The sequence below is a fragment of the Schistocerca serialis genome, chromosome 11 (genome assembly GCF_023864345.2).
Source record: "Schistocerca serialis cubense isolate TAMUIC-IGC-003099 chromosome 11, iqSchSeri2.2, whole genome shotgun sequence".
In the NCBI taxonomy this organism is placed as follows: domain Eukaryota; kingdom Metazoa; phylum Arthropoda; class Insecta; order Orthoptera; family Acrididae; genus Schistocerca; species Schistocerca serialis.
In genome coordinates this window covers 204,533,818-204,677,469 of record NC_064648.1, presented here as the reverse complement: position 1 = coordinate 204,677,469, position 143,652 = coordinate 204,533,818, and the positions used below count along the sequence as shown (strand labels likewise).

At 41.9% G+C, this 143,652-nt stretch overlaps 1 protein-coding gene across 1 annotated transcript; it reads left to right on the top strand.

Moving 5' to 3' along the window:
* Nucleotides 1–82,868: 82,868 nt before the first annotated feature.
* Nucleotides 82,869–140,881, top strand: LOC126426979 (poly [ADP-ribose] polymerase tankyrase-like). Its single transcript, XM_050089137.1, has 3 exons — nt 82,869–83,001; nt 132,315–132,891; nt 140,221–140,881. The coding sequence occupies exons 2-3, from the start codon at nt 132,326–132,328 to the stop codon at nt 140,762–140,764; spliced, it is 1,110 nt and encodes a 369-aa protein (XP_049945094.1). The 5' UTR covers nt 82,869–83,001; nt 132,315–132,325; the 3' UTR covers nt 140,765–140,881.
* Nucleotides 140,882–143,652: the final 2,771 nt, after the last annotated feature.

Genomic DNA, 143,652 nt, shown 5'->3' with positions numbered 1-143,652 from the left:
GGAGCTTCTGTGAGACGTATGGTAGTACTCGAATACACCATGACAACAGCGTACTATGTGAACACAATTCTGGAACCCCTGCGCATACCTTCATGGCTGAAGTCTTCTCTGATAGCAATGATGTCTTCCAGCTGGATAACTCTCCACAACGCGATGCCAAAATTGTCCTGCCATGGTTTGGAGAGGAACACACATCAGGCACCAGCTGCGTGCCCATAAAACACCATCAGATAATTTGCGGGAATTTAGTGGTCTGTGAGCAGACATCTGGTGCGTCATACTTCTGGAAACACATTCAGGACTTGTAGAATCCGTGCCAATCAGAACTGCTGCTGTACTGCATTTGAAAAGTGGATCAACACACTATTAAACAGCTGGTAATAATGTTTTGGCCCATCGGTGTAAGCATGCAGTGTACAGCTTTGCAAATTGCAGATGTTCACGACCAGAGGCAGATACAGAGGATAGTTTGAACACAAAATGAGGTATAAAAGTTTAAATAAAAAACAGTAGCACTTAAATTGCAAGAGTTATGGAAAAGAATTTGATCTTATGGGGCGTTGTTCAATAAATATTTTTGAAATCTAGGAGAAAGATGTGAGACAGTGTAGGTTGATCAGACGTAAAGCGGACAGTGTATATGGAAATTTCTACATGTACCTGCACGAAGCCAGGATAGTTGTGCCCAAGAGGATGAATTATTTCAAACAACACAGACATATCGTATGCAGGCATTCATCACCAGTCCCGAGTACTGTGAATGTCCCCAAGAGAGATATCCCTCGATATTGTAGCTTTAACTGTCAGTTGCAAGTATAGATATTTTTGAAGGGAAGAAAATGTTTAGTTGTGGTACATAGATCTATGGAGGAGGACATGTTATTCAGATTAAATCTCACAACATTGTCAGCTGGCACACATGTTTAGCATTTATTTACAAATGTGGTGCAAAACAGGTTCCTGAGCAAAGTTTCAACTGTCATTTAACCTTCTCCCCTCCCCCCTCCTCCCCCGCCCCCCCCCCCCCCCCCCCCCCTCACTGCCACATGTTGTTCAGTTCTTAGAGAGAGAGAGAGAGAGAGAGAGAGAGAGAGAGAGAGAGAGAGAGAGAGAGAGACGGAGGGAGGGAGGGGGGGAGAGAGAGAGAGAGGAGCGGAATTAGTTGTGGAGCATTCACACTATGGTAGGAAAAACTGTCTGGCTAAAACAGATACCAGTATTTGAGTCGGAATAACTGGTATTTTTCAATGTTTGTTTGGTCTTGGTTATAACAGATTTTACCGACTGAAGAGGCAAAATATTGTGTGCCACAGCAGCACTACCAAAATTTTTGCTTCTGAATAAACCTTTTTACAAAAAGGATAATTTTTGTTCATAAAATTTGCATTGGTGTGAAATATTGCGTTATTATAGTAAATGGAAATAAGCAGTCAGTGCTATTTTTAATAACAGAAATTGACTAACAAACACATGGGATAAGAACTGGTGCATCATTGCTAAGACAGTGATGTTCCTTTGTGTCGTGGCTTAAGGTTACATGTGTACATGCAGGGTGCAGGACTTGGCCCCCCACATGGTCTGTATGGTAGTTCCTTGTTGACATCGCCGAATGTACGCTGTATTGCAGAATGGCACCAATCCTTGCCTGGAACTTTTAACGGAATCGTCAAAATGAATGGAATTGATTTGAAATTTCGTTAAAGAAGAATAATAAATTTTATCTTTTGCTTTTAAGTTAATTTTCTTTCGTGCGAACTTTGTTGTAGAACCACTCTCTTATTTTCGTGTGGTAATAAAAATTTTTACTTTCTTAAGAATTACGTACATTTAAAGAAAAAATTATATTTACGTGAACTCATATGAACTGGTTAAGAATATTAGGTTGAGAATTGAGTCCTTTAAATCTTTCGGCCTTGGCATACACTTTCCAGATGCAGTGGGTTTTTTGTTAAATATTTTTACTGAATTTTATCCCGGCACTAGCCATAGAACACAAGATTACCTCTATTAGCAGAAAATGTTTTAATTATTGCCAAGCCGACATTTATCACTGATCAAACCTACTTCACTATGCACTTGAGTTATTTTAAAGAACCAAACTGTTTAAATTTCAATGTTAACTAACATTAACTATCCGCCTACGAACATTACAACTATCCGCCTACGAATGCACAAACGTATAATTAATTCAAATTTTATCAGCCACAGGATCACTGAAAAAGAAGAACAATTTCTTAATTCACTATTGATTTTTATGCATCTGTTCCCGATTTACGGGTTTGATAATTTTTTAAATGTGCCGCCTCTGCTATTGTTGGTCGCGGCACAGCCCAGCAACACCGCTAAAATGCTGAAAAATTCTTAAAGAAATTTATAGATGACGTGGGCAAGCTAATTTACATAAATAATTCACACTTTTGATAAACTCTAAATATATTAGATCAAACAACAATACAACTCACATTAATTCGTAACGCATCGTCTAATGGCGGCTAAGTCAGACAGAGACAAAAGAAGTCTACACATTCGTAAAAAACTCTTTCACAGTGTCCTACCGCAATGACTTCTGAACAGAGAAGACCAAAGAATACATAATGCATTGTGCTTAAATAGTATTGCTGACTATTAACATTTCTTTGCAAATTGACGATATTATTCTCTTCTGGCAACATTTTATATCTCTGCTATCGCAAATACTGACACATTTTACAATCACATAATAAATACAGAAAATTCCTATCCTAAATACAGAGAAATATTACAACAAAAAATATAAGGAGAATAACAAATGTCTTTTACACCACATTCAGTAATATTTTTGTTCAATAATTACGATATATACAACTTGCCCAGAGCGGCGTATATGGTACAAATAAACTCTTGTTCTTTAATAACGTGAGTTTGCCAGGGAACGTTACAAACTGCTTTTATGAAGTCATGTAGCAATGAAGCTCCATGGCTTTAAAATATTAAAGACTTGCTGCCATTTCTATGGAGCAGGGAAGGAGGAAGGATATTATGGTAACAGTAATAAATTGAAAACTTAACATCAGCATTCATAGTATGCAAAAGAAATAGAAAGTAGCTGTCCTACTGCCTGTGTGTAGATGATTTGCCTTTATCTGCTTGTTGATAAATAATAACATGACAAATAACCTGAAGAACAGAGTTCTTCAACCTCAGTTTTCATCCTTCAGCACTGACTAATCGTAATGCACAAATAATAGTATGATCCCCAGTTACAACGTGATTGTTGAGCAGTTTCAAAAATAGAATGATTAGAAGAATTCTGGTGATTTTTTTTAAATAGTGTTCGAGCACTTACCACTTTTCAAGAAAAGCAACAAATAGTGGACAGACTAAGTTTTCTTTTATTTATTTATTATTTTAATATTTTGATTCTGTGTGTCTTGAAATCGCAACAGACAAAGTTTTTCAATCTTTTTCAGTTTCTGCATTTTTTATGGTAACTAATAGAAATGGAAAATAAAAATGAGTTGTTTCAGAAACCAGTTATTTTCAGCAATTTTAACAGTTAGGTTAAAATGGTGTTAAAAGAAGCAATATAACTAAAACTGGTTGGTTCAGTAATAACTACCATCCCTGGTTAACACCTGTCATTCTGGTTGATATGGGAATGTTGCACCCAGACTGATCAATGATTTCCTGTGCATTGTCTTAAATAATGATGTTTCACTGCAGAAGGGAGTGGGATTTTGAAGTGTGTTTGCATGTATATGCACGTAAAGGCACCGTACATGTGTGAACATGTAGTTATTGTCATTGGCTTTTCCATTTAATTACCCACTTTTCTTCTCTCATTCTTTAGAGAGCAGTGGTTGCTTTGGAACATTGTAGATGGCGTAGAACAGCATGGATCCAGAAGGGGGGGGGGGGGGGGGGGAGGTCTTGTTGATCATGTCCATCCTCTTGCCCTGCCCCCCCCCCCCCCCACACACGTGCGTACGCGTGCGCGCCCGCACTGACACACACACACACACACACACACACACACACACCACACACACACACAGATATACCGCTACTGCCACCCCAACCATTAGCCCCTGGCAGTCATGGTAGCTGCAGCCTACTGCCCTATCTTGTTCACCCTCAATCATTGTATCTATTTGGTTGGTGCACAAGTTTGTAGCATTTTTCCATAAGTTTAAAAAACACAACAGATACATACAACAGTGATTTTAATCATCAATAATAACTCTCCTTCACTATTTACAACAGTCTGCCAATGCCACCGTAACTTTTCGATTCCCCAACTGTAGAAATGAAGTGGTTTTGAGGCGAAGAACTCGTCGAGACACGTTCGGAGTGCATTTTATCCGATGGGAAGTTCCTCGAAAGATGCTCGAGAGAGAGCGGAGAAGCTAACCCAACTCCTGTATATGCCTCTTTTTGTCAGCCGAGCAGAATGTAGGTGGATATTATTGTGGAATAGACTCACTTCCCGTGTTCTTCCCGGTCGCTGTTGTCGGATTGCGTCACCGAGACATCTCAGTTGTTGACAGTAAATGTCAGCAGTGATGGTTACACCTCAGGGAAGCAGTTCGTAGTGCACCACACCGTCGGTGGGACAAATGCGTAACATCATCTTTGTGGATGTGTGCAGGATTTCATACAGGGAGTTGCTGCTTTGTTTGAGTTCAACCATTCTTTTCTTTTCCTTATGTTGCATGCATAAAGACACCATTTCTCATCATCAATAATAATACAGCGTTGAAAGGCAGGGGGGGGGGGGGGGGGGGGGGTAGCACTCCCAGTTTGGCAAACATAGAGGCACACTATCATACTTTGACAGGTTTGCTAACACTCACTCCTCTTAACTGCATAACAAATCTTTGGGACTGGTTGGCACAAAGTGTGAAAAGTAGCAATGAAGACCCTGCAGTTTGGTTACGATTATTGGTGTGTGGCTTCAGCTGTATATGGTGTACTTGTAGAAACCTGTGGATTCATATTGAGTGAATTTTCAGAAGCATTTGTGGGGTGTCTCCTTACGGTGACTATTTTCGTCTAGTTTGCTTCTCGCTGCGCAACATATTCAGTTCAGAGGTTTCGGGAGAAATCAGTTTGGTGGGCCGAGTTTTATTTTTCCATTTGCCGCAGCCCCTGTGACGGGGACGACAGCTTCGAGAGGCACATTGCGGACGAGCTGGAGGCACTGGACGCAATGGAGGAGGAGCCGGGGGTGGGCGCGGGAGCGGGCCCACGGCCGGACGGCCACGCCGTCTCGTGCGAGGACCTGCTGGAGTTCGCGTCGCCACGGACGGCGGGCCCGAGGCGCGGCGCCGACTCCGACGAAGTCCGTATCATGCGGAAAGTCCTTGGCCCCGAGGTGAGTAGTGCGATTTGACTCGAATGCACCGAGTAACTGGAACTGTTACAGCAGTCCACTGGTGTGACGGTGTCTGTTGCAGAATACTGATAGGTGGAATAAATATTTAATGCTTTTTGTGACTCACAGCTGTTACACAGGGTGTCACAGGAGGAGTGATTAATATTGCGAGATATGGCAGGAACAATCATTTGAAGCAGAAATGTCTAGTAAATGTGACCTCTACCACTTATACCTTAAGAGCTAGAAGCACGTCTTCATCTTCGATACTGTGAAACAAATCTCTTCTACTATAAACTCTTTGCTTTCCCTATGTCAAGAGGTGGTAGTGTGGAACAAAACGAGAACAACATTTCCAGCAAACGTGAGATCTAAAGCGTGTACCTTAAGGTCTACAAACACTTATCCATCTTCGCTACTGTGAGGCATGTCTCTTTTACTAAAAAGTGCCAATATTTCTTAAGGTATGCCCATGTTCACTATACAATTTCTTCTTGTTTTGATCGATGCAACCTCCTCCCAAAATATGGAAAACAAAGAGCTTGCAGTAGAAGACTTTCTTTCTTTCTTTCTTTCTTTCTTCTTCTTCTTCTTCTCCCTTTTTTTTTTTTTTTTTTTTTTTTTTACAGAGGTGAAGAAGTGCTCATAGCACTTACGATATGCATTGACAGCTCATCTTTACCAAAGTTTTTTGCTTCGACTGATTGTTGCTGTCATGTCCCTGAATATTAACTGTTCGTCCTGATACAACCTAAATAACATATAAATGGCTATATTACTATCTGCTAGAACTGCTGTTTAATGTTTTTTTACTGCACTATTAGTTAACAATTTGAGACTGTCATTGTGAAGTACAACAACATGACACTTTATTTCATAGCAGTGCTAGAGGTTGAAAATATCACCTCAGTTGTAAATTTCTTTTATTATCACGACGGCCACAGCACAGTTGCGACACCTGGGGATGGGCTCATGAGAGCCCGAAACCAGTCGTGATAGTAAAAGAAATTTACAACTGGAGCAGTATTTTCAACCTCTAATACAATGCTCAGTTGCGGTTGTTCTTCCAACAGGATTGTTTGTTCATAGCAGTAGTTGTGAGGTCAGTAATGTAATGTGATTTTTGTACTCGCATTCTCACGGTGTACTGAGATAAAGTCAGGTCAGGTGATTTTGAGTTTTGTCATTGGGGCAGTAAAATAACTGACATCATCAGAAATAAAACAGTGTATAAAGTATAGACTAGGAATAACAAGAACAGACTTTCTAAAAATAGTTGTATGTGCACATTGAATATAAAGCTATATTTTAGGATATGCCTGATAATACCTGAGGGGGTAAAATTAATTACTTGCCACCACTCACTTATCACTCATATGAGGTGCAATAAAATATAACAGAAATTTTTCTTTTTCGACGTCAACTTTCTCCCCTTCAAAGCAATCCCCCTCAGATACAATACACTATTGTCAGTACTGTTTTGGATATTGGAAGCACTTCTGGAATCCAATTTTTATTAAGGTGTTCAGCTCCTGTTTCTATCTCAGCAGTGGACATCCTTTCATGGTTCTCTTCAGCCTCAAGAACAGAAAGAAGTCTCGGGAGGCAATGTTTGCCGAATATGGTGGCTGAGGCAACACAACGGTTGTGATTCCTTTTTTTTTTTTTTTTTTTTTTTTTTTTTTTTCCAACAAATCATCAATAAGCACTGAGGCATGAGCAGGAGTGTTATCGTGATTCAGTTTCCACGAGTGGTTTTGCCACAATTGTGATCATTTTCTTTAGAACACTTCGTACAAATGGTGCACAACTTGCAGGTAGCATTCTTCATCGACTATTCGACCATAAGCCAGAAACTTATGATGCACTGTCCCACTTTAATCGAAGTAAACAGTGAGAAGAATCTTCACGTGTGATCGAACTTGAATTTCTTTCAGTCTCGGCCCTCCAGGCAGTTTCAATTGGGACAGTTGGGCTTTGGTTTTGTCATCATATCCGTATACCCATGTTTTGTCACTTGTTATAACCTTCTTTAGAAGTTTCATGTCTTTACCGACTTTGTTCAGCTATTCCTGAGTGACGTCTGCAAGACGTCGTTTTTTGTCAAAATTCAACAGTTTCGGAGCAAACTTTGCTGTTACACGTTTGATGCCCAAAATTTTTGAAAAAATTGCGTGCCGTGGTACAAAGGAGTGATTTGCCAGAACTCTTTTCTTTACTTCTTCCAAACTGTCTTCAGTAATTGATGTGCTAGGGCATCCAGGGTGGTCATTGTCTTCAACATCTTCTTGCCCCATTTTGAAATACTTATTCCAGTTGTAAACTGCTCCCTCCCCCGCCCTGTAGTAGTAAGGACTTGTTATACTTCCTTCCTGCCTTCCCAGCACACTTTATCGAGATAATGTCAGATCAGAATTGCTACAGAACTTCTCCAGTATCACAGGAGCAAACCTTACCCATATATAGGGTTTTATTATGATGGAGTTACCACCCCCAACGACCTTTTTAAAGCTACTGTGCTGCCAGCCCACTGTCTCAAGGGAGGACTCTGTGCAGTCCTCCTATTTACATCTTTCAGTCAAATGCGACATCGTTGTGTAACTGAGGTGGGACGTGGCAACTAGCCTGGTATTTGCCTAATTGTATGCAGAAAAATGCCTAAAAACGACGCCCAGGCTGGCGGGCATTAATTCTCGAAGTGGATTCATTGGGGAAGTGGGCACTCGTACTACACTTAGCCATCAGAATGAGTTAAGGACTCATTTTAATACTTTAATGAGAAGAGGTTGGTCAGGTACGAGTGGGACTCTCACACTGAGGGTTCCGTCCAGACTTAATTATGTATGTAGACAGTTCATCCATCCTGTGAATCGATAATCTCAATAATTTTTGCTTATTATTGACATTGATACCGTCAAGATATCGGTGCCAGGGGTTCCGAGACTTTCGAAAAATTTTTAATTTCAAGTTTGAAGTTGGATAACAAATGAGAAAAGAATGTTTTTCCATATGATATAGTTACAGAATAATAGTTTTCAGATTTTTTTCCCCTTTATTTGTGCTGTGAAACCTTTTGTCTTGCCAAATTTCATGATTCTACATTAAGGAAAGGAGTCATATAGGTTTTAGGAGTTTGCGAGTATCGACATTTGTGACATAAATGGCTGTATCGTTTGATTACATTGACTTTAGAAGCTTCACTTTCTTGCTTTGTCAAGGGGTCATAGGCCTTAATATGTGACATAAATTTTAACTTGATACATCGATCTGTTCCTGGGAAAAAGAGGACTTAACAGACAATCGGACAGACACAGTCAGTAAGTCAGTCAGTCAGATAACAAATGATCTTCTTTATGTAATATTATTACTTATTGACAGTTTCAGGATTTTGTTCCTTTACTTGTACAGTGAAATCTTGCTTTTTGGCAAATTTCATAATTTTAGGCTAACAGAACTACCTTACAGGTTTTGATGCGCGAGTTTGTGAGCATCAAAATATGTGACTTAAATGGCTGTATCTCTTGTTTGTGTGGTGTCACCGCCAGACACCACACTTGCTAGGTGGTAGCCTTTAAATCGGCCGCAGTCCGTTAGTATACGTCGGACCCGCGTGTCACCACTATCAGTGATTGCAGATCGAGTGCTGCCACACGGCAGGTCTAGTCTAGAGAGACTCCCTAGCACTCGCCCCAGTTGTACAGCCGACTTTGCTAGTGATGGTTCACTGCCTACATACGCTCTCATTTGCAGAGACGATAGTTTAGCATAGCCTTCAACTACGTCATTTGCTACGACCAAGCAAGACGCCATATTCAGTAATTAGAATGAATTCTGAACAGACAATATTGTGAATCATGTACCGTCAAGAGCAATGTTCATCATTAATGGATTAAAGTTAAGTATCAAACTAATTATGTCTGCTTTCTGAATTCGAATTCCTTGTCATGTTCCAGACCTCACGTCAGTATAGTTCTTCCCTCCTCACGCCAGCCTGCGTGAACTAAAACGTGTGCATTTCGGCCTCCACTAGTAACACGGTGTTGGCTCTTCTGCCAACACAACAGTTTGCATTGCCTTAAAAGCTTTAGTTTTTTACATACCTAAGTGACCATAGATTTTAATATGAACACAATACATACACCCATTCCTGAGAAAAAGGGTTTTGAAAAGACAGACAAACAGACAACAAAGTGGTCCTGTGAGGGTTCCGTTTCATCAATTGAGGTACGGAACCCAAAGGAGGAGGAAATATGGAACAGGTAATGTTGAGTAAAGACACACAATTACCCCAAATTACACCTCTTACACATTTGTGTTCTGTACATCTCATATGTACCAGTTGTAAACATTTTGCAGTAATCCTGTCTCATAGGTATACGGTTCTCTTACATACGGTGAGTGTCATTGCTGTATACTTTGCTGCTTTTCAGAACAACCGTATCCCATAGTTTGGTAGTATTCACGCTTTTGACGTAGTGGGTACCCATGTAAACGATGATGATGTGGGCATCCACAACTTCCCGAGAAACAAACAGCACTACTGGCCATTAAAATTGCTACACCAAGAAGAAATGCAGATGATAAACGGGTATTAACTGGACAAATATATTATACTAGAACTGACATGTGATTACGTTTTCATGCAATTTGGGTGCATAGATCCCAAGAAATCAGTACCCAGAACAACCACCTCTGGCCGTAATAACAGCCTTGATACGCCTGAGCATTGAGTCAAACAGAGCTCGGATGGTCGGATGGCGTGTACAGGTACAGCTGCCCATGCAGTTTCAACACAATACCACAGTTAATTGAGAGTAGTGACTGGGGTATTGTGACGAGCCAGTTGCTCAGCCACCATCGACCAGATGTTTTCAGTTGGTGAGAGATCTGAAGAATGTGCTGGCCAGGGCAGCAGTCGAACATTTTCTGTATCCAGAAAGGCCCGTACGGGACCTGCAACATGCGGTCGTGCATTATCCTGCCGAAATGTAGGGTTTTGCAGGGATCGAATGAAGGGTGGAGCCATGGGTCGTAACACATCTGAAATGTAACGTCCACTGTTCAAAGTGCCGTCAATGCGAACAAGAGGTGACCGAGACGTGTAACCAATGGCACCCCATACCATCACACCGGGTGATACGCCAGTATGGCAATGACGAATACACGCTTCCAATGTGCATTCACAGTGTTGTCGCAAAACACGGATGCGACCATCGTGATGCTGTAAACAGAACCTGGATTAATCCGAAAAAATGATGTTTTGCCATTCGTGCACCCAGGTTCGTCGTTCAGTACACCATCGCAGGTGCTCCTGTCTGTGATGCAGCGTCGAGGGTAACCGCAGCCGGGGTCTCTGAGCTGATAGTCCGTGCTGCTGCAAACGTCATCGAACTGTTCGTGCAAATGGTTGTTGTCTTGCAACTGTCCCCATCTGTTGACTCAGGGATCGAGACGTGGCTGCACGATCTGTTACAGGCATGCGGATAAGATACCTGTCATGTCGACCGCTAGTGATATGAGGCCGTTGGGATCCAGCACGGCGTTCCATATTACCCTCCTGAACCCACCGATTCCATATTCTGCTAACCATCATTGGATATCGACCAACACAAGCAGCAATGTCGCGATACGTTAAACTGCAATCACGATAGGCTACAATCTGATCTTTATCAAAGTCAGAAACGTGATGGTACGCATTTCTCCTCCTTACACGAGGCATGACAACTACATTTCATCGGGCAACGCTGGTCAACTGCTGTTTGTGTATGACAAATTGGTTGGAAACTTTCCTCATATCAGCACGTTGTAGGTGTCACCACCGGCGCCAGCCTTGTGTGAATGCTCTGAAAAGCTAGTCATTTGCATATCACAGAATCTTCTTCCTGTCGGTTAAATTTTGCGTCTGTAGCACATCATCTTCGTGGTGCAGCAATTTTAATGGCCAGTAGTGCAGGTTGTGGAAATTTAGGATATGTTCTGTTTCAGTTCATCACACAGCTTAATATAGCCATGAGATTTCAGTTTTCAGTTCACCAACTCCAGAGTTCAATGTAGGTGTTGACAAAGATAGTGTCTTGAGGGGCCCAGTAAACGGAAGTGGATGGAATTGTCTGTGGCAATGCAGATGAACTTTTCACATGCTCGATTAAACACAAGTTACACACATTGCAGTAGACCTGTGAGATGCAACCAGTGGTGCACACCTGGGCAATCGAATTGAGATGTTAGGATGACGTGACTCGCTCAGCTCAACAGAACTGCTGTGTGAGGTCATCCAGTATACTGTAGTGGCGGAGGTCACTAATGTACGGCCGAACTTGGTTGTGCGTTCGTTCAGTGTCGACTGTTAAGGTAAATGGATGTGTTTAGGTTACAATCGACAGTCTATATTCCAATAATATTTATTTACCAGTTTCTGCTTATGTTAAAGCCATCTTCAGAATTTTTGCACCCCTATGGTTGGTGCTGTCAGCTCTTTGGTTTTTTCGTGGTACCACAATCGTACACCGACAATATACGATCGTGGTATCACGAGGAAACCGACGAGCTGCCAGCACCAGCCATACGGGGCCAAAAATTCGAAAGATAGCTTTAGCATAAGCCGAAACCATCAAATAAATAAATATTATTGCGATCTCGACTGTTTATTGTAACCTAAATATTCAACCAGATCGCTGCACTCCGTAGACAATGTTTCTAAATTTATAAATGGATATTCATGTACATAAATAATGAGATGCCACTGCAAAGTCAGTTTGTAGAGGAGTTAATTGCAATCTGCCACTGTGAATTTCATTTGTGGCAGCCTAATCGTAAAGATTATTCTGATAATGAAAAGAAGTGAAACGGCCTTATACAAAATTAATAGATAACTGAGAAAGAGAGAACGTGCTGCCACCGAATTCACTGTAGATCCAACATTAAGAAGCAATTAACAGTAACAGGGGCAAACGTGTAACTCTTTTATATTGGTTGTGAATAAATAGTTGCCACTATTTAAGTTCCAACCCTCATATAATCTATTCAGCCCACAGGATGTAAGTTGGTGAAATCTTCGAGGAACAGTTGTTCTGTTTGGCGCCACTGAGGGTAATCCTTTATAACAAAATCTCTTAATAATTTTGCAAAAGTTTTCCAGGGGGCGCCGAGAGCGGAGGTCACAGGTGTGCGGCTGGCGAAATGTGCTCCAGGTGTTCGTGTTTGTACGCGTGTGTGAACGGCTGTGTTCAGGGTAAGAGTGAGAGCGGCAGCAACAGTGACAGCCGGAGCAGCAGCATCAGCATCACCTTCAGCACCGGCAGCTCGGACGAGGACGACGCGCGAGGCGGCGTCCGCGGGGGGGAGGGCCGCAGCCGCAGCAGCTACGCCGCGGGCGCGGGCGCGGGCACTGCCGCGAGCTCCGACCCTCTGCCTCCCTGCGTCCAGCCCTGGGAGGTGGAGGAGGACGGCATCTGGGTTTAGCAAAGGTTTGCACCCTTCTGGGACTCTCCGATCCTATCCCTCCTCACTGTCTCGCACAAAGTTCTCGAACCTCACGTACGTACGTCGAGTGTCTGTCAAGATACTGCAGTTCTGTAAAGTGTCTGGATTTAAAATTGAGGGGAGTGTAGCGGGACTTTGAATTTCGCCGTGCTACACGCTTTCCCTCAGATATCAATTATACCGCCACAGCGGTATGAGCGCTCGACGGCAGAGAAAATATATAAGAAAATGGAGGTACTAAAATTGTAACTCTTTTTGTTCTCTATCCGTTTTTTGTCTTTTGAGAGTGGAAGCTTAACTTACTTATTAGCTAGTCTCTGTCAGATTAAGACGAAAAAACTTATTGATGTGCCGACGTATTGTGGAAGTTTATATGAAATTTGGATGGAAGCAGCAATGTAAAATACATTGCATTTAATATTGAGACGGTTTTGTATACATCAGTAATTCCTGGACAATGAAATTTATTGCAAAATTACGGAGCAGCTACTACTTTTCACGCAGAAATGAAGTAGGAGATTTTTGAAGACCTGGACGGCGCACGAAGCAAGACGTGTTAACGTGGTAAAGGATGAACTCTTATCTACGCCATTTCCCCCTGTTAATCACATTTTGTTATTCTCTGTTCTCTTTCAAATAATTTTTGTAGTGGAATTTGGTTTGACTTTTGCTCAGAAGCGCCACAAGGATCACGAAGTCCGATAACTTTTCTGTAATACGAAGTCCAATTTGCATTTCATTCTTTCCCATTTTCACGGTCATTAACGATTTTAAAAGCCCCTTTTTATCCACCATTTCTTCCCACATTTTCAACCTTTTCTTTTCTTCTCTTTTTCTTTTTTATTAACCACTACAGGAGGTTTACTATCTTTGGCCCGAAAAAAGCATGTTGTGTGAGAATTTTTTTCTCGTCATGTGTTGCAGATATCAATGTCAAATTTGGTCAAAATGTTTATTGATATTTCCTCTACAAACTGGAATTTTTTCGACCGGAAATGTTGAAGAACAGAGGCGGAAATGCCATCGGAACAATACAAAATTTCGATGTAGACCTCCACGCGCTGTATGTCACAGTTCAGCCGGCTCGTCTGAAATTAAAATTTAATTGATGTTAGCAAAGTAGATAAAATTCTTTAGGAGTTGTACCTCACTTAAGGGCGGTAGGACGACAAACGGGCCGACTTCGAGAAGGAGAGGCACCACAGGACATTTTAATTTGCACTGTCTACACTTTTACAAATAAATTCACAAAACTTTGTCAGCATGACCAGGAAGCAGTGGAAGTTCAAAAACACGAAAAAGTAATATTTTTTAACTGTGAAATTTCATGATGTTTTTCACTAACTGTTGGCTGCATTTGCTGCTATAGGTACACTTTTCTTCATAAGTAAGAGAGATTCTTCGATGGATTTTGCACAGCTTACAAACTGTACTTACAGGTGCAAGAAACTATAGAATTTATTTAATCTATGGAAAAATGAATGGGCTGTTACATTTTAAACTTTGTGTTTAGACAAAACTCGAATTTTATAGTTAATTACCTCAATTTTTACCACAGTTTTTAACAGAATTGGGAAATTCTAGAGTTTCATACACCTAAGTATGGTTTGTATGCTGTGCAAAATTCATCGAAGAATCTCTCTTACTTATGAAGAAGAGTGTACCTACAGCAACAAATGCAGCTAATACCAAGTGAAAAAATGATGAAATTCTACATGTAAAAAAAATTGTTTTATTATATTTTTGAACTTCCTCTGCTATGAGTGTGAATCCTGAATCCTTCCTGGTCATGCTAACAAAGTTTTATGAATTTATTTGTAAAAGTAGAGACAGTAGAAATTAAAATGTCCTGTGGCGCCTCTCCTGCTCCAAGTTATCCCGTTTCATGTCCTATCCATAAACAAGTCCTTCCTCTTCCTCATAGAGGGCATTCTGCTAGATCTGGGCCATCCTATGCTGCTCCAGAGCCGCTCGTACGGCTGGTGACAAGCGGATTTAGGCTGCTCAAATCTGGTGGTCATCTTAATGCTTGGCGAACTGCATCGAATACAGTCCCAGGGTGACGTCCGGCGTCGTCGTGGTCATCAGAATTTCTGAATACCCTTCGTTGAAGCTGGTCACTGCCAGGAAAGTCGCAATCTCCACAGTCTTCGCAACAGAATGCAAATGCGTGGGGGCTAACTTCCAAACACGCGCGTTCAAACTTTCATTTGAATTTTGTGTGTTTGCTCCCAAGCACCGGTACAATAACTCATCTTCCAAAAGAAAAATACTGGTGTGTGAAAAAGGCCGATTTCAGGCAGGTGCATTTTTACGTTCAACCGCAAATAACAAACCTTTCTGTTCTGTATTCAGAAGAACCGTTTCAGGGGTGGATTCTAAACACTTTTATGGATCCAAAAATGCAATTTAAAAAAAATCAATTGTGAACCAAAATATATTAAACCTCCCCTTAACTACAGTGTGGATGGGCTAAACTATTAATTGCAAGTAATAGCTTAGAATGTTCGAGCTTAACCAGATGAAAGATTCCAGAAATGTAGTAATTAAATAATTAATTAATAACGGAGAATATGTACAAAAGCTACGGAAACCTGGAATTGAGGACATTGCCTCCTTATTTTTGCAGAAGGGTTGAAGGGGATGGAAGAGGGATGAAGAAAAGGACTGGCGAGGTTTAGGAAATGGGGAGAGCAACAGAAAAATTGCCCAGAACCTGGATCTGGGGAGACTTGGTGAACAGAACGGGAAAGACTGAGTGTTGGGGACTGCTTTAGATGAGATTTGGAACCCTGAGAGCTTAAAGTGGAAGATAGGGTAATAAGCAAGACAGACATTACAGCCAAAACATCGTGTTAGAGTTCATAAGAGTGGAAAGCTAATTGCATTGTTCATGGTAGACAGGTGGAGTGAGGGGAAAACAGACAGGTCAGAAAATAAAAGATGAAGAAAAGTACAAGGGAGTGAAGAAAAGGAATAGTTACTGAGAAGAGATGCTGAGACCAAAGTAATTAACACAAATTTAGGGCAGGTAAATTTAGGCTAGTTGTATATTGTCTCGGGGGTGCCATCGAAGAGTCACAGTTGCAGCACAGAACATCTGCATTGGAGCATTACAAAGAAATGAACATGTTGCCAACGGGAGCTTTTTTCAGACAGTTGTTCATTACAGATAGATAACTGCATCATCTGCAAATAGTTGAAGGTTACTATTAACATTGTCCACAAAATCATTAATATACAGCAGTGTTCCCAACACACTTCCCTGGGGCACACCTGAAGTTATTTCTACATCTGACAATGACCTCCACTGAAGATAACATGCTGCATCCTCTCTACCAAAAAGTCCTCAATCCAATACAAGTTTCACTCAATATCCCGTACAGTTGGACTTTGTCAATAAGCTTAGGTGTGGTACAGAGGCAACTGCTATTCAGAAATCGAGAAATGCTACATCTACCTGACTACCTCGATCCAAAGTCTTCAGTGTGTCACGCTGGAAAAATGCAAGTGGTTTATTTATTTACACGATAAGTTCTGTAGGACCAAATTGAGGAGGTCATAGAACGTGTCAGTACATGAAATTACAACATAAAAGTAATAACAGATAAAAATAAATTTTATTAACTCGAAAAAAGTTAGTCCATAAGTTTAATTAAACGCAATAAACAATACAACAAGAATAGGCTTAATTTTTCCAGGAATTGCCTAACAGAATAGGAGGAGTGACCCATGAGAAAACTCTTCAGTTTCGATTTGAAAGTGTGTGGATTACTGCTAAGATTTTTTAATTCAAGTGGTAGCTTATTGAAAATGGATGCAACAGAATACTTTTTGCACGAGAGTTAGGAAGTCCAATCCAAAAGCAGGTTTGATTTCTGCCAAGTATTAACTGAGTGAAAGCTGCTTATTCTTGGGAATAAGCTGATATTGTTAACAAGAAACGACAGTAAGAAATATATACGTATTGACAGGCCAATGTCAAAATATCCAGACTCATGAACAGGGGTCAACAAGAGGTTCATGAACTTACACCACTTGTTGCCCGAACCATCAGTTTATGAGCCAAAAATATCCTTTTAGAATGGGAAGAGTTACCCCAAAATTGATGTTTTCAGAATCTGTGGCAGTTGAGTTGGAGGACTTCATTCTGCTTGAGATACCTCATTATGTTTGAGCTCAGGATATATTCTAAGATTCTACAACAAATCGATGTCAAAGATATTGGATGGTAGTTATGTTGAATATCACCCACCTGGTAGAGTACAACAATGAAAAGGGGAAAATGGCAAGCACTAAAATATTTTCTTATCTCAAATGAATTTTGTGTCAAATGATGCTTGCGAGAAAAAAATAATTGTATATTTGATCTTGCCAAATTTTATTACAGTATGGCAGTTCAATTTCCTGCTACTATTTGCTCCTGTTGGTACATGTTGTACATTGGAAGTCTGTACTGAGTTTTCTGAAGAAGATCTATTATTGTTTAGCCATACTGGGAATATAAATCAGACACTACAAGAACTTTGTGTAACATTTATTCGAATAAATATAGTTGTCTTTTACTCATTGTCGACAACTACAAACAAAATTGCAATATTGCTGATTGCTCCCTCCTACACATGACTCGCAGAAAGACCATGAGAATATAGTTGGAGAGATTCGAGCCAACACAAAGCCTCCAGGCAGGCATTCTTCCCACGAACCACTTGCAACTGGAAAAGCAAAAGGGGAAATGACAAGAGTATCCTCCACTACACACCTTGAAGTGACTTGCTGAGTATACATGTAGATGTAGAATACTGATATTGAGAATCCATTCAGTGAACATAGGGCCGTCAACTACACTTATTTGTTCACTGTATATTTGACAGGTAGAGATGACAAGCTTGTAAACACTCTGTTAAATTAGTCATATTCTGTAGTTTGCACAAAGAGGAGTCTCTGGGAAGTGGCAAGGAGTCAAAGATATACATTTAATTTAATTTAAATGCAATTTAATGAAATGACTTACCATTACAAAAGACTTGTATTACAGTGGTGATGGTCATTATAAAATAACCCAGAATATTAAATGCAAGAGTTTCTTAAAGATGCATTTCATTGAAGTAGGAGTTGCCAAACATAGAATTCTTTAATTCAGTCTTAAACTTCACCACATCACGCAGGAGACATTCAGTGTATCCTGGCATATTACTAAATACATGTGTGCATATGTAGCTGACTCTTTCCTGTACTAATCTCAAGAACGTAAAGTCTTTGTGGGTGGTGTCTTCTCAGTCGTAGTGTTACTGTCATGCTTTTTGCTATATTTTGGGAAAAGAGAAATGTTGACAATAGCATATGACATCAACATTGATGAATATGTATTAAAAATCTCTTGTGAAACTACCAAGTTTTTCAAAGAGGTTTCTGCAAAGGTTCATGAAAACACCAAATATAATTCTTATAATACATTTTTGTATCGGAAAATACCATCCCTGTAAGTTGACTTCCCCCAAATTATTCTGTAACTTATTATTCAATGGAAGTTCATTTATAAATTGCCAGTATCTGTGACCAAGCATATTGCACACACAGCTGAACTATGGTGCTTAATTAATACGAAGATGTGCATCTTCAAATATTAATATTGCAACTTATCAGTAGGTCTAAAAACTTAACACTTTCTACTTACTGTATTTCATTGTTCACAAAGATGTTTTTATGTTTTGTGGAGTTCTACAAAAAGATCTGTCAAAATTCAGTGCATTGAACAGTCTGTTGATGTTTTCAATTATGCTCTAAGACAAGAGAGTAAACAAGCATCCCGAAGGAACTACCCAAATGCGACAGAAAATGGTAGACCTGATGTGCATGTACAGACAAGTAAATGATTACAGTTTCAGAAAAATTGAATGATTTATTGAAGAGAAAGAGCTTCACGAATTGAGGTAATCAGTAATGTGTTGGTCCACTCATGGCCCTTATGGAAGTAGTCATTCAGCCTGGCATTGATTACAGGGTTGTTGTTTGTCCTCCTGAAGGATATCGTGCCCAGTTCTGTCCAATTGGTGTGTTAGATTGTCAAAATCCTGATCTGGTTGGAGCGCCAGCCCGTAACGTTCCAAATGTTCTCAAATGGGGACAGATCCATTGACCTTGCTGGCCGAAGTATCTACACCTACATCTACATGGATACTCTACAAATCACATTTAAGTGCCTGGCAGAGGGTTCATCGAACCACCTTCACAATTCTCTATTATTCCAATCTCATATAGCGCATGGAAAGAATGAGCACCTATATCTTTCCGTACGAGCTCTGATTTCCCTTATTTTGTCTTTGTGATCGTTCCTCCCTATGTAAGTCGGTTCAACAAAATATTTTCGCATTCGGAGGATAAAGTTGGTGATTGGAATTTCGTGAAGATTCCATCGCAACGAAAAACGCCTTTCTTTTAATGATGTCCATCCCAAATCCTGTATCATTTCTGTGAAACACTCTCCCATATTTCTTGATAATACAAAATGTGCTGCCTTTCTGTGAACTTTTTCGATGTACGCAGTCAGTCCTATCTGGTAAGGATCCCACACCGTGCAGCAGTATTCTAAAAGAGGACGGACAAGTGTAGTGTAGGCAGTCTCCTTAGTAGGTCTGTTACATTTTCTAAGTATCCTGCCAATAAAACGTTGTCCTTAGTTAGCCTTCCCAACAGCATTTTCTATGTGTTCCTTCCAATTTAAATTGTTCGTAATTGTAATACCTAGGTATTTAGTTGAATTTATGGCTTTTAAATTAGACTGATTTATCGTGTAACCGAAGTTTAACGCATTCCTTTTAGCACTCATGTGGATGACCTCACACTTTTCGTTATTCAATGTCAGCTGCCACTTTTTGCACCATTCCGATATTTCTAAATCATTCTGCAGTTTGTTTTGATCTTCTGATGACTTCATTAGTCTATAAACGACAGCATCATCTGCAAACAACCAAAGACGGCTGCTCAAATTGTCTCCCAAATCCTTTATGTAGATAAGGAACCACAAAGGGCCTATAACACTACCTTGGGGTACGCCAGAAAACACTTCTGTTTTACTCGATGACTTTCCATCAATTACTCTGAACTGTGACCTCTCTGACAGGAAATCACAGATTCAGTCACATAACTGAGATGATATTCCATAAGCACACAGTTTCACTACGAGCTGCTTGTGTGGTACAGTGTAAAAAGCCTTCTGGCAATCCAGAAATACGGAATCGATCTGAAATCCTTTGTCAACAGCACTCAGCACTTAATGTGAATAAACAGCTAGTTGTGTTTCACAGGAATGATGTTTTCTAAACCCATGTTGACTGTGTGTCAATAGACCGTTTTCTTCGAGGTAATTCATTACGTTAGAACACAATGTATGTTCTAAAATCCTGCTGCATATCGATGTCAACAATATGAGCCTGTAATTTAGTGGATAACTCCTACTACCTTTCTAGAATATTGGTGTGACCTGTGCAACTTTCCAGTATTTGGGTACAGATCTTTCGTCGAGTGATAGGTTGTATATGATTGTTAAGTATGGAGCTAATGCATCAGCGTACTCCGAAAGTAACCTAATTGGTATACAGTCTGGACCGGAAGAATTGCTTTTATTAAATGATTTAAGTTGCTTCACTACTCCAAGGATATTTACTTCTACGTTACTCATGTTGGCAGTTGTTCTCGATTCGAATTCTGGAATATTTGCTTAAGGAATTTCAGAAGGCTGTGTTTAGTAACTCTGCTTTGGCAGCACTGTCTTCGATAGTATCACCATTGCTATCACGTAGAGAAGGCACTGATTGTTTCTTGCCACTAACATACTTCACATACGGCCAGAATCGCTTTGGATTTTCTGCCAGGTTTTGAGACAAAGTTTCGTTGTGGAAACTGTTATAAGCATCTCACATTGAAGTCCACGCTAAATTTCGAGCTTCTGTAAATATCGCCAATCTTGGGGATTTTGCATCTGTTTAAATTTGTTTAGTTGTTTCTGCAACAATGGTATGACCAGTCATGTGTACCGAGGAGGATCAGCTACGTCGTTTGTTAATTTGTTTGGTATAAATCTCTCAATTGCTGCCGATACTATTTCTTTTAATTTAAGCCACATCTGGTCTACACTTGTATTATTAATTTGGAATGAGTGCAGATTGTCTCTCAGGAAGGCGTCAAGTGAATTTTTATCTGCTTTTTTGAATAGGTATATTTTTCACTTATTTTTCAAGGATTTGGGGATTACAATATTCAATCTTCCTACGACAGCCCTGTGTTCACTAATCCCTGAAGCGGTTTTGATGCTCATTATTAACTCGGGATTATTTTTTGCTAAGAGGTCAAGTTTGTTTTTACAACTGTTTACTATTCGCGTGGGCTCGTGAACTAATTGCTCGAGATAATTTTCAGAGAATGCGTTTAGCACAATTTCGGATGATATTTTATGCGTACCTCCGGAATTAAACATGTATTTTCACCAACATATCGAGGGAAAATTCAAGTCACCACCAACTATTATCGTATGATTCGGGTACGTGTTTGAAATCAAACTCGAGTTTTCTTTGAACCTTTCAGCAACTGTATCATCTGAATTGGGAGGTTGGTAAAAGGATCCAATTATTATTTTATTACAGTTGCCAACAATGACATCTGCCCATACTGGTTTGTTAAGCAAGAAAACAAGCAGTAGAAACTGTAACCGTATGCAGGCAGGCATTATCTTGCTGAATCAGAGGAACAGAACAGGGTATCGAATGTCATTGGTGTACCGCCGTGGTGTAAGGGTGCTGCGGGTGATAACCGAAGGGGTCCTGCTGGGAAAGAAGTAGCAGCCCAGGTAGCCCACCACTGTCTGAGGCGTCTCCAGACACGTCTTCGCCGGTCATAGAGGCCGAGTTCAAAGCGGAACTCGTCACTGATGGCAATTCTATCCACGGTCAATGAGATTCTAGCCCAAAGATGTGTCTGGAGACGCCCTGGACAGGCGTGGGGTACCGACCTGACTGTCACCTACCGTACGGCACGACAGCAAGGCGTGACGGTCTCGGATGCGATTTCTTCTCGTAGCAGGGCCCGTTCGGTTGTCATCCACGATAACCGTATATCACTGCAGGGTACGTCAACTGCATTCTACACCTTGTTTTGTTTCGTTTCGTGGCAAGCCATCCTGGGCTTACATTTCAGCACAATAATGCCCACCCGTGGACGATAAGAGTTTTTACTGCTTGTCTTCGTGTTCGTCAAACCGTACTTTGGCCGGCAATGTTGCTGGATCTCTCTACAGTTCAGAATAGTTGCAGTGTTAGGGGCAGGACCCTCCAACCGGCATGGGATTCTGACTATCTGCCTCGCCAATTGGACAGAGCTTGGTGCAGTGTCCCTCAGGAGGATATCCGACAGCTCTATCAAGGAGTGCCACGCCAAATATCTACATCTACATCCGTAATCTACAAGCCACCTGACGGTGTGTGGCGGAGGGTACTTTGAGTACCTCTATCGATTCTCCCTTCTATTCCAGTCTCGTATTGTTCGTGGAAAGAAAGATTGTCGGTATGCCCCAGTGTGGGCTCTAATCTCTCTGATTTTATCCTCACGGTCTCCTCGCAAGATATACGTAGGAGGGAGCAATATACTGCTTGACTCCTCGGTGAAGGTACGTTCTCGAAACTTCGACAAAAGCCCGTACCGAGCTACTGAGCGTCTCTGTTGCAGAGTCTTCCACTGGAGTTTATGTATCATCTCCGTAACGCTAATATCTGCTTGCGTAAGGGCCGGCCCAAATCCACTATTGATTTCCTCAGTTTGTGAAGCCCTTTCTCTTCAATAAATTGTCCAGATTTTCTGAAACTGTAATCATGTGTTTGTATATGTATATCACATCTATCAATTTCCATCTGATTCCAATAATTTTTGTCATGGTGTGTAATAATTATTATTATTACTATTAATTTTTCCCATTGGAGTGTATTTAGTTACCTGCCTCTCCAGTAAGGCAGCTGGCACTACTTTTTATTCCTGTGCTTACATGACCTGGAAGGAAGACAACTTTCGCATCTTCTGAAACTGCGAGTGAAAGTGACACCACTGTCTTTAACTTTTCCCAAGGACAAGTAAGATCAGTTTTTCAGATCCATGTGAATTGTGTCCTGTCATTATCATAATCTTCTCTCAGACATATTCCCCCAAAAACATGGTAGTCAGTGAAACAGTAATGTTTTATTGGATAAGCAGCAGTAAAACAAGCCAGTCTTGTCACCGTGAAAATAAATGATCTGATCTAAAATATACGGGACCCATTAGTGGAAATAAGTGTGATGTGCAGCCGTGCTCAAACTCTGCTGGGGACACATTCATTGAGGTGTCTGAATGTATGTGGGGGAAAGGCAGCCCATTGTTCCTGAGAAGCCGAAAGCAGGGAAGGTACTGATGTCAGACGATGAGGTCTGGAGTGAAGTGAAGTGGACTTTCTAACTCATTCGGAATGTATTCCATTGAGTTCTGGTCAGGACTCAGGGAAGGTCAGTGCATTTCAGGAAACAATTGCTTCACAGATGCTGCTTTATGACAGGATGAGGTCTGTTAAAAAAATTCAGGACATGCATAATTTTGTGCCAGTGGTGTGTTGGAGCGGAATGTGGTTGACATCCCTGCACACGCCTGTATTTAAATTTGTAACTGCCGAAAGTTAGTTTGTTGTATGTCCATTAATTTTTGTTCAGTGCTGTATTGAGTAGAATATTGTGTTGCACAATTTGTGAATTTCAAGATGGGAGACTGAGAGGAGCAATTAAATTTTGTGTGAAACTCAAGAAAATCTTTACAGGGCAATACCAAATGATGCAGGAAGCCTAGAGTGACGAGTGCTTAAGTCGTACTTGATGTTAGGAACGGTTCACACGGTTTAAAAATGACCGGACGGAAAATGACCCTCGTTCAGTACGCCATTCGACGTCTACCGCATATTGAACGTTGACAAAATTGTACGTGCCATTTTAAGACTGATTGTCTGAGAGATTGCAGAAGAATGTGACATTTCAGTTGGATCGTGTCACAAAATCCTGACACCGCATCTTGGAATGCATTGTGTTGCCACCAAGTTGGTGCCACAGCTCGTGAATCGAGACTATAAAGACCTCCACCTCGCAATCTGTGAAGAGCCTCTGGATCGTACAAATCAGAAAGAGAATCATAATGGGTGGTGGGACGTGGGTGTACAGTTACGAAGTTGACACCGAGGTTCAATCTCCACAATGGGTCGGGAAAGGTTCTAAGAGACCAAAAAACAGGTCATCAGGTCAAGTGAAATGTCAAACCCGTATGATAGCTGATACCGATTAGTTCATTGTGAATTAGTGCCACAGGGATAAACTGTTAATCGATGGTACTATCGGCACTGTTGCGATGCCTGTGAGAAAATGTGAGGAGGGAACGGCACAAAATGTGGAAAGACAATTCGTGGTTCTCGCATCACGATAATGCACCTGCACATTCATCGCTGTTGGTGTGTGACTATTGCACAAAAAACGAAATCACTGTGCTGCTGCACCCTCCGTACTCTCCACACTTGGCCCCCGCGGACCCTTTTTTTTTTTTTTTTTTTTGCAACAATAGATGCTTCACGCTATCCAGCAAGAGGCGTACCTAGGCTGCATCCACGGTGTACCAATTGTGAAATAGTGTAACAATATTACGAAAAAGATAGTTGCTACTCACCATATAGCGGAGATGCTCGGTCACAGATAAGCACAACAAAAAGACTGTCAGAAAGTGAGATTTTGACCATGAGCCTTTGTCAGAAACGGACAACACATGCACATGCACATGCACATGACTGCAGTATGTGACAGCTGAGGCTGTACTATGCAAGCAGCAACTTGTGCCTATCTGTGATCCAGCATCTCCGCTATATGGTAAGTAGCAACTCTTTCCATAATATTGTTGCATTCCATCCTATTTTTTCCACTGTTTGATTGTGTAGGAGAGTATTTCGAAGGAGACAGTGCACAAAAAGTAAAAGGTAAGTGTAGTAAGATTTTGTGGGTACAGTTCTGGAATTTTTTTAACAGACCTCGCACTTTTTTGAAAGGCAACAACTGCTCGAAAGTAACGTGCTCCTAAAATAGCGCGAGCATCTCGCGTTTATTTTATGAGCATAACACGATGTCATAGGAGCAACGATGTATATGACATAAGCTACTACTAAAAAATCATCCATAAAATACTTGAAAATGGCCTAAGGCTGAAATTGTACAATCGTACAGGAAATAAAGAGAACGGCAGGTGAAGGCTTCGAGAAATCTTTCAAAAAATTCGTCGCAACTGCGGATCATATCGCGTTGAAAATTATAGACCACGTACTTGCCGGTACAATCGCTCACGATCTCCAAACTGTTCCTCTACTGTGTGCCATATAGAATGCTGTAAAGTGTGTTCATATCTATCTGCACCGAGTGTTTTCTTAAGCACAATATAGCGACGACACCTTAATCCTGAAAAAAGAAACGTCTACTATAACATCTGAACCTCACTGTAGGCACTAGATATGAGGCCAGGTAAAGTTCCCCAGGCATTCGCCACACCCGAACCCATCCGTGATTCTGCACACTGACTCACTCGTTTCCAGTCATCCACCACACATTGGCATCACTCTGCACTCCATCTCGAGTGCCACTTAGCACCGACTGGAGAAACGTGTGCCTTACGAGGAGCTGATCGATTGTCGCTCCTCCTTCCGTTTAAATCCCTGTGCACACCCATTGTGCTAACTGTAATGCTGGTATCAGTTTCAAACTAATGAGTGATTCCTTCCTCTGACGATATCCCATTTTCTACAACCACCTTGTGCAGTGCTTGACACCTCCTGTTCGTCAGTACACGAGGTTTGGCCCATCTCGGTGTAGCCGATGTTGTTCCTTCAAGTTTGCACTTCACAATCGCATTACCGACAGTCAGTGTGGGCAGCTTTAGAAGGTGTTGTAATGTCCCTGTTGGACTTGTTACTCAGTTGACACCCCACGAGTAGTCCACGTGCAAAGCCACTGAGCTCTCGTGGTATAGTGGCTAGCGTTGTTGCCTCTCGATCACGGGGTCCTGGGTTCGATTCCCAGACGAGTTAGGGATTTTCTTTGCCTGAGGACTAGGTGTTTGTATTTGTCATCATCAGTTTATCATCATCATTCGCAACAGTTGCTAGATAGGATTGAGTTAAAAATTGGACTGTGTAAAAATTGGAACTTTGTACAGCTGCTGATGAGCGTGCAACTGACTGCCCCACAAAACAACAACAATAATCATCATCATCATCATCATCATCATCATCATCTCCTCCTAACTGACCGATTCTGCTGTTGCTGCTTCTCTGTTGACCACACAACATCTTCTTTAAATTCTTGCAATACCAACTCTCAAGATATCTAGTTGTCAGTTCTACCAGGTGTACCGGTGTGAAGTGAGCATTAAGATACAAATGTGTCGATGGGGAACATTTGTTGTGAATGAACCTTTTTTTGTTGGTATGACATCTGTCAAAGATATTTAGTATACATCAAGTCATGGAACAAACATCATCATATGTTTTCATCGTGTTAACAATGTCGAATTTTGTACCAGAAAGTGATGATTTGCGGAAAGCATTAATTTTTTGTTTTCATTTGAAAAAAAGTGCTGCAGAGTTGCATCGAATGCTTGTCGAGGCATATGGTGATCGTGCTCTATCAGAAGCAATGTGAAAAAGCTGATTTCAGCAGTTCAGAAATAATGATTTTGATGTAAGAAATGAAGAACGTGGAAGACCACCAAAAAAGTTCGAAGACGCCGAATTGCAAGCAATATTGATTGCAGATGATACTTTGAGTCAGAAGCAAATGTCAGCAATGCTAAATAATGTTGCACAGCAAACAATTTCTGACCGTTGGAAAGCTATGGGAAAGATCCAGAAGTGTGGAAAATGGGTGCCACATGAATTGAATGAAAGACAGATGGAAAACTGAAAAACCATTTGTCAAATTTTGCTTCAAAGACATGAAAGAAAATCAGTTTTGCATCAAATTGTTACTGGCGATGAAAAATGGATTTATTTTAAGAATCCTAAATGGGAAAAATCATGGGTTAATCCGGGACAACCATCAACATCGACTGCAAAACCAGATCGATTCGGCAAGAAGACAGTGCTCTGTGTTTGGTGGGATCAGAAAGGTGTGGTGTATCATGAGCTTCTAAAACCCGGTGAAACTGTGAATACTAATCGCTACAGACAACAAATGATCAATTTGAACTATGCATTGATCGAAAAAAGACCAGAACGGGCCAGAAGACATGGCAAAGTAATTTTTTTACACGACAATACACCTGCACACAAAGCAAAACTGTTTCGGGAGACAATCAAAGCACTCTGTTGGGAGCTGCTACCCCACTCACCGTATTCACCAGACTTGGCCTCTTCCGACTACCATTTGTTTTCATCAATGGGACACGCATTGGCTGAAGAACTATTCGATTCCTACGAAGAAGTCAAAAATTGGGTGTCTGATTGGTTTGCTTCTAAAGACGAACATTGCTATTGGCATGGTGTCCACAAATTGCCAGAAAGGTGGTCAAAATGTATAGAAAGTAATGGTCAGTACTTTGAATAAAATGTTTTTACTTTTCAATTCAAAATTAGTGTTTCATTTTCACAAAAAAACGCTCATTTCACCTGGTATATTAGAGAGGGGTGTCTGAATACTTTTGATCAAATAGCATAGTTTTCACGCAGTATTGTTACAATGTTGACAGCTGTATAGATCGCAATGAGTCTGTGGTCGTACCCAATAAAACTTGTCAAACTTCACTGTAAACATTTTTCCGCACGACACTGTCTCTCTTCTTGAAACATTACAATCAGCCTGAATATCATTTTTAGAAACTACTCAGTTTTCCACAATAAAGTTTCTGATATCAGAACATTCCAAGACCTAGCTTCTTTGAACTGCACCAGCAATGCAGTCTCTGTACCTTCATGTTTAACTGTTCTAGTACAATTTCTCTCTGGCTGCGGCATTCAGCTTCAAACGTTGCTGTAATGTGATGTACACACATCAGAAAAAATTTTGCATCGCCCTGGTTCCCAGAACTCCTGAAGATAGACTTTGACTGTGGATGTTTTATCACAGACACAGTCCCTTTGACTATTCAGAGATGTCACTAAACCCGCCCATAGATGTAAACAATTATGTATGAGCAGTGCCTATTAGACAGAGAGGGTCTGACAGCCGATCAGTTCTAGTCATTTCACTAGGAAGGAGATACACGGCTCGTGTTGTCTGTAGTTCAACCGTGCCTAGACAGTCAATACCGCGGTTCAATCGTGTCCACATTGTTACTTTGTGCCAGGAAGGGTTCTCAATGGAAGTGCCTAGGTGTCTCAGAATTAACTGAATCAATGTTGTTCAGACGTGGAGGAGATACAGAGAGACAGGAACTGTCGATGACATGGCTTGCACAGGCTGCCCGAGGGCTACTACTGGGGTGGACGACTGCTATCTACGGATTATGGCTTGGAGGAACCCTGACAGCAATGCCACCGTGTCAAATAATGCTTTTCGTGCAGCCACAGGACGTCGTGTTACGGCTCGAACTGTACGCAATAGGCTGCATGATGTGCAACTTCAGTCCCGATGTCCGTGGCGAGGTCCATCTTTGCAACCACGACACCGTGCAACGTGGTACAGATGGGACCAACAACATGCCAAATGGACCGCTCAGGACTTGCATCATGTTCTCTTCACCGATGAGTGTCGCATATGCCTTCAACCAGACAATCGTCGGAGACGTGTTTGGAGGCAACCCGGTCAGGCTGAACGCCTTAGACACACTGTCCTACGAGTGCAGCAATGAGGAAGTTCCCTGCTGTTTTGGGGTGGCATTATGTGGGGCCGACGTACACCGCTGGTGGTCATGGAAGGCGTCGTAATGGCTATATCATACATGAATGCCATCCTCCTACTGATAGTGCAACCATATTGGCAGCATATTGGCTAGGCATTAGTCTTCATGGACGACACTTCGCGTCCCCCATCGTGCATATCTTGTGATCGACTTCCTTCAGGATAACGGCATCACTCAACTAGAGTGTCCAGCATGTTCTCCAGACATGAACCCTATCGAACATGCCTTGGATAGATTGAAAAGGGCTCTTTATGGATGAAAAGGGCTGTTTATGGATGACGTGTCCCATCAACCACTCTCAGGGATCTACGCTGTTGAGGAGTGGGACAATCTGGACCAACAGTGCCTCGATGAACTTGTGGATAGTATGCCACAACGAATGCAGGCATGCATCAATGCCAGAGAACATTATACTGAGCATTAGAGGTACCAGGGTGTACAGCAATCTGGACCACCACCTCTGAAGGTCTCGCTGTATGGTGGTACAACATGCAATGTGTGGTTTTCATGAGCAATAGAAAGGGCGGAAATGATGTTTATGTTGATCTCTATTCGAAATTTTTGTACAGGTTCTGGAACTCTCGGAGCCGAGGTGATGCAAAACTTTTTTTTTATGTGTGTATATTTCTAATCATTGTGTAAACTGTGGAGTTAGCAATGCTGAACTTATCAGTGATATCTGTTTTCCATAAACTGCTACAAGCAGCAGTATCTCAATTTTAACTGAATTTTTTCCGGATTCTGCATACCAGAGAGTGGAAGATTGAGGAAAAGCGCAGCAGGTATCAAACAGGTTTTCACAGTCTTCAGGGGTGATAATGGTGTCGACAATTATGACGATTAGCCAATACCTGTCGATAGTGTGACAGTGTCCTCAGGATAAGATCTCGTGAACGTGATTTCAAAAGTGCTGAGTAATTTAAGTTTGTGTTTGGTACACAGTGGCAGCTTACTCAGACTTGCAGTGGTGTAACAGTTGTTTTAGTACACTTTGTCTCTTTCTGAGATGAGGTTCTATTCATACTCGGTCTGTTAAGTGGTCATAAAAGAATGGTTACATTGCGACTCATTTTGTGTGTTGGTGTTCTTGTTATTTAATCACTGTTTGTGTATATTCTTGTCTAGTATTTGTAACTGTAGTTTGTTCTGTCCGCTATATACGTGAAGGTCCTGTGAGTATACTGATACTTTTGAATCACTGTAATTGTTTTACTCAAACGGTGTTGTGTTATTTTTTTGGTATTTTGCTCCTCAGAAGTTTTAACAATAATGTTTTTGAAGGTGAGGCGTTGATACTTCAACCTTGGGGGTATTTTATAAAATTAAAATTTGTGTTGTTTTGCAAAATTTCTTGTCCACGTGTCGTGGGACATTGTTTTCTTCTGCATATCATAGGTGAAAACTGGTTAAAGCCACTGTTTTCATGCGGTATCTTTCTTTTTAACACAGTAACTGCCTAAACACCGAAGTTTATCTTTTAACATTCACAGGGTCTTGCTGTTTTGTGTGTGTGTTAACTCAAGCATTTTGCTGGCGCTGCAAGGTGAAATAATTTTTGTAGTGGACTGAAAAATTAAAATCCCAGATGCGAGAAAATGATAGATGGCAGTTCCTATGAAAACTGTTTCTTTTTCCATTCATTTGACAGAGTATTGTGTATCAAAATAAGTGTATACTTTTTCCTCCACATTTTTTTTTACAATGTGATTTTTTGAAAGTTATTTTATGTAAGCTGGAAGTGCAGGATCTTTTTTACAGATAGCATATAATGCTTTTGGCTTTCTGCTTTTTTTATAAAATAAAGTGTAACAGCAGTTTTCCTTTTCCCTGTAGCACAAACTTACCCAAATGGTCCTTAACAATCCGCCTCTCACTGTTTTCTTCATGGGGTGCCAGCCTTTGCTAAACCATCACTTGTTGTCTGTTCTACACTAATTTATGTTCCGTGTTTGGGATAACTGTGTATGTGTGTGTTTGTGTCTTTACTTTTTTTCTTCCTGCAACAGTGTAATTCAGAATGTCTGACTAACTATGACACTTCTCTCCTCTTGTGTTTGTTTTGTTTTGTGATGCTTCAGGTCCAACATCTGCAGCTGTGACAGCAGTGGGGGACTCATTTGCCCGAGTTCTGCTGGCGGGTGTCTGTAAATTGTACTGTAATAATGAGAAAAGTTTGGAGTGACGGTGATGTTGTGACACTGTGCATGTTTGTTTGTGATACGTGTGATGTGCAGTTAATGAAATGGAAGTGAATTGTAACGCACATCTCTCGAGGGAGAGTAGAAGGGAGTGTAGGCTGTGCATTGTCAAGTATGACATGTGTAAATAGTTCCACTCCAACCCAGTAACTATAGGTAGCTAAAACTTATGTGAGTAAGACAGTATTGGATGGCTTAATACTTAATATTAGTGTTATTACATTGACATGTTACAGGTTTAAGTTTTCTTTCATTGTCATAAAATTAGTTTTGCATATTTACTAGTATTATGTAAACACACAGGGTGAGTCATGTAAGATGTAACACCCCCTTTATTCTGGGGCCAATTGCACGTATTGGCATGCGGTTTTCGGCGAATAATAGTGGACTATTGGGCACATACGTTGGTACATGCATAATAATCACAATGTTTATATTGACCGAGATAATGAGGCAAGTACATGTTTTTTAAATGGGACGGTATAATTCTTTTACCATCATTCGAACGCTCTGGAAAAGACGCGTATAGTGATATGACGCATGTTGCTATTGTGATTCAAACTTTGCTTAAAAGAGGGCAGAAGAGGATTTACCTACGCAGCATAGGCCATGCATGCTGCATAAAGCACGGCAACTCGGCCTGTGGGTCGCGCGAGGCGTGTTTACAGTCTGCAGCCGCTTCCAAGCGCCTCGACCTTCAATCGTACCATATTTCCCAGCGTCTTTTAAGCGAATATATATGTAAGTGTCACATTTCCTACAGTGGGTAGTGTTGGTCAAAACTAGAAGAAAAGGTCCCATAATTATATGTCTGGAAACCAGTACCTGTTGAGATACGGGCAATCAAGCATCTACTGTACATGTCCATCTACATTTATGTACATACTCCGCAAGCTACCGTACGTTGTGTGGCAGAAGTTGCCAGTGTTACTGCCTCTGGATCACGGGGTCCTGGGTTCGATTCCCGGCGGGGTAAGGGATTGTCTCCGCTTGGGGATTGGGTGTTTGTGTCGACTGCATCATTTCATCATCGTTCGTGAAAGTGGCGAGCCTAGACTGTGTAAAGATTGGGAATTTGTATAGGCGCTGATAACCGCGCAGTTGAGCGACCCACATACCAAATATCATCTGCATCATCATCATCTGCTCACAGATAGAACGAGGGCAAATCAACTGTCTATATACCTCCATATGAGCCCTTATTTCTCCTATTTTATTACTGTGGTCCTTAAGCAAAATGTATATTCGCGGCAGTAGGATCGTTCTGCAGTCAGCTTGAAACGCTGGTTCTTTAAATTTGCTCAGTAGTAGTTCACGATAAGAACGTCGCCTTCCCTCCAGGGATTCCCATTTGAGTTCCTGAAGCATCTCCGTAATATTTGAATGTTGTTTAGATCTACTAGTAACAAATCTAGCATTGCTGCAATGTCTTCCTTTAACCCGACATTTTCTGGATCCCAAACGCTCGAGCAGTACTTAAGAATAGGTTGCATTAGTGGTCTATATGCAGTCTCCCGTACATGTCAACCACATTTCAATAAACTGAAGTTGACCATTCAGCTCACCTACCACAATCCTCACGTGCTCGTTTCATCGTGTATCATTTTTGTAACGTTACACCCAGATATTTAACCAATAAGACTGTGTTGGGCAGGACAATAGTAATGCTGTAATCAAACATTATGGGCTTAATTTTTCTATCTTTTGTATTAACTTCCATTTTTCTACATTCAGAGTTAGCTGTCATTCATCACAGCAACTAGAAATTTTGTGTGAGTCATCTTGTATCATTCTTCAGCCACTCAATGATGAAACTGTACCACACATCACAGCATCGTCAGGAAACAACCACAGATTGCTGCCCACTCTGTCCACCAGATTATTTAGGCACATAGAAAATAATAACGGTCCTATCTGACTTTCCTAGGGCACTTCTGATGAGACCTTCTCTGACGAACACTCGCTGTCGAGGGCAACATACTGGGTTCCATTACTTTAGAATTCTTCGAGCAACTCACATATCTGGGAACCTATTCCACATGCTTACACCCTCATTAACAGTCTGCAGTGGGGTACACATCAAACGCTTTTTGCAAATCTAGAAATATTGAATCGGCCTGCTGCCCTCCATTCGTAGTTCACTGTATATCGTGTGAGAAAATGGCAAGCTGAGTTTCAAAGTAGCAATGCTTTCTAAAACTCTGCTAATTCATGTATATAAGCCTCTAGGTCTCTAGGAAATGTATTGTATTCGAACTAAGAATATGTTCTAGAATTCTGTAGTAAACCGATGTTAAGGATATTGGTCTGTAACTTTGCGGATCCGTTCTTTTACCCTTCTTATGTAAAGGAGTTACCTGTGCTTTTTTCACTCTCACGTGACTTTGTACTGGCTGAGAGATTTGCTGTAAATACAAGGTATTAAGTGGCCAGTGCTGTAGAGCACTCTCTGCAAAATAGAATTAGGATTCCATCTGGGTCTGACAAATTGTTTGGTTTCAACTCACGCAGTTGTTTCTCTGTTGTTACTTATTACTACTTCGTCTATACGGGACTCTGTACTACGACTCAGCCGGCCGAAGTGGCCGTGCAGTTAAAGGCGCTGCAGTCTGGAACCGCAAGACCACTACGGTCGCAGGTTCGAATCCTGCCTCGGGCACGGATGTTTGTGATGTCCTTAGGTTAGTTAGGTTTAACTAGTTCTAGGGGACTAATGACCTCAGCAGTTGAGTCCCATAGTGCTCAGAGCCATTTTTACTATGACTCAAACGATGGCATGTTCGTAAGATTCTCCTGCGTGAATGTTTTCTTCTGCAACACAGAATTTCTGACTGCCTGTTACATAGAAGAAGAGACTGTAGGCATTGATGCATGCGGTTATCACACATCCTGACTCATTCTTCAACCTCCATTGTAGTGAATTGCTTTCACATAAAGCCAGCTCCATTCAGGTTGAGTGACATGCAGTGGTCACACCCTCCTGTAACCTCCACACATTGCTGATGGGTTGTGCATACACTGACGCCTTTAAATGTCCCCATAACCAGAAATCCAATGGATTCAGGTTGCTACCGGACCACCTCAGCCAATCCATCAGCCTTGAAACATTGTGGTGAGGCACTGTCGCACAATCCGTAGAAAATGGGGTGGTGCCATGTTGTGCCTAAACCACAGCTCTTGTGTTTCTTCAAGCGTAACGTTCTCCGGTAGCCTCAGCAATTCATCAGTGATACACAGAATCTGTTAAACTGTTTGATAAACTGTGTTCACTATGACTGGGTCTCTGACAATTCGATACTGAAGCAATCCTGACACCTCACTTCCACGATCGAGGATTTGCATCTCCACGCACGTGCCAATTGCAGTAATTTACTTTGCAATCCCTTGCGAGTGCTGCCTAATTTGTAAATACTGCACATTACTTATCACAAGTAAAATGGCCCATTCTGAGTGTCTTATTCTGAAAATGGCCCATATCTCAACAGGCATCAGTTTCTGGACATATATTAGGTTGGTGCAAAAGTTCATAGCATTTTTGTTGTGTCTGTTGGTATTCTGGTTGCTATGGGTTTGTTTGTTGAGTGTCTTTTTTATTTGTATTTCATCATTGTTATTCAGATTTACAAATTGTCATTTGGAGATGATGAGTGGAGCTGTGGATGCTAGAAAGTGGGAGTGCCATGTGGAGTAATCGGAAGATTTCTGACATTCTCTTCTGTGTGAGTTCAGTACAAGGGTGGCAGCCAGAAACATTTGCACAGTGTCTACGGATAATGCCACTGGAGAGAGCATGCCAAGAGAATGATTTTCTCATTTTAAAGAGGATCATTTTGACACTAAAGTGCACGTCATTTATGACGGTGGCCGAGTTTAGGTTCGTTCTGCACATCTGATGTCACAAAACACAGTCAGCCAATGAACAGAGAACGGCGTTGCCAGAGCTCGACTGCAGTGCAGAGCATGGACGAGTGTCTTCAGTTTTAGAAATGTTCAGTCATAAATAAAGTAATTGAACAAAAGGAATGTCTTGATAGCAGACTTTCTTTTGTAGAAAGTTTGGAAAAAGCATTCTTCATATTCTATTAATTAATTAAACCAAAAAAGCAATAAGCCTCCTAATTCAGGCGATAGCAATGAAAGGTTTTTGTATCATTCTCACTAACCGCTTTTTCGCAATAAAGAACAGCAGAAATTGTTTATTTCCTATTGTACTTCAACAAAATATGAGTAATTCATAATCATACCAACAGTGTTTGTCGGTATTTTGCGTGATATTTTAAAGTCCTCTGCGTTAGCGTAATGGTTAAAGTGTTTGGCTGCTAAGCGAAGGGTTCTGAGTTCTAACCTTGATCGGTGCTTAATATTTTCTTTATTTAAAAACAATATCGAAGTGTGTTACATCATGAATTTTATTCGTTTGAATGTAATTTTTTGCAATTTCTAGTGGCAACTAAAATCGACCATACGGAAAGTATACTTTTACCTCTGCAAGCTCTTCAAAATTTCGTGCAATGGTTTACTACATTTAATGTTGCACAATAACTGCATTGAACATCGAAACAAAATTAAGTCATTTATGGGGGGAAGGTATCAGTCAAGAAGATGTGTAAAAATCAAATTTTTGGGCCAAATAGTTTTTGTGAAACCGAATGATAAGTGTGTCAAAGCAGTCGGAACACCGTGTGTCTGCACAGGCGAGCAGTGCAGTGATGACAAAATCGCGCACAGCGCGGAATGCGGGGAGCACGTCTGTGTAGCAGTGAGAGGGGTTAATGCGGCCGTGGTGGCTTTATTTCATAAACTGCGCGCTCCCCCCTAAACGTAAGTTTGCGAACTATACTATACTATGGCGCTGCTTCTCTTGGCGCGTACAACTGGCAACGCAGCAATCTTCCGCGTCTGGGCGGGCATGCGCGAACCGCCAAGATAAAAGAATTGAACTATGGTGACTCTCCACATTCAGGAAGACCTTTAGGGTTTGATGAAGATCATTTAAATCCACAATAATCCGCACCAGTGTACTCGAGAACTGGCAGATGCGATGAACTGTGATCGTTCCACCATTGTGTGACATTTGCGAGCAGTGGGGAAGGTTTTTAAAATCCGGTATATAGGTACAGTGTGACCTAAGCTGGAATCACAAAAATCAGCAGGTGGCCCTGTGAGCATCTCTGCTTACTCATCATCATCTGGCATGTGGTCCTGTGCCAATACTGGTGACGAAAAGTGGTGTCTATGCTAACATAAGAAAAACAAATGAATGGTTGAGCCCAAACAAAGCAGCAACTCCCTGTACAAAGAGCTGCGCACTTCCACAAAGGACGATGTAAAGCGTCTGTTGGAACAGCGACATTGTGCTGTACTCTGAATTGCTTCCTGTAGGTGTAACCGCCACAGCCGACACTTATTGTCACAACTGACACGTCTTGCAGATGCAATCCGAGAACAATGAGCAGGAAAACTGTGTGTAGAGATGCTATTCCACGATGATGCCCATCCACATTCTGCTAGACTGACCAAAAACGTCATAGAGGAGTTGGGTTGGGAAGTCATTTCACACCCACCTTATTCACGTGATCTTGGTCCCTAGATTTTGCCACTTTCCATTGAACAACCTTCGATGGACTCCCTTTCAGGGTGAAAATGTGCTGCATACGTGGCTTGGCAAGTTCTTTTCCTCAAAATGTCAAGATTTCTGCAGTCACAGAATCAAAAAGTTAGCCCAGCATTGGCACAATGTTGTAAATAGTGAAGGAGGCTATATTATTGATAAACAAAGCCTCTATTGAGTTTATTAAACTTATGGAAAAATGCTACAAACTTATGCACCATTCTAATAATTATAAGAACTTTACTTCTGGATCTGACCAGTACCCCACTTCCTGCAGATATATGTGACACATTTTCAACAAAAAAAAAAAAAAACTGTATATATTTATAGTCACCATCTCTTATTGAATTTGAGTGCTGGATGGGAAAAAGTGACAAGTCAGTAAGTCCTTGTATGGGCCCTAATTTATTTGATTCTCTTGTCACGTTGATTTCATGGAACATATGTTGGACAAAATACTAACACGAATTGTTTACAGACAAATGAAAAAACTGGTAGAAGCCAACCTCGGGGAAGATCAGTTTGGATTCCGCAGAAATATTGGAATGCGTGATGCAATACTGACCCTCCGACTTATCTTAGAAGATAGATTAATGAAAGGCAAACCTACGTTTCTAGCATTTCTAGACTTAGAGAAAGCTTTTCACAATGTTGACTGGAATACTCTCTTTCAAATTCTGAAGGTGGCAGCAGTAAAATACAGGGAGCGAAAGGCTATTTACAATTTGTACAGAAACCAGATGGCAGTAATAAGAGTTGAGGGACGTGCAAGGGAAGCAGTGGTTGGGAAGGGAGTGAGACAGGGTTGTAGCCTCTCCTCGATGTTATTCAATCTGTATATTGAGCAAGCAGTAAAGGAAACAAAAGAAAAATTCGGAGTATCTATTAAAATCCAAGGAGAAGAAATAAAAACTTTGAGGTTCGCTGATGACATTGTAATGCTGTCAGAGACAGCAAAGGACTTGGAAGAACAGTTGAACGGAATGGACAGTGTCTTGAAAGGAGGATATAAGATGAACATCAACAAAAGCAAAACGAGGATAATGGAATGTAGTCGAATTAAGTCGGGTGATGCTGAGGGAATTAGATTAGGAAATGAGACACTTAAAGTAGTAAAGGAGTTTTGCTATTTGGGGAGCAATATAACTGATGATGGTCGAAGTAGAGAGGATATAAAATGTAGACTGGCAATGGCAAGGAAAGCATTTCTGAAAGTATTTGTATGGAGTGCAGCCATGTATGGAAGTGAAACATGGACGATAAGTAGTTTGGACAAGAAGAGAATAGAAGCTTTCGAAATGTGGTCCCACAGAAGAATGCTGAAGATAAGATGGGTAGATCACATAACTAATGAGGAGGTATTGAATAGAATTGGGGAGAAGAGGAGTTTGTGGCAGAACTTGACAAGAAGATGGGACCGGTTGGTAGGACATGTTCTGAGACATCAAGGGATCACCAATTTAGTATTGGAGGGCTGCGTGGAGGGTAAAAATCGTAGAGGGAGACCAAGAGATGAGTATAGTAAGCAGATTCAGAAGGATGTAGGTTGCAGTAGGTACTGGGAGATGAAGAAGCTTGCACAGGATAGAGTAGCATAGAGAGCTGCATCAAACCAGTCTCAGGACTGAAGACAACAACAACAACAACAACATGTTGGACAAAGTAGTATGATGGTTGACTGTTCTGGGAATGTACGCTCTCAGAATTTGGGTGAAGTAACAGTTTTTGTATTGTCAGTTTATTATACAAATGGTCTCTGGAAATCAGATATTCCATTTTCCGGTGTAGTCAACAAGTTGCTATTCATTTAAATATTGGGGGCAGAGAGCGTCATGTTCAGTCTAATATTTCTACTTCTCCTTCAGTGAACAAAAAGCCACTGCATCCAGATTATCCAAAAAATTAAAAAACAGTTGTGTTTTTACATGGGAGTGAAAATCGATTCTGGAAGTAGAAATCCAATACCCAAAACTGCATTGCCAGAATTGATACTAGAGTGTTTACATGAGCAACCAGAAGTCGTATTGGAAAACTGATGTATGAAATCAAGTTTTGGGATCCTCTTGTAAGCATAGTGTGTGAAGCTCAGTGTCTGTCTCGTAATGTCTGCCACTGTTGTTGGCTGAACATTTCTGTCACAGTTTCATGCTTACTAAATGAACTTATGATGAAATGCATTAATTTTTTGCTTCACCTCTATTTTCTCTATCAATCATTTCTGATATGGGTCGCAGACCGGAGCAATATTGAATTATTGGGCAGATAAGGAGTTTGTTAGCTACCTTCTTCATGGGTGAATTAGATTTTCTGTCCATTCTTCTAAGTTATTCTGTCTGAGATCTACCTTTCTTTCAATTGGATTTATGGCACCATTCAACTTAAAATCGCTCTGTATGCGTATTCCAAGATAAACAGATTGCTACCGAGTGAGGTGGCGCAGTGGTTAGACACTGGACTCGCATTCGGGAGGACGACGGTTCAATCCCGCGTCCGGCCGTCCTGATTTAGGTTTTCCGTGATTTCCCTAAATCGCTCCAGGCAAATGCCGGGATGGTTCCCTTGAAAGGGCATGGCCGACTTCCTTCCCCGTCCTTCGCTAATCCGATGAGACCGAAGACCTCGCTGTCTGGTCTCCTTCCCCAAAACCCAACCCAATAGATTGATTCCAGTAATTGTCATTGCAGAATTATGTGTAGCACACAATTTTTGTATGACAAGATGAGAGTGATGTACCCACATCCGTTATAGATGCAGTTGAAAATAGGCCATGTTCTGAAACTAGTAGCTAACTCTGCCCGAACAGGCTATGAAGGTATAACGGTACTGACTGGCCGCCGTGTCATCCTCAGCCTACAGATGTCACTGGATGCGGATACGGAGGGGCACGTGGTCAGCACACCATTCTCCCGTCTGTTGTCAGTTTTCATCATTGGACCTGCTACTTCTCAGTTCTCTGAATGCCCTGTGGTACCATGTGACTGCCATGTCATGCTCAGCCAATGGGTGTCACTGGATGAGGATATGGAAGGGCATGTGGTCAGCACACCATTCTCCTGGCCGTCTGTCAGTTTACGAGACCGGAGCCGCTGCTTCTCAGTCGAGTAGCTCCTGAGTTTGCCTCACAAGGGCTGAGTGCACCCCACTTGCCAACAGCGCGCTCGACAGACCGTATGGTCACCCATCCAAGTGCTAGCCCAGCCTGACAGCACTTAACTTCGGTGATCAGTCTGCGGCCAATACCAGAAATGATTGATAGAGAAAATGCAGATGATGAAAAAATTAATGCATGTCATCATGTGTCCATTTAGTAAGCATGAAACTGTGACAGAAATGTTCAGCCAACTCCAGTGGCAGACATTACAAGACAGACATCGAGCTTCACACACTATGCTTACCACTGCAGCAAGGCCGTTGGCACTGAAACTAGTACTACTGAATAAATTACATTTTTAAAATACAGTCCAGTGGAATGATGTCATTCTCAAATATATCGAGGCAGACTTCAAGAAGAATATAATAATTCCAATCCCAAAGAAAGCAGGTGTTGACAGATGTGAAAATTACCGAACTATCAGTTTAATAAGTCATAGCAGCAAAACACTAACGCAAATTCTTTACAGACGAATGGAAAAACTGGGAGAAGCCGACCTCGGGAAAGATCAGTTTGGATTCAGTAGAAATGTTGGAACACGTGAGGCAATACTGACCCTACGACTTATCTTAGAAGAAAGATTAAGGAAAGGCAAACCCACATTTGTAGCATTTGTAGACTTAGAGAAAGCTTTTGACAATGTGGACTGGAATACTCTCTTTCAAATTCTGCAGGTGCAGGGTTAAAATACAGGGAGTGAAAGGTTATTTACAATTTGTACAGAAACCAGATGGCCGTTAAGAGTCGAGGGGCATGAAAGGGAAGCAGTGGTTGGGAAGGGAGTGAGACAGGGTTGTAGCGTATCCCCAATGTTATTCAATCTGTATATTGAGCATGCAGTAAAGGAAACAAAAGAAAAATTTGGAGTAGGTATTAAAATCCACGGAGTAGAAATAAAAACTTTGAGGTTCGCCGACGACATTGTAATTCTGTCAGAGACAGCAAAGGACTTGGAAGAGCAGTTGAATGGAATGGACAGTGTCTTGAAAGGAGGATATAAGATGAACATCAACAAAAGCCAAATGAGGATAATGGAATGTAGTTGAATTAAGTCTGGTGATGCTGAGGGAATTAGATTAGGAAATGAGACACTTAAAGTAGTAAAGGAGTTTTGCTATTTGGGGAGCAAAATAACTGATGATGGTTGATGTAGAGAGGATATAAAATGTAGACTGGCAATGGCAAAGAAAGCGTTTCTGAAGAAGAGAAATTTGTTAACATCGAGTATAGATTTAAGTGTCAGGAAGTCGTTTCTGAAAGTATTTGTATGGAGTGTAGCCAGAGTGTAGCCATGTATGGAAGTGAAATGTAGACGATAAATAGTTTGGACAAGAAGAGAATAGAAGCTTTCGAAATGTGGTGCTACAGAAGAATGCTGAAGATTAGATGGGTAGATGACATAACTAATGGGGAGGTATTGAATAGAATTGGGGAGAAGAGGAGTTTGTGGCACAACTTGACTAGAAGAAGGGATCGGTTGGTAGGGCATGTTCTGAGGTGTCAAAGGATCACCAATTTAGTACTGGAGGGCAGCGTGGAGGTTAAAAATCGTAGAGGGAGAGACCAAGAAATGAATACACTAAGCAGATTCAGAAGAATGTAGGTTGCAGTAGGTACTTGGAGATGAAGAAGCTTGCACAGGATAGAGTAGCATGGAGAGCTGCATGAAACCAGTCTCAGGACTGAAGACCACAACAAAAAGAACATCGAGGCTGTGGTGCCCATCGAGAAAAAAAGGAAAATGATTGTTCAGTAGTTGCATATTATACAATAATGGATATTTCCACCTATTTATGTGCAGTACATTAAAATCGTTTATGTTGAGCATCAACTGCTAGTCCTTGCACTAAGTGTTGATCATATACAGGTCTTCCGGTACTTCTCTGACACTGTGACTACTGCGTGTATGACAGCTCGTATGCAGACAGCCTTGTGAAACTCGTGACAATATCCACTTGGTAATTTATGTACGGGCTGAACCCAAACTCGGAAGTGTTACAGAATGCACCATAAGAAACAAACTGGAGATGGGAACTGATGTTTGTAAAAGTCATTGAATGATGCTATTGAGGTCAGAGTTACAGGGATCGACACTAATAGCTAGGTCACTCCTCGAACTCTGATGCCTCTGCTGTCAGCGTACTTGGCCGTCCCTACAGTCTCGCTTTGAGCAGCACATCACCTGACGTCCTGAATGCGGTCAGCATTATTGCGAGGAATTCAGCTTGTGATCCGTCAGAGTATAAACTCAGGTTTGCTGACGTTTGGGTGGCCTAGTAGCTGCTAATGCCTGTAACTCTGATGCTGTGCAGTGTTGTAGGATGACGTTTTTGGATGTGAGTTCTTATCATCAATTTGTTCCTTAAGATACCCTCCATTAGAGTTAGGGCCTACCTTGTATAGTGTTCTAGAGGAAGTGCTATATTGGCTAGATGCTGATTTTTATTTTGTCGAAACATCTAAACACATATGGCTGCTAATAATCAGACCCCAAAACATAGATGAACTTATACAATGGCGTAAAAAGCAGCATAGAGATATATCCAACATCATGTTTATTAACCAATAAGTTCAGCAATAATTAACATTACATAATTGACACCTTTTTCTCTGCAGACTGTAAAAATAGCATTTTTAAGAGAAGTTTTCTCTTCATCAGCAACATTGTTTAGAGAGACCATATCCCGATCTTGAGAAGCTATTTCAGAAGCTGATGATGTGGCTACACAACTTCAGTAATTTAACAGGTTGTTTCTGTGTTGTTGGATGGGTAGTATGTTTGATAGTTTTCCATACCTCTAATGGATCTTGTTTAAGGTGGTGGGCCCATTTCATTTCTACTGTGCAAATTGTCCTTTTTTGTTCAAACGTGGAAAATCCAGGATGGAATGTAACAATATTATGTGAAGTAAAGCTGCTGCTCACCATATAGTGGAGATGCTGAGTCGCAGGTAAGCACAACAAAAAGATTTTCACACTTATAGCTTTCGGCCAATGGCCTTTGTCAGTAGACGCACATACACGAACGCACACTCACGCAAACGCAACTCACATACACAACTGCAGTCTCGGGCAACTGAAACCACATTTGTGAGTGTTTGTGTGTGCGTATGTGTGTGTATTGTTGACAAAGGCCAATGGCCGAAAGCTACTAGTGTGAAAATCTTTTTGGTGCGCCTACCTGCGACTCGGCATCTCCACAATATGGTGAGTAGCAACTTTCCTTCTCATAATATTCTTCTTTTTTGTTGTTTTGTAATATTCACTTCATAAATCAAATTTGGTTTCTCTGTTTTCTTCTACTCATCACTGTGTTGCTTGTCATTGGCAGTCATTTCAACCACACGAACAAATCTGTAATGGTTTTAACTGCCTTTGAATGTACTACAGTATTGAAAGTGTTCATCCTTGTATTGGAAATGAGCTATGTTCATGTGGTGTATGGAGCTATGTTAATATGGCTAATGTCCATTTGGCAGTATGTGCATTTTGAATTCCTTTATTGTGCTGCTGTATAGACTCTCCCCAACAGTCTGTATTGGCTGCATAACAGATATTTTCGTATTCAACATACTGCTTATTGGGTTTGTTTTACTGCTTGCAATATACTTTTCCATGCAGATTTGGCAAGCCACAAATGTGTTGCACTGGTGTCAATATGAAACATGTTCAGAAAAAGATTTGTTTAATTGACGAAAGAAAAACTTGCCGACAGTGTTACTGATTAGATAATTTCTAGCCCTTGTAACGTGTCGGGCTGTTTCCTCACCCAGTGCGCCACACGTGACGTGCTGGGACACGTCCTTATTTATTAGTGCCATTTAAAGTTCACGTCACAACCGGATGTACCGGTATTGAAACACTTCCTCAGCCATAGATAGTGCGCAGTGTTCTCGACGTACCTCACTTGGTTTATTCAATATTGTCTTTCCGGTAGCTGCGTCCGTCTCACCTAAATCACACTGAAATTAAGAAGCCAGGTCCTAGGTTAAGTTTTCCAAAATCAGAAGTCAAGATCGTATTCATTGTTGAACATTTATGTCAACCACAGTATGATTTATTTTTATCACTCGCACACACAATATTCACGTGACCAGGCTTCTTACACTTAATTGTCACATTAGGTAGGTCAAAAACTTCCAATCTTTAACAAAGTTCACAATTACAATTACTGAAAAATTAACCGACTTGCCGCACTTTTGCTCCAAGAGAATCTGACCGAGAACCTACTGGTAACTTGAGAACTATACCAGCTCTGGCCTTATATAGACGAGTGCTTGAATATTTGACTATTTCTGTTAATATATTATAGTTTATATTTTCCCAGGGTTAAAATGATCCTTTCTAACTGGTTCTGAAGTTAACTATTGGGTTTTATTATTTAAATAACACGAGTGAGCTGTACCAATTTAAATACGTGGAACTAACTTGTGCATCCGCCGTGGGAATTCCCGACTTATAACCACGGCAGCCCTTTCGAACAATAATTTTTACATATTCAGATTTACTTAATTCTTAATTAATGCACTTACAAAGTTGAGACTTGAGTTATTTTATGTAGAAAAATAAAGGTAGCAAAAGTATCGAAACAGATCTCAGAATTATTTGGTAGTTTGGTCACAATTGGCACTGAAAGTCATACAGGCTTCAGATTTCGAGTCTTGATATCTATTTAACTAATAGACTTTAGGTTAATTTAAACACTTTGCTGGAATCAGTAAAATTTAGGCTTTCTTTTGGATGCAGTCTTACAGCTGAATTCGATCTATTAGCTCACTCGAATTTTACTTATTACGTATTGCACAATATACGTCATTGTCCATAACTGTTAATAGTATGCATTTCCAATAAAACTGATTAGCTCATTACTTTCAGAATAGATATTAGAATGTACTGAAATAATAGATTTTACTAGGGGAATTTTATTTAAACTATTTCTGAATTCTGTAGTATGAAGCTGAAGGCCACAGAATCTGTAGTCTGAATCTGAGTAGTGAAAAAGAAAAAAAAGAAAAGTTCATTGCTTAACTAAGTTACTGAAAGAGTGTAAAACCAAAACAGGATAGCAGTGGGCAACCCTGCTTTGTTACACCCTCCCGCCCCCCTTTTTCGAAGATCAGTATTCTGTCCTGAACGTCTATCTTATGATACTTGAAAGAACTCAGTATCAATATTGAAACGTCAGTGTGTAAGCTCTCTGCATTCCTAGTTGTGAACAGTTACAGTCCTATAAGATTCCTACCGGTGTCACAACCGTAGTCGCTCCAGTAGTACGATACCGTCTGTTACGCAGGCGGCGGGCCCGGCGGAGCTGTGCGTGTCGGCGCTGGAAGCGGCGGGCTGGGACGTGCACCGCGCCATCAAGCTGCGCCGGCTGCACGCACTGCTCCTGCACCACCGCGGGGGCGGCGGCGAGGGGGAGGGGACGTGCGACGAGGCGGCGCTGCGGGCGGCGCTCGAGGGCGCGGGCTGGGACGTGGCGCGCGCCCTGCTGGCCCTGCAGGCGCAGGGGACGCTCCTGCCGCCTGCGATACAGGTCTCTGTCTCTTCTGTATCTGCATCTACATTCCAAATGAGACTGTAAAGTGTGTGACAGACAGTGATTCCCACTGTATGATATGTTACGGTGTCTCCCTGTTACATTTGCATATGGAGTGCAGAAAGACAACAGATGTCTCTTGTCTTTGTGCCGCTGTGTGGTTATATGTGGGGACTGAAGTCTGGGTGTTCGTATGAAACCTCTCTTCAGACATGCCAACTCTCCCGATTTAAGCAGGAGACTCCCGAGTTTTCCTTCTTCCTCCCTGTTGTGTACATAGTTCCGCGTAGTCAGCGCGTACACAACTTTCCCACTAGAGCGCACCCCGCCAAGCACAACAGCACAGGCGCAGCACTCGTCCGTCACCGCTCTACGAGATGGCGCTGCCATAAAGACGGACCAAATTCTGCTTCCGCCAATCCGCGTATTAATATGTCACACAGCCAATGAGATTTCTGCTAACGTAGGACCTTTTCTTCTCGCGGATCACACTTGCGCAGTGATACCTGAACGCTCGAGGTATTATAAAAGTGTACAGACCTCCGATTAGTCAGTCTGCATTAGTCTGTAGTCAAGATTCAGTCTGCGCCTAATAAGATTACCGTATTCCTGTACATAGCCATGAAGATAAATGAATAGACACTTTGTCAAGTATCAGAGGGATGTGAGAATAAGATTAACGTACCAAGACCAAAGGAACTTCAGATTGTCAATTGTAAATAGCATCCCGAACCAAGTTAAGTTATTTCTATGCTTTTTATTATTTTAATAAATGTGTGTGAAAATTAATCAAGTTCTGTTTAAAGTTGGTCACCGTTAATCTGCTACTCTAAGCGTGCAATTGGCATTTCTATCGTCTGACCTAATGGCAGAAGATAAACGCGCCACGATAGGACCACGAGACATATTGCTGACGCTCGCCTACTTCACTAGAGCGACAAGTCAAATAATCTGATGGTGTGTGTACCGAAGGTCTTACAGTACGCACACCAGATTCCCGATCTCCCGACCGTGAGGACCGATCTCCCGATTTTCAGAGCAGTTTCAATACTTTCCTTACTATTTGAAAATCCTGCCCCTTCGATATATAGGTGGATGACAATGCACGGCTGCTACTTGTTCTCTGTTAACTGGGAAGATTTGTGCGGTGGCTATCGGGAGCGGCAGTAGGCGTAGCTCGCACTTCGTATCTACGAGGAAGTAAGGAACTTATCGTTGGCAGCGTTCGGAGACAAATGAATATCTTTCGACCGGTGCCAATTTCCTCCACTTCTGGTTGCATCGGTGCAGTCGTAAAGTTATTGTGCACGAGGAGTAGTCGACAGTTGTTTCGAGCGAAGTGATTAGCGTTGTTCTTTCTACAAGGAATTGTTGCCGAGTTGGGGGATTTCCTCCTAAATTTAGGGGGAATTAAGCTGCCTGGGGGAAATTAGAGGGATAAATGTTTCAGGGGGTAAAGTATTTTGGGTTACTGCCCCCCCTCCCTGCCCCTCGACTCGACAATTTCATTTTTGACTCCCTTCTACCCCCCCCCCCCTCCCCCCTCACTTACCCGACAGTGTGACAAATTATTTGAGGGAATTTGAAGCGCAATATAGGGGGAAACGGTGCACCAGGGTTGGCATCATTGCTACATGCGCATTGTCTAGAACGTAGGACCATTGTGTTCTCAGTTCTGCTGCTTGATTTGTGTACTCTGTAGTAGTTGTTGGCTGCGTATCATGGAGGTGTTGATTATTTTTTGTGCAGGATGGCGAAGAAATATGATGCAGTGTTCAGGAACGTAAATAAGAAAGAGTTTCCATGTTTAAGTGAATCGAGGAAGGGACAAACTTACGCATTTTGTAGTGTATGTAGATGTGACTTTTCAGTGGCTCGTGGCGGGAAATGCGGCATTCTTAAACATGTGCAAACTAAAGAACACAAGGAGAGTGTCCATTGTGTAGAACGGAACCAGAAACTTAACTTCTCGTGTAAACCCCAAAATGTAGATTGTGTGACGAATGCCGAGGCTTTATTTACCTCATTTTTTGTAGAGTATAATATGACTATAAACTGTGCTGACCACACTGGGCCTTTGCTTTGCAAAATGTTTCCCAATTCTGAAATTGCGAAACGATATGGGTGTGCCAGGTACAGGTACTGAATTATTGCAACTTTGTCAGGGATGTGTTGTAATTCAAAATAGTACAGCACTAAAATACTCCTGATTTTTCAGTTTTGAAAGTTGGCATGACTGTCTCTTGATTTCAAAAGCAATTTAAGAAAAACTGAGAGACATACACTGAACAGCTAGAACAGCAATGCATCTTGGCACGGAAGCCACGAGGCCTCGGTATTTCGCTGGAGGGGTCTGGAAGCACATCTGCACACACAAGACACCTGATTTCTGTAAAATCCAGGGAGGAGGACAATGAGCTCTGATGTCTTGTTCAATCACATCTCAGATGTGTTTTATCAGGTTCAGATCTGGCGACTTGGGGGGTCAGCACACCAGTTACGACTCGCCACTGTGTTCCTCAAACCACTCCATCACTCACCTGGCTTTGTGACACGGTGCATTATCTGGTTGAAAAATGCCACTGCATTCGAGAAACACGTTCGCCATTAAGGGCTGTACGTAGTCTGCAACCAATGTACGATACTCATTGGCCACATCACTGTGCTGTGTACGAGCTCCACTGCACCCGCAGACGCCCGTACGAATGTTCTCCAGAGTCTATTGGAGCCACTGTTAGCTTCTCTCTGTCCCACAGTACAGGCGTCGAGGAGCTGTTCCTCTGGAAGACGACGGATTCGTGCCCTCCCGTCGACACGATGAAGAAGGTATCAGGGTTCCTCAGACCGTGCCGTGCTCTGCCACTGTGCCGACATCCAGTGGCGACGGTCACGTGTCCATTTCAGTCGTCCTGCCGATGTCGCCGTGTTAACACTGGCACGTACAACAGGTCGTCGGTTGCGGGGGCCCATTGTTAGGAGTGTTTGGTGCACTGTGTGTTCAGACACACTTGTACTCTGCCCAGCATTAAAGTCCTCAGTTTTGCCATGTTATGAAGATACTCACTCCTCAAACATCCGTCAACTTGTGCAGTTTCCGAAATGCTCACGATGAGCCTCTTGGCCATCACAATCTGCCTTCAGTCAAACTCAGATGAATCCCGCACCTTCCCCATTGTACACACGTACGGCACGCGTAGATGTGTTTATATCGATAGTAGTGGTGGTTGTAATGTTTTGGGTGATCAGTGCACATACTTGCAATTTGTGGCATCGTGTAGAGCAACTGAAATACTTTTGTACAAAAAAATTATTCACTTCCACACAGGCTCTTTTCATAACCCATAAAATATCTAGACAATCCTTTATCTCGACCCACGAGTGCACAACATCTGAGTGATGGATTCTATTGCATCCACAGCTCTTCTGTTCAAATGTTCAGTCCAGAAAGTCACAAACATTTAAACTCCAGTGCAGCGGTGCATTGTCCTGCTGGAGGATCACATTTAGTTGAAGGAGAAGAAGCTGACATGCGACAAATTGCTTGAGTGTGTCCAGATAAATGTATCCCGTTAATTTTAGCTCGACAAAGAAAACTGGTCAGACTACTCCGTCTTTTTGTCAGCACACACCACACTTCCACCATCCCCCCCAGGGGGTGCACAACTCTTTTGTGGATACGTGTGTAGCGAGCACGGGACCCCGAGCTAATGTGGCCTTCCTTCCTTTCCGGGCTGCATACCCTCCCTTTCCGCATCCTTCCCTGTCCCCCATTTTCGCCCCCCCCCCCCCCCTCGTCCACCTCTGGCTCTTTCCTTCCCTTTCTGCCCCTCTGGGAGTATGGTTTGTGCCTACGTCCGGAGACGGACTCTCGTAAATGTACCGCATTCTTCGCCTTCCTTGCTTGTATGTCTTCATCCTTCCTTTGTCCTTCTCTTTTCCTTACCTCTTCTCTTTACCCTTTTCTCCGCTGCGGCGTTTGAGACCTCTCTTCTTTCCTTTCCCTTTCTCCTTCTTCCTCCCTGTGCGTGTCTGAAGGCCGACCCACGCACATTTGTGCGTAGCCGGTGACGGGGTAACGCGTAATTCCCCGCCCCGGGTAGACAGGTAGGACACGTACGTACCCCCTGGTAATGGCCAGGCCCAGGGAGGGGTGATTACCCGAGCTGTTACCTTCCGAAAGTGACGATTGGTCCCTCCGTCCGTCCGTCCGTTTGTCGGGAGGTGTGACCTGAGGTGTGAACAATCACCTAAGGCGGGAGTGCCCTCAGAGAGGGCCCCACAAGGGAGGAGCGCGCCATCGGAGACGCCGGTAATCGTGGGGGATTCTTCCGCAATGGTTTCCTCACCTTCCACTATGTCTGCTCACAAACGTAAGTTCACTGAGTCTCAGCCACAGACAGTCCTTCCATCGTTGCCACAGTTCCTTGTTGTTTCTCGGTCTGACGAAGGTCACGACTTCTCCACGGTCAACCCTTTCATTATTCAGAAAGGTGTCGACGCAATTGCAGGTCCTGTAAAGTCTTGTTCCAGATTATGAAATGGCACCTTGTTGTTAGAAACAGTCAGTGCCCTCCAGCCACAAAAATTGTTGCGTGCTTCACTGCTTCCTTCCCTGTCCGGGTGGAAGCACGCCACACATTAAATTCCTCACGTGGGGTCGTTTATACACGCTCCCTCGATGGATTGTCTGACGAGGAAATTCAACACTGCCTATCAGACCAGGGCGTAACGGCTGTTCATAGTCATGAAAAGGGTTGACATAAAAATCATTCCAACCCGTACCGTCTTCATGACATTTTACAGAGTTCAACTCCCATTGTAAATCAAAGTGGGCTATGAGATAATTTCCATTCGCCCTTACATCCCAAACCCTACGTGTTGCTATCGGAGTCAGCGGTTCAATCACACCAGCCAGTCCTGTTCCAATCCGGCCAAATGTGTTACGTGTGGCAAGGATACCCATGAGGGTGCTTGTCCACCTCCATCCCCTCGCTGCATCAACTGTATGGGTGACCACGCTGCTTCCTCTCGTGATTGCCCCGTTTTTAAGGATGAAAAGCTCATCCAGGAAATCAGAGTGAAGGAAAAGGTGTCGACCTTTGCTGCTCGAAAATTATTCGCCAGTCGACAGCCCACCGTGCCTCAGACAGGAAAATACAGCACTGTCCTTGCTTCTCCTCGGCCAACAAAGGAGTCGGCCACGCAGACTTGCGACCTCACCTTTAGTGACACGGTAGTCAGATCGGCCAGCGCAAAGATCGCCCGTTCAACCTCCCCACTTTCGCCTGCTCACTCTATGGCTCACCCTTCATCGGGTTCTGCTACATCTCGAGCCCAAAAGTCAGACACCAAGCCTTTGAAAAAAGAGCATACTCGTGAAGATTTTTTACGTACCCCAACTTCACAACCATCGCTTCCTTCTTCTTCTAAACATCATAATTCCAAGAAGGCTACAAAGAAACCCAGTTCCTCTCCTTCTCCGCCAAGGCGTGTCCCATCTACAGCACCACCTGGCGGAAATCGCCATCGGCCGTCTTCTGTGTCGCCGAGGCGCACTGCTGGCGGCCGATCGACCGGCCAATCGCTGGTGGCAGGAGCTGCTCCTGAACAACCTATGGATCAGGATCTTCTGCCTTCGGCTGAATGCCATTCCTTGCTGTCGGTCGCAAGCTCTGAGCAGTCGTTGAGTTGACAGCAACTTTGGTCACATTCCTCCATTTTCTGTTCACCCTATGTCCATTATCCACTGGAATAACCGCGGCATTCGCGCCAATCGGGATGAATTGTCGATCCTCTTACGATCCTACTCGCCGGTCATCTTCTGTCTTCAGGAAACAAAGCTGCGTCCCCATGACCGCTTTGTTCTTCCTCATTTTCAGTCCGTCCGATATGATCTCCCCTCTGTAGAAGGCACTCCTGCCCATGGAGGACTCATGATTCTTCTCAATGATACTCTCCATTATCGCCCTATCCACTTAAACACTTCCTCCCAAGCTGTCGCCGTCCGTCTTTCCCTTTCTGGATACACGTTCTCTCTTTGTGCTGTATACATTCCATCGTCCACACCAATGGCACGAGCTGATCTCCTTCATCTTCTTGGTCAGCTTCCACCCCCCCTATTTACTGGTTGGGGACTTCAATGCCCACCACCCGCTTTGGGGATCTCCACATCCTTGTCCACGTGGCTCACTATTGCTAGACGTCTTCCACCAAGCGGATCTAGTTTGCCTCAACACTGGGGTCCCCACATTTTTGTCTGCCTCCACGACAAATTTATCTCATTTGGACCTTGCGGTCGGTACTGTTCCGCTAGCTCGGCGCTTCGAATGGTTCGCCCTTGATGATACACACTCGAGTGACCACTTTCCATGTGTCCTTAGACTGCGGCCTCAACTGCCATATATGCGGCCGCGACACTGGAAGTTTGCCCAAGCCAATTGGACACTTTTTTCGTCTCTAGTGACATTCGATGACCGTCGCTTTCCCAGCGTCGACGATGAGGTCACACATATTACCGACGTCATTCTTACAGCTGCGGAACGTTCCATACCACGCACCTCCGAATTGCCCCGGTGCCCCCCAGTTCCTTGGTGGAACGAGGCATGCCGTGACGCAATACGTGAGCGGCGACGTGCTCTTCGCATTTTCCGCCACCATCCTACTTTGGCCAACTGTATCCGCTATAAGCAGTTCCGTGCTCGATGCCATCGCGTCATCCGCGATAGCAAGAAGGCAAGCTGGAAATTCTTTATTAGCTCATTTAACACCTTCACTCCCTCCTCGGAAGTTTGGAGTCGGCTTAGACGGTTCTCAGGCGCGCCTAGTTTCTCCCCGGTCTCTGGGCTCACTGTCGCGCATGATACCTTAGTGGACCCCGTCGCAATTTCTAACTCATTGGGTCAGCACTTTGCTGAGATTTCGAGCTCTTCCAATTACCCGCCAGCGTTTCTCCGGAAGAAACGTGCAGCGGAAGTGCGACATCTTGCTTTCTCCTCTCAAAATCGCGAAAGCTACAATACCGTTTTCTCCATGTGGGAACTCCAACATGCACTCTCTTCTCCTCGCTCCTCCGCCCCAGGACCGGATGGTATCCACGTCCAAATGTTGCTGCATTTATCAACCCCTAGTCTGCATTACCTCCTTCGCCTATATAATCGAATTTGGACCGACAGTACTTTTACCAGACGATGGCGGGAAGCTATCGTCGTTCCCGTTCCGAAACCTGGAAAGGACAAACATCTCCCCTCTAGCTATCGCCCCATTTCTCTCACGAGTAGTGTCTGTAAGGTCTTGGAGCGTATGGTGAATTACCGTTTAGCTTGGTGGCTGGAGTCCCGCAGTCTTTTAACACCTCCCCAATGCGGATTCCGAAAGCATCGTTCTGCAGTTGACCATCTTGTTGCTCTCTCCACTTATATCATGAACAATTTTCTCCGGAAACGCCAAACGGTAGCAATATTTTTTGATCTGGAGAGAGCATACGATACCTGTTGGAGGACAGGCATCCTCCGCACACTGTTCTCTTGGGGCTTTCGAGGCCGGCTGCCCCTTTTTCTTCACGAATTTATGGCAGAGCGCACATTTAGGGTGCGGGTGAACACTACTCTCTCCCGTACTTTCTCCCAAGAAAACGGGGTACCCCAGGGCTCCGTGCTGAGTGTCATACTGTTTGCCATTGCCGTAAATCCAATTATGGATTGTCTCCTTCCTGATGTCTCGGGCTCCCTCTTTGTGGACGATTTTGCGATCTACTACAGCTCTCAATGGACCAGCCTTCTTGAACGACGTCTTCAAGGATGTCTCGATCGCCTCCACTCATGGAGCATCGAAACCGGCTTCCGTTTTTCTCCCAGTAAGACCGTTTGTGTTAATTTTTGGCAACGTAAGGAGTTTCTTCCACCCTCCTTACATCTAGGACTTGTCAACCTTTCGTTTTCAGACATCGTAAAATTCTTGGGTCTTATGTTTGACAGAAAACTCTGTTGGTCCTCCCACGTTTCCTATGTTTCGGCTCGCTGTCTGCGATCCCTCAACACCCTCCGTGTCCTGAATGGTACCTCCTGGGGAGCGGACCGAGTGGTCCTTCTCCGCCTCTATCGCGCTTTAGTGCGCTCGAAATTGGACTATGGAAGCATAGTCTACTCCTCTGCTCGGCCGTCTATTCTTCGGCGTTTCGACTCTATCCACCACCGTGGATTACGTTTAGTGTCTGGAGCTTTTTACACCAGCCCTGTGGAAAGCCTTTATGCTGAGACTGCTGAACCTCCGCTGTCCAATCGGTGAGCAGTCCTTCTGAGTCATTATGCTAGCCATCTGTCTTCCATGCCTGCTAATCCAGCCCATGACCTTTTTTTCGACACCTCCATTGATGTAGGGTATGCAGGCCACCCCTCCTCCCTACTACCACCGGGAGTCCGCTTCCGTCAACTGCTCCATTCTCTTTCCTTCCGCTTTCCTAAAACCTTCTTGACAACTTGGGGTACAGCACCGCCTTGGCTCCGTCCCCGGATCTGCCTGCTCCGTGACCTTTGTCGATTTCCCAAGGATGGTACCCCTTCACTTGTTTATCGCCGGGCATTTGCTGCTCTATGTGCACAAATGACGGAAGCCACATTTATTTACACCGACGGCTCGAAAACATCGTTAGGTGTAGGGAGTCCCTATATTGTTGGCAACACCCCAAATCACTTTCGGCTTCCCGACCAGTGTTCGGTTTATACTGCGGAGCTTTACGCTGTTCTCCAGGCTGTCCACTACATCCGCCGCCATCAGCGGATACAGTACGTTATCTGCTCAGATTCTCTCAGCTCTCTCCTCAGTCTCCAAGCTCTTTACCCTGTCCACCCTCTGGTCCACCGGATTCAGGACTGTCTGCGCTGGCTCCACCTGGGGGGCGTCTCGGTGGCGTTCCTCTGGCTCCCGGGACACGCTGGTATCTGTGGAAATGAGGCGGCCGATATTGCAGCTATCTTCGGCCAGCTATCCAATCGATTCCCTTCGCTGATCTACGGAGCGTTTTATGTCGTCATGTTGTTCATTTATGGCACGCACATTGGTCGACGCTTCCCCGTAATAAATTGCGGGACATGAAAGCTCTTCCTTGTGCTTGGACCTCTTCCTCCCGAACGCATCGTCGGGAGGAGGTAATTTTAACTCGACTCCGGATAGGACACTGTCTTTTTAGCGATCGACATCTTTTAAGCGGCGATCCTCCCCCACTCTGTCCCCACTGCTCTCAGCTGTGGACGGTAAGACACCTTTTAATTGAGTGCCCCTATTTTAATCCATTACGCTCCCGTCTACAGCTACTGCCTGATATATCGTCGATTTTAGCAGATGACACGCGCTCAGCCGATCGCGTTCTCGAGTTTATTAGTGCCAGTGAAATGACGTCAGTCATTTGAAGCTTTTTTTGGGGACAACCAACCCCTTTCTGTAGTGGATTTTTAAGCCTTCCTTCTGCTTTTAGTTTCTCCAATTTTGTGACTTTCGTTCCCATTGCTGCTGGTTTCCATTTTCGGTTTTTTACTGTTTCCTAAGTCACGGACCGGGCACTAATGACCATAGCAGTTTTGCACCCTAAAACCAAAACAAAAAAAAAAAAAAAAAAACTTCCACCATCTCAGATGTGATCCTGAAAACTGTGGGGGTTCTCCAAACCCTAGATACAAATGTTATGCTTATTAACCTCCCCCCATACATGGAAGGCTGCTTTGTCAGAGAAAACATCATATGCTATATAGTTGGGGTTTTGCCTGATCCAGGGCAACATCTCAATAGTAAATTTGTGAAAAGCTGTAAGTCATTTTGCTTCAACACTTGCAAAATATGAACTTCATAAGTGCACAAGCAGAGCTGCTTGTGCTGTTTAACTCTCATGATGCTAAGTGAACTGATTTTCATAGGCTTCTTTGGCAGGTCTCTCACCACCTCTACTATTTCACCAGATGTGTGTTTTCTGTTAGGGCCAGACAGTCAGTTTACACTTCCAGTGGCTAGGAACTTCTTTTACCAATCCTTAATCAGCTTAATGCCTGGTGGCTCCATTTGACAGTCAAATCAGAATTTTCTTTGGGCAGTAATGGGTGATTTTGTTTTCACATACCGTGCTGCGCATTGGACTCTCTCTCTCTTCAGGTGTACTCATTCGTGGTCATTACTTAACATCAGAAATTAAACAAAAGAAGTTGTTTAGGGAAAAAAATCTACACAAAACTTTTTGAGTTGTTTTACATGCTGCAAACCACAAGTACATGTGTATCATAGTTTTTCTTAATTGTGTATGGAAACCGTGGAGAGCTCAAGCAGGCATCAGTACTGTCTGCATGCTGCCAAAACTGCGTTCTGTTCCCTGCGGTAGTAGGTAATCACTTTGCAGTCTCAGTCTCTATCCAAAATCACATAACAATTCTGAAATTGATGTACATGATACACCTGCATAGCATCATAAACCTTATGAAAAATACGTTCTTAGGGTTTATTGGGCCAGCGTTACCCATTTGCTGAAATAGATGAAATCTTCATGTCTTGAAAGTTTCCGTTATTACTTAATTTCTTGAAGACTACTAAATCATGGAAGTAATTCAGACTTTGTGAACAGTGAGTGTCACACCCTACACTGGATGCTTTCACTACATCTCTGGAGACATAGGTCAGCACGGTGCCTGCCGTGACGTTTGCTTTAATACGCACCAACTACTCTTTGGGTTATTTCTTTTCAGTTATTTTATTGTTTCTGTGGTGCAAGCTTCTATTGATATTGTCTCCAAGAATGTTTTATTAACTTCTCCTATTTCATTCAGTAGTGATAAAAAAATGGCATTCTTGCTTTTCCATTACGCAGGATTTTTTATGTATGTTTTTGTAGACATCTTCATCAGTTGTAATTTTCCAGCCCTCTTTTTCTTTCCACACCCGCCAGTATTTTTTTAATGTTCTTTCTTTGACATACCAGTCATCTACTTTGCTTTGAGTTCAGTGTGAATCTCTTACATCAGTAAAAACTATCAGCCTTACCACTGAAATATAGTATTTTAGGGTGGTACCAGTAAGCCCAGCAGAATTGAATTCCCTCGTATAAAATGTTATATCTGCCGAACTGTGTTGTACATCGAAATGATTTTTGCAGACGCATAGAGTCTGCAAAATTTGCTGTGCATAGAGTTAGTGGTAAAGAAGTAAGAAATTAAAATGTGTTGATCGATGCTGAAGTTTCAGTGCATGAACAGTGAAACTGTATGATGGACAGAAAGCAAAAAGAAAGAAAGAAAAGGAGAAAGATGCGAGACGAGATACTGAGCAATTTCTCCCTGTTGAGCTTCCAAAATTTCTTGCTCACTGAACAAACACGAAGTATTTGTAGCAGAATCACAGAAAACTGTGAAACTTGATGAGTACACTCATGAAATTAGATAAATGTGAACATATTGGATCAGCTCTTTGTGACAGCTCCTGTTATGTTGGCTAATGTTTTTTCAAAATAATTCTAGAAACTAACAGCAGAAGGCAGCAGCAGTCAGGGGTCAGGTAATGAGACATCCACATATTGTTCTCATTCGCAGTGAGTTCAGTTCTCGAGCGACAGATAGCTAGTGTCGATAAAATTGTGGCCTGACCCATCGCAGGCACGGTCTTTATAACACAAATTGTAGCTAGAGTTGGAAGTTGCTAAGTGTTGTCATTATGAAGCACTGGATGAAAATAATTTGGGCAATTTTTGCTCCATTTTAACTAAAAGTAAGTTTTTCACACATCTCAATGTTTATCATGTCGTATCTCCTGAACTATCTATCATACAAAGATCTAACGTTTCAGTTGAATTAGGTGGCATATGTGGATACTGTCTAGAAAATGTGTTCCAAATAAATTTAGTGGTAAAGTAGTAGCAAATCAAAATATCATGTCTGATGCCGAAATTTTACTGTGTGAACAGCAAAACTGCAGTAAACGTGAACTTTTACCCTTTCATCTTTTTGTGTGAAGTGCCAATGAGAAGTTTCATCAAGGTTTGAAATTGTGTGTTAAGTTTGTTTGAAGTCGCTAAGCAGTCTCATTCTCAAATACTAGACAAATAAAATCAGAGTATTAGTTCACTGTGCACACTGTCTCAAGGCAAACGCAGAGTTTCTAACAATGAGGGTTAGTCAATTATTATCCGCAAAGTAGTTATAAAATGTTATCGTAATCAAATAGGAAACTTAAAAGAACATCATTTTTCAACATAGCCTCCTTGGGTTTCAATGCACTTGGTCCATCGTTGTACAAACCTCCTGATGCCCTCAGAAAAGAAGGTTCTCGGTTGAGTTGTGAGCCAGGAATGCACCGCTTCTTTCACTGCTTCGTCAGAGGCAAATCGATGACACCTTATTGCCTGAGTGGACCAAACAAGTGATACTCAGAAGAGGCAAGATCGGGACTATACGGAGGACGATCCAGTAATTCAAATGTGAGTTTCTGGAGCGTTTCAGCAGTGTGGGCTGCAGTATGCTGACGGGTATTGCCGTGTAACAACACAAAACCTTTCGACAGTAATCCTTCAGCGTTTGCTTCCAACTGCAGGCTTTAGCCTGGCAGTAAGCATCTCACTGTAACGTACACTGTTTATTGTTGTGCGCCTTTCCCTATAATGTTCCAGTACTGGACCTTGTGCATTCCAAAAAACCATAAGCATCAGTTTTCCAGCGGACGGTTGAGTCTTGAACTTTTTCTTGCACGGCGAATTTGGACGTTTCCATTCCGTACCCTGCCATTTACTCTCTGGCTCTTAATGATGGATCCATGTTTCATCAACAGTAATGATCCTGTCTAAGGAGTTGTCCCCTTCGTTACCATGGTGATCCAAATGTTTCTTGCAGATGTCCAAGTGCATTTGTTTATGCAACTGTGTGAGTTGTTTTGGAACCCATCTTGCACAAACTTTACGAAACCCAAGTCTGTTGTGGATGATTTCATAGGCAGAACTGTGGCTAATTTGCAGACGACGTACCACTTCGTCAATAGTTAATGTCTGTCTAAGAGAATCATTTCATGTGAACATTCAATGGTTTCTTCATTTGTGGTGGAAAACGGTCGTCCGGCTCCTCCATCGTGCGTTACACTTGTGCGACCATTTCGGAATTTTTCAATCCATTCGCAGACACTCCGTTGAGGCAAAACACAGTTCCCGTACTGTACCGAAAGTGTTCGATGAATTTCGGCCCCTGATATGCCTTCCGAGCACAAAAAAACAGATCACTGAACGTTGCTCTTCTTTGGTGCAAATAGACAGCAGAGCAGCCAAGAGTAACAGCACGGTGGTGATAACAAAACTAACCTAGCAGCTTGAAAATTGCAAAGATATAACAACAAATAAACAAAGCAAGCATCATCAACAGAAAACGACTGTGCTACCAAAATAAACAAAAATATAACTAAACTGCGGATAATAATTGAGTTACCCTCGTATAACACTTGTCTTATTGTGTTTCTACGTAAGATTATACCCTTTAATGAGTAGATGATTCTAAATTTTTAAATTCAGTCTATAATTATACAAAATATTGAAAGTTCAGTCCGTTATATAGGCAATGTGCAGCAGGATGATGGATTGTGCACCATTTTAGCTGCACTCTAATACAGATAGATTAGCAGTCCTAGAAGAAATGGGTTTGGATAAGAACAATACTAATATCACAAAAGTGACCTTTACAATTACATTTTCGAAAGTTAAATTCGTGGGTGAACTATCGGAAACCTACGAAACAAAAACGGAGGTTTGACAGGGGGTGGGCTCTCACCATTGTTGATCAATTGTGCGCTTGAGAAAAAAGTAGTAAGTGGAACACAAATGTAAAGAGTGGTATAAGACTGGATTGTAAAAACAAGAACCTTAAAGTAAATTGATGGAAGAAGCAAAGGGGCAAGTAATTGAAGTAAAGAAACAAGCAGCTAAAACAGGTCACACCTTAAAGAAAAAGAAATAAGATCATGACAAACATCAAGAACCCACTAAAACACCTCAACAGTCGAGAACAAACGATTGAAATAGTAAAAGAATTTAAATATCTCAGAGAATGGGTTAGTTGGAATGATAGGAAAGCAAAGCAATGGAATACAGAAAAAATAAACTTGAACTGGCCGTCCAACCAACAAAAGATACGTACAGCAAAAAATCCCTTTCATGGAGGCCCAGAGTTACACATTACAAGACGGCGATTAAACCAGAAGGAGCGTATGCACAGGAACACTAAAGAACAACTTCAAATGCCAAATGGAGAAACTTGATATAAAGGAAATAAAAATTTTAAGGAAAATTATAGTACCAAAATTCCAAGATAGTATAAATCAAGATCGTATAAATCAAAAATGAAACACACTACAAGAAAATTGAAAAAAATTCAGATATGGTGCAGAAAAAGGAGGATAAATTTTTATGCGCATCTTCTCAGAATGGACTCTTAACAGATTAATCAAACAAATCATTGACTTTTTCTGTAACAGCAAAACAAAACCAATTTGGTTCAAAGAAACTGAGAAATATGTAGTAGAACTAAAGATTTCAGAAAAATCACTTATCAATTGAATGGCTAAATTAATTACTGAAGATGAAAATATAAGGTTCTGAGACAAATCTACATAAAAACCCAAGCACATGATCTCAGGAGAGAGGAAAAGATGATCGGCAGAAAATGATTGATCCAACATACTCCAAAGATTGTGAAACAGATGAAGAAAAGATAGTGTTTTGTTATAGAGGATCACCTCTTGTCTTTAGTTAAACTGTATGCTCTTTCCATATTAGAAATTCTTACATACACTGCACTTATTTCTAATCCATTCTGCAGTATGTTTTCTCAACCATTTTTATTTTATCTGTTGGTATTGCTATTTATTTTAGTGCATTTAGTTTATTTCAGCTGAAGTTCCAAGACCTGTTCCATTTCTTATTTTACATAAAGAACTGATTTGAGCAATCAATGACCTCTCGGATTGGTGGAAAGAATTTAAAGTTATATTTATGTAAATGGCTTTTAACTGCTTTTAGGAATTTTTGAAATTGTGTTTCATAATACGCAGCTGTCTTCTTTCTTCATTGTAACAATTAATTTTTGATTTTAAAAGCAACAATCAACAATGCATGTTATAAATCCAACCCTTTGTCATAAATTGGAAATATTCCGTCACAGCAAGATGTGTACATAACCTAATCATTCAATCCAGTCTTCAGTATTCAGTCTGAAATATGAGTGAAACAAATCGTATTGACTGTCTACTGCTAAAAACAGTCCCTAAACAGGATTTACATAATGATTATTCCTTTTAGAGCTCAAAGATGATGAGAGTATAAAGTGTAATTGATTGTTACAATAGAGAAACATTACAGTTGTTTATTGTAGAGTGTTAGTACAGTCTCTCCCTGCCTATAAAATGTTCTTTCTAAGGAACTATTCAGTTTCTTGCAAATGTTAGCTTAACTTGTAATTTTTTTTATTTTTTTTTATTTTACCACTGTACTTCCAGAATGGCTCCATTTTTTTCCCCACATGAACCTCTACAGAGTACTCTATTTCCCGCCATGTCTTTGACAACTTCTCTTCTGTCACCATCTGTACAGTATCTCATACCCCAGATAGCACAGTAAGCCAGTTTCAAACTTGTTTCCGGATGTAAAGTTCAAGTATATAAGCTTGATCAAAGCTGGAATATTCAGGCCTGTTAGTTGGATTCAAGCTTGAAACAAACATCAAAGTTGGCAGAGTTCAAGCTATATTTCAAGCTTGACTTATCAAGTTTGGCTCCAGCTGTATCTACACACGTGGAATACAGCCTGGTATTTACAGCTTGTTTTGAGCTACATAATTATTAATCTGAATTTATTGAACCTAATTAATTAAATAAATATCAGAATGCAAAAGGTGTGAGAAAAAAATTATCAAGACATGTATGTTTAAATTTTTCTATTGTCAAAGTGTTTAAAATTGTTTTATTTTAAAATTTAATTATTCTGAAGCCCCTCCGGCCCCAGCACACAGACCAGAGCAGGATCAAATATCGCTGACTTCTGCCGGTATAATGATCCTGTAACAGGTAAAAGAAAATGTTAGCCATACCTAAACATAAAAAATGTAAAAAGTTGAAACTGATCAACCTAAATATAATTTATGCCCCAGATTAGGAAAATAACTTCAAACTCACCGATGTAGTAAGAATCATTAACTAGCATAAATGTCACTGAGTAAGCAGCTGCTTCTGGTGACTTCATTCCAAAGAGTTTAAAAGTAATTTGAAATAAATATTTGCTTGAAATTTTTGAAGTAAAGATGACATTTGGGTAATTTTGCGATGACTTCATGAAGAAGCCACCTATCACTATTTCTAACAGTTTCAGGGCCATTTAATCTGAATTATAAAGAAACTACTGTTTAGAAAAATGTAGACGTTTTATTCTATGCACAATTATTTTTTGGTGAGTAAACCTGAATCAAAATGAAATAAAAGATGAAATCGAAATGAATTTAAGAAATTATCAGTTCAGTGGAACTGAAATGTAAAAGAACAAAAAAAGGCGAGATTTTAAAAAGGTAAAATAACATTAAGTTTTAATTTATTGGTGCCACGTAGTAGAGAGCTAGTTTAAAATGACCTCTTTTTGCTGAACAACTTATAATATGTATTCTTAGCTGGTAATCCATTTCACTTTCATCCAGGCTCAATTTTTCTATGTAAAAGAATATGATATTTCTTTACGTTACGTAATAATATTTAACATTCGTAATATTAGCGTACCACTAGAGAAAAATGCACCAACGTACCTGTAATATATTACATATCCTCTTCAGACCCGGTGTAGCAGCAAGGCAGGAGACGCCACACACTTACCGAACTATTTTCCAGTATAAAACAAACTCCACAACAGTCAACAATCATTAACGCGCGTCACAAAGGTAAAATGGCCGTAAACCTAGCAAAGTCAGTGCAAGGCTTATAAACCCTTGTGGCGCTTCCTGTGGACGTCTATGGAAGCTATGCTGCGCGCGCATCTGCTGTACAGCCTTCCAGGGAAATTACAGGTTATTTCAAGCTTGGGAAAATTATTTTAATTCAAGATAAACTTTTACAGCTTGATGTAAACTGTGTAACAGGTTGATTTTTCAATCTTGAATTTTCAACTGAACCTAAACTCAATATCCACCTTGAAATAAGGTTGAGTGCTAGCTGGGACAGATGGTGTAACAGTTTGCACATCAGAAACTTGTGAACTGAAAGCTTTACCCTTACCTTAACTCATTAAAAACAGTCAAAATGGGTTGTGTGTGATGACTGTGTCGGCCAAGGTGTTGGACCGTCTGTGCTAAACTGTCTGTGTGGAAAGGTTTCACCCGACCAAAACTGGCAAACTAATAGCCCCCAGTGTGGTGGAGCACCATTGCGTTGAAACACTACCCGTTGTTCAAATCACTGCCACTGATGTGCTGTGTGAAGAGTAGAAGAGTGCTCGTAAGAACTTCATGAGTTAAGTTACCATTTGCAACAAACTGCATAGCTCCTAAGAAATATTTTTTTGTTAGCAGGCAAAGACTTAATACTCACCCTGTATTATGCTGTTCTAAAAATGCTAGGCAAGTGACCTTAATTCCATTCAAGTTCCTGCATAGAATAGATGGAAAGTCATCGAGTAAAATAGAAGTAATATCCGGCATTCCCCAACGAACTGTTATAGGCCCTCTGTTGTTCCTGAACTATATTAATGACATAGGAGACAATCTGAGTAGCTGTCTTAAATTGTTTGCAGATGATGCTGTCATTTACCGTCTTCTAAAGTCATCAGATGATCAAAACGACTTGCAAAATGATTTAGATAAGATATCTGTATGGTGTGAAAAGTGGCAGTTGACTCTGAATAAGGAAAAGTTTGAAGTTATTCACATGAGTACTAAAAGAAATCGGCTAAATTTCGATTACACGATAAGTCACACAAATCTGAGGGCTGTAAATTCAACTAAATACTTAGGGACTACAATTACAAATAACCTAAATTGGAACGATCACATAGATAATATTGTGGGTAGAGCAATCCAAAGACTGCGATTCTTTGGGAGAACACTTAGAAGGTGCAACAGGTCTACTAAAGAGACTGCTTACACCACGCTTGCCCGCCCTATTCTGGAGTACTGCTGTGCAGTGTGGGATCCATATCAGGTGAGAGTGACGGATGACATTGAAAAAGTACAAAGAAGGGCAGCTCGTTTTGTACTATTGCGAAGTAGGGGAGATAGTGTCACAGGCACGATACGTGAATTGGAGTGGCAATCATTGAAAGCAAAGGCGATTTTCGTTGCGACAGGATCTTCTCACGGAATTTCAATGAGCAGTTTTCTCCTCCGATTGCGAAAACATTCTGTTGGCACCCACCTACACAGGGAGAAATGATCATCACGATAAAATCGGAGAAATCAGGGCTCGCACAGAAAAATTTAAGTGCTCGTTTTTCCAGCGTGCCGTTTGAGAATGGAACTGTAGAGAGAGCATGAAGGTGATTCATTGAACCCTCTGCCAGGCACTTTATTGTGAATAGCAGAGTAATCATGTAGATGTCGATGTATGTGATGTTTGAACTCCAAATTTTAAGATCTGTGTAATTTTTTCCTAAAATTCAGTTAAACTGTAAATGTGATAACCCATCCACCTGTCTTAGACCTGCTTTTAATTCCAGTGGCTGAGGCTTTCATCCATAAATCTGCCTTCGGAGATTATTAATAATTTTTAATTGGTCAACAAATATCACACTTCATTTATTTCCCTGTGTTTTGGCCATTTACGTATATTAAAGTTACTGCCTTGTCGAGTGTCTGTCACACTGCGGACTCGTCAACTCCAGACGTAGCTGATGTGCCCCGTGGGTCGGTTGCAGGTTTGAGCGGGCTCCCTCGCCCCACCCGCTCCTCCCCCGCCCCCGCGCCTGCGGCGGCCTCGGGCAGAGCGGAGCCTCCGCAGCAGCTCCGGCGCGCCTCGGGCACACTGCACACCTCTTCGAATTGGTCTTCCAGGGTCTCCTTCTTTTCTACACATTTTGTATATAATTGCATTTTTGTTACTCTGTACATTGGGTTTGTTACTGCAGCCCCATTGCAAATCAAAACGAGCACAGATGCTCGAGATTTTTTTAGACAGTGTATTACAGTATTTAAGCTTTTTACAGCGTATTTTAGTGAGCAGATGTGAATGAGCCTTTTTGCTACTTCATGTGGTAGTACTGTGTGTGTGTGTGTGTGTGTGTGTGTGCGTGTGTGTGTGTGTGTGTGTGTGTGTGATGCTTCCGTACTGTAAAAGAGCCCAAAGTGTTTTGTTTTTAATAGTTTATATAAGTTACATAGTGTACAAAGATTGCTGTACTGATACCCTGCAAAAGCAGCATACAGCCATATGAAGTCTTCACAGCTTTGAAAACTTCATCTGGCAACATGGATCGATCTCTCTCTCTCTCTCCCCCCCCCTCTCTCTCTCCCCCCCCTCTCCCTCCCTCTTCCCCCCCTCTCTCTCTCCTCCCCCTCTCTCCCCCCCTCTTCCCCCCCCCTCTCTCTCCTCCCCCTCTCTCCCCCCTCCCCCCTCTCTCTCTCCTCCCCCTCTCTCCCCCCTCCCCCCCCTCTCTCTCCTCCCTCTCTCTCCTCCCCCTCTCCCCCCCTCTCTCTCCCCCTCTCCCCCTCTCTCTCCCCCCTCTCCCTCTCTCTCCCCCCTCTCCCTTTCCCTCTTCCCCCCCTCTCTCTCTCCCCCCCTCTCTTCCTCCCTCTCTCTCCCTCCCTCCCTCCCTCCCTCCCTCCCTCCCCACCCCACCTCAAGAATAAACTACCTATAGAAATACCTCTTTATGAAAAGGAAAATTCACTTCAAAAAAAGTGTAACATTACAGTCTGGCTGAATGGCTGACCAGTACTTAACATTCAGGAGACAACATTTCAAGTACGGCCTATAGACACTTGTCAGGCCTGGTGGTGTAGTGGTAAACAGAGAGGTTGTGGGATTGAAGCCTGACTGAGCCGTGAAAATTTGCAGTCTGCATTTAATCTGGTCTTCACCTGTCAGTGATGTGGACAGTGGCTAAGAGTGATGTGAGGTTCATATTCTCCATTACACTGCAGGTTACCTCTCTTGCGGTTGGGTAACTGGGGTATGTTGTAGACATACAAGTTGCCGGAGTGGTGTCCAACAAGTATTATAAACACTTTTACCAGTACGGAAAAAACTTTACTTCACTTTCAGAACTGTTGGTTCCTCTCTCTCAGGAAGAAGATAGGACAGGCTATGAAAGATTGCAAAGGAGCAGGAGCTCATTCACCACTCAGACCCACTTTTCTGTGTGTACATTGGCAGTACTTGAAATTGCCTCTCCTTGAGGTCAATTCTAGAAGTATCTCTGTTAGTAGCATCACTGAGAATTAGGAGTGTCACCTTTTGTTTCTGGAAACAAATATATCCCACTTAATACTCGTCACTTGTCCAAGTTGAGTTAGCTTGGGGGAGCAGTATTTCATTCTCAATAACAGTTCTCCAGAGAAATTAGCAACCTATAAGTATTACTCAAACATGTATTGAATGTGGTCCTAATAGTATAATCTCTCTCACTATTTTTAATGGTTTGTTCGAATCAGAAACATCAGACTACAAATAAAGAGCAAAAAGAAGCAAGTCAAAGTTATGGGTGTTGAACAGACAAGTAAACTTTCGGCATTTGTATCAGATGCACACAATACAGACAGGTAAATATGTGCAGAGCACTAGTTTAGCCTAGAAGCGAGTGATATCAATTTAAGACTTGAAATGAAAAAGGCTCTAAGTGCCAAAATCGTGAATTTGAGGAAAATGAGTTTTAAGTGTACTGGATAATTAATGTCTATAATTGCACTATTAATATGTTTCATTTGAAAGTTAAAGTAGTATGGATCTAGTTTCCAAAGGAAATTACGAACATTCTATTTTAATAGTATGAAAAACTTACTGAAAATGGAAATTCAATGAAAAACTCTAAGTGGCGTAGCTCAGTACTCGGCAAAAAGGTTGCATTTTCGTGATGCCCCTTACTCATACACCTTTTCTGAAAATAGGGACACCTTCCCAAGCCTCCTGGTCTTAACTACATGAGGCTTAAGTTTATCCAACCAGAGCCACTGTACTTTTGATATGTTTAGATTTGCTGTGTTTGTATTACAATCTGCTGCTTTCTTGAAATCCAACAAGGTAGATGCATTCATGTTACTGATTATAAATGGCTGTATCATGTCTTTTACATCTTCTGGAACAATACATATGGTAATTCAAGAATAAACATTATGTACAGTTATGTGCAGATTAACGATCAGTAATGAGACTTATTTCTTGTGCTAGATGAGATTTTACAGAATGGATTTATTGCTTGAATAATGTATTCATCCCCTCCATTTTTCAGCTTTTCCCTTATTGCAGCCACAGTACCTTCTCCTTTAATTTATCACTTCTTTCCATTCAAACTGTTACAAACACCTGCTGCCTCCACCATTTTATCTAACACTGAGGAGTAAGCGTGTGGAACATAGAGCCTTAAATGTCTTAACAGCAGTGGCTGTTAAACTGCATCCCATCTATTGGTTGCATTTGTTATTACATTTTGTTTGTGGCAGTTTGAGCCTTTTACACATTATTGGGCTTCACATGTCGATCACATTTAACACAAAACTTCAAAATTCCCTGTTATACCACTTAGAGCCTTGTTTATTTCAAGTCTTCAATTGTGTTAGCATCCCAACATTCTGACTAGTGCTACTATACAGACCCTGTGAATACAACGATAGTCCGCAGCTCGTGGTCGTGCGGTAGCGTTCTCGCTTCCCACGCCCGGGTTCCCGGGTTCGATTCCCGGTGGGGTCAGGTATTTTCTCTGCCTCGTGATGACTGGGTGTTGTGTGCTGTCCTTAGGTTAGTTAGGTTTAAGTAGTTCTAAGTTCTAGGGGACTTATGACCATAGATGTTAAGTCCCATAGTGCTCAGAGCCATTTGAACCAATACAACGATAGTTAAAATACCATCAAATGGGGTGATTTCGGTCGGTTTTGTTGTTATTTTGATTGTAACTTTCATATATATATCGTTAAATTAAATTGATTGTAATGGAAGTGGTAGGGTATATGTGTAACAAATAAAATATCACAGAACCAGAAAGTGTATGTGTAGGTATATTTGAGGCAGTTAAATAAAGTGTCCGATGTCACCCCCATGAATTGGGGTGATTTCGGACATGTGTGTTTTTTAAATCTCTGTCCGAAGTTACAGTTATAGAGGGCAAATTTGGACAGTTACTGCCTTTTTTTTGAAATTCTACATTCTTTTTATTTGATTTTGGTGACATTTTACACATTTTAAGGCAGCCCTTTGTTACGAATAAGTGATATGGAATGATATAATGGATTTTATATGTTACACATAAGTTTTTATTTTGCAAGAATTTAAATAAACAGTCTCTTTGTTCACTTCTGCACAAGCTCATTTAATATTTTCGCTTAAGCGAATGGGAAGATCTTCTGACTGTTGTTTGAGGAATAAATGCACCCATTCTTCTCCTGGCAAATTATTATGAAATTTCTTCTCTTTTCGGCTAGATTTATTAAGGTAACCCTTAACTAAATATCTAATATCCAATTTAGTGAAGGGAAATCCCCAATATGCAGCCCTCAAGATACCTTCTTCTTTATTTAGCACTGGCTGTCCTCCCATTTTTTCGGATGTGCTTCCTGCACTTTATTTTGTAGGGTTGATTTAGGTATACCATACAAATCGCATGCTTTTCTGTACGATTATTTACCACCCTGAATATCACGAACAGCTTTATCTAAAAATTCCAGGTCATAATTACACCATACTGTAGCATCTCTCCTGCTCTTATACGTTCTTGGCATAGTCCGAAATCAACCAACACAGTACACAGTTTTACAAAAACCGTCATTATTTTATAACCTTGCACGAGAAACCTTGCTGTTAGCTATTGAGCACGTTGACAATTACGGTTACAATAACTTCCCGCTCGGCCCAACAATAGAAAGTTTCCGCTTTGCGAGAATGCACGGATTTTTAACACTGAGACTGTTCGTCAATTATTCACCTAGTGAAACAATTGACGCAAAATAAAAGTTGTGGAAAGTGATAAATGCAATCTTGTGTTTAAAATAACTGGCACACAGACGTTAAAATAAGTAGCTCTTTGTTTCTATGCAGTAACAAAGAGCAAATAAGCCATACTGTCCGAATTCGCCCCGGTGTCCAAAATCACCCCGTTTGACGGTACCGTTCAGAAGCCAAAACCGTGCACTTTTGGACATGTGCTTTACAGTAATATTCATAAGTTACTGCTATCACAAATTCGTTGAGATTTTGTCATGCAATAGTCAATTGTTCATCAGTAGTCGTGTATTAAGCTTTAGTTGTCACAGTTCAGTAAATTACGCATTTGTTCATTGAAAGCGTTATACTGTATAACACTTCATCGAATAACATCAGATAAAATAGCAAATGCGCTTCTGCATACTTACAAAGCATTGAGTAATAAAGCTGCGACCTATAGGGTCTCAAACTTTGCTCCAATGAGCCAGAGAAGGGCAACACAGAAACTACTGCCAGAAACTGGTTAAAGGCTTTTGTGCTGGATGCATTGTGTTCCAGGAGGCTCTTTTAAATCTTCTGATTAAAACTTGTTAAGCTCACACAGAATTTTGAAGGTTTTATGTGGTTTTGCTTGTAGTTAAAGGAAAAGAGAGAAAGAAACTGGTCACGAAATAATAAAAAAAGACGAAGTGCTACCTAAGCCCACTGCATGACCTGACCAACAGTACTAGAAAGCTGCTTTTCTTAACATCACAAACCACAATTTTGCCAACTTTGCAAGCATATTTTTGGCACTCCCATCACAAGGTATCTGTTCCTGAGACGCTTTGAGATGCATTTCCTTTGCTGTACTTTTACAAAAATTTGCACCCCTGAGCACACTACTCTTTGCTCTGATTTCCCTGAGCTCTGGTAGAGTGTGGCATGGAACCAGAGAGAGTATTGCCCACCTCCTGCCTCTTGTGATTTGTATAGTGTGTCTGCCAGAGTAGAAATGACATACGGAAATAAGAATTGCTCCATTAGGACCCAATGCCACGCTTTTTGTTCCTGTTTTACAACTTTTGCAGATTACCATCCAGTTTTCTAGTACTGGTATATTATTTGTGGCTCTTTTTTGCAACCCACCACGATTGCCTCTCCTGTACCACCCTCTCAGAATAGCACTCGCACTCAGCTTTGTCAGTTATTTGATGTATACAGGGTGTTTCACAGTTCGTATTACAGGTTTCTGCGAGTTGCAGAAGAGACTTAGCAGGTAATGCCTGTACATATCCAGCGATCACAGGCCCTGCAGACCTTGACCTGCTTCCACAAGCTGCCTCCATTCCTTTCTGTCTTCTGATCAGTCTCCAATACCCAGCGCCAGCACGTCCTCCTCCAAGTCACCCGTCCCTCGCCGCCTCGGTCATCCTGTGGGGCGTCTGGTGTTCGGTTTCCACTCGAGTGCTTTCTTTGCCTGTCTTTCTTCTGGCATACGGGCTATATGGTCTGTCTACTGGAGTCTTTTGCTCTTCAGCTTCTGTAGGATTGCTGTTTCTTCTATCAAGAGGTAGAATTGCTCATTCTTCTTCCTCCTCCTCCTCCTCCTCCTCCTCCTCCTCCATTATTCTTTATCTAAGTTGGGTCCCCGTGTCTTCCTCATTGCTCTTCTTTCAAGTATTAATAATTTTTCCATCTCTCATTTAGTCATGCTCCAGATTCCTGAGCACTAAAAGATTGCCGGGCCTATCCATGCATTGTAGATTCTTACCTCAGTGTTTGTTGATCTCTATTTTGAACTCGGCGTTTACCCAAGGGAATACTTGCATTCCATTCCCACTGCTATTCCTTACATAATATCAATTCCTATGCAGTTTTCACTGGTTATCCAATATCCATGTATCTGGACTGCTGAACTCACGTGAATTTCTTCCTGCTCTCGTCTTCTTCCTAATTGCATAAACTCCGTTTTGTGTCTCTGTTCACTTTTAGCCAAACCTTCTGTGTGTAGTTGTCCATTTTCTGGTAAATTTATTTCAACTCGCGGTGTGATTCGCTCAACCTACTACTACGTCATCTCAATATGTGAGACAATCGAAGTTACAATCTGTTTGTACTCCAGTCCACTCCTATTGCCTACATTCCCTTATTACGTTTTCATAATTAGCCCATTTCTGGAATGTACTGTTTGGATGTAAAATAAGTTTGAAGGTCAGATGACTCATATTTCCTGCTTTGCGGTTCACAGAGACCAGAGATGACAATCTCTGACCTGTGCGCTCGACAGTAGCTGCTCCGTGTGGCGAGTTCAGAGCTCGTGATCTTGTGGCTAGTGTTGCTCCCTCTGCATCACGGGGTCCTGGGTTCGATTTCTGGCCGGATTGAGATTTTCTTTGCCAGGGACTGGGTGTTTGTGTTGTCATCGTCATTTCATCATCATCATCATCATCATATGTGACAGTGGCTAGATTGGACTGTGTAAAAATCGGTACTTTCTACGAGCACTGATGACCACGCAGTTGAGTGCCCCATAAATCAAACATAATCATTGTCATCCACATGGCAATGAGGTGTATTTGCTGTGTGTGCTTTGAGACACACAGTCCACAAACCCACCTACCAGTCTCTTGCAGCTGTTGTTACAGTCAGATAAAGATAGTATGTTACGGACTGAGGTGATCCAGAAAATGTTCTCAATGCGGGCATTTTGTGGCTTTTCCTTACATACCAGACTGTGTAGCAGGGGATTTGAAAGTTATCTGAAGGCCACACTTATTTTACATCCAAATGGTATGTTTATGTAGGTAGGTTCATTGTCAAAACTTTATCTGCTAAATTCCCTCTACAGTCCCTAAAATCCTGAAACAGTAAATTTGAAACATACTGTATTTTCTGATCTCTGTGTTCCTGTATAGTTTCTACTCTCCATCACTCCCTCTAGTAGTAAGGAAGTTATTCCTTGCTGTCTTAATGCATGTCCTGCCATCTTGTCCCTTCTCCTTGTCACTGGTTTCCACAAATTCCTTTCCTCAACAGTTCTGTGGAGATCTTCGTCATTTCTTATCATTCCACTTAATTCTCCACATCTTCCACAGTGCCACATCACACTTGATTCAATTTTCTTTTTTTGTGGTTTTCCCACAGTGCGGGATTCGCTTCCATACAATGCTGTGCACCAAATGTACATTCTCAGACATTTATTTCTCTAACTAAGAAGTTTGATGATAGCGATGTCTTTTTGTGAAGATGCTCCATTTGTCTGTATTAATCTGCTTCTTTTGTCCTCACTATTACCTTCATCGTCCATTATTTTGCTTCCGAGCTAGCAGAAATGTTTCACTTCATCTTCTGTTGTCCCAGATTTCCATGTGTAAGCTTATCGGTAATCTCAAGTCCGCCGCTTCTCATTACTTTTGTGTCCCTTTGGTTCTCTCTCTCTGTCTCTCTCTCTCTCTCTCTCTCTCTCTCTCTCTCTCTCTCTCTCTCTCTGTTTCTCCATATTCTGTAATTGGCAAGGTGTCCATTCCATTGGACTGGTACTGCAATTTTTCCACAGATGGCAGCAATGCAATTAGCTGAATCATATTGATATTTTTTCGCCCTGAATTTTAGTCCCACTTCTGGATGTTTGTTTTTTCTTCCCCTTCATTGCATCTTAAATATCTAGTTGAACAGTAGAGGGGAATACAGCATCCGTACCTTACACCCTCATTAATCTGATTACTTCTCTTTTGGTCTTCCATTCTTATCGTTTTCTCCTGATTCTTTCACATTCTGTGTGTGGTAGCTAGAGTTAACACTGCTGTTTGCATTGAATTGCCTTGCACACTTTTCTTGCAGAAAATTGTGTGCCAAGTTACAGAACAAAGCAGTGCTCGAGCGTATGCATTTCGACTACCGGGTAATGGGAATGACCGAGCTATTAGAGCCACAAGAGGGTCAGCCGTGTTCTTCGTTGTAGAACAGGTGGTCTCAGACACGATTGTGGAGCACAAGTGGCTAAAAAAAGTTGGTGGACTCGTACTTGGAAGAGGCGAGGTGCGGGTCCCAGTCTGATTTCCCACATTAAAGTTTTCTTTGCTTTCCCTAAATAAATTGGGGAAAATGGTGACACTGTTCCTTCCACAAGGCTCTTGTGTCTGATCTTTGCAAGTTTTCGACCTCCTTTGACATTTTTAAAGAACACAAAATTCAGAAACTAGTTGCTTTACTATAAACTTTTATAAACAACACATTTCAGAACAGTGCTTTTAAGGTGCAAATAATTCATTATTCGACCAATCTTTGGGGCTACGCAATTGTCGGGAATCTTACTGTGGCACATATGGTGGCTAGCTGCTTTCTGTTGGCATCACTTCACTTAGGTACACCTCCCGCTCCCAGGAGCAACTGGTAAGTTTGTACCTCAGCCGTACTGCTCACATAAGACAGAAATACTGAGAGCTTCCAGAAACTGGTGAACTCCTATTTCACACACTGAGTATATTTTCAATCGCATCAGATTTTTGGCAGTCGTCCTGACACAATAAAAGTACAAACACCCATATTAGCTCAGTGACCTTGTATCACAAGTACACACATTTGCCAGTCTTGTAGCAAGGAGAGCTCCATATATGTCAAACTGATGAATGTTTTGAAAAGGGGGCAGCATTCAACATAGTATTGAGTGAAAGCAGGAGCAAAAACAAAAACGTACATCAAGTTGTCTGATTGTCTCTCAGCTTCAAGTGCAATGAATCACAGTTACCATAACTTTCCCTTCCCATCTAATTTATCCAAAAATGGTCATTTTGATGTTATCACAATGAGATGGTGCGTTTTTATGGTTTGTGACTTATAACACAGCATCTCATTGCAGCAATGGTGACAGCAATATTAAATTCAAGTTTCAAATCCCTTTTGATATGTTGATGAAAGGGTGGTTTGGTCTACGTTTTTTGTAATAAACTTGACACTAACATGTAACTTTGATCTACATTATAATTTTGCAATATGAAAATGCAGTCTGTTCGTCAATTGCACTACATAACAAGTCCCCCGTGACCTCAGACAGATATACATCTACATGTTTGTAACAGTTAGATCGGAACTTTACGTTATAACAGAGTTCATCAAAATCACTTTTATATTAATTTTAAGACATTTATTGCTTTATGAGTTGTTTACTTTTTTCTTTCACCTAGAGAACAATATTTTCTGTTACAAAATGGTATCAGAAGAGGTTGTTAATTGAATGATTTCTTTTGGCTGCAAGGCACAGATCTTACGAGAGTTCGGATGTGTCGACCTTGTGCCAACAGGGCATCAAACACCAATCTTCTACCCCTTGTTGCAATTCGTATCAATCTTCGTCACTCAGTAAATGACACTGTTGAACTGTGGAGTCTCCGCCTTTTCAGCATCCATTTTAACTAGAACAATTTTTGTGATACTATTCCTTTCTTACATTGTTATTGGTAAACAACCAATCTTGAACTGAAATTCCCATCTTTTATTAAGGAACACAAGTACCCTTGAATCTCTAGTATTTTATTTAACTGCACACTGCTTCAGTATTACTTCTGTGTAAGCTACTTTATGGTTAAAGTAGAGATCATGTTTCTGGCACTGTTGTGGAACCTGTCCAGTTTAAGATATTTTCTTAACCTCCCCAACTCGCTCTTGTTGTTAGATTATCCGGTACAATGTAGGAACTCCTAATATTTTGTACACGGTTTAAAACATCAAAGTGAAATTTGGAACAAGTGTTGTGCTGAATCATTAGTTCTCATAAGTTTTTGTTTGTATCAGAACATTTAAGCAACTGTTATTTCTGTTACTGTACAGCTTACATTGTTCTTAAAGATGTTAAAGACGTGTTGAACAGTATCGTGTGTGCACGAGAGAGAGAGAGAGAGAGAGTGAGAGATTGATTTTACATTAGAGTCAGACTTTCAGTCGTTCTAGTGTTGAGGTGTCTTTGAGTCATTTTTGTGTTCAGAATCTTTTGGGCTCAAACAAATGTGTGTATGTGAATGGCCTTGATTGCTCTGAGTGATTAATAAAAGCAATCTACATAGCGTTTTGTGTATACAGTGACTGTCCTCTGTGATTCTTGGTCAACAGTGCCTAACAGGAATAAATTTTGCATCATTCTCCCTCTGGTGTCCAAGACAATGGTCTTATGTAAAAAGTAGAGGAGAAGAAACTGAAAATTACAGTCGGAAGCCTTTTGTTTTGCAATTTTAGCCTCTTCAGACAAAGTATGTCTTTGTTCTCTAATGTTATGTGTATATATTTATATATTTTTTTCTGCATATATTCTAGCAGTACATGTAATACGGACAGTCGAGTGTTACTGTGTGTGTAATGGGTAATGTGCAGTCAGTGGTATCATTCACTCCAGAAGAGCCGAAGAAAAAGGAGATAAAATATATATTAGTGGCAGTGGAAAGTGTGGAATTGAATAAAAACAACCACTGCTTAGTTATAGATATAATAGGCAATAACAGGACTTGCAACAGTCATCCGTGAAAAGTTAAAACTGGACATACGACCTGTGTATGTGCCTAGCATGGACTGTGCAATAGCAGTCACGCCATCTGAGCACACTGGGAATCTGTATTCAGGTCACAGCCCAGCTCATATTTTTAACTTTTCACTGTAGCAAGTACTCTGTAGGCAGTAAGATAATTCATTTTCAGAATTTGTGATTGCTCAACCTTTTAATATTCAGGATTCTTGAAAAATATTGTATATTGCAACTAAGTGGTTGTGTGGGTACCTTTTCAGTTGCTGTCTGCACTTCTGTTGGTGTAATCAGTAGGTAAATGTATCGTGCCCTCCACTGAATGTATTGTATTTCTTACTTAAAAGTTTCTTAAAAATGCAAAAATGGTTGTGTACTTAATGGTATATGCATAGTGAATATTGGCAAGTCTTTTGTACAGTTTGAAATTCAAAAATTGGTGAATGAAGATATCAAGCTCTAACTTGGCACCTCCATTTTCTTTACTTCCCTGTCTGTTGGTTGATACAGAAATGCAAGGGTTGATATTCAACATTGAACATAGATTGCACATGTCAACATCCTATATCATTTTTAGACAGAAGTGTTTGTGTTTCAGCTGTTTCTTTTTTTTTTTTTTTTAAATCATCCTCCTTTGTACACCTAGTTTTAGTTTAATTTTTTGTGGAAAGGAATTCTGCAATGTATGTACTTATTGTTCACTAGATATGTGAAGGATGTGTATTTCACAGTTTTATGTTACTTTAAACTGCACATTGTACTTAAAGATTTCAGTTCGAGATAATAGGCTCAGTGAACATTGGCGACCATTTGGGTACATAAATAAAATGTAACATTAAGCATTGGTAATGTCAGTTCAGTTGTACGTGCAAATACGAACTGTAAGGTCTTGTTCGCTATATGTAAAAAAAAATCATGAAAAATAGCCTCTCGAGAGAGATTGATGAATTAGAGAGAGAGAGAGAGAGAGAGAGAGAGAGAGAGAGAGAAAAGCACGATACCTCTAAAGTGTGCATTTATCCTCTCTGGTACAAGAAATGAAACAAGGGAGAAGGAAACACATTTCCCTCTATATAAGTTATAATTTCTTACCAGCAAAAATGCAAAGAAAACAGCTTGATATTAGGGTCCCCTAGTTTGAACGAGAAAAATATTTTATGAATTTTGTTCAGGGGTTCTGTGCAGCAGCAAGAACAACATTTGTCAACACAGCCCCCGTGTGACACATGGTGTTCTTCTGCATTTTTTCGAATGTCTCCCATCTGTTTCTAATGTTCACCCATTCGGCCTGCGGCTACAATTACTGCTGCCATTTGCAACAGGAGCTGTTTGCTTCATAAAATGCTAAGACACTCCCAGCTCACAGGCCTTGTGTATGTGACAAAATTCTGCTCTACGAAGATAGGTCTCCAACAGCTGCATAGAACCAGTGGAAGAGTGCAAGAAACGCTGCTAGTTAAAGGCATTAGCACTCTCAGTTCTAGTACAGTGACTGCTGGAAATCACTGTCTCTTGAGATCCATATTGTGAGTTAAGGTGTTAAACTATTGCAGCAAGAGAATTATACATAAAAAAGTGGGGACGTTCTCAGTAGAGATGCTGCTGTATCTCTTTGCTGCCTATCTTGTAGTTGGTAGGGCATTTGTGTTTGGAGAGCACAGAGGAACCTACAAACATGCCTGTAGATTTCTCATTACTCACACACGTTTAGCACCTGTGACTTTAGGACTACAGAAGATGTGTACTTAATGGCATATTTATTATGCTGCATATGTTTCTGAGAACCAAAGTCTGATGTAAAGTTTCAGCAGCAGCAAAAGAAGAATAAGTGTTGCCTGCTTATTTTACAAGTGATGTCATTTTCAAACTGTGCAATGTAAGCAAGTCTACTTTCCCCGTGGGGAGACTGATACCACTGCCTGCGTTCTTACCCAGGTGTGAATTATTGGTAGCAAATTCCTGCATATTGTACCCCACATGTATTCATTAATAGCTTTGTTGCAGTCTGTGTTTTTATGCAGATTAGTACTAAGCAGTGGTTTTTTTGCATAATTCTGAACTTAAGAGTATGTGTCACTTTTTACGTTTTCTGTTCACTTAGTTTGCAGTTTTCATGTGTGTGCCTTACAGGAAATGTGATTCCTTATATGCATTTATATAATATATATTGCTACATTATTTGAAATGTAAATTCTTTATATTGCATTGTGCACTTATACTGTGAGCATTTATTACTAAAGATATACAAATATTTATATGAAGCTGCAAATGGGAAGTAAAATATAGTGTTTGATTTTTCGATCCTTCCCTTATTTCCCTCAGTGTTAAAATCATCGTCAGTCACGAATAGCTTATAACTGACAGCTTGATGGTATTGCAGTGCTGTCATCAAATAAGTGGAAAATTTTGAGGCATTGCATTCCATTTCCACGTATGAAGTAAGGATTGAATTATTGAGATTGAATACTTTCATTCATTACGGTATATTTGCCATTGAATTGCTAGAGGTACAAAGAAAATATAGCCTCTTAGGTTTTCAAATCTCATCCAATGCAGTCCCCAACTATCAGCCTTTCTTTCTCATCCTGTACCGTATGTCTCCTCTGACACGCAGTTCTGGGTGACTTTCCCAAAATCTTCCCCTTTTCCTAGACCTCTCCAGTCCTTTTCCATCACCCTTCTTCCTTCCCCTTCAACCTATCTGCCTGAAGAAGGAGCCACTGGCTCCAAAAGCTTGCCAGTCACAAAAGTCTTTTATGTGTGTGTTGTGCCATTACTAGGTGAGTAGATTTTTTATCTATCCAATTAAATAATTAGAGATATAAAGATATATCTAAAAACAAAGATGATGTGACTTACCGAACGAAAGCGCTGGCAGTTTGATACACACACAAACACACACACAAAATTCAAGCTTTCAAAACAAACTGTTGCCTCATCAGGAAAGAGGGAAGGAGATGGAAAGACGAAAGGATGTGGGTTTTAAGGGAGAGGGTAAGGAGTCATTCCAATCCCGGGAGCGGAAAGACTTACCTTAGGGGGAAAAAAGGACGGATATACACTCGCGCGCACACACACACACACATACACACACACACATATATCCATCCACACATATACAGACACAAGCAGTATCTTTGTCTTTAAATATGAAAAGCATTTGATCCAGTACCACACCTATACTTACTGTCAAAAGTTCTATCATATGGGGTATCAAATCAAATTTGTGACTGGACGGAGGACTTTTTGGTAGGAAGGACACAACATGGTATCTTGAATGGAGAGCCATCATCAGATGTAGAAGTAACTTCGGGTGTGCCCCAGGGAAGTGTGTTAGCACCCTGGCTGTCCATGTTCAATATTAATCACCTAGCAGACAACGTGAACAGAAAAAAAACAAGCTTTCTGCAGAGGATGCAATTACTGGTAATGAAGTGCTATCTGATAAAAGCTGCACAAATATTCAGTCGGATATTGATAAGATTTCAAACTTGTGTAGAGATTGGCAACTTGCTGTAAATGTTCAGAAATGGAAAATTTTGCACTTCACAACACAAAAAAACATAGGATCCTATGACCGTAATATCAATGAGTCACTGTTGAAATTGGCCAACTCATCTAAATACTTGGGAGTAACACTTAGTAGGGATATGAAATGGAATGATCTCATAAGTTCGGTCGTGGGTAAAGCAGCTGGTAAACTTCGGTTTACTGGTAGAATATGGGGAACTCCAATCAGTCTACAAAGGATATTGCTTGCAAATCACTTGTGGAACCAGTCGTAGAATATCACTAAAGTGTGTGTGACCCATATCACATAGGACTAACAGGGAATATTGAACGTATATATAGAATGGCAGCATGAATGGTCACAGATTTGTTTCACCTGTGGAAGAGTTGCAGAAATACTAAAGGAACTGAACTGGAATACTCCTCAAGATACACACAAACTAACCATAGAAAGTCTGTTAACAAAGTTTCAAGAACAGGCTTTAAATGATTACTCTAGGGATATACGAGGGTGAGTCAGATGAAAACTTTAAATATTTTTTTAAATATTATTTATTGTGCAGAAGTGGTACAAAGCTGTATCACTTTTCAACATAATCTCCCCCCTGCTCAATGCAAGTCCTCTAGCACTTACAAAGTGCATAAATTCCTTTAGAAAAAAATTCTTTTGGTAGTCCACGCAAACCACTCGTGCACCGCGTGGCGTACCTCTTCATCAGAACGGAACTTCTTTCCTCCCATTGAGTCTTTGAGTGTTCCAAACATATGGAAATCACTTGGGGCAAGGTCTGGTGAGTATGGTGGATGAGGAAGACACTCAAAATGCAGGTCTGTCATTGTTGCTACTGTTGTACGGGTAGTGTGGGGCGTCGCATTGTCATATTGCAAAAGGACACCTGCTGACAGCAATCCACGTCGCTTTGATTTGATTGCAGGCAGCAGATGATTTTTTAGGAGATCTGTGTATGATGCACTGGTGACAGTGGTCCCTCAAGGCACGTAATGCTCCAAAATGACACCTTTTTCGTCCCAAAAGAGAGTCAGCGTGACCTTCCCTGCTGATGGTTCTGTTCGAAACTTCTTTGATTTTGGTGATGAGGAATGGCACCATTCTTTGCTCGCTCTCTTCTTTTCCAGTTGGTGGAAGTGTACCCAAGCTTTGTCCCCAGTAACGATTCTTGCAAGGAAGCCATCACCTTCTCGTTCAAAGCGCCAAAGAAGTTCTTCACGAGCATCGACATGTCGTTCTCTCATTTCAGGAGGCAGCTGCCGTGGCACCCATCTTGCAGACACGTTGTGAAACTGGAGCACATCGTGCACAATGTGGTGTGCTGACCCGTGACTAATCTGTAAACATGCTGCAGTGTCATTCAGTGTCACTCGGGGTTTTCCTTCACTATTGCTTCAACTGCTGCAATGTTCTGTGGAGTCACAACTCGTTGTGCCTGACCTGGATGAGGAGCATCTTACACTGAAGTCACACCATTTGTGAACTTCCTACTCCATTCATAGACTTGCTGCTGTGACAAACATGCATCACTGTACTGAACCTTCATTTGTCGATGAATTTCAATAGGTTTCACACCTTCACCAGGCAAAAACCAAATAACAGAACGCTATTCTACCAAGGTTTTCATTTCACTCACCGTCATATGAAATGGAATGATCACACAGGCTCAGTCATGGGTAAAGCAAGCAATACTGCTTGTACATCAGAGCCATTATCCAGGTGACTCCTAGATATTTTGGATTAGTCGTTTTTACTAATTGTATCCCCTGACGTGTGATATTGAGTTTGTGAGGTGTCTGATTAGGTTTAACACGAAATGGACAAAGTTGTGTTTTAGCAGGATTTGGACGAATTTTATTATTAGAATAGTAGATACTCAGCTCTCTCAATGAATCTGCCAGGTGGGCATCAATGGCTCCTCATCGATGTTAGAAGGAGGCTAGTTTTTGATTACGCAAAGGTTTCTGTTATCTTTACGTAATCAGTATGAATTTGATTATTACCTAAGGAACCTTTAACAATGAACAATAAAAAAAATTGCATTTGCAAATGAAATCATTAATAAATGGGGCAGCTATGAGTTGTATAGAAGATAAGGAGTGGCCTTCTGTCTACAACAAGGATGCCGCAGTATTTTCTACTGTAGTAAAGGCTGTTTGACAATTATAAAAATAATATGACATGGAGGTAAAAAAAATAAAGGAAAAGAATAGAATAAGAAATCTGGTAAACAGTAAATATATTCAAATAATTCTCACAAGCAATTGGGCTTATTATAAACAGTATGACTTACATATGTAATTTTCTAACTGTATGGTGTGATCAGATTTCAGCCTGTCCTGTACTAGCTTCTTGGTTAACGTTTTTTTTGTCACAAATTACAGTCCTTACTTTTCTCCCTCCTTTGAGACAATTCTTGCACCATTCAACACCTTCATAACAATAACTTGCCGGTTTACAGTATAGAACATAAATTACTTGAATGTTATTAATTAATTACTGTTGTCTGCACGCTGGCAAGACCGCTCACTTTTATGGCTTAAAGACGACCTCCTTTACGTTTTCACATTACAAGCAGAAGTACGATAAAATCTGAATATCTACAAAGGTTTTTACTGTCATCTTTTACTTAGATCGAAGTGGAAAGTTCAGTTCAGCTTCTGTTAAAATATTTCTCTGACTGCGCAATCGATGTATTAGCGTCCGCGGTAGATGCGCATCTTTACAGTTACGTATATTGTATAAAACAAATGTCTCTCGAAGAATAGGTCTCATCTCATAAGTTGATCAATTAATATACAGCTAGGTGAATCCCTTTCCAAGTGTACTCACAGCTTTCATACGACAGAAAGCCCAATAATATTACAAGTGCCAAGTGGAGAAATCGGAACATTTCTGACATATTCTTCCGACTGACTTCAGTCGAGGGGTGACAACAGGGGAGACAGAAATATTTGCACGTGTTTGTGGATAATGCCATTGGGCAGAGAATGCCAAGAAAACGGTTTTCTCGTTTTAACGAGGATCATTGCGACATCAGTGACTCTCCATATTCAAATGGTTCAAATTGCTCTGGGCACTATGGGACTTAACGTCTGAAGTCAACAGTCTCCTAGACTTAGAACTACTTAAACCTAACAGACCTAAGGACATCACACACATCCATGCCCGAAGCAGGACTGAAGCGCCTAGAACCGCTCGACCACAACGGCTGGCTCTCTCCACATTCAGGAAGACCTTCAGAGTCTGATGAAAATCGTTTAAATGCATTAATACACAGTGATTCAGATGGCTATATTTGAGAACTGGCAAATGTGATGAATTGTGATCATTCCACCATTGCACGACATTTGCATGCAATAGTAAAGGTTCAAAAATTGAGTGTGCGGATGCCGCATGCCATAAGCCAAAATCACAAAAATCTGCAGGTGGGCCATACGTGTGTGTCTGCTTGCTCCTCACCAATTGTCTTGTGAACAACACTGACCATTCCTATCCTGTACCGTTACTATTGATGAGAAATGTGTGGAGTCTTTAAGCTAACATAAGGAGTAAAAAGGTATGGTTCAGTTCAAACAAAGCAGCAGGTCCTCACAGGAAGATCTGCACCTACCCATAAGAGATAATGTTCTGCATGTGATAGAACAGCAGTGTGGTGTACAACAAATTGATTCCCCAAGGTGTAACCATCATTGCTGACATTGATTGTCAGCAACTGAGATGTCTTGCAGACGTAGTCCAAGAACGACGACAGGAAGGCTGCGTGAAGTGATGCTACTCCACGAAATGCCCACCCACTGTTTGCTAGACCGAGAAAGAACTTTCCACAAGAGCTGAGTTGGGAAGTCACATCGCACTCACCTTATCACTTTAAGTTGTGCCATCAGATTTGCACCCTTTCTCCACTCTATCGAACAGCCTTCAAAGAAGTTCCTTGCCATATGAAAACGCACTCTGAACATGGCTCGACGAGTTCTTCACCTCAAAATCACTTGATTTCTACAGTCATGGAATCGAGAAGTTATCCCAGCTTGGCAGACTGTTGTAAATAGTCAATGAGAATATATTATTGATGGCTAAAGTTTCTGTTATGTGTATCTGTTGTGTTTATTGAGGTTGTGGAAAAACCCAACAAACTTATGCACCAACCCAATAGGCTTTTTTTTTCCAGCCAGCAAGGTCCGTTCGGCAAAACATCGTTATTGAAGGAATCGAGAAAGTTTCCCAATGGTTGTTGAGTGTAAACACTTAATAATTCCCACTCCACTGCGTAGATTACGCGATCGATCTTTGCCACTCCAGTCTCATTAAGAACAACACTACTCAAGTCTTACCTCCATCGTTACTGGACGTATCCCGTTACAGATAATTTTCCTAAGCGGATCACACAGCAGATCCGTGATTAAGGATCTTCTTCACATCACTTGTTCTCTCGAACACTTGGCATGTACAGTTGGTATCGCCAACCATGCAGCTACTGGCAGCACTGGCAGGGTGATAACATGCAGTAACTTTCATTCTGCGTCGTGGTTGCGAATTGTGACTCGAGTTGGAGATTGTAGGCAGTGCATCCTGCCGTTATACGGACACATTTTTCAGCAACATTCATCGCTATAGAAAGGTAAACACTTATTCATTAGTGTCCTTGTTTTTAATACACTTCAGACGTGGCGATGGTACATTTACGTTGTCAAATTTTCGGCATCGATGCCAGTGTGATAAAAAATAGTCTGGTCTCGGTTATTACGCTCTAAAACTATTCCCGAAAATTTTATTTAAATGTTTTGCCTGTCGTAGAAGCCATTTTATTTGTTTATTCGTGTTACGTTGCTCCAGTATACAAGAGAATTGCATGGAAATGGAACGAGTTGTATATGAGAACAGTACTTATACATTGTAATAGACGCAAATTGTAGTATGCTAATAATTTTAAGCTAAGGCGTTCTGTACAGTGAACAGAGGTATAAAACAGTCAAATAATAAACCATAATTATTCCACATTACAAGTTAATGATTTGCTGTAACAAATTTCCGTGATGACGCAGGTTATCGTGTTGCATTACAACGTGGTAATAGTAAATATTTCAAGTACAATGCGTCATATTTAAATTAGAAATGTTTACATTGTAGAATCCATTAAGAGAGTAAAAAGAGTTTCCCAGAAGATAACCTTCAATTTACTTTTAAATTGTGGCATTACGCTGGTAAGATTTTTATGTCCGATGAGAGTGCCTTAAAACACCTTTAGGCTTAAGTAGTGTACCCACATTTGTACTAGGCTCAAGTTTTTCTATCAACATGCAAGCCTTTGCCTTTATTGCGATAATATCTGCTGCTTCCTGTAACTTAAGGCGTGTCCACCAGGAAGTGATTTCCACCGGAAGTCGACTTCGCGTCCGTGACAGCTAACAGCGCTGCTGCCAGCTTTCCGCCGCTACCGGCGAAGACAAATGCCTGTCGGTTGCGACAAGGTCGTTGCCATAGAGACGCAGTCGCGTCAAGTTTCGGAAGTTAACGCCCGCTAGTCGCAACGCCAAGTTAATTTTACGAACTTTCTGCAAGTCTTTCAGTATTGTTTTCAGCTTTCTAAGAGAGTCGCTTCATGAGATAGGCAAATGGAAGTTTGCAATATCACGCAAAAAATTAAGAGCAACTGCTATCGCTGTAGCGTTGTTCTTATTAAATTAAAATCGAGACAAAAAAAACAGTGAAAAAGAAGTTTTTGAGCCAAGAAATGCATACAAATCCAAGTTTTCAAGAAACAGTGTAATAATTGCTTGCCCATATGGAGTTAGCAATTTGTGATTTTTTTTTCTTTTTTTTCCCCCCTCTCCATTCTTCGACCTCAGTAGGCTCAAAATCTGCCACTATGTTTTCTAAGTGCGCCCTGCTATGTAACCGTATTTTTCAAATCTACGTGTTTCGTGTCCCATCAGTACAGGAAAGTTATCCACTTTCTAAATTAGCAGTTGCTTTGTTTTATTGGCCCACATGTACCGGATTTGCTAAATTTTTGTTAGACGTTTTCGTAGCAGTACTGAGCACACAATATTTACACAAGTGTGGGAAACATGTATTGTAACTGAAAAATAAATAATGCAAGAAAATTGGGAATAAATATATTAAAGTTCGACCATTCACGATATGTACAAACATTTTGTGACGTTTATTAATGAGTAACGCCTCGGGATAGTTAAGAGAGAACTTTTGGGACTAAAGATTTTTCTTCTGTGCAGATGTCAAGTTAAGACAAACTCCAGTAATTAATTGCCAAATGAAACAGATGGTCAAGTCTACTTAGATGTTACAAACCCCCTCTTGGCTTTAGCAATAGAGATCACACTGAGAGTGACCTGTTTTTTTGGTAAAATACCATAAGCCACTTTTAAAATGAAACATTTATTTTAAACCTCAAAAGTTATAAAGTATTGAAAAGCCAATAAAAGTACACGTTCAGTGTACAGGGTTATTTCCATTGCATGCTGCTGTTGGTAATGGTTGACAGGATGAATGATGGGAAGTGAAAGACGAAGCACAAGTCGTCTGTTGGTACAGTCAATTGGAATAATTTTGTATCACTGTTCTCCGTATTTTGAAAATACTAGACAAAAGATGAGTTGCACATCACAATAGATGTTGTAACATTGCGTATCTGTATCAATTGAGTGCTTAGGAAACTGAAAATGCACACTGTCACCTATTAGAGTGAAATTTCTGTTTTAATACTGGTACAAAGTTACACTGTTATTTGGGGTAACTTTAGACTAGTCTTAAAAAAACATAGTATTTTTCCTGTATCTAACGCTCTGGGTCAATTTAGATAATGCCAGAAGTAAATCAAGTGCTAATAAGAAGTAAAAACAAATTATGTTATTCAGTATTACAGGTTTACTTTGAAATATCAATATATTTGTATGTACCTGGCATTGTTCAACTTAAATCACTGTTTCCAGAAGCTCTCTTCACAGCCGGTGCAATTCAAGCATATCACAAGCTTGAGCGATTGTAAACAGGAGGAATAGAACTGAAATACTAACAATAAAACACAGAGGTAATAAAGCTGTTTCTTTTGGTACAAAATAATGCAGGTAGATGGAGCGTCCAGGTCTTCAAAAATCTCCTACTTCATTTCTGCGTGAAAAGTCTGCTCCGAAATCTTGCAGCCGTCTAGGAGTCACTAATTTATAAAAATCAGAATCATCTTGATACTGAATGCAATTTATTTTACGTTACTACTTCCATCCTACGAATTTCATAACAACATCCACAATATGTCTACACATTAATAAGTTTTTTCGTCTTAATCATATCAAGACTAGCTAATAAGTTTTTTACGTCTGCATTAAGCTTCCGCTCTCGAGAGACAATAGACGGATAGGAAAAAAAAAGAGTTACAATTTTAGTATTTTCTCTGCCGTCGAGCGCTCATACCACTGCGACGGTATAATTTATATCTGAGGGAACGAGTGTAGCGCGGCGAAATTCAAAGTCCCGCTACACTCGCCACCATCTTAATTCTCTGACAGTGACTTCAGCTTGAATCTGTCATTTTAATAAACATTGGTAACTTTTAATTTGATCTTTGTGTTGCAAAAGCTACTTTACCTTGAAACTGGAAAAATTGTCTCTAAGAACATCAAAGTATCAGTAAGCCTGCAAATAAATTTCTTTATTGGTCAGCAAACATCTGCATAAACTAATTCACCTGGTACAGTGGTTTTGTGCACTCTTTCATCAAATGCCAGCCGATTGCACCCCTTACAGAAGCTGCTGTCAATTGTCTCTACTTACCAGTTTTTTATCCTGTCTCTGTAAGGTATCATCTGTTTCAGTGACTACCCGAGTCTTTTTTATTATTATATGAACAATCCTCACAGCCAAATGGTAAAACTCATTTTCACTGCTGAATGCAACAACAGAAACTAAAATATAATTTATGAAAGATGCCCATGATTTACCATATTTTTTAAATGTTCAGTCTACATCCTACCACAAGAACTCCTTACCAACATTGAGACCTCTACGCAGCATATTGCAAAGCACACATTGCTGTCTGTGGTGGTCAAAGACCGTATTAAGAACCATGTTCTGTCTTTTGTAATGTCCAGGGGACCATCATAAATCACAGTAACTTCAGTGTAATTATTATTTTTGAATAAAATGGTTATTTCTATTTGTCTCATTGCATATTTCTGTCAGTTGTCTTCTATATATGGTCCAAGTTTCATTGAGCTATTCTACCGTATCTTCCTTCGCCGTCGGCGTTGTCGTGGTTACCGTGAGACACCGTTATACCAAGAGAAAAGGCGCGTCGATCTTAGAGCATGAGATATGATGACCTTAAGCCATAGACAACACACAACGGTCACGGTAGCACCTGATCCCAGAACAGCTGCAGTAGTTAAGATCTACGAATTATCCCCTCTTGACCAGGTCCCCAAAACTTAACTCGTAACGAGATCCCTTCAAAGCAAATTGTCATAACGATCATCTATAAAGGCTTCGTACAACGAGAAGAAGTGTTACAATTTATGGAATAATAACAGATACGACCAAACTGTCTTGTCTCTTCTGCTAAAGCAGAACATAACTTCGTTCACAGTTTCATTTCGCATTCACCACTCATTCACCGAAACCCTTTGATGAACAGTTTTGGTTGCATAACACCAACAGTCAATGATAATGATACAGCTTTTCCCCTTTTTATAAATTGAAGCCCGCTATCCGTGATATAATAAAAAAAAAAACCGGTCTCAATACCGCGTGCCTCGTGAGACGCGAATAGACTTATCCTGGAATTGACTGCACTGTAGGTGTACTCAATTTAATGACCACACTTCACTGTCCGCTATTTCGCGTAACTGAATGTCCATTTGTTAGTCTGATTATACACTGTAGCTATTTAAAATTCGCCCCTATATTTTTCATAACGCACAATTAGCACTTCGTTACTTATTTTCTTTTTTTTTTCTTCTAAGAGTAAACGAAAAAAAAAAGACGCCGTATCATCAGCTTAGTCGATATAAAGCAAAACACCTTAATATGCTCAATTTTACCTCTTCTTATAGGATCGGCTACCTTACTCATTAATTTATTACATATTATTTCCAATAATGCTAAACAGGTATCGCCGTTATATTTTAATTGTATTCAAAAGCATGTTACTACTATTATGACCGACCAAATCATAACAAATCACGCGGCGTGCGTTTTTAACGATAACTTTACGCTATTCAAGTTCCGTTACAGCTGTCTTGACTCGTAATGTTACACGGCCCCCCAGACTGTGATGTCTTGAAGAGGGTTCCAGACAGAACAGGCTTATTTTTTTTGTGTACTGTGACAGGAGAGGGTATTTGTTTCGGCGAATACACTCACTCTCAGATTCACTCAACAAGTCAGTACATACATTCTACAATATTTAAGTTGAGTTAATGGGCCTAGACAAAATGCCCTTAACTAAATTCCACATTTGTTTATAGGTTGTCTTAGAAACACTTCGCTCTAATCACTTCATATTCACACCACATTTTTTTTTTCTTGGATGTAGCCCTCAGTTCTTCAACCGACTGTGCAAGGCAGGGATCACAGCCGGGTTCGACGATTGGCATCCTAGGCCAAAACCCTTATCAGGCCACTTGTTTAACCAGAGAGGATTTGGTCCTTTTCTTTTCCTCTTAATTCCACTTTTAAATCATCCATCCTCGCTGTTCGGTGAGAGGATAAATCGTATTTCAGCGTCATCATTGTTGCTGATACCAAGAAGGTATCTCATGGAAATCGTCGGTATATTCTTTAATTTTCTTTGTAAGTTAGTATAAGTACGTATTTATCCATTGGTGCTTTTATTTAGTCCACTGAGTGTAATCTTGGTATCATTCAGTGTTTCTTGAATCTATATTTTGCTCATTATTGATAATACTTCTTCAGGTCTATGTGAGGGAACAAGCCTTTAATTACATCAGTATCACAATCTGCCAGGAGGTAGCTCCCTTCATGAGGTATTTTCATTATTTTATATGGACCTGTATATAAATATTGCCATTTCTTATTCAGTCATTTCCTGGTTGATGCTTTTGGGTGATTTCTCAATAAAATTTCTTCCCCTACATCATATGTGACTACTTTCTTCACATTTTTCTCAATTGTGCTTGATGCTTCAGGTTTTCATAGACCTTCTTCACCATATCTTCTTTCTTGGTAATCTTTTGTTCTACCGCAGGTAATTTCTTCATCCATTCTGGCACAATACTTTCACCAAATACTATTTGGTTAGGTGAATAACCTGTTGATAAGTGTGGTAAGTCATTATACACTTTCTCAAATTCATAAATCCAAATCGATCCATTTATAATGTTGTTTGGGTATGTACGTCCGTAAAAATCGGTTCAACTCTCGGAAGATTCTTTCAACCGGATTTCCACAAGGGTAAAATCTTGAGATGTAAATGTGCTGGATTCCTTGTTCTTTCATAGTGTCTCTCCATACTTTGCTTGTATAATAAGCAGCGTTGTCTGTCAAGATCATTATAGGTTTGCCAAGCTCAGTTATATAGTTGTTGATAAATTTGCATAACATGGGTCGAACGTGGAGATTTTTCAAAGGATATAATTTCACATATTTTGAAAAGAGATCATAGAAAGCCAATACATATTTGAACCGTCCACGTGTCATGGGACATGGCCCACAGACGTCACATGACACCAACATTAAAAGTTGTTGTGGGATGATAGGATGTAATTCTATCTTCCGACAATAGTTTATGGGTTTCGCCTTCTGACATATTTTGCACTTCTTAATAATATTTGTAGCTATACGTCCCAAATTTGGATGATAGCAGTATTGTGCTATTTTGGCTGTACATTTAGCGGCACCAAAATGACCCCACTTCAAGTGAGTGTACCATACTAGTGATTCTAAATATTTATTTGGAACACAAACTTTCCAAACATCTTCTTCATCCTTCCTCCGATACAATATTCCGGATTTTAATTGATACTGTTCTTGAGAGTGACTTAGCGTTTTGCTTTCAACAGCATGCCTAATGGCTTTCCACAACTTATCATCTTCTTGCAGTTGTGGAAGACTTCGAGATAGCTGTGAAATCTGCCTCTCACAATATTGCCGTGATAAATTCATGATTTTAAAGTCAATAGTCCGTTCTTCACACTCGTCAGCATTCTTTCTTTTCGGTAATCTTGAAAGAGCATCGGCTGTGATGTTGTCTTTCCCTCTGATGTATTTGAGCGTAATATCATATTCTTGCAGTAGCAAGGCCCACCGGGTTAAACGTGAATGGAACATCCTTCCTGTTAAAATAAAAGATAAAGCTTTGTGGTCGCAGAATACAATGATCTTCTTTCCATATACAAAATAGCGAAACTTTCAAAGTGACCAGGCCACGGCCAGTACTTCCAATTCAGTAGTACAATATGCACGTTCACAGCTAGAGAGTGTTCTGCTGGCAAACCCAATTATCTTGATGGTACTGATATCTTCTGGATTGTCCATCTGGAAAAGAGTGGCACCCAATTCTGTTTCAGAAGCATCAGCAGCAATATAAAAATCTTGATCAAGTCTCGGATGATGTAACAGTGGAGCATTAGTCAAAGCATTGCGGATGTTATCAAAAGCTTGCGTGCATTCGGAATTCCACTCCCACATGACATTTTTTCTTAACAGCCGTAACAAACAGTCTTGGCTTCCTAACTGATTGGGTAAAAATCGTCGAAAAAATGAAACTAAGCCGATAAATGACTTTAATTCCTTTCTATTCTTTGGATAAGCACATCTGTTAATCGCATCCATCTTTTTAGGATTTGGTTTTATCCCTTCAGGAGTGATTATATGTCCAAGAAATTTCAATTGGTTATGAGCAAACTTGGATTTGCTCAAATTTACAGTAACTCCGTATTCCAAAAATTTCGCAAAAACTCTTCTTAATAAGTCCAAATGTTCCTCCCAAGTTTCAGAAGCAATTAGCAAATCATCCACATATAAAGTAACTTCATTCAAAAGGTCTCTGCCCAGTACGGTATCTAATGCCGATATGAAAACACCACCACTTATTTTCAGCCCAAATGGCATGACAGTAAACTGGTAACTTCGGCCCAGAAAGACGAATGCAGTATATTTTCTAGATTCTTTCGATATTCTAGTTTGCCAATATGAACTACGCATATCCAAAGAAGTTAAGAAGCGGGCACCATAAAACTTTTGTACTAACTCTTCTAGGTTCTCCGGTCGCGTTTGTACAGGTATAATGATCTTATTGATCTCTCTGGCATCCAACACCAATCTGATGTCACCATTGGGTGTAATTACCGCCACAAGAGGATTACAATATTCAGAATCTGAGGGCTCAATAATACCCCATTCTAACATTTTATTGATTTCATTTCTGACTACTTCTTTCTTTGTCCATGGGATAGAATAGGAAGTACGACAAAAGGGTTTATGTGCGTACGTCTTTATATGGTATTCAAAGTCTTTTATTATACCCGGACGTTTACTAAAAATTGACTTATATGCTTCCAACAAGTAGTACAGTTCATCCCTTTGGATAACAGATAAATATTCTGATTCTAACACCTTTTTCTGCAATGACATTTTATCCATCATTTCTTCAGAACATTCAATAAGGCATATATCATACACATTTTCATCATCAATACTGACATATTTTACCATTAGATTCATACACAATTGATTTGGAATTACTCGGCCCTTTCTCAGGGTGGCTGTCAAAACATTACCATTGGAATTAAATATACATTCACCTTTCTCTAAATTAATGATTGCACCGGTCTCACATAAAAAATCCAAACCCCAGATACATGGTACTGTCATTTTAGGAACAACCAGGAATGTACTTTCTATTTGAGCCCCCTGTATTGTAACGTCAACACGTACCTGTTTCACAACTTTTTGCATTTTTGCGCTGAACGCGCCAGACACGGTACATCCTGTGATAGGAAAAGTGGGCATTTTTACCCCTCGGCTTATCTGTTTTAAACAGTCCAACGTCATGACACTAATAGTTGCTCCAGTATCAATTAATATTTCAACATCAACATTATTTATACTTGTTGGAATTATTGCCTGTAAAATTTGTCCACATTTATTAGAAACTTCAGGTTTTTCTTCAATTAATTCATTCCTTATATCCTGATCATTATTGTACCTTAATACTCTCAGTTCAAATTGATGCCTGCCTTCCTTCTCCTTTCCAGTCATCCTAGGAAGGCATTTGGTGACTGGTATTAGTTTAATCTATCTCGTTGAGTCATCGGTGTGGGTTCATGAACTTCCACAATCCGTACAGTATGATCCGAGTTATGGTATTCACCCCGTTGCACATTGGAGGCTCCTTCGCCCATTGGTATAACTCCTTGTGCTGGATGAGGACTCGAGGCATTTGTTTCATCCTGTCGATGAACATTTTGCTTCGAATTATCTTCCCAAGGTCGAATGCAATTAGGTTCATCACTTGGGTACCTGTTACTCTTATTACTATCACTACTATGCACATTCGCGTCACCACATCGAGGTTTACCTCTAGTACAGTAAGTATCTCTTCTATATTTATTATAATCATTGTTTTTATTGCAACCATAGGATGAAGATTGTCCACGCTCCTGTGATGCGGGTTTGACCTGGTTTTCGGTATTATTGTTATCATACGTTAAATTATTATTGTAATTATTCGTATTACTATGAGTGTGAGTCTACATTTGATTACTACTCATTTGTCTTGCGTCTTCCATAATCATATCTATAGAGTCAATCACTGACAAGAATTGTTCTACGTCGTGGTCAGGAACATTTATTAACTTTTCACGTATATTTATGGGCAACCTTCCCTTCAAAATTCTGATCACTTCCTTGTGAGAGATTGGATCACTCCAATAACGTGTCTTATTTATGTACTTTTCAAAATATTGCCTTAAAGTACTCCTTTTACTGTTAAAATACTCAGGTTGGTAAACCTCTTTTCTTAATTTCTCTTGTTTACTCGACGACCAGTATTTAGTCAAAAAAAGTTGTTCAAACTCAGCGCAAGTATGGCAACTTTCACTTACTTCAGCGGCCCATAATGCGGCTTCTCCGGTAATTTTGGATACTATAAATTGAAGTCGGTCGTGTTCTGACCAGCTACGCGGAAATATTCTTTTGAAGTTATTGATAAAGATTTTCGGATGCAGGTTGTTCTTTTCAGTGGAGAATGTTGGGAATTGTCTACTTTTAAAAATGCTGTTCTCCACCTTTAAAGAAGAGAAATATCCTCGCTGACCAAAAGAATCATCATCTTTACCAACCGAATCATCAACTTCCCAATGCAATTTTTCACCACAATTGTACTTCGTATTATCACATGTTCGGTAGTTTTTCGACCTATTCTCCGATTGTTCGTCCTCTGTCAACAAATTTTGTGATGACTTTCGTTCTAACTCCGCCAATTTATGATTGGTTTCCTTTTGCCATTTAGGTAACTCATCAACTATTTTCTCTTTTATTTTCTGAATTTCGCTAGTGAAGAGCTTAATTAATTCATCATTTCTACTTAGGTGCTCATTGATATTTTCATATGGCTGGGATCCAATAGTAGTCTTAACCTTGTCTACAATTTCATTTCTTTTTATTTCTATCCATTCAGATAGATCTTCGTCAAGTCTTTTAGTTTGGTCTACTAAATACTTGTCAATCCCCTTACGAGCATCAGACTCAAACTCGACTATTTGTTTCGAAAGCTCTTCTATCTGTGCGCTAGCATTGAAACAGCTGCTTTCACACTTAACCATCCTATTGGACATGCCATCATAACTCTTCGAAACTACCTCATATTTCTTTTCTACGTCATGAAGTTTTCCCATTAAATTATTATATTGCCTTTCTAAGGTGTTAGAAAACTCTACATCTAGTTCTCCAAATTTCGCATTTAATTGAGTCTCCCAGTCCGCCTTTAATTCTTTCTTAGTATTTTCCAGTTTATAATCAAAGATGTTCAGTTTGCTTTCCAAAGAATCCATTTTAACTTCTAATGAACCAAATTTGGCCTCAAATTTTTCATTTAACTTTTGATTGTCCTCTTTTAATTGCTTATTATCTTTTTCTAGTGAACCAAGTCTTCCATTCATTACACCCATTTGAGTATTTATTGATACCAGCATATCAAACATTTTTTGATTAATATTTCCATTTTGAGGATAAACTTGCTGATCTACTTCCGAAACCTCAAGATCTTTATGTTCTCCCACGCTGCTTACCTTACTTATCATTGTATTTGAATCTCCTAACGGCTCTAAATCAATAACTGTATTATTATCTGTACATGTCTCCTGTCCCGCATTGAGCTCGTGGGATACATCATCCCTTTCCTCTTCACTTTCCTCTCTCTCTCTACTCATTACTCTGCTCAACTGCACATTATCATGTATTCTTTTCGTTCGTTTTGACATGATTATTCACTACCAAGACATACACTTATTTTCACTATGTATTTATATATATATTTATCTACCGAAATCACAAGTCTCAACTTCCCTTTTTTTTATAATTATACAGTTATTTTAATCATACCTGGTAGTATCGCTCACTTTTAGCGATTATTGAAGAACACCTCTTTCATTGGACAGACTCACTGGCTGCTACAATATTTTCCTACTCTAGGGTTCGTGAATCCGGATGACACTCGACTCGATGCAGCAATCCTCTTCGATTGAGCCGCACGTTGGGCGCCACTTCTACCGTATCTTCCTTCGCCGTCGGCGTTGTCGTGGTTACCGTGAGACACCGTTATACCAAGAGGAAAGGCGCGTCGATCTTAGAGCATGAGATATGATGACCTTAAGCCATAGGCAACACACAACGGTCACGGTAGCACCTGATCCCAGAACAGCTGCAGTAGTTGAGATCTACGAATTATCCCCTCTTGACCAGGTCCCCAAAACTTAACTCGTAACGAGATCCCTTCAAAGCAAATTGTCATAACGATCGTCTATAAAGGCTTCGTACAACGAGAAGAAGTGTTACAATTTATGGAATAATAACAGATACGACCAAACTGTCTTGTCTCTTCTGCTAAAGCAGAACATAACTTCGTTCACAGTTTCATTTCGCATTCACCACTCATTCACCGAAACCCTTTGATGAACAGTTTTGGTTGCATAACACCAACAGTCAATGATAATGATACAGCTTTTCCCCTTTTTATAAATTGAAGCCCGCTATCCGTGATATAATTAAAAAAAAAAACCAGTCTCAATACCGCGTGCCTCGTGAGACGCGAATAGACTTATCCTGGAATTGACTGCCCTGTAGGTGTACTCAATTTAATGACCACACTTCACTGTCCGCTATTTCGCGTAACTGAATGTCCATTTGTTAGTCTGATTATACACTGTAGCTATTTAAAATTCGCCCCTATATTTTTCATAACGCACAATTAGCACTTCGTTACTTATTTTCTTTTTTTTTTTTCTTCTAAGAGTAAACGAAAAAAAAAGACGCCGTATCATCAGCTTAGTCGATATAAAGCAAAACACCTTAATATGCTCAATTTTACCTCTTCTTATAGGATCGGCTACCTTACTCATTAATTTATTACATATTATTTCCAATAATGCTAAACAGGTATCGCCGTTATATTTTAATTGTATTCAAAAGCATGTTACTACTATTATGACCGACCAAATCATAACAAATCGCGCGGCGTGCGTTTTTAATGATAACTTTACGCTATTCAAGTTCCGTTAGAGCTGTCTTGACTCGTAATGTTACACTATGTTACATGGCAATGACACATTGAGCAAAAGTCATTCCTGTGTGTAATTTTGCACGGGAGTGTCTTTGTTGTATTTATTTAAACTAGTGTACTTACATTTTTGAATCAGTTAACTGATGTTATCAAGTGCAGTGAAGTATATGGTCACAATACCAGGACAAAATGTAACTACTTCCAGCACAGAACAAAATTAAAAACGACAGATCATAGCATGTACATCAGTGGTTTGATTTGGTTCATCAAATTCTTGAAGGACATGCAAGAGGGTTGGTTTTATACAAAATTAAAATCTTGTGTGATAGAAAAAAAATTTATATTCATTCAGTGAATTTTATGACACTGCTTGTGATATGATGCAATAGTGTAACAGCTGTAAAGTAATAAATTATAAAGGGGATACAAGATGCAACAGTTTTAGTGAGTAACGTATTTTGCAAGTGTAATTTTTGTAGCACTGTTGTTTCTGGTGTTTGAAAAAGCCATAATTTTGATAGCTCTGTACAAAGAAAATATCAATAAATTTAGTGTGTATTGGTCAGATTTCTTGGCAGTGGCACTTGTTTCTTTTCACAGATATCAGGTGATGTGAGCTTTGTCCTTTCAGAGATTTGTCATATTTTTTATTAATTGTGGAAAACTCAGAGGAACCTTTTCATCACCTAGCCCATTCATATGCAGCCCATACAGACTGAAATGGGACTTATTTAATGTCTCAGCTGCAGTATTAAAAGCTGTCATGCATTTGTTCCTATTGAAGTTCACAGAGACAAGTATACTATTAAATAAAGTAATACTAGGATTTAGCTCTCGTTTGTCATGCCTGTTGAGTTGGGTACTAAGTATTACACTTGTCATACATTTGATTGAGGAAAGTATTGCAGTTTCTCTGTTTGTAAGACTAATATAGTATAACTTCCAGAATGAGATTTTCACTCTGCAGCGGAGTGTGCGCTGATACGAAACTTCATGGCAGATTAAAACTGTATGCCAGACAAAGACGCGAACTCGGGACCTTTGCTTTTCACGGGCAAGTGCTCCACTAACTAAGCTACCCAAGCACGACTCATGCCCCGTCCTTACAGCTTTACTTCTGCCAGTACCTCGTCTCCTACTTTCCAAACTTTACAGAAGCTCTCCTGCGAACTTTGCAGAAGAGCTTCTGTAAAGTTTGGAAAGTAGGAGACGAGGTACTGGCAGAAGTAAAGCTGTAAGGACGGGGACTGGCTGAAGTGGCCGAGCGGTTCTAGACGCTACAGTCTGGAACCGCGCGACCGCTACGGTCGTAGGTTCGAATCCTACCTCGGGCATGGATGTGTGTGATGTACTTAGGTTAGTTAGGTTTAAGTCGTTCTGAATTCTAGGGGACTGATGACCTCAAAAGTTAAGACCCATAGTGCTCAGAGCCATTTTTGAGGACGGGGCGTGAGTCGTGCTTGGGTAGCTCAGTTGGTAGAGCACCTGCCCGCGAAAGGCAAAGGTCTGCAGTTCAAGTCTCGGTATGGCGCACAGTTTTAATCTGTTCATAGTGTAACTTGTTTCAGTCACAGGTGTATAATTTAGTAGAAATCTTTAGCAGACTTGTTTATGTCTGCAGCTGTATCTCTATTAAAAGTGTCATTCTGTGCTGTATTGGTTAGGAACTGGCTTGCAACAAACTTTTTTTTGAAGCGATGAACCTGTTGAGCCGTGTTCAGAGCGCATTTTCATGTGGAAAGGAAGTTCCTTGAAGGTTTTTGATGTGTTGTTGTTGTGGTCTTCAGTCCTGAGACTGGTTTGATACAGCTCTCCATGCTACTCTATCCTGTGCAAGCTTCTTCATCTTCCAGTACTTACTGCATCCAATGTCCTTCTTAATCTGCTTAGTGTATTCATCTCTTGGTCTCCCTCTACGATTTTTACCCTCCACGCTGCCCTCCAATACTAAATTGGTGATCCCTTGATGCCTCAGAACATGTCCTACCAACCGATCCCTTCTTCTAGTCAAGTTGTGCCACAATGTTCTCTTCTCCCCAATCCTATTCAATACCTCCTCATTAGTTACGTGATCTACCCACCTTATCTTCAGCATTCACCACATTTCAGCTTCTATTCTCTTCTCTTCTTGTCCACACTAGTTATCGTCCATGTTTCACTTCCATACATGGCTACACTCCATACAAATACTTTCAGAAACGACTTCCTGACACTTAAATCTATACTCGATGTTAACGAATTTCTCTTCTTCAGAAACGATTTCCTTGCCATTGCCAGTCTACATTTTATATCCTCTCTACTTCGACCATCATCAGTTATTTTACTCCCTAAATAGCAAAACTCCTTTACTACTTTAAGTGTCTCATTTCCTAATCTAATTCCCTCAGCATCACCCGATTTAATTTGACTACATTCCATTATCCTGGTTTTGCTTTTGTTGATGTTCATCTTATATCCTCCTTTCAAGACACTGTCCATTCCGTTCAACTGCTCTTCCAAGTCCTTTGCTGTCTCTGACAGAATTACAATGTCATCGGCGAACCTCAAAGTTTTTATTTCTTCTCCTTGGATTTTAATACCAACTCTGAATTTTTCTTTTGTTTCCTTCACTGCTTGCTCAATATACAGATTGATTAGCATCAGGGAGAGGCTACAACCCTGCCTCACTCCCTTCCCAACCACTGCTTCCCTTTCATGTCCTCGACTCTTATAACTGCCATCTGCTTTCTGAACAAATTGTAAATAGCCTTTCGCTCCCTGTGTTTTACCCCTGCCACCTTCAGAATTTGAAAGAGAGTATTCCAGTCAGCATTGTCAAAAGCTTTCTCTAAGTCTAGAAATGCTAGAAACGTAGGTTTGCCTTTCCTTAATCTTTCTTGTAAGATAAGTTGTAGGGTCAGTATTGCCTCATGTGTTCCAACATTTCTATGGAAGCCAAACTGATCTTCCCCGAGGTCGGCTTCTACCAGTTTTTCCATTCGTCTGTTAAGAATCCGCGTTAGTATTTTGCTGCTGTGGCATATTAAACTGATAGTTCAGTAATTTTCACATCTGTCAACACCTGCTTTCTGTGGGATTGGAATTATTATATTCTTCTTGAAGTCTGAGGGTATTTTGCCTGTGTCATACATCTTGCTCACCAGATGGCAGAGTTTTGTCAGGACTGGCTCTCCCAAGGCTGTCAGTAGTTCTAATGGAATGTTGTCTACTCCCGGGGCCTTGTTTCGACTCAGGTCTTTCAGTGCTCTGTCAAACTCTTCACGCAGTATCATATCTCCCATTTCATCTTCATTGTCATCTACTTCCTCTTCCATTTCCATAATATTGTCGTCAAGAACATTGCCTTGTATAGACCCTCTATATACTCCTTCCACCTTTCTGCTTTCCCTTCTTTGCTTAGAACTGGGTTTCCATCTGAGCTGTTGATATTCACACAAGTGGTTCTCTTTCCTCCAAAGGTCTCTTTAATTTTCCTGTAGGCAGTATCTATCTTACCCCTAGTGAGATAAGCCTCTACATCCTTACATCTGTTCTCTAGCCATCCCTGCTTAGCCATTTTGCACATCTTGTCGATCTCATTTTTGAGACGTTTGTATTCCTTTTTGCCTGCTTCATTTACTGCATTTTTGTATTTTCTCCTTTCATCAATTAAATTCAGTATCTCTTCTGTTACCCAAGGAGTTCTACTAGCCCTTGTCTTTTTACCTACTTGATCCTCTGCTGCCTTCATTATTTCATCCCTCAAAGCTACCCATTCTTCTTCTACTGTACTTCTTTCCCCCATTCCTGTCAATTGTTCCCTTATGCTCTCCCTGAAACTCTGTACAACCTCTGGTTCTTTCAGTTTATGCAGGTCCCATCTCCTTAAATTTCCACCTTTTTGCAGTTTCTTCAGTTTTAATCTACAGTCTGCAGCTGTATCGTGAATGAGGCACATGGTAAATGTCTTCCCAATCCAAATGCTGTTTAATGTTTTTTATCAGTCTAGTAGAATGCAGGTGGGTGTTACGATGGAGTAGTATCAGTTCATGGGGCCGTCCCAATCACTGTTCTTGGATTGCATCTTTAAGATATATCAGTTGTTGACAGTAAATGTCAACCTCGGGGAAGCAATCCGTAGTACACTACACTGTTGCTGTTTCATCAGATGCACATCATTATCTTTTGTGGGTGTGTGCGGGTCTTTGCAAGGGGAGCCGCTGCATTGTTTGACCTCAAACATTCCTTTCTGTTCCTTATGTTAGCATAACAACACTGTTTCAGTTCACCAGTAATGGTACAGAATATGAACGGTCAGTGCTGTTCACGAGCCAGTTGATGACGAGTCAGCAGAGATGCACATATGGGCACCTGCTGATTTTTGTGATTTTGGCTGAGAACGTGCTGTACCTGTGCACCTAGTTTTTTAACCTTTCCCATTGCATGCAAATGTTGTACAATGGTGGAATGATCACAGATCATCATGTTTGCCAGTTCTTGAATACGCTCATGTGGATGATAGTGGAATTGACGTGTATAAAAAATCTTCCTGAATGTGATGAGTCACTAATGTCAAAACAATCCTCCTTGAAATGAGAAAACCATTTTCTTGCCATGCTGTGTCCAGTGTTCTTTCTGGATGCCTCTGCTGCTGTCATCCCTCTATTGAACTCGAACAGAATAATATGTCGAAAATGTTTCAATTTCACCACGTGGCACTCCATTTTCTAGCATTCACAGCCTCTCTTACTATCTCCAAATGACGGAATGACCATATGTAAATTGAAATAGCAACAGTGAACTACAGATAAAAACTGGCAATTGATAAATAAGCCCATAGCAACTGAAGTACCAAATGTAAAAGAAAGATGCTACAAACATATGCACAATGCAACATTTTAAATTACATACTTGTATATAAGTAGGCTCCCTCTTTGTGTGCAGATTCTTGCTGGGAATATTTATTGGTAGCATCCAGATATCTTTTGCAGTTTGGCCTACAGTTTAAAATTGCTGCATCAGACAGTTTATATTTCGCTATGATAGCAGCTGACTGTGTTTAACTTTTATTCACTCATAACCAGGCGGCATTTCTAGAGCAAATAGCAAGACTTGAATTTTTTTTCACTAGACCAGAGGTTCCCAAGCTTTCTGAGACTGTTACTTGTGAGTGCAGGCAGGCAAGCAGGTGATAGGTAGAATCCCCTCCCCCCTTTTCACAGGGTTGTAAACATTAGTGCCTAACTGAACTTTAGAACGAAACAGTATTTGTTTGAACACTTTCATTTTTAAAGTGTTGAAAGATAATTAATCGATATGTCAATGACACTGCTTCTTTCCAACATATTTTTTTTATTTTTTCTTATTTATTTATTTTTATATAGAATGATGAAGCAATTCTCAGAGCATTGCAAATGTTCATGCAGCGGTACATGTTATTATTTGATACAGCAACACGTCTCACTCCTTTCTACTGTACCAATGAAAAATGTTCTTGAGAAACATTATTTTAATTAGTAGTGTAAAAGGGATTGCCAATTGTCCACACATTTTTTAGATTTAAACTGACAGAAAAAAAAATTGCAAAACCAAGAAATAGTTAATGTAGAGTAATGAAATTTTTTCAATACATTTGTCTAGGTATCATATTTAAGTGATTGTAAGATCACAGGTTAATGTAAGCGCAAGATAAGCCATTGCAATATGAAATGCTGTTACATTAGTAAGTGATGTAACTGCCAGAATGTTGAATGCAAGCATGCAAACAAGCATACATTGTGTTGTACAGGTGCCAGATGTCAGTTTGTGGGATGTAGTTCTACGCCTGTAGTGTTTGGTCGGTCAATATAGGAATGGTTAATGCTGTTTGTGAATGACGCCGGAGTTGTCGGAACAGTGATGTCGCGTATGTGCTCAGTTGGACACAGATACGGTGATTGAGCAGAAAAGGGCAACATGTCGACACACTGTAGAGCATGTAGAGTTACAACAATAGTATGTGGGCAAACGCTATCCTGTTGCAAAACATCCCTTGGAATGCTCTTGGTGAATGGGAGGACAACAGGCCAAATCACCAGATTGATGTACAAATTTGCAGTCAGTGTGTGTGTGTGTGTGTGTGTGTGTGTGTGTGTGTGTGTGTTTCATGTGAGCGTTGTTTACTGATTTCATATTGATTCCTACAGAGGATATTTTTGGTCTGCAGAAAAGTCATAAAACCAGAGCAACAGCAATTGTTACTAATTTCTATAACAGAATGATGTCAGTGATACAGCTGTATGATGTATTCGACCATTTGTTAAATGACCCTTCTTGGAAGTGGCTATGATTTGCATCTATTTCCAATCAATCAGATTGCTTTATTGCTCCAGTGATCTTAGTTGCTAGAAAAAGAGGAAGCTCCTCAAGCACTCTTTGTGGTTGCTCCACTCACTTTTGACAAGACTGTTGGCAAATTGATGATTCACACTTCACTCTTTTACAAAGAGTACTGTACAGCATTGACCCCTTACCTAACTTGCATTTATCATGAATCTCTTGCCCAGCACAAAGTCCCAAGTGACTGGAAAAAAAGAACAGGTGACTCCAGTATACAGGGTGTTACAAAAAGGTACGGCCAAACTTTCAGGAAACATTCCTCACACACAAAGAAAGAAAATATGTTATGTGGACATGTGTCCGGAAATGCTTACTTTCCATGTTAGATCTCATTTTATTACTTCTCTTCAAATCACATTAATCATGGAATGGAAACACACAGAAACAGAACGTACCAGCGTGACTTCAAACACTTTGTTACAGGAAATGTTCAAAATGTCCTCCATTAGCGAGGATACGTGCATCCACCCTCCGTTGCACGGAATCCCTGATGTGCTGATGCAGCCCTGGAGAATGGCGTATTGTATCACAGCCGTTCACAATACGAGCACGTAGAGTCTCTACATTTGGTACTGGGGTTGCGTAGACAAGAGCTTTTAATTGCCCCCACAAATGAAAGTCAAGAGGGTTGAGGTCAGGAGAGCGTGGAGGCCACAGAATTGGTCCGCCTGTACCAATCCATCGGTCACCGAATCTGCTGTCGAGAAGCGTACGAACACTTCGACTGAAATGTGGACGAGCTCCATCGTGCACGAACCACACGTTGCTTCGTACTTGTCAAGGCACATGTTCTAGCAGCACAGGTAGAGTATCCCGTATGAAATCATGATAACGTGCTCCACTGAGCGTAGGTGGAAGAACATGGGGCCCAATCGAGACATCACCTACAATGCCTGCCCAAACGTTCACAGAAAATCTGTGTCGATGACGTGATTGCACAATTGCGTGTGGATTCTCGTCAGCCCACACATGTAGATTGTGAAAATTTACAATTTGATCACGTCGGAATGAAGCCTCATCTGTAAAGAGAACATTTGCACTGAAATGAGGATTGTCACATTGTCAGATGAACCATTCGCAGAAGTGTACCCGTGGAGGCCAATCAGTTGCTGATAGTGCCTGCACATGCTGTACACGGTACGGAAACAACTGGTTCTCCCGTAGCACACTCCGTACAGTGACGTGGTCGACGTTACCTTGTACAGCAGCAACTTCTCTGACGCTGACATTAGGGTTATCGTCAACTGCACGAAGAATTGCCTCATCCATTGCAGGTGTCCTCGTCGTTCTAGGTCTTCCCCAGTCGCGAGTCATAGGCTGGAATGTTCCGTGCTCCCTAAGACGCCGATCAATTGCTTCGAACGTCTTCCTGTCGGGACACATCCGTTCTGGAAATCTGTCTCGATACAAATGTACCGCGTCACGGCTGTTGCCCCGTGCTAATCCGTACATCAAATGGGCATCTGCCAACTCCGCATTTGTAAACATTGCACTGACTGCAAAACCATGTTCGTGACAAACACTAACCTGTCGATGCTACGTACTGATGCGCTCGATGCTAGTACTGTAGAGCAATGAGTCGCACGTCAACACGAGCACCGAAGTCAACATTACCTTCCTTCAATTGGGCCAACTGGCAGTGAATCGAGGAAGTACAGTACATACTGACGAAACTAAAATGAGCTCTTAACATGGAAATTAAGCGTTTGCGGACACATGTCCACATAACATCTTTTCTTTATTTGTGTGTGAGGAACGTTCCGTAAAAGTTTAACCGTACCTTTTTGTAACACCCTGTATAAGATGGGTAAAAGAACAGACCAACATCCCTAACTTCTGTTTGCTGCAGAATCCTTGAACATATTCTCAGTTCAAATATAATAACTTTATTGAGACTGAGAAGGTTATGTCCTCAAATGAGCACGGTTTTAGAAAGCATTGCTCGTGTGGAACTCACCTTGCCCTTTTCTCACATGATATACTGAGAACTGTGGATGAAAGGCAACAGGCAGATTCCATATTTCTAGATTTCTCGAAAGCATTTGATGTGGTTCCCAACTGCAGGCTGTTAACGAAGGTACGAGCACACGGAATAAGTTGACAGATACGTGAGTGGCTTGAAGACTTCTTAAATAATAGAATCAATATGTTGTCCTCGACGGCGAGTGGTCCTCAGAGACGAGGGTATCGTCAGGAGTGCCCCAGGGAAGTGTGATAGGACTGCTGTTGTTCTCTGTATACACTAGTGATTTGGCAGACAGGGTGAGCAGCAATCTGCAGTTGTTTGCTGATGATGCTGTGGTGTACAGCAAGGTGTCGAACTTGAGCGACTGTAGGAAGATACGAGATGACTTAGGTAAAATTCCAGTTGGTGTGACGAATGGCAGCTAGCCCCAAATGTGGATAAATTTAAGTTAATGTGGATGAATAGGAAGATCAAATCTGTCATGTTCAGATACCGTATTAGTAGTTTCCTGCCTGACACAGTCGAGTCATTTAAATATCTGGGCATAATGTTGCAAAGTGAAACGACGTGGAACAAGCGTGTGAGAATTGTGGTAGGGAAGGTGAATGGTAGAGTTCAGTTTACTGGGAGAATTTTAGGAAAGAGTGGTTCACCTCTAAAGGAGACGGCATATGGGATGCTTGTGCGACCTATTCTCGAATAGTGCTCTAGTGTTACTTATTTGACAGTCTTTTTGTTGTGCCTATGTGTGACTCGGCACCTCCGTTATATGGTGAGTAACGTCGTATGCTTTTCATAATACTGTCAATATTGCGTACTGGATTTTCCATTGTTTTACCTTATTAATCATTTTTGACATGTATGTTTTGCAAATTATTGGATCAAAGCATATTAAGTCCAACACATTTTCCTTAAAATTGCAGATTGATTGATCTTTTTCATGTTTCTAGAAGTAAGTCTCAAACACAATAACTTCATATTTTACAATATGCGAAAAATTTCCCAAGTTAAGATTATCAGTTTTTTGCTTCCTCAGTAAAATTTTGTTTTTGGACATGATACTGTTTGAAATGATACTTTGCATGCAGTCTACATTTTTATAATTTCTTTGTAACTGAGAAAACATGCAACAGGAAATGAACATAATGAAGCAGATTGCAGCTGACAGTGATTATGCAGCTTCTATGGCTGGTTCAGTACTAGAAAAAGTAAGGAGACAACCAAACACAAACCACACCACAGAAAATTGGCAATATATCACAAAAGATTGCAAATATCTTCAAAATCCATAGAGTAAAAACTGGGTTCTCTACACCTAATAAACTATCATGACCCTACATTCAGACTCTGGAATATACAAAATAACATGCCAGGAATGCTCCATACTAAGGCCAAGATTTCCAGACCAGATATACGTAGCACATTAAAGCTTCAGGAGGAAGTTCGGGTCGGTTTCACCAAACAACACTCCCATTTTACAGTAGTTCATTTATTCACCTCTTTACACAAACAAGGCTTACACAGAACTGAATGGTGGAACTGCACAAAGATAATGTTTAGCTTAGTTCAAAGGCGATACTTAGATCGATACTGGTGTCGACCTCATTGGCGCCACTTGGCCCCCCCCCCCCCCTCCCCGCAGTGAGTACTCTTTAGAGGCCGGGGGGGGGGGGGGTGAGGTGACTATGGCGTCGGCAGGGGTGGTCCGCGGGAGCCAGACCACGGTCAGCTCGGCAGCGTCGTCGGGGAGCTGGGTGGGTGGGTGTTGTCACGGAAGATTTGGCCACCGAACCTGGAAGTTAAAACTTTCTGGCAGATTAAAACTGTGTGCCCGACCGAGCAGTTTTAATCTGCCAGGAAGTTTCATGTCAGCGCACACTCCGCTGCAGAGTGAAAATCTCATTCTGGAAACATCCCCCAGGCTGTGGCTAAGCCATGTCTCGGTAGTATCCTTTCTTTCAGGAGTGCTAGTTCTGCAAGGTTCGCAGGAGAGCTTCTGTAAAGTTTGGAAGGTCGGAGACGAGATACTGACAGAAGTAAAGCTGTGAGGACCGGGCGTGAGTCGTGCTTCGGTAGCTCAGATGGTAGAGCACTTGCCCGCGAAAGGCAAAGGTCCCGAGTTGGAGTCTCGGTCTGGCACACAGTTTTAATCTGCTAGGAAGTTTTGTATCAGTGCACACTCTGCTGCAGAATGAGAGTGAAAATCTCATTCTGGAACCTGGAAGTTGTCGAAGTGCGCCGGGTGTCGTACTGGGCGTGCCAATCGATCGGCGACAGGTAGGCCGGTGGTTTGCGGGAGGAACAGAGCGACAACGACGATGTCTCCGGTGGGCGTGGCGAACACACGAAGCGCGTCCGGGTCGACGTCGGGCGAGAGGGGAACACATTTCACCAGGTGGCTGGGAATGGCGGAGGTCGTGTCACGGGCACCGGACGAAGGGAAACACACGACGAACAGTGTATCATCGCGTAGTATTATAGAGGTGTCGTGGATTATGTCCGGGGGAACAGGAACAAACACCTCGAGCGAGGGCACGTTCGAGATGGGGGGCGTGAGAAACCTCGACAGGGCGAGGCAGGCGAAGGGGGAGAGGTCGAAGGGACCGGCGGCGAGGGCGTGATCGTAGGTAAGCTCGACGTTGGGAGCGTGTGATCGTGTCGGGGTCACCAGTGAGGAGCAAGTTCGGTTCGGTTTCACCAAACAACACTCACATTTTACAGTAGTTCATTTATTCACCTCTTTACATGAACAAGGCTTACACAGAACTGAATGGCGGAACTGCACAAAGATAACATTTAGCTTGGTTCAAAGACGATACTTAGATCGATACTGGTGTCGACCTCATCAGCGCCACAAGCTTATGCATAACGTCAATCAGCAATACACACTCTCTCTCTCTCTCTCTCTCTCTCTCTCTCTCTCTCTCTCTCTCTCTCTCTCTCTCTCTAACGTTTTCCTGATGACCGGAGATTGTGCGTACTGGGGTGCAAGACTCAGATGTCTCTCACAGGAGATTTACGTATCGTGTGCAGCCGATCTTCTCCTCAGGACAGACGGCTGCGTCGATCTTCACAATGCTTCTTCTGCGAAGATTTTGTGCTGTTAAGGGAAATGATACTGAACTACTTCTCTACTTTTGAAGTGATTTCTTACTCTCAGAATACTTTCATATCAACTTTGCTATATTTTCTTCTTCACAATAAAACAACTACACAAGTTTCACATGCGCTGTCAAGTCTTGCAAATCGACCCCGTCTGGAAAACCTTAGTACGTAACATATATCATTACAGTCTCTTTTGGTGTTAATAACCATTCTCAAAATAGTTCTTCCTCCTAGCAAGTCCAACAACAGAATATAAGAGTCTCTAGATAAAACATTATTTTTTGTGTTTTACATCCAGTATTGATTTAAGTGTCAGGAAGTCATTTCTGAAAGTATTCGTATGGAGGGATCGGTTGGTAGGACATGTTCTGAGGCATCAAGGGATCACCAATTTAGTATTGGAGGGCAGCGTGGAGGGTAAAAATCGTAGAGGGAGACCAAGAGATGAATACACTAAGCAGATTCAGAAGGATGTAGGTTGCAGTAGGTACTGGGAGATGAAAAAGCTTGCACAGGATAGAGTAGCATGGAGAGCTGCATCAAACCAGTCTCAGGACTGAAGACCACAACAACAACAACAACAGATAAAACATATTTCATTTGTCCCCAACCGTCACTACTATTTCACCGCCGAAGAGTAGCCCTCGATTACTCCTCGTACTGGACATACGGCTTCCGAGGCGTGCACAGCAACCACTTGTCAGTGCCGATAGACCGCCACAACTTTACTCCTCTCGTAACACACGCCCGTCCTGCACACACACACAAACCGTGGCGCAGTAGACACATTTCCACTCTCACACACTCATCCTTAAAATATTGTGTGTTCGAGACAGTGAAATACTAGTGTCTCTCGAATTTCCCCCGATATTCTCGAGGCACTATATACCCCTACCCTTGGCTCGAACGCACGATATTTTATATGTGTTCATTATGTACATCAAGATCATATTCACATAATGCTAATTTACATTTCAATCACTTTATATAACATTTTTTCTAGCAGTCGTGTGCCTAATACGTAGCTCTTCTTTTTCTTTTGGTTTCAATAGTAATTATCTGAGCATTGCACTTAATATTGAAGTTAGGACTTTCATTTCTTTAGTACGAATTAACTTCATTGACTACCATTTCCCGTAGTCTGGAGGAACTCTGGGCGAATGAAAAGGTTCCTTCCAACACTTTATAAATATAAAACCTGACAATGCTAGTGGAATAGAGAATTCAAACTTACCAGAATAATCTCTACAAAATGTGTGACTTTTTTCACGATACTGCCCTTTTCCTTTTAGGCACAGTACCTATACCTTACATAAGGGTTGATACTGTGAATGCTCTTCCTCCTTTCTTTTTGGTAGGTATGCCCCTTTAAACTTCCTCATCTACTACGGTACAGGTCAATCCCCTTCTTGGTGCCCCAGCCCGCACTGTATAGGTCAACCCTTATGGGTCTGCCTACCTGCCCTTTTCCATCCAGTAAATGCTGGGTGTGCCCTCTTTCTCCTTCCTATGTAGGCTTCACGGTTCATTGCCCTGGTATACATTTTCATGTATACTGTCGCTGAATATTACCTGGCAAAATACTGCTCTACTTCACTCTCACCTCTGGGTACCTTATATGATCCCGTAGAGTCCTCCACTACTTTTCAACTTCTACGCTTTCAGCAGACCTCATATTTATATATAATTCAATATATCTTACCTTTCTTTATTCTATACTTGTCCCACTATCCTACAAATCGTCAGAACAAATATTCGACAGATATTGCTAAATAATTATCACCATTAGTTCCTCCCTGACTTACACTCATTAGTTCTTCCTTAGTTTCTACTCTCCTTCATTTCTCACACTTCCTCGTGCGATATAGAACCGTTTATCGTCGCCGACGATTGCTTGTCTACAAAACACTTGTAAATGTGGACGGCACTCTTGGTGCTTCGACATCTTCTGCTAAGGCGAAAAAGAACGAAGTAAGGGGAGTAGGTAAAACTGCTCAATTTGTTCTTATAAATGGACCTACTTTGTTTTGTGGCGCGAGGTTTAATTTTTCTTTAATGAAAAGTTCTACTTCTTCTGGTTTAGGCAATGGATGGATAACTGTTGCTTTTGTTGCATGTAATAGTGCAGGGAGAGCAGGTTTGGAATCTTTTGAGACTAGGGAAATTTTAGCTTACCGTACTATACCAGTTTCTGAGATTATTATCTCTGGTGAGGGTTCCTACCTTATGCCACATGGGAGTTTATCTTTGACTTGTCGTAGACGTGTTAAGATAAATTCAGACTGTAATATTCACCTATGGGTGAAGGCTAGTGGTTCATCCTCTTTGGAAGATTGTCGCATTGTGGGTGACTGTACTCTATATAACCATTGAAGCAGTTCTCAAAAAAAGGCCCTTTTAAGGGCCACAATACTACACATTGATCTTGCCAAAAGCCGAGAAGCGATTCTTCTTGGTGTTGTAGCTCTCTGGGGCACCCTGGGATGCTCTCTGGGTTCTCTGGGTGCTCAATAGATGGCAGCACAGTATGTCACGTGACCCAGTGGCGCGTGACCTTGAGTGTGCGAGAGAGAGCGCATGGAGCTGCGAGCGTTTTTTCTTTATATAAAAAAACCACGGGACGATGCAGAACCATCATCTATCAACCATACAATATGTGTGTGTACCCAGATGTACCCCCTTCAACCCTTGGCGGTTCTGATATCGCTTTAGGTTTCTAGCTCGTAATTTTCATGTTTGTGTCTAAGTGTAATTTTGTGTGTAAGTCGATGTGTGTTCGTGCAGCCTGATTCTTCGGCCTACTTGTTTGAAATAAGTTGAAGGTTATAGGAAACCACGGAGAATGAGGACTACAGCGATAGAAGTATATGCGTATGGAAAGAGGGAAAGATAGACTGACAGATGAGAAGTAATAAAGGAAAAATAGAGATAGTTGCAAAGATCAAAGCAGAAAAAGAAGACAGCCCCAAAGACGGGAAAACCCACCCCAACCCGCTTTCCCCAGGATCCGTACTTTGCCGGTACTTGAGTGAGAAGGGAGGAGGAATGGTGTTAAACGTCTTCTGCAGAACGGACATTCTCACCTTCACATTTGAAGTCCCTGTAGAAAAATCTTAGCAACACCTATGGAACAGCAAATGGTGAAGAATCAGTCACACTTGTTTGCGAGGGTCATCTGAAATGTGTGTGTGTGTGTGTGTGTGTGTGTAGTGTTAGTCATGTATTTACCTACACCACCCACCCTTTTCAAGATCAATACAAACCCTCCCATCTACATCACATCTCATAAAAGGTATAAAATATTTTATAAAATAAGAAAATTATACACTATTGTATAAAAGAGTCATCTAATTAGTCACTTCATATTATCTTTTATACCCACATAAAATACTGTGTTTGGTCCATGTCGTCTCAATATCATTCTGCTTATCTAGTACCATCATACTAATTTTCCACTGAATTATTATTCTGTTTCTTTCATTTTATGCTTAGAGATCACTGTTTATTTGTCATTCTCTTAAATTAGTCACAGTGCTGTAGTCATATCTGGTCACTTAAATACTAACATGATAGGATAGTTTAGGAGGTTATGAATAGATTACAGAATAGTTGAGTATTTGAAGGGAATTCGGTGTAGGAAAACTAATGTGGAAGTAACTCTGAAAACAGCTCAGGATCTGACAGTCGACACTCTGCCCGTTAACACGGAATGTTAACATTCCTGGGGAACAGATGTGCCTCTGCCCCAATCCTATGGATCTCATATTAACCTCACTCGATTGCTTACGGACCAATACTTCTCATTAAATTTTATGTGAAAGTCTCCCCACAGCAAAATAATTACCATTTTACTAGGAAGCACAACATTAAGTAAAGTTATTCTGTGTTCTAATCTGTCCTGGACAAGTTTGAATTCTTTCCATGAGTCGTCTCTCTAACATTACTAGTATCGATAAGTTTGGAAAAAGTAACAGTCAAAACGTTTCCGGAGATTATACTCTCAGTAATTTCTCGATCTATATTTATCTCAAAAGGTTCCACCAGACTACTTACATTTACCATGTCAAAGTTGGCTAGTTTTTCCTTAAAATTTCTTTCTACACTATCTTTTAAGGTACGTAGTCTTTGTTTCGAACATAACATTGCATACATTCTGAAATGATCCAAATTTTTCATTAAACTCCAATTCTACATTGTTGTACTTATCTTCAATGTCAAAGTCTAATTTCTTAGTTAAATCTTGAAATTGCACCTCCTGGCTCTGGTTAAATTCAGTAAATAGTTGATTAACGTGAGTATTTAAAGAACTGGTTAGTTCACTCTGTAAATCTAACTTCAGTGTTGCTTAACTGTTTAAGATTTCACTTTGGCTACTTAGAACCTCACTCTGAGCATCTAGTTTGATGTTCAATTGTGTATTTACTGAATCTAACTTAAGCCTTTGAGCACTTAAAGTTTCATTCCTTTCCATAGGAAACACTCAGTTCCTGTCTTAGCGAAGCATTTTGAGCATTTAGTTCTTGTATGGAGCATAGCCATGTATGGAAGCGAAACATGGACGATAACTAGTTTGGACAAGAAGAGAATAGAAGCTTTCGAAATGTGGTGCTACAGAAGAATGCTGAAGATTAGATGGGTACATCACATAACTAATGAGGAGGTATTGAATAGGATTGGGGAGAAGAGGAGTTTGTGGCATAACTTGACTAGAAGAAGGGATCGGTTGGTAGAACATGTTCTGAGGCATCAATGGATCACCAATTTAGTACTGGAGGGCAGCGTGGAGGGTAAAAATCGGAGAGGGAGACCAAGAGATGAATACACTAAACAGATTCAGAAGGATGTAGATTGCAGTAAGTACTGGGAGATGAAGAAGCTTGCACAGGATAGAGTAGCATGGAGAGCTGCATCAAACCAGTCTCAGGACTGAAGACCACATCAACAACAACAACAACAGTTCTTGTCCTAAAGAAGCTGAATCTGCTCTCTGTTCGTCTAATCTAGTATTTAATTGTATACTCTGAGCTTTGATTGAATTTATTACTTCAGACAAGTGAGGCATTTCCTTATTCACCGTCATGGACGTGGCTGGTTCTGAAGTTTCTCCAACTTTCTGAATATTATCCATTTATCTATTTTTTTCGACCTAGTAATCATCTAACCTAAAATGCAGTATTGTGTACAATAACTACACCAACAGTTTATTGTCCCGTAGTTCTTTCAACTTTACCAAACAGTTATCGATTTTCGCCTGTAACGAAGCAGGGTCGCCCACTGCTATCCTGTTTTGGATTTACACTCCTTCAGTAACTCAGTTAAGCAATGAACTTTTATTTTTTTCTCATTTTCACTACTCAGATTCCGACCACAGATTCTGTGGCCTTTAGCCTCATAGTACAGAATTCAGAAATAGTTAAAATAAAATTCCCCTTGTAAAATCTATTATTTCAGTACATTCTAATGTCCATTCTGAAAGTAATGAGCTAATCACTTTTATTGGAAATGCATACTATTAACAGTTATGGACAAAGATGTACATTGTGCAATACATATTAAGTAAAATTCGAGTGCGCTAATAGATCAAATTCAGCTATAAGACTGCATCCAAAAGAAAGCCTAAATTTTACTGATTCCAGCAAAGTGTTTAAATTAACCTAAAGCCTATTAGTTAAATAGATATTAAGACTTAAAATCTGTAGCCTGTATGACTTTCAGTGCCAATTGTGACCAAACTACCAAATAATTCCGAGATCTGTTTCGATACTTTTGCTACCTTTATTTTTCTACATAAAATGACTCCAGTCTCAACTTTGTAAGTGCATTAATTAAGAATTAAGTAAATTTAAATATGTAAAAATTATTGTTCAAAAGGGCTGCCGTGGTTATAAGTCGGGAATTCCCACGGCGGATGCACAAGTTAGTTCCGCGTATTTAAATTGTTACAGCTCACTCGTGCTATTTAAATAATAAAACCCAATAGTTAACTTCAAAACCAGTTAGAAAGGATCATTTTAACCCTGGGAAATTATAAACTATAATATATTAACAGAAATAGTCAAATATTCAAGCGCTCGTCTATATAAGGTCCGAGCTGGTGCAGTTCTCAGTTAGTTCTCGGTCAGATTCTCCCGGAGCAAAAGTGCGGCAAGTCAGTTAATTTTTAGGTAATTGTAATTGTGAACTTTGTTAAAGACTGGAAATTTTTGACCTACCTAATGTGACTATTAAGTGGAAGAGGTCCGGTCACACGAATATTGTGTGTGCGAGTGATAACAAATAAATCGCACTGTGGTTGACATAAATGTTCAACAATGAATACGATCTTGACTTTTGATTTTGGAAAACTTAACCTAGGATCCTGGCTTCTTAATTTCAGTGTGATTTAGGTGAGACGGCCGCAGCTACCGGGAAGACAATATCGAATAAGCAAAGTGAGGTAGGTCGAGAACACTGCGCACTATCTACTGGTGAGGAAATGTTTCAATACCGGTACATCCGGTTGTGACGTGAACTTTAAGTGGCACTAATACAAGGACATGCCCCGGAACATTACACGCTCACCTGTCGTAGAGGTCTAGGCTGCGTCGGTGAGCAGGTGTAGAATCGACACCGGTGAACAGCACGGGTTTCGGCAGCGTCGAACGTCGGTTGCGGCGTCGGCGAGTGGACGCGAAGTCGGCAACGGAGAAACAGCAGTTGCAGTCGGTGACGGTGGCTGGTTATTGCGCCAGTGTCATTGGCAGGATACTGTGTTGGCGTCGGCTGGATCGACGTATGTTTGGGGACTGCTTACTTCCCCACACCAAATCTCCTTAGTAATACTATTCTCTGCCCTCGATTACTCCTTGTACTGAACATACCAGTCAAAATTGTCAAATGCTTTCTCTAAGTCTACAAATGCTAGAAACATAGGTTTGCCTTTCCTTAATCTAGCTTCTAAAATAAGTCGTAGGGTCAGTATTCTGACGGTGGCTGGGGTAAAATACAGGGAACGAAAGGCTATTTACAATATGTACAGAAAGCAGATGGCAATTATAAGAGTCGAGGGACACGAAAGGTAAGCAGTGGTTGCGAAGGGAGTGAGACAGGATTGTAGGCTATCCCCGATGTTATTCAATCTTTATACTGAGCAAGCAGTGAAGGAAGCAAAAAAAATTTCAGAGTAGGTATTAAAATCCATGGAGATGTAATAAAAGCTTTGAGGTTCACCGATGACATTGTAATTCTGTCAGAGACAGCAAAGGACTTGGAAGAGCAGTTGAACGGAATGGACAGTGTCTTGAAGGGAGGGTATAAGATGAACATCAACAAAAGCAAAACGAAGATAATGGAATATGGATGAATTAGATCAGGTGATGCTGAGGGAATTAAGTTACAAAATGAGACATTTAAAGTAGTAGAGGAGTTTTGCTATTTGGGCAGCAAAGTAGTTGATGATGGCCAAAGTAGGGAAGAGATAAAATGTAGACTGGCAATGGCAAAGAAAGCGTTTCTGAAGAAGAGAAATTTGTTAACATCGAGTATAGATTTAAGTGTCAGGAAGTCGTTTCTGAAAGTATTTGTACGGAGTGTCGCCATGTATGGAAGTGAAACGTGGACGATAAATAGTTTGGACAAGAAGAGAATAGAAGCATTCGAAATGTGGTGGTACAGAAGAATGCTGAAGATTAGTTGGGTAGATCACATAACTAATGAGGAGGTATTGAATAGGATTGGGGAGGAGATTGTGGCACAACTTGACTAGAAGAAAGGATCGGTTGGTAGGACATGTTCTGAGGCATCAAGGGATCACCAATTTGGTACTGTAGGGCAGCGTGGAGGGTAAAAATTGTAGAGGCAGACCAAGAGATGAATACACTAAACAGATTCAGAAAGATGTAGGCTGCAGTAGGTACTGGGAGATGAAGAAGCTTGCACAGGATAGAGTAGCATGGAGAGCTGCATCAAACCAGTCTCAGGACTGAAGACCACAACAACAAACAACTGGACATACAGCTTCCGAGGCGTGCGCGGCCACCACTTGTCGGCGCCAAATTACCGCCACAACTTTAGTCTTCGCGTCACACACGCCAGTCCTGCACACGTACAAACCGTGGTGCAGTAGACACATTTCCACTCTCACACACTCATCCTTAAAATATGGTGTGTTCGAGACGGTGAAATACGAGTGTCTCTAGAATTTACCCTGAACACACACACACACAAACACACACACACACACACACACACACACACACACACACACACACACAACACACACACAAAATACAGGGCACCTAATGGGGAAAATAGAGCAAAATGTTGTTGCATTCCACGACTTATATAAAGGTCATAACATGAAGATGTTGTAAGAACTAGAGATATATGAAATAAAATATTGAATGAAAACCTGGAAAGTTAATCAGTACATTTCTCAGATGCTTCCACATCATACTTTAGTAAAAATACTGAAACATAGAAAATAAGTAGCACAGTAATACGTGTAACCGAATAATGTTAGAGATTATTAAGATGCGTACGTTCTGTACAAAAGTACATAATACTGTGTGGACAACCTGTGGCTTTATTTCTGTCAACTACATGTAAAAACAACTCTGTAACTGTTTATGTGTGTTTGCTATTTTAATTGTGTTCTGTGCTCAGAAAATTGTGTGGTGTTTTTTATATTTGTGAGTTGCCGTACAAGTGGTCTACGGAAAGACCCTAAGATCAGTCGGTAGTTATAATTGCGTACACTGCCGGAAGAAAATAGTAGACCTAGAAAGATGACTTTGATTTTTTACCAATGATGGCATATGCCTCCTGGGGGATAGTACTTGTACAAATAACGGTTTCATTATCGTCTGCCGACAGATAGTACCGTGGCACAGGTATCGGAGTGCCGTCTTTTTCTACCCTTTAATAGGGAATTCTCTTAGCCGGCAGGCTCAGTGTGGCGCAAATGTGTGTAGCAAAATATGAAACCACACCAAGCAGATGTGCTTGTGCTCACTTCAGCTGACCGAGCGCCTTTGAAAGGGGCCAAATTGTGGTCTTTTGAGTGGCGGGACAGTCCTTTTGGAGACTTGCCACACAATTTGGACGTACTGTGTCATTTGTGCGACAATTCTCGTATCGGTGGTCACGTGAACATTGTCACACCCGTAGACGAGGTTCTGGACATCCACACAGCACTGGTGCCCGCTATGATCATTGTAAGGGCAGCAGTGGCAGAGCGTACAGCTACCACAGCACAGGTAAGATGCCAGAATGAGATTTTCACTCTGCAGCGGAGTGTGCGCTTATATGAAACTTCCTGGCCATACGCGTTTTGCCTTTGTTCTCTGCAAGGCATCTTCAGTGGCCTGTAATATGTACATATTTTTTACTATTTAGTTTACATTCTGGGACAATGTACTTATAGGTTATAAACAGTTCTGATAGTTGTTTTTGCTATGATTATTAATATTTTAAATTCTACTTACAGGTTCCACAGATGATTTTCTACACATTACGTTTCTGTTCCATTGTTGGTGCTGTTCCTCTTCTTATAATTGCCACTTTGGGTTTTTTTCCAGATTTCACAGCACTAGGAACTGAACACTTGTTTTGGTGCAATGTTTTGCTTTGTGTTGCCAACTGCCAGATGTTATTGCCAACGATTGAATGTGTGCATGCAATCAGATCACAAACACTTCAAAAATTACGCTCAAAAAAGTTGACAATAACATTCAATCTTTGGTAACAACATCCGACAGTTGGCAACACAAAGCAAAACCTTGCATCCCGATCTTTAGGTGTTCAGTTCCTAGTGCTGTGAAATGTGGAAAAAACCCAAAGTGGCAATTATAAGAAAAGGATCAACACCAAAAATGGAATAGAAACGTAATATGTAGAAAATTGTATGCTCAACCTGTAAGTAGAATTTAAAATATTATTACATCATAACAAAAACCAACCACCAGAACTGAAACTTCCTGGCAGATTAAAACTGTGTGGCGGACCGAGACTCAAACTCGGGACCTTTGCCTTTCGCAGGCAAGTGCTCTACCGACTGAGCTACCCAAGCACGACTCGTGCCCCGTCCTCACAGCTTTACTTCTGCCAGTAGCTCGTCTCCTACCTTCCATCCCCCAGGCTGTGGCTAAGCTGTGTCTCCGCAATACCCTTTCTTTCGGGAGTGCTAGTTCTGTATGGTTCACAGGAGAGCTTCTGTTAACTTTGGAAGGTAGGAGGTGAGGTACTGGCAGAAGTAAAGCTGTGAGGACGGGGCGTGAGTCGTGCCCGGGTAGCTGAGTTGGTAGAGCACTTGCCCGCGAAAGGCAAAGGTCCCGAGTTCGAGTCTCGGTCCGGCACACAGTTTTAATTTGCCAGGAAGTTTCATACGGGTAAAATGGCTTGTGAGCCCAAAGGTGTCAACACGAACTGTCGTGAAATGGTTATTAGCAGTGCGACTGCGAGCGCACACACCACTAGCCCATCTTCCACTCGTGCACGGATCAACTGGTGGCATCGGATGATCACTTGGAAGATGGAATGGTATGCTGTGGTCGTCTGCAATGAAAGCAGATTCTGCCAGCATGCAGGCGATGGCCGTTTACACGTAAGATGTGGACCAGGCGAGCTGTGTGTTGCAGTGGCGCGGTTCTTTCTGTCCCTTTACGATGTACCTGCACCTACCTGTGAACATTGTCTCAGCATTTCATCAGTAGGGAAGCCGAGCGAAACCTACTGTACTTCGATGTGAACCCAGTTGCAATTAAAGTCACTAATCTACGTTTCGAGAGAAAGTTTTCACAAGAAATGAAAGGTTGGAAATTTTGTCCTCGATTAATATATTCTGAAACTTTGGTGAACAAGTATCACTGCCAAGCCCGTGCTAGCCTTAACACAGTCACTCACAATCCCTTTCACTCACGTTAGCAAGTTTACGGTGTTGCATTTCCCGAAAACGTAATAGCTACGATAATACTGATTGTTTTTGAATGAGAATGCTCACCAAATATTAAGTCTGTCAGTACCAAATTCAGTCACAGGTTTTAGCCACCGACCTGCACAATAGGCAGCGTGGAATATATGTGTTTTCTTGTCACAAAATTCACTTAAAAATTCCGAAATTTCTACACATCCATCGGAATAATTATGCCGTCACTTTCCAACACTTTTAATGTACGAAACACTGCTAGATCCGGCAACTTTGGCATCACCACTGGTCTTCCCTTCACGGGAACAAGCTCTGGGCAGTTAAACCTCTCCCAGTGACGTGGCCATCGCCATTTGTTAAGTGGTGCTCCCTCACCACTTTGTGCTCACTATCATCAACCTCTGACGGTTTGCTGTTTCCTGACTGTTTGCCATTTCCTTTTTTTTAACCACTTACATTCTTATGTGTGTTTGCCGTCTGAGTTATTGGCTGTCTTGTCAAATGACACCCGGTCTGTCAACGGTGTTTTACTTTTTATCCATCATAGCAATGTGGCAGGGGACATTTAATCTTAAGTTTGTGACTGCATTATCTCTACATCTACATCTACATGACTACTCTGCAATTCACATTTAAGTGCTTGGCAGAAGGTTCATCGAATCACAATCATACTATCTCTCTGCCATTCCAGTCCCGAACAGCGCACGGGAAAAACGGAACACCTAAACCTTTCTGTTCGAGCTCTGATTTCTCTTATTTTATTTTGGTGATCATTCCTACCTATGTAGGTTGGCCTCAACAAAATATTTTCGGAACAGAAAGTTGGCGACTGAAATTTCGTAAATAGATCTCACCACGACGAAAAACGTCTTTGCTTTAATGACTTCCATCCCAACTCGCGTATCATATCTGCCACACTCTCTCCCCTATTACGTGATAATAGAAAACGAGCTGCCCTTTTTTGCACACTTTCGATGTCCTCCGTCAATCCCACCTGGTAAGGATCCCATACCGCGCAGCAATACTCTAACAGAGGACGAACGAGTGTAGTGTAAGCTGTCTCTTTAGTGGACTTGTTGCATCTTCCAAGTGTCCTGCCAATGAAATGCAACCTTTGGCTCGCCTCCCCCACAATATTATCTATGTGGTCTTTCCAACTGAAGTTGTTCATGATTTTTGTGGTTCTTTCTCTCTTTCCTTCAATCAATTGGGAAACATATAGTTGCTTTTAACTCCTTTTTTGGATTAGTGTTCCCAGGTTCTGACATGGGCGCGTAGGAACTTATTTGTTTTTTGAGACAGGGTTGTAGCCTCTCCCCGATGCTATTCAATCTGTATATTGAGCAAGCAGTAAAGGAAACAAAAGAAAAGTTCGGAGTAGGCATTAAAATCCGTGGAGAAGAAATAAAAACTTTGAGGTTCGCCGATGACATTGTAATTCTGTCAGAGACGGCAAAGGACTTGAAAGAGCAGTTGAACGGAATGGATACTGCCTTGAAAGGAGGATCTAAGATGAACATCAACAAAAGCAAACCGAGGATAATGGAATGTAGTCGAATTAAGTCGGGCGATGCTGAGGGAATTAGATTAGGAAATAAGACACTTAAAGTAGTAAAGGAGTTTTGCTATTTGGGGAGCAAAATTACTGATGATGGTCAAAGTAGATAGGATATAAAATGTAGACTGGCCATGGAAAGGAAAGCGTTTCTGAAGAAGAGAAATTTGTTAACATCGAGTATAGATTTAAGTGTCAGGAAGTCGTTTCTGAAAGTATTTGTATGGAAGTGAAACGTGGACGATAAATAGTTTAGACAAAAAGAGAATACAAGCCTTTGAAATGTGGTGCTACAGAAGAATGCTGAAGATAAGGTGGGTAGATCACGTAACTAATGAGGAGGTATTGAATAGAATTGGGGAGAAGAGGAGTTTGTGGCACAACTTGACTAGAAGAAGGGATTGGTTGGTAGGACATGTTCTAGGGTATCAAGGGATCACCAATTTAGTACTGGAGGGCAGCATGGAGGGTAAAAATGGTAGAGGGAGACCAAGAGATGAATACACTAAGCAGATTCAGAAGGATGTAGGCTGCAGTAGGTACTGGGAGATGAAGAAGCCTGCACAGGATGGAGTAGAATGAAGAGCTGCATCAAACCAGTCTCAGGACTGAAGACCACAACAACAACAAATGGAAACAAAACTTTACGCGTGTACGAAGTACGCAGCGTGGCGTCTCGTGTTATAAAAAAAAATGGCACACCCACTTAAGTCTAGAAATCTGACCCAAGATCTCTAAAAATGAAAAGCTGTCCCCTGATGATGACACTGTTCGAAATCGGGAGAAGGGATGAATGACAGAAACGTTAATGCTTCACTAGCTGTGATACATAAGGGAACTCTGTCATGGCGGGCCTTCCAAACCACCAGCGACACTTTGTCTTGATGCATTTCATGGTCATCTCACTGACGACATAATAACAAAGATCCACAGCCTAACCAGTGCTGGAGGAATGACTTCCGTGTTACGATCTCTGGATGTTAGTATAAATAAATCTGTCAAAAGTTACTTTCAGGAAAAGTATGAAAATTGTTTTTATTATTCAAACTGTGAACTGACTCTGCCAGGGAAAATTAAGAGTCCTGCACCCCTGATTATTGCAGGCTGGCTTTTGGCTGCCTGGAAAAGCATCGAAGCACCTGTGATCGTAAATTTTTCAAGAAATGATATATTTCAAATACTCTGGATGGCAGTGAAGATGATGTGCTCTGGAAGGACGCAGAGAATGATAGGGAAAGAGTAAATTGAACCTATTTCTGGTGTAGGCTCCTCAGAGGATACCAGTAATTATGACATTTGTGAAAATGATTAGTAATGCCTGTAATTTATGGTATGTATGTCTCCATGTCATGTAGGTGATCAAGTTGAGCATTCTTTTTTAATAATGACTGTATCACTTAACAGGGAATTAAGAGTTGTTGTTGTTTTGATAGTTTTGTGTATTGTGTAAAATAAATTTTGTGTACCTGTAATGTGCCAACAAAGTCTTTCTTATTATTTTAATTTTTAAAATAAGTGTCCATATTACATTCAATTGCGCTTTAGAGTTGCCTAAATATGGTAGATTTGATTTTCGTTATTCTGGCTACTTTTGTCAGGTGATGGAATCTGAATGGCATGACTTACTTATTGCAGGTGTGCTGAAAAGGACTCTTAAAATGTCTTACATGTCTGATTAACTGCAGCATTACTATAAATATGCATCCAACCATTCTAAAAGTGAGTACTGTGAAACCACTGTATAAAAATAGAAGTGCGGAAGCACTCTCCAACTATAGACGACTCATTAATTCCCATATTGAGCAAGATATTTGAAATGATTGCCCTTTCCAGAATATTGGCTCTTTCACAAAATTCAAAGTGGTAATAGATTTTTGTTACAGGCTCCAAAAAAGAGCTAAGCATGACCATAGCTTTCTGTCTGTTGGACCAGAGGATGCCTATTACAGACGTATTTTTAGACCTGGCAAAAGCTTTAGGCTTTGTAAACCATAGGTTACTTCTAAGAAAGCTGAAGTCATAATCTACCGGGGATCGATCCGTGCAGATTATAACCACATACCTGTTGAATCGTAAGCAATGCGTTAAACTAATATACAAATTGATGTTAAACTGTGAACTTTCAATGTATCATTGAAACAGTTACAGAAGGTGAACCTCAGAACTAGATCCTTTGTCCATTTCTCTTCCTGATATACACTGCCTGACAAAAAAATTGAAGCATCCACAATTGGATGTCAATTTAACTTTGTACATGTATGTGCTATTGGTGGGTATAAAAATTATTTGAGTTGCAATTCTCTGTGAGAGTAGAATGGCCAGCAGAGCACATTAATGTTAGTGTTGTTATAAAAGGGACGCAAACAGGATCGGATGTTGTGTGATCAATGTGATTGACATGTAGGTGACTGTTAACAGAAGTACAAGCATGTGGAATCGGTTCCCAAATACGGGTATAATGTTACAAAGCTATGCGAAATGGAGCGAGCGTGTAATGACTGCAGTAGGAAAGGAAACTTGCCAGCGTCAGCGTATTGGGTGAGTTTAAGAAATGTGTGTACCATCTGTAAAGGCAACTGCGTACAGAACTCTAGTGCGACTCATTCTTGACAACTGCTTGAGTGGTTGGGATGGAACAGGAAATGAAATGACTAGTGGTGGTTCAAGGTACCCTCTGCCATACACCACGTAGTGGCTGGAGTGTAGATGTAGACGCCACATACTTGTGTGCGGGAGCAGTATCAGTATTGGACAGAGTTGGAGAGGAGCCTCGTTCTGATTCTCTTTGGCCAGTTGTTCAGATCTTGCAGTATCCAGATTTACGGTGCTTTCAGATTTGACAGTGGCTCGATGTCGTCTGCACGGGTATCTGAAGGCGCTCGTACTCACTGTCGAGGTACCGGTCGACCACATGTGACTACCATAAGGGAGGATAGCCATGTATACTGAGCACATTGTAACCCCTTCACAGCTGTCGCTGCAGTTTGAGAACAGGTAATGGATTCCTTGCAACTTCTGTCATCCCACACGATTGGTTGGAGATTACCAGCAGGTGGACTAGGGAATGGTCTCCCATTAACATTGTAACACTGGCAGCTGCGTTTAGAGTGGTATAAGTATTTGTGTCAGTGGTGTGAGAAACAGATGAAATTGTAAAATTGAATGGAGCTACAGCGCCCGATGGATTCCCTGTCGGACTGTGTACTGAATTTGTGGCCGAGTTAGCCTCTCTTCTAACTATAATCTATCGTCGGTGCCTCGAACAAAAACCGTGCCTAGTTCTTGGAAAAAGACACAGGTCACACCTGTCTACAAGAAGAGGAGCAGAAATGATGCACAAAACTACCATTCAATATCCTTGACATCGATTTGTTGTAGAATCTTAGAACATATTCTGAGCTGAATTATAATGAGGTATCTCGAACTGAATAACTTCCGCTGTGCCAACCGGCACGGATTTAAAAAACATTGATCGTGTAAGTGCTTCTTGATTTCTGAAAAGCATTTGACTAGGGGAAAATTACGTTTTCAGAGAAGGGCAGTGCAAATGGTCACAGGTTTGTTTAATCCGTGGGAGAGTGTCACAGAGATATCAAAGGAACTGAACTGGCAGACTGTTGAAGACATGCATAAACTATCCCGAGAAAGTCTACTAACAAAGTTTAAAGAATTCGTTTTAAATTATTACACTAGGGATATACTACAAACCCCTACGTATCGCTCACACGTGGACCTTGAGGATAAGGCAAGAATAATTACTGCATGCACAGAGGCATTCAATCAATCATTCTTCCTGCGCTCAGAATATGAGTGGAACAGGAAGAAACCCTAATACCTGGTACAATGGGATGTACCCTCTGCCACACACCTCATGGTGATTTGCAGAGTATATATGTAGATGAAGATTACTAAAGAATGGCCTCACATTGTGTTTGATGAATGATGGTTCTGCACTACTCCAGATGACAGTGGTCGAGTACGGTGCTCATCTGAGGAGAGGACCTATTCTTAACAATGCCACTGTGGTGTTACTCCTGGCATTACGATTTGGTGAGCCAGGGCTTTGCACTACAGTCATGTTTCCTCATTTAACAGAAAATCTGGGACACTTTTGCACCTCGACCGGCCTACATATTAACCTGACCTCGAATCTGTAGGAAAGATCTGGGACAATTTGGAGCACTGGGTGAAACATAGGAATCATTCATGGATTGGGTAGCTCTGTGGAATTTAATCATTGCTAAGTGACTTTGGCCTACCTGAAGAAATTTGTCGGATCTCTTCCTCACTGAATTGAAGCTGTTATAAAGGCCATATTTTCTGTTACATGGTATCAGTATGATGTGTCGTGGATGGACCAATTTTTTTCTGGTGTGCTTATTAGAGATGTAGGAATAAAGATGATTTTCTCTCTCTCTCTCTCTCTCTCTCTCTCTCTCTCTCTCTCACACACACACACACACACACACACACACACACACAGAAAGTTGATTTGATCTCTCAAAAGTGCCCTCACTGTCGGCTGTGTAAATGAACTTTCAAAGTGTATTCATATCCCCTTTCACATGTGTTCCACTCTGTGACGGTGTTCTTTCAGAAATGTGTGTGGCTTATATTGTTGTGCAATAGTATATAGTAAAAACCCAACTTAGCATCTTACAAAGCCCATTATTATTTTAGAATTAACTATGTTTTAAAAAGAATGCTCTCAAAATGTAGTCTGTTTTTAAAATAGTTCATACAAGCACCATGCGATGCCCTTGGCTGCTCAGAAACCTTCGCTGAAGTCATCCAGGTTTCAACTTGGTTGCAAGATGAGAGAGTATCTAGTGCTAAGGAACCGTGAAGGCACTGGGGCGCAATATGTCATCAGGGGAAGAAATTTCCCATTTGATGTGATTCCCTCTGTGCACAACAAGCACCAAAACTTACGAACCCAGCAGAGAAAAAACCCAGAATACAGAAGCCTCTCTTTGTGTCTCACTACAGTAGTACATATTGTGCTGCCAGATATAGAGACATGTTCAAGTATGGGGAAACGAGCTAACAGATACCTCAGCCAAGAAGGCTTGCAGGGGAGCCTATGTGACAGTGTGTGCCAGTCCCCTCCTGTTAAGTCAGAAAGTCAGAAACTCTTACAGCAGGAGTGTCTGGCAGTGAAAGACGACAAGCTACGGTCGAGGAAATGGACTGTCTGGCCGTGGTGTAGCTCACAGCATCCACTGTGACGACACAGTCACCTTGAACTCTGTGATTTGTACCCCCCTGCGGGTCCGGGGTAAGAATAGGCCCGAGGTATTCCTGCCTGTCGTAAGAGGCGACTAAAAGGAGTTTCAACCGTTTCGTCCTTCCATGAAATGATCCCCCTTGGGGTTTGACCTCCATTTTTCAAAATTCTACAGAAGTACGAGCCTTTTGGGGAAGGACACCTTACATGGTGTACCACTGGTCCTAAGTGCACTAAGACCTTGGCACTCAGCATTGCACCGGCGTTGTAACCATACCCACTATTCCTCAAATTGGGCCTAAACGCCTGATGGGTTGTCCAAGTTACGCCCATAGTGCATCTCCATCTGCACCAGCGATCATGATGGACTTTCCATGGCACCAGAAATCCAGCACGGTAGCCAGCCCGTTGTGGTGGGGTCGTCATGTACCCTCTCGGTTGTAGCCCCCTGACAACACAGGGATCGTACTGCCGATACCCGAGCTGCACCCTCCCCACGTCGGCCAGGGAGTAGATGCCCGTCTCCTTGGGGCATCAGGACTCCCGGCAATGGTCATCCTGCCAGGTGGCCCTTGCTGCGGCTGGGTGGCGCCCGTGGGGAGAGCCCCTGGTCGGAGTGGGTGGTATCGGGGCGGACGCTTCGCAGATGAAACGTCAACATGTATCAGGTCGCTCTGCGGCCGAGTCTTTCAAAAGAAAAGGTACCGTTTCTAGTTCTGGTTCTCCTGCCCTTTTCCCCTTGGCCACTCCATGGGAGGAGGGACAGGCCCGCCGGCTTGGGGCGAAGTACTTCCCCCGCTATTTGGTCTGTTCTCGAACCGATGCGGGGACGTTCGCCACCTCCAAGCCCATGTTCTTTGTTCAGCACATTGAGGACGTCTTCGGGGAAATCGAGGCTCTCAGCAAGATGCGTTCAGGGTCCGTCCTTATCAAGACCACCTCCGCCACACAGTCGGCGGCGCTCCAGGCGTGCGACCGCCTAGGGGACATCCCAGTATCCATTGTCCCACATCTGGCACTAAATAGGATGCAGGGGGTTATTTTTCATCGTGACCTCCTGCTACAATCTGATGAGGAGCTCAGGGCCAACCTGGAGCGCCGAGGCGTGCATTTCGTCCGGCGAGTCCAGCGCGGCCCCAAAGACCGTCGCATCGACACCGGGGCCTTTATCCTCGCCTTCGAGGGGGACGTTCTCCCAGAGACGGTAAAGGTGATGTGCTACCGGTGCGACGTGCGACCTTACGTCCCGCCTCCTATGCGCTGTTTTCGGTGTTTGCGCTTTGGCCACATGTCATCACGGTGTAAGGCTGAGCCCCTTTGTGGCGATTGTGGACGTCCTCTTCGTGAGGAATATACATGCACCCCACCACCTCGGTGCGTTAATTGTCCTGGCGTCCACTCGCCTAGATCCTCAGACTGCCCCGCATATCAGAAGGAGAAGAAGATACAAGAAATCAAAACTTTGGATCGGCTCTCTTATTCTGAGGCCCGGAAGAAGTACGACCGCCTCCATCCCGTGCCATTGACCACCTCGTTTGCCTCAGTTGTGTCCACTCCTTCCGCGGTATCCTCACCCCTATCCTGTCCCCCCCTCCGCCTCCTCCGCCCATCAGGGGGCTCTGCCTCCGCCTCCCAAATCCCTCCCTTCCAAATCCTCCTCCACCGTGGCCCCCGCCCCCTCTGCACCAGTGGCCACCCTTCCTCCTCCTCCTCCTCCTCCTCCTCCCCCCACGCCACCTGAGAAGCGATCCTCTTCTCAGGCGTCCATCGGGGAAATGTTCCGGACCCCAGCTTCCGAGGTCTGGTGTTCCAAAACGGACCCCGCGCGTGAGGACCTTCTTCGGGTCCAGCCCACCATCCCTGTGCCTCCTCGGCCTTCCAAGAAGGCCTCCAAGAAGAAGTCTCTATCCCCCTCTCCACCTCGGCGCGTTTCGTCTGACGCTCCAGCCGTGAGTCGCTGCTCCCGGCCGTCCTCAGTTTCGCCGGGACGCTCTGCTGCCAGGCGCTCCGCCGGCCTTTCGTCGGCAAACGATGCGGCCCGTCCTACCAACCAGGGACAGCGGCCGCAGCTGGCGAAGAGTCAATGGAACCGGATCCGCCTCCCGTCGATTGTAGCGTAGTTCCCTCGCAACCTGGCCCTCCGCGGCCGTCGAGGTGACCAGCTCTTCCCCCGTCTCGTTCCCCCAACCTTTTGACTAGCGATGGCGTTGTTTCATTGGAACATAAGAGGTATTCGATCTAATCGGGAGGAATTACAACTGCTCCTCCGCCTGCACTGTCCGCTCGTCCTTGGTCTCCAGGAAACCAAGTTGCACCCGACTGACCGTATTGCCCTTACCCACTATACCTCGGAGCGGTATGACCTCACCCCTGTGGACGGTATCCCAGCTCATGGTGGGGTCATGTTGCTCGTTCGGGACGATGTTTATTACCATCCCATCCCATTGACCACCCCACTCCAAGCAATAGCTGTCCGCATTACTCTTTCTGCTTTTACTTTTTCAGTTTGTACCATCTACACTCCACCATCATCTGCTGTTAGTCGGGCTGACATGATGCACCTGATCGTTCAGCTTCCCACGCCGTTTTTACTTCAATGCCCATCATCCCCTTTGGGGCTCTCCTGCGTCCTGTCCAAGAGCTCTTGGCGGATGTCTTCAACCATCTCAATCTTGTCTGCCTCAGTACCGGCGCCCCGACTTTCCTTTCGGACTCTACTCATACCTACTCCCACTTGGACCTCTCGATCTGTTCTGCCACTCTTGCCGGTCGGTTCGAGTGGTATGTCCTTTCTGACACCTATTCGAGCGACCACTTCCCCTGTGTCGTTCGTCTCCTGCACCACACCCCATCCCCACGTCCTTCGAGCTGGAACATACTGAAAGCCGACTGGGGACTGTACTCCTCCCTGGCGACCTTTCCGGACCACGATTTTCCCAGTTGTGACAGTCAGGTCGAATACCTCACGGCTGTTATCATCAATGCTACCGAACGTTCCATTCCTCGTACTACTTCTTCTTCACGTCGCGTTTCCGTCCCCTGGTGGAACGAGGCTTGTACGGACGCTATCCGTGCTCGACGACGTGCTTTACGCACCTTTCGCCGCCATCCTACGTTGGCGAATTGTATAGAATACAAACGACTCAGAGCGCAATGCCGTAGAGTCATCAAAGACAGCAAAAAAGCTTGTTGGGCCTCTTCCACCAGCTCCTTTAACAGTTTCACTCCCTCTTCTGTCGTTTGGGGTAGCCTGCGCCGGCTGTTGGGCATTAAGGCCCACTCCTCGGTACCTGGCCTGACCTCAGGTAATGAGGTCCTTGTTGATCCTGTGGCTGTCTCCAACGCCTTTGGCCGCTTTTTCGCGGAGGTTTCAAGCTCCGCCCATTACCATCCTGCCTTCCTTCCCAGGAAAGAGGCAGAAGAGGCTCTGCGACCTTCCTTCCACTCGCTGAATCTGGAAGATTATAATGCCCCCTTTACTATGCGGGAACTCGAACGTGCGCTTGCACTGTCCCGGTCCTCTGCTCCGGGGCCAGATGCCATTCACGTTCAGATGCTGGCACACCTTTCTCCGGCGGGCAAAAGCTTCCTTCTTCGTACCTACAATCGCGTCTGGACCGAAGGTCAAGTCCCCATGCGTTGGCGTGACGCCGTTGTTGTTCCTATACCCAAACCCGGGAAGGATAGACACCTTCCTTCTAGTTACCGCCCCATTTCTCTTACAAGCTGTGTCTGTAAGGTGATGGAGCGCATGGTTAATGCTCGGTTAGTCTGGATTCTTGAATCTCGACGACTACTTACTAATGTCCAATGCGGCTTTCGTCGCCGCCGCTCCGCTGTTGACCACCTTGTGACCCTGTCGACATTCATCATGAACAACTTTTTGCGAAGGCGCCAAACGGTAGCCGTGTTCTTCGACTTGGAGAAGGCTTATGATACCTGTTGGAGAGGAGGTATCCTCCGCACTATGCACAGGTGGGGCCTACGCAGTCGCCTGCCCCTTTTTATTGATTCCTTTTTAACGGATCGAAAGTTTAGGGTACGTGTGGGTTCCGTATTGTCTGACGTCTTCCTCCAGGAGAACGGAGTACCTCAGGGCTCCGTCTTGAGCGTAGCCCTTTTTGCCATAGCGATCAATCCAATTATGGATTGCATTCCACCTAATGTCTCAGGCTCTCTCTTTGTCGATGACTTCGCGATCTACTGCAGTGCCCAGAGAACATGCCTCCTGGAGCGCTGCCTTCAGCGTTGTCTAGACAGCCTCTACTCATGGAGCGTGGCCAATGGCTTCCGGTTCTCTGAAGAGAAGACAGTTTGTATCAACTTTTGGCGATATAAAGCGTTCCTTCCGCCATCCTTACATCTCGGTCCCGTTGTTCTCCCATTCGTGGACACAACTAAGTTTCTAGGGCTCACGTTGGACAGGAAACTGTGTTGGTCTCCACATGTCTCTTATTTGGCGGCCCGTTGTACACATTCCCTTAATGTCCTCAGAGTTCTTAGCGGTTCATCTTGGGGAGCGGATCGCACTGTCCTGCTTCGCTTGTATCGGTCCATAGTCCGATCGAAGCTGGATTATGGGAGCTTCGTCTACTCGTCCGCTCGGCCGTCCCTCTTACGCCGGCTCAACTCCATCCACCATCGGGGGATACGTCTTGCGACCGGAGCCTTCTACACTAGTCCTGTGGAGAGTCTTTATGCTGAAGCTGCCGAGTTACCATTGACCTACCGGCGCGACGTACTGCTGTGTCGGTATGCCTGCCGGCTGTTGTCTATGCCCGACCACCCCTCTCACGAGTCCTTCTTCGCCGATTCTCTCGACCGTCAGTACGGGTTGTATGTGTCTGCCCTGCTGCCCCCCGGAGTCCGCTTCCGTCGCCTTCTTCGACAATTGGATTTTGCCCTCCCTACCACCTTCAGAGAGGGTGAGAGCCCGACACCACCTTGGCTCCAGACTCCGGTTCCTATTTATCTCGACCTCAGCTCACTCCCGAAGGAGGGTACTCCGGCTGCAGTGTATTGCTCACGGTTTGTCGAACTTCGTGCTCGACTTGCCGGTCACACCTTTATTTATACCGATGGCTCCAAAACTGACGATGGTGTCGGCTGTGCCTTTGTCGTTGGGGCCGCCACCTTTAAATACCGGCTCCTCGACCAATGTTCCAGCTTTACGGCCGAGCTTTTTGCTCTCCATCAGGCCGTTCAGTATGCCCGGCGCCACCGCCATTCATCGTATGTACTCTGCTCTGACTCACTCAGTGCTCTTCAGAGCCTTGGAGCTCCCTATCCGGTCCATCCCTTGATTCAACGTATACAGCAGTCCCTCCATTCTTTCGCTAATAATGGTGGTTCTCTCAGCTTTCTGTGGGTTCCCGGACATGTAGGAGTGCCTGGGAATGAGGCTGCGGATGCTGCAGCCAAGGCTGCAGTCCTCCTGCCTCGGCCAGCCTCCCATTGTGTCCCGTCATCTGACATTCGTGGGGATGTTTGTAAGAGGCTTGTGTCGTTGTGGTGGGATGCTTGGTCATCCCTCCGAGGAAACAAGCTCCGGGCAGTAAAACCGCTCCCAACTGCTTGGACAACATCCTCCCGACCATCTCAGCGTGAGGAGGTCCTTCTGACCAGGTTGCGGATTGGGCATTGCCGGTTTAGCCACCGCTACCTGCTCTCCGGTGACCCGGTGTTTTAGCTGATGACGCTCGAGCAGCTGCTCGTATTCTGCGTTTTATAACTTTAACTGGCTTATCCAAAGACATTTAACCTTTTTACTTATTTTATCTGCATCTTTGTCAGGTACTTCTGGTGTCCCCCCATCCCCTTGAGTTTTAGCATATTCCATTTGCTCTAACACCAGTGACTGGGCGCTAATGACCTCAGCAGTTGAGCGCCCTTAAACCCTACCAAAAAAAAGAAATCTGTGATTTGTACGTTATATATAAAAGCGTCGCTTTATACCTGAATTTGTTTGGGGGCGGGGGAGGCGGGATCCCACCCACTGCAGAATATGGTTCAAAAATGGTTCAAATGGCTCTGAGCACTATGGGACTTAACATCTATGGTCATCAGTCCCCTAGAACTTAGAACTACTTAAACCTAACTAACCTAAGGACAGCACACAACACCCAGTCATCACGAGGCAGAGAAAATCCCTGACCCCGCCGGTTTATCAATGGAGAGACGTCTACAGACGTTAAAGTAACCTCTGGCGTGCCACAGGGGAGTGTTATGGGACCATTGCTTTTCACAATATATATAAATGACTTAGTAGATAGTGTCGGAAGTTCCATGCGGCTTTTCGCGGATGATGCTGTAGTATACAGAGAAGTTGCTGCATTAGAAAATTGTAGCGAAATACAGGAAGATCTGCAGCGGATAGGCACTTGGTGCAGGGAGTGGCAACTGACCCTTAACATAGACAAATGTAATATATTGCGAATACATAGAAAGAAGGACCCTTTATTGTATGATTATATGATAGCGGAACAAACACTGGTAGCAGTTACTTCTGTAAAATATCTGGGAGTATGCGTACGGAACGATGTGAAGTGGAATGATCATATAAAATTAATTGTTGGTAAGGCAGGTACCAGGTTGAGATTCATTGGGAGAGTGCTTAGAAAATGTAGTCCATCAACAAACGAGGTGGCTTACAAAACACTCGTTCGACCTATACTTGAGTATTGCTCATCAGTGTGGGATCCGTACCAGGTCGGGTTGACGGAGGAGATAGAGAAGATCCAAAGAAGAGCGGCGCGTTTCGTCACAGGGTTATTTGGTAAGTGTGATAGCATTACGGAGATGTTTAGCAAACTCGAGTGGCAGACTCTGCAAGAGAGGCGCTCTGCATCGCGGTGTAGCTTGCTCGCCAGGTTTCGAGAGGGTGCGTTTCTGGATGAGGTATCGAATATATTGCTTCCCCCTACTTATACCTCCCGAGGAGATCACGAATGTAAAATTAGAGAGATTAGAGCGCGCACGGAGGCTTTCAGACAGTCGTTCTTCCCGCGAACCATACGCGACTGGAACAGGAAAGGGAGGTAATGACAGTGGCACGTAAAGTGCCCTCCGCCACACACCGTTGGGTGGCTTGCGGAGTATCAATGTAGATGTAGATGGAATCGAACCCAGGACCCCGAGCGTGGGAAGCGAGAACGCTACCGGCAGAATATGGTACTTATGGTGTACAGTCACCTTGTACCATGTTTTAATAGTGCATTTTATCTTCGTACCAGGTGATAACACTAAATTTGACTGGTGAAGCTGACCTCTTTATTGTCTGACTGTGAGACGAGAGTAAGAAAGCATATTTGGGCCACAGCCTAAGCTCATAGGTGGGAGGTCGAGTGTCACCAAGTGGCTGGCCCATCCTCTTTTAGTTCAGTGCTCATCCAGACACATATATCTGCCTTTTGATCAGTTATTGTTTCCTCAAGCTCTTGCCTCCATTTCAAGTGTGCGTGTGTGTGTGTGTGTGTGTGTGTGTGTGTGTGTGTGTGTGTGTTTTCTGGAGGAGAGGCAGGGAAGTATTCCCCAGATCTTCCAGGGAAATATTTTTTTAATTTTAGTATCACTTTTTTTAACTTTTTAAACAGTGTAACCAAACACATCATTTAAGTGGGGCACGAACCGAAACATTCCTGTCACTGTCACACCAAAGGGGACTTCTGCTGTGTTTTCTCTCTCTGAAATAGTAAACGGTTTTTCATTATGCAGTGTTTGATAGGAAGTTTTTTCCTGGAATGAATACTGGCTCATCCGTAAGAAGCGGCTCTGGTGACAGGTCTGATGAAGGAAAATTGTTTCATCTAGTTTATACAGGCAGCACAACAGTGAATTCAGATTAATCTGAGCAGTGCTTTAGTAATGCAGTCCACAGGACAATTCAGGGTATGAAATAAATACATGAAGACAAGTAGTTGTGACCAGCACACAGACTACAATTCTGCTAAATAAGGATGAATGCTGGGAGGAGAAATACGTGTTTGTTTGATAAGAGATGTAAAGAATCTACAGATTTGCTATTTAGTAACGTTTGAAAATTAAAGTTGTGTCACGTGTGTTTCAGAAGCGATCGTAATGGCTACAACCGACACCAAGGATGGCAGTTTCGCGAGCGATATGGGTGCTCTGTTAGAATCCGGCGAGGGTGCTGACGTGACCCTGGTGGTCGGCACCTCGCAGCTGCCGGCCCACAGTTTCGTGTTAGCGGCGAGGAGCCCCGTCTTTGCTGCCACGTTCCGGAACGACACGAAAGAAGCCCGCAGTCGTCGAATCGAGATAACTGACGTGCGGGAAGCTGTGCTGAGGCAGCTGCTGCGTTTCGTGTACACCGACGAAGCTCCGCAGCTAGCGAGCATGGCAGCCGAGCTGTTGGCCGCCTCTGACAAGTACGACCTGCCGTTGCTCAAAAAGAGGTGCGAGCAGCAGCTGGCGCAGGGCCTGAGTGTGGACAACGCTGCCGCCACTGCAGTCCTAGCTGTGCTGCACTCCTGTCCGCGGCTCGAGAGTGCGGCTGTGAACTTCATAGCGAGCCATCCCGAGGTGATGATCTCTGCCAGTTGGATAAATGTGCTGCGGAGCAATGCAGAGGCCGCAGTACAAATCTGCACTCTGGCGGCGGCGGCAGCAGCACCAAACATCAGGTCTGAGCAGCATTGTGTGTGTGTGTGTGTGTGTGTGTGTGTGTGTGTGTGTGTGTGTAAAAAAGGCAAAAAAATTCCCTGTACTCATCACATGTGGGTTTTTTAGGTCAGAGAATTCCCTCCCTAGGTACGACAAGACGCCTCCTGAGACGCGGCAAGGTTGAAACAGTTAACGCGGAACAGGGAATTGGCGATCATAAAGCGGTTACTGCATCGATGCTTTTAGCCGTAAATAGAAATATTAAAAAAGGTAGGAAGATATTTCTGTTTAGCAAAAGTGACAAAAAGCAGATTTCAGAGTATCTGTTTTAAGTACAGATAGTGTTGAGTATCAGTGGACAAAGTTCAAAATCATCATACAATATGCGTTAGATGAGTATGTGCCAAGCAAGATCGTAAGATATGGGAAAGAGCCACCATGGTACAACAACAGAGTTAGAAAACTGCTGCGGAAGCAAAGGGAACTTCACAGCAAACATAAACATAGCCAACGCCTTGCAGACAAACAAAAATCATGCGAAGCGAAATGTAGTGTGAGGAGGGCCATGCGAGAGGTGTTCAATGAATTCGAATGTAAAGTTCTATGTACTGACTTGGCAGAAAATCCTAAGAAATTTTGGTCTTATGTCAAAGCAGTAGGGTGGATCAAAACAAAATGTCCAGACACTCTGACCAAAATGGTACTGAAACAGAGGATGACAGACTAAAGGCCGAAATGCTAAATGTCTTTTTCCAAAGCTGTTTCACAGAGGAAGACTGCACTGTAGTTCCTTCTCTAGATTGTCGCACAGATGACAAAATGGTAGATATCGAAATAGACGACAAAGGGATAGAGAAACAATTAAAATGGCTCAAAAGATGAAAGGCTGCTAGACCTGATGGATACCAGTTCGATTTTACACAGAGTACGTGAAGGAACTTGCCCCCCTTCTTGCAGCAGTCTAGAAGAGTGTAGCATTCCAAAGGATTGGAAAAGGGCACAGGTTATCCCCGTTTTCAAGAAGGGATTGTGCAGAACTATAGACTTATATCTCTAATGTCGATCAGTTGTAGAATTTTGGAACACATATTGTGTTAGAGTGCAATGACTTTTCTGGAAACTAGAAATCTACTCTGCAGGAATCAGCATGGGTTTCAAAAAAGACGATTGTGTGAAGCTCAGCTCGCGCTATTCATCCACGAGACTCAGAGGGCCATAGACACGGGTTCCCAGGTAGATGCCGTGTTTCTTGACTTCCGCAAGGCGTTCGATACAGTTCCCCACAGTCGTTTAATGAACAAAGTAAAAGCATATGGACTATCAGACCAATTGTGTGATTGGATTGAAGAGTTCCTAGATAACAGAACGCAGCATGTCATTCTTAATTGAGAGAAGGCTTCCAAAGTAAGAGTGATTTTTAGGTGTGCCGCAGGGGAGTGTTGTTGGACCGTTGCTATTCACAATATACATAAATGACCTTGCGGATGACATCGGAAGTTCACTGAGGCTTTTTGCGGATGATGCTGTGGTATATCGAGAGGTTGTAACAATGAAAAATTGCACTGAAAATCAGGCAGGAGGATCTGCAGCGAATTGACGCATGGTGCAGGGAATGGCAATTGAATATCAATGTAAACGAGTGTAATGTGCTGTGAATAAATAGAAAGAAAGATCCTTTATCATTTAGCAGGTCAGCAATTCCATAAATTATCTGGGAGTAGGCATTAGGAATGATTTAAAGTGGAATGACTATATAAAATTAATCGTCGGTAAAGCAGATGCCAGACTGAGATTCATCGGAAGAATCCTAAGGATATGCAATCCGAAAACAAAGGAAGTAGGTTACAGTACGCTTGTTCGCCCACTGCTTGAATACTGCTCAGCAGTGTGGGAACCGTACCAGATAGGGTTGATAGAAGATATAGAGAAGATCCAACGGAGAGCAGCGCGCTTTGTTACAGGATCATTTAGTAATCGCAAAAGCGTTACGGAGATGATAGATAAACTCCAGTGGAAGACTCTGCAGGAGAGACGCTCAGTAGCTCGGTACGGGCTTTTGTTGAAGTTTCGAGAACATACCTTCACCAAGGAGTTAAGCAGTATATTGCTCCCTCCTACATATATCTTGCGAAGAGACTGTGAGGATAAAATCAGAGAGATTAGAGCCCACACAGAGGCGTACTGACAATCCTTCTTTCCACGAACAATACGAGACTGGAATAGAAGAGAGAACTGATAGAGGTACTCGAGATACCCTCTGCCACACACCGTCAGGTGGCTTGCGGAGTATGGATGTAGATGATCTAGTTGCTTGGTAACATTAACTAATTACTTGGTTGAACACTATTTGCCCTCGAGGTGATCATCTGTAGCCCTTGAACTATTATCAGAGGGCATTATAGGCAGGAAGACAGTACTACTCCATCTGCAGCTCCTTCAAAGCTTTCACAGATGGCTTCCGCAGTGTGTTCTCGGTGGTAGTATATGTTTCGTTATCTTTAAAATTAACTATGATGGAATGAGAGTGCTCTGTTTTAAATCCACTGGACTCATCTGGAAGGAGTGAATTTAAGTCCCTGTTTGGCTGTTTATGTTGACCACTGGTGACAAATGTTTGAGAAAGTTTATTTATAAGGCCTTCAGTCGCTCTCTTGCTCCCAAATGGGATTCTCGTGAGGATGTGCTCTGACGATTTTGTCATTGTTGTGACACTAAAAACTCATTCCCATTTGTTAACAGTGGCATTGTAGGTGCTTTGTGTAATAAATCAGTGACTCATTTGCTTGTATTGTTACTTGTGTTCTTCAAAATTTGGGAATGATCTAAAAAAAATTGCATAATATTTTGGTTCTCTGTTTGGACAGTGTTATTTCATTTCATAGAATTATACGTCTGTAGGATTGACTGTCGTGAGAAATTATGTGCGTAAGCCAGAAGAACAGAATAAATTTTCATTTGGCAATGGAGGGATTAAAACTATGTGCCAGAGTGGGACTCCACCCAGAACCTGTGCCTTTTGTGGGAAAACGCTGTTTCTGACTGAGCTAGTTAGGTATTGACTCATTAACAGCTCTCAAAGCTGTGGCAGTTTTAATCTACCGGGAAGTTTCAAACTGTTGCACATTCCACTGCACATTCTGGACGCAGTCCCTTAGGTTGTAGCTAAGCCATTGCTATACAGTATGCTTTCTTCCAGGAGCGCTAGTACCGTCAGGTATGCCTCACAACTTCTGTGAAACTAGGGAGGTAGATGATGTTCCAGTGGAGGTATAGTTGTGAGGGCGTGTTGGAAAATGCAAAGGTGCTGTATTCAAGTCTCAGTCTAGCACACAGGTTTAATCTGCCAGGAAGTTTCAAGCAGTCAGATGAAGGTCAGCATGCAGAAATGGCTGAGATAGTGACAAGGAGTAGATGCTGATGTAGGTTGGTGGAAGTCAGTAATATTCCTTTGTCATCGAGTTTTGTCTTGCTTAATTACATCTGTGCCTATGTTTCTAGGAACCTAGACACGTTCTCTTACTTCAGTGTTGTTGGCTCCCACATTGCTGCTGCAGTCATCAACTGAACGGTACATGCTTGACAGTTCTGCCCTTCATCTCACTGTAATTTTTTGTTTTCGAATTTTTTGTGATCTTTTGAGTGGTGAAGGTGGTCAAGGAACAGTTGTAAAGTTTGTTAATGAGACGTGTGACTGACATGTCATGTACAGTTTCTGTGTGAGGGTAATATCTGTTCTACACAAGTCTACAAGTCTAGTGCAATATTAATCTTTTTGTCATTGTTATTGTTTCTTGAAGTTGCCTCGAAAGTGTCAATAAGTGCCAATATGTTTTTAACCTTACCATGCCACTGCAGTTTACTACATTACTTATTGTGTTCTAGCTGTTGCCTGCAGATGTGCGTGCATATCACCAGCACCATCACTGCCCAATAAACGAGCAAGCGCCGCATCACACTCTTCGGGGTCGATTTATTTTTCTTGCTTTTAGGGATTGATTTTTTTTTTTTTTTAAGTAGCATACGTTCATCCTCAGCGTTCAAGCTGTCTCCAAAACCAAACGTCATCCAGATCTTCAACTTTTGTACTCCTGTCTTCCTTAGTTGCATGTAATATTATGGTATACTGATTATTTTTATTTTTTGGACTGTCTGACTACTACTGAATCAAACACAATTTTCATGCCATACGCGTTTAGCCTTTATTCTCTGCAAGGAATCTTCAGTGGCCTGGAATATGTACATATTTTTTACTATTTAGTTTACATTTTGGGGCAATGTACCTATAGGTTATAAACTGTTTTGGTGGTTGCCAGAATGAGATTTTCACTCTGTAGTGGAGTGTGCACTGATATGAAACTTCCTGGCAGATTAAAACTGTGTGCCAGATCAAGACTCGAACTCGGGACCTTTGCCTTTCGTGGGCAATTGCTCAGCCATCCGAGCTACCCAAGCATGACTCACGCCCCATCTTCACAGCTTCACTTCTGCCAGTACCTCGTTTGGAAGGTAGGAGACAAGGTACTGGCAGAAGTGAAGCTGTAAGGACGGGGCGCGAGTCGTGCTTGGGTAGCTCAGTCGGTAGAGCACTTGCCCGCGAAAGGCAAAGGTCCCGAGTTCGAGTCTCGGTCCGGCACACAGTTTTAATCTGCCAGGAAGTTTCAGTTCTGGTGGTTGGTTTTTGTTATGATGTAATAATATTTTAAATTCTACTTACAGGTTGAGCATACAATTTTCTACATATTACGTTTCTATTCCATTTTTGGTGTTGATCCTTTTCTTATAATTGCCACTTTGGGTTTTTTCCACATTTCGCAGCACTAGGAACTGAACACCTAAATATCGGGATGCAAGGTTTTGCTTTGTGTTGCCAATTGTCGGATGTTGTTGCCAAAGATTGAATGTTATTGTCAACTTTTGAGCGTAATTTTTGAAGTATTTGTGATCTGATTGCATGCACACATTCAATCGTTGGCAATAACATCTAGCATTTGGCAACACAAACCAAAACATTGCACCAAAACAAGTGTTCAATTCCTAGTGCTGTGAAATCTGGAAAAAAAACCAAAGTGGCAATTATAAGGAGAGGAACAGCACCAACAATGGAACAGAAACGTAATATGTAGAAAATCATCTGTGGAACCTGTAAGTAGAATTTAAAATATTAATAATCATAGCAAAAACAACCACCAGAACTGTTAATAACCTATAGGAACATTGTCCCAGAATGTAAACTAAATAGTATAAAATATGTACATATTCCAGGCCACTGAAGATGCCCTGCAGAGAACAAAGGCAAAACGCGTATGGCACGAAAATGGTTTCAGTAAGATGTAGTCAGACAGTCCAAAAAGTAAAAATTATCAATATACTGTAATTTTCATCAAAATCACTTCACCAGTTTAGTTACAAAAGTTTAATCAATAAAGATACTTTTTCATTTAATATTATTAGTATGGAAGTATGAATTAAACACGTTGACAATTGAATGAGGGCTATCCACAAAGAACATTACGTTTTGGAATTAAAAATAAATAAAGTATTGGAAATTTTTTTTATTATACAGATGAAAGCCACACTTAAATTCTACTTTTCTACATAGTTGCCATTTAAATTAAGGCACTTATCGTAGCGATGGATGAGCTCGGAAATTCCGTGGTCGTCGCATCTGCAGTGACGAGCAGTCCCCTCTAAATATACTGAGGGTCTCACTTCACTGGCCGTAATTATCCTCCCACCCTTGGACAAAAACAAATCTGCCCTGCCTTATCTTTCCAGTCTCCCACCACCTCCCAAACTCCCACAGTCCGGCCACAGAGGGGCGTTCCCCTCGTAACTCAGTACCGTCCGGCACTGGAGCAAACGAATTACATTCTCTGCCAGGGCTTTGATTGCCTTTCGTCGTGCCCCAAAATGAGAAATGTCCTGCCCACTATCCTTCCCACCCCTCCTACCATGGTATTCCGCCGTCCTCCGACCCTACACAATATACTCATCCATCCTTAAATGACCCCTGCTCCCAATCCCTTACCTCGTGTCTCATACCCCTGTAATAGACCTAGATGCAAGACCTGTCCCATACATCCTCCTACCACCACCTACTCCAGTCCGGTCACTAACAAAGGCAGGGCTACCTGTGAAACCAGTCATGTGATCTACAAGCTAAGCTGCAACCACTGTGCTGCATTCTATGCAGGCCCGACAACCGACAATCTGTCTATCCGCATGAACGGCAATCAACAAAACTGTGGCCGAATAATAAGTGGACCACCCTGTAGCTGAACACGCTGCCGAACGTGATATCCCTCATCTCAATGACTGCTTCACAGCCTGTGCCATACGGATCCTTTCCACCAACACCAGCATTTCTGAATTGCACAGGTGGGAACTTTCCCTGCAATACATCCTATGTTCCCGTAACCCTCCTGGCCTCGACCTTTATCAGTCGCTGTCCTCAACCATCCAGAGCCCCCTCCCTGTTCCCATTCCAGCACTACACAGCCGTCATTTCACCGCTACACCCAGTCTTTTAATTTCTTTTATTTTTAGTTCTCTCCTTTCCGCTACTTACCCCCTCTCCTACCTCCGCATCTTCTCTCCTGCCCTCTGTCTACTGTCCCCCACTCTCCCCATAATATCCCTCCCCCTCCCCGCCCCAGCCTCCTCCTTACCCCCACCCAGTCTCCACTCCCATCATGCACTGGTGCTGCTGGTCGCAGTGTAGTTTCAGCTCTCTGAGACTGCAGACGCGTGTGCAAGTTGCGCTTGCGTGAGTGTGCGTGTGTGTATGTGTGTGTACTGCTGACAAAGGCCTTAATGGCCGAAAGCTATGATTGTGTGAATCTTTTTATTGTGCCTATCGCAGCTCAGCATCTCCGCTATATGGTGAGTAGCAACTTTCCTTCTCTCGTATTGTTACATTCCGTCCTGGATTTTCTATTGTTTGACATGCTTATGTATAATGTTTGTATGCAAGTACGGATTAAACACATTTAGGATTGTGTTAGCGTTGTATTTGTTATGTTGAATCAAACAATAAAAGTCTTTTCACAAATATGATAAAGCTCAAAAATTGAAGAGTAAATAGTTTGTCCAAAGAGTGCTTGTTGCTCCATATTTTGCATTATATGCTTCAAGTCAGTAAATATCTTGTACTACACGTGTTCTAATGTAGCCTTTATTCTTCCTCAGCATTCCAGCTATCTCCGTGCCAAATTTCATCCCACTCGGTTCAGCAGTTTAGTTGTGAAGCGTGACAGACAGTGTTACTTTCGCATTTGTAACATCGGTAATAATTACACGTGCCGTATCGCCAGTGTAGAGAATTGTGCTAACTGTCTTGTATTTTGCAGGACTTCGTCTGTGAAGCAGACTTCACCTGTGAACCAGACACAGAACATGGCAGCAAGGCTGACAGAGGCAGCTAGATGTGGCAGAGTGGATGAGCTGCAGAACCTGCTGGCCGAAGGTGCACCAGTTGATGCGAGAGATACCAGTGGGTTTACAGCCCTGCACCTGGCAGTGATGAACACTGGTAAAAGTAAGTTGTTTGGGTTGGACACAGCCTCAGATGTGGGACTGCGCACTGTCAAGTGTCTGCTGAATGCGGGGGCAAATGTCAATGCGGAAGACTCGAACAAGCAGACACCTCTGCACCTGGCTGCTTATCGAGGTGATTTGAAGATCCTGTGGGTGCTGCTAACATCGCCAGTGCAGTTAAATGCCCGCGATCGTTGGGGGAAAACGCCACTCCACTGGGCTGCCACCAAAAAGAACAACGAAGTGACGAGGATGCTGCTGCTTGCCGGAGCAGACAAGAAGGCGAGGGATGGAGAAGGTTTTACCCCGGAAGATATGGCGAACTCGTCCACTAAAAACTTATTCAGTGTGTATTGAATGTTGTGTAAATAAGCTTTCTGCTTTTGTACCTCTTAAATTTTGTGAAAATGAGTAATTTAAGTCTACTTTTCCAGTTGTATCAAAGAAAACTTTCTAATAAAATATTTTGCAGGATTTCTACTCCATTGACTGCCTTCCGGGGGGGTAGCTGCTATTAATGTAGTGATGAAATTAACAATGAAATGAATACCCGTAGCTGCATACAGGCGTCACTACATGTCGATGGGGACAGTTGAAAATGCGTGGCCCGACCTGGACTCGAACCCGGGATCTCGTGCTTACGTGGCAGACGCCCTATCCGTCTGAGCCACCGAGGGCACGGAGGGTAGTGCGACTGCAGGGACTTGTGTCTGGCACGCTTCCTGTGAAACCCACATTCCCATCTCACATCTTCATATATAAATAATGTAGTGACAGTTTTGTTGTTACCCTCGACACTGTGAAACTAATTTGTTAATCACCATTAATTGTATGAATTTGCAATTCTGTGGCATTTATAATCAATATTTATGTGCTGGGTGCACCGGTTACAGGAATGTAATTACTTTTCGTTAAAGTAATCTGTTTTATTTATGAAGTGATTTGTTTTGGGCCATGCAACTCTACCAATCCGTGTGTGGTTAGTCAGGGATTCTTCACACACTGTTCTGTCCTTATCTAAGTACTTATTTTAATGCTGAAGCATGTTACTTTGGATATGCAGAAGAGATCAGGACTTACATTTATGTCTTCAAAGGGTTCCAGAGGTCAATGCAATGCTTCATCAAACACTAGTGATGAGATGTCAAATTAGTAAGCGTATTGTGATCAGTGATGTAGTTCAGTTTAGTTCTAACAGGTAGTCTACCATAGAAAAGATGGTATTCTATTTTGTGCTGGTATATTGCAGTGCCTGATGCTCTTTGTATATTTAGCTCCTTTTGAATCATCAATTTTTTCTTGAGGAAAGTTCAGTTGATTGAAGTGCAGTACGAGACATCTGTCAACAGCATGCTAGAAGTTGGATATTTTTCTAGTACACAGCATACTGTTATCTCCATTTCCTTAGCTGATAGGAAATACAGATGATATATTCACTTGCCACTCAGAAAGTCACACTAATGTATATATCTTGATGAAATTTTGCACTTTGCACAAGTGACGTGCAAGATAAGAGGAAGATCAATGTCTACATAAGATTTTTGTAATCTGACTTGAAACATATATGTATATAATGTATAACATATTTACCCAATTATAAGACAAAGTTTTTCCCAAATTCATTGTTAAAAAAAATACAGGGTCATCTTATTTTTGCAGATTAAACTGTTGCTCCTGAGGTCAACATTTTTATGTTGTTTAGTAGAGTATATAGGTGTAGGCATACATTTTTCGGGGGCTTTCTTACATTTAGAGGTGAAGCTGTGGTTATTGAGGTAAGTGCAGATTTATTTTAAAGAATAGGAAACAATACTTGCGTTCCAACACTCTTGATATTTTCCGGTACACTGAAGTGCTTGATACAGGATTGATGTTGCTCAAATAATCATGCAACGCTGAAATCTGTGGCGCTACTGCAAGAGATATGCAAGAAGTTATGAAGTAGCCACTACAGCAGTCTACTGTTCTGACTAAAATTTCAGTTTTGTGAGACACACGAGGAAGTAGCATTAAATTCTATCGTCTCACAAATTTTTGTCATATTTCAACAAATTTGCAGTAAGGTATTCATACGTGCACGCATAACATGTACGAACATTAATGCCGCTCTTTGAGTAAAGGTAACATTCAAAAACGGAAATGTTGTCCTTCAAAAAATATTAGTTAATTCAGAACTCAGACCAGTATTTTATTTTGCTATGAGAGGCTGTAGTGATTTACTTACTGGGTTGCAAATGAGAAATTCGGTCACTGTTAGTGTATTAGAATACCATTTAAACATGCCACGGAATTTGGAAGGCAAATAGTGACCCCAGCTCGGCTGAAAGCTAGGACGATAGCAGGGAGGGTTGCGTTGAGCGGGCAGCAAATTTCGTAGTGTTGCCAACCGTGGGAATCCGTGCCACATACTTTGGCTTTTATGAACATCATTTTTATACCACATTTAAACTGCGTTTGCCTGAATCCATTTGTAGTCAGAATCAAACTGACTTAAAATTTGACAAATACTAACAATAGTATTCATTTCTCCAGGAGACTGTAAAAGCCTGGATAGTGGCCAGTGGTGTATTTGTGTGTTGCAATGTTATTGACACTCACCATGATGTATGACTAGAATGAAAGGGGATGTCCAGTTAGTTCCATACGGGAAATGATAGTGCGTCAGGTGGGTGATATGGTTGGAAGCAAGAAAGAAAGTAAGCAAAATCTGATAGATATTTGGGGAAAAAAAACAGCTGTGTTCTCAGGTCCCACCTCAAAGACAATGTCAGAAAGAGCAACACATTAAGAAGAAACAGCCAAATGTTTGTGACAAAGAAAATATTAATTTCACAGCTGTGCTATTAGGAGGATGATAATGATTAAAAATAATGATACCATTGACTAAAGAGTTTGCAAGCAAAAAAGGTAGACCATTTCTTTTCATTTATTTTACTTGTAGTATTGTCAAAATGTAGACAGTCAATACATGGCATAAGTTTAGAATAGGTATGATGTTAACTTTTTGGCAGATACTTTGCCAGTAAAACCGGGTATAATTTTGAGTAGTCAGAATATCTAAAAACTAATTTTTTTCTCAAGGAGCCTCATAAAAAAAACATCGCCTTGTATTCAGGGCCGTCTTAATTATTTGCCGATTTATTTCAGTTTCTATATGATCCCCAAATGGACAATTGGGCAGACACAGGTTATATATTTTGTAATGTACACAATATATAAATACATATATGAATTATAAAAATGTA

What these genes read in the sequence shown, in the direction of transcription:
- LOC126426979 (XM_050089137.1), top strand. Translation starts at nt 132,326, where the DNA reads ATGGCTACAACCGACACCAAGGATGGCAGTTTCGCGAGCGATATGGGT. An exon ending in GCAGCAGCACCAAACATCAG is followed by an intron (nt 132,892 to 140,220) that starts GTCTGAGCAGCA and finishes TGTATTTTGCAG; the next exon opens with GACTTCGTCTGTGAAGCAGA.